General features: G+C 35.0%; 5 protein-coding genes and 1 long non-coding RNA gene across 8 annotated transcripts; 3 read left to right on the top strand and 3 right to left on the bottom strand.

The window, feature by feature from the left end:
* Positions 1-10948: 10948 nt before the first annotated feature.
* On the bottom strand, positions 10949-19668 carry LOC121409207. 2 transcript variants are annotated; one of them, XR_005969134.1, is made up of 4 exons: positions 18875-19668; positions 17178-17529; positions 14039-14217; positions 10949-12130 (listed from the first exon to the last, which is right to left on the bottom strand). It is a non-coding gene; the product is annotated as an uncharacterized LOC121409207 (long non-coding RNA). The 2 variants fall into 2 exon arrangements; XR_005969133.1 differs by lacking the exon at positions 18875-19668 and having other exon boundaries at positions 17178-17751.
* Positions 19669-37474: 17806 nt separating this feature from the next.
* LOC121409205 (zinc finger protein 678-like) lies at positions 37475-49226 on the top strand. The gene is made up of 2 exons (XM_041601060.1): positions 37475-37537; positions 44219-49226. The coding sequence occupies exon 2, from the start codon at positions 44233-44235 to the stop codon at positions 46486-46488; it is 2256 nt and encodes a 751-aa protein (XP_041456994.1). The 5' UTR covers positions 37475-37537; positions 44219-44232; the 3' UTR covers positions 46489-49226.
* Positions 49227-55597: 6371 nt separating this feature from the next.
* Positions 55598-65900, top strand: LOC121409204. Of its 2 annotated transcripts, none has more exons than XM_041601058.1 (7): positions 55598-55705; positions 56383-56520; positions 58995-59145; positions 59714-59801; positions 61471-61794; positions 62202-62411; positions 62717-65900. In XM_041601058.1, exons 2-7 carry the CDS (start codon positions 56477-56479, stop codon positions 62824-62826), a joined length of 927 nt encoding a protein of 308 aa, XP_041456992.1. In that variant the 5' UTR covers positions 55598-55705; positions 56383-56476; the 3' UTR covers positions 62827-65900. The 2 variants fall into 2 exon arrangements, with proteins under 2 accessions (XP_041456992.1, XP_041456993.1); XM_041601059.1 differs by having other exon boundaries at positions 55605-55705; positions 56438-56520.
* Positions 65901-66956: 1056 nt separating this feature from the next.
* On the bottom strand, positions 66957-81508 carry LOC121409203 (vacuolar protein sorting-associated protein 29). Its single transcript, XM_041601057.1, has 4 exons — positions 81429-81508; positions 71956-72147; positions 70795-71030; positions 66957-69642 (listed from the first exon to the last, which is right to left on the bottom strand). The coding sequence occupies exons 1-4, from the start codon at positions 81429-81431 to the stop codon at positions 69525-69527; spliced, it is 549 nt and encodes a 182-aa protein (XP_041456991.1). The 5' UTR covers positions 81432-81508; the 3' UTR covers positions 66957-69524.
* LOC121409202 (cell cycle checkpoint control protein RAD9B-like) lies at positions 81481-95752 on the top strand. Its single transcript, XM_041601056.1, has 13 exons — positions 81481-81685; positions 85121-85191; positions 86491-86643; positions 86946-87060; positions 87173-87272; positions 87659-87765; positions 89071-89177; positions 89920-89984; positions 91327-91503; positions 92000-92083; positions 92877-92965; positions 93655-94043; positions 94732-95752. Exons 1-13 carry the CDS (start codon positions 81481-81483, stop codon positions 94864-94866), a joined length of 1797 nt encoding a protein of 598 aa, XP_041456990.1. The 3' UTR covers positions 94867-95752.
* A 7310-nt stretch (positions 95753-103062) lies between these two features.
* LOC121409201 (protein phosphatase PTC7 homolog) lies at positions 103063-139265 on the bottom strand. Its single transcript, XM_041601055.1, has 6 exons — positions 138830-139265; positions 133825-134004; positions 128385-128580; positions 127792-127915; positions 107559-107688; positions 103063-106216 (listed from the first exon to the last, which is right to left on the bottom strand). The coding sequence occupies exons 1-6, from the start codon at positions 139068-139070 to the stop codon at positions 106149-106151; spliced, it is 939 nt and encodes a 312-aa protein (XP_041456989.1). The 5' UTR covers positions 139071-139265; the 3' UTR covers positions 103063-106148.
* Positions 139266-144179: the final 4914 nt, after the last annotated feature.

Raw genomic sequence — 144179 nt, 5'->3', positions numbered from 1 at the left:
AAGCAAAGTGAGACTATAGGCGCCGCTTTTCCGACGGCGGCGGCGGCGTCAACATCAAATCTTAACCTGAGGTTAAGTTTTTGAAATGACGTCATAACTTAGAAAGTATATGGACCTAGTTAATAAAACTTGGCCATAAGCTTAATCAAGTATTACTGAACATCCTATTAGAGTTTCATGTCACATGACCAAGGTCAAAGGTCATTTAGGGTCAATGAACTTAGACCATGTTGGAGGATTCAACATCGAAATCTTAACCTGAGGTTAAGTTTTTGAAATGTCATCATAACTTAGAAAATATATGGACTTAGTTCATGAAACTTGGACATAAGGTTAATCAAGTATCACTGAACATCCTGCCTGAGTTTCACGTCACATGACCAAGGTCAAAGGTCATTTAGGGTCAATGAACTTTGGCCGAATTGGGGATATCTGTTGAATTCCCATCATAACTTTGAAAGTTTATGGATCTGATTCATGAAACTTAGACATAATAGTAATCAAGCATCACTGAAAATTTTGTGCAAGTTTCAGGTCTCATGATTAAGGTCAAAGGTCATTTAGGGTCAATGAACTTTGGCCGAATCGGGGGGGTATCTGTTGAATTACCATCATAACTTTGAAAGTTTATTGGTCTAGTTCGTTAAACTTGGACATTAGAGTAATCAAGTATCACTGAACATCCTGTGCGCGTTTCAGGTCACATGACCGAGGTCAAAGGTCAATGAACTTTGGCCGAATTGGGTGTATCTGTTGAATTACCATCATAACTTTGAAAGTTTATGGATCTGATTCATGAAACTTGTTCATAAGAGTAATCAAGTATCACTGAACATCCTGTTTGAGTTTCAGGTCACATGATCAAGGTCAAAGGTCATTTAGGGTCAATGAACTTTGGCCGAATCGGGGTATCTGTTGAATTACCATCATAACTTTGAAAGTTTATTGGTCTAGTTCGTTAAACTTGGACATTAGAGTAATCAAGTATCACTGAACATCCTGTGCGCGTTTCAGGTCACATGACCAAGGTCAAAGGTCAATGAACTTTGGCCGAATTGGGTGTATCTGTTGAATAACCATCATATCTCTGTAAGTTTATTGGTCTAGTTCATAAAAAGTGGACATAAGAGTAACCATGTATCACTGAACATCTTGTGCAAGTTAGAGTAGTATTCAAAGTCAGCACTGCTGCTATATTGAACTGCGTGATGCAGGTGAGACGGCCAGAGGCATTCCACTTGTTATGCTAATTTATGCTAAATTTATGCATATTTTTAAAAATTCACATAAAATGCTTCTTTATTTGTTGACTGATTCTGAATTTTTTGCTTCCATCTGGTAGAGCTTCATGAGGTTTACCAATCTACACAGAATTTCGAAATTTTGACCAGAACAATTTTTATGCTAATTTATTCGAAATTAGTTTATTCATATTTTAAAAATTTCACATAAAATTCTTTTTTCTTCTTTAATTGTTGACCGATTTTTACTTTTTTTCTTCCATCTTGTAGAACTTTATGAGGTTCACCAAACTTCTACACAGATTTTTGAAATTTTCAGTAGAAAATTACTTATGCTAATTTATGCAAAATTTATTCAGAAATCACAGAAAATGCCTCTTCTTCTTTATTTGTTGACAGATTTTGATATTTTTTCTTCCATCCGGTAGAACTTCATGAGGCCCACCAAACTACTACACAGAATTTTGAAAATTTTCAGTAGAAAATTATTTATGCTAATTTATGCGAAATGTATTCATAAATCACAGAAAATTCCTCTTTTTTTCTTCCATCTGGTAGAGCTGCATGAGGTTCACCAAACATGTACACAAAATTTTGAAATTTTTTGGGGAAAATTATTTAGTCTAATTTATAGCTCGAGGTGGTGATACAAAATTTAAATTTTGAAACTCATTGAATCTGCTATTTATTCATATATTTTCAAAACTAACAAAAATTGCTTACTTATTTCTTGATTGATTTTGGTTATTTTTGTTCCATCTGAGAGCTTCACCAAGGTTCTACACAGAGTTAAGAAACTTTGACTAGATAATACTTAATTTATATGAAATTTGTTCATAGATCAGAAATGTTTCTATGTCATTTCTTCATTAATTTCAATTCTATATCCTCAATTTATGTCACCAATATAATTCACTACAGTGTCAACTGGGCTGAAATTAAAATTGTGTGAGATTGTGTTGCGAGATGCCGGATGAGCTCCACATCATTGATGTGCTCGTTGAAATTTCATAACTTAAAATGTATATGGACTTTTTCCCTGAAACTTGGACATTGAAATAATCGTGTATCACTCATCATTTTGCTTGATTTTCAGGCCACATGAAAAAGGTCAGTTACAGTCAATGAACTTTGACCATTTTTGTGGTATCAACATTGAAATCTTAACCCTAAAATGGCAGGGGGGATTGAATCAACCCTCCCTCAACATTTTCTACGATCTTTACGTTGCGCGAAATTTTTTGACCGTGCCATTCACAGAGATTATACTTTTTAAGTCTTTTAAGTCTATTTTTTAAGACCAAATTTACGACACCCGGGTATGTGGTTCCGAAATTACGCAACATTTTGTAAGTGCATGTCAGACCAAAATTGTTCCAAAACATGATTTTGTGTACTAAGTCAATGCAAATTAAGTTTTCTCATCTTCATAAAGATATGATTATTTTTACTTTAAACAGCTGAAATCAATTGATTTTAGCATAATTATGCTTCAAATGCTTATGCAATAAATCTGGTGAAAAAAAAAAGGTTGAAAAACAAAGCAATTCATAAACCAATAAAATACATAAGAAATTGATTTCCAAAACAAAGTTTGTTTGTCTCACCTGCATAGCAGAGTGAGACTATAGGCGCCGCTTTTCCGACGGCGGCGGCGTCAACATCAAATCTTAACCTGAGGTTAAGTTTTTGAAATGACATCATAACTTAGAAAGTATATGGACCTAGTTCATGAAACTTGGACATAAGGTTAATCAATTATCACTGAACATCCTGCGTGAGTTTTATGTCACATGACCAAGGTCAAAGGTCATTTAGGGTCAATGAACTTTGGCCGAATTGGGGGTATCTGTTGAATGCCCATCATAACTTTGAAAGTTTATGGATCTGATTCATGAAACATGGACATAATAGTAATCAAGCATAACTGGACATTTTGTGCAAGTTTCAGGTCTCATGATTAAGGTCAAAGGTCATTTAGGGTCAATGAACTTTGGCCAAATTGGGGATATCTGTTGAATTACCATCATAACTTTGAAAGTTTATTGGTCTAGTTCTTTAAGCTTGGACATTAGAGTAATCAAGTATCACTGAACTTCCTGTGCGTATTTCAGGTCACATGACCAAGGTCAAAGATCAATGAACTTTGGCCGAATCGGGTGTATCTGTTGAATTACCATCATAACTTTGAAAGTTTATGGATCTGATTCATGAATCTTGGACATAAGAGTAATCAAGTATCATTGAACATCTTGTGCGAGTTTCAAGTCACATGATCAAGGTCAAAGGTCATGTAAGGTCAATTAACTTTGGCCATGTTGGTTTTTTTTTTGTTGAATAACCATATCTCTGTAAGTTTATTGGTCTAGTTCATAAAAAGTGGACATAAGAGTAACCATGTATCACTGAACATCTTGTGCGAGTTAGAGTAGTATTCAAAGTCAGCACTGCTGCTATATTGAACCGCGTGATGCAGGTGAGACGGCCAGAGGCATTCCACTTGTTAACCATATAAACAGCTATGAATTTTTTGTTATTCCAAAAAATTTTCCAATATATTTTTTTTTATGATAAAGACAAATCTAATGCTATATCAGCTGCACATAGGTGCACTTTACAGGGTTTTTTTTTACTTTTGTAAAAATATCAGACATATTCAATCACTGTATTCTGCCTTTTGTGATGATTTTTTTTTGCATCTTTGAATGTGTAAAGATATTAAATTTATTTTTTAATCAAGTCATATTTTCAGATATTCGGCATTGTTATGCTGAACAATATGTTTACAAGATATATTCACAATTAAAATATTATATTTCGAACAGCATTTCTGTCCAAGTCCCAATTACCAAACTGGAAACTGAATATATAGATATCAAATTTATTTTTTAATCAAATCATATTTCCAGATATTCAGCATCGTTATGTTGATTAATATGTCTACAAGATATATTTACAATTAGAATATTATATTTCAAACAGCATTGCTGTCTCAGTCCCATAACAAACTGATCTGTCAACATAAAGACTTAGTTTATAACCATATAAACAGCTATGAATTTTATTGAATTTTATGTTATTCAAAATTAATATTTTTTCCAAAATATCTTGTATTTTGATAAAGACAAATATAACGCTATATCAGCTGCACATAGGTGCACTTTACAGGGTTTTTTTTACTTTTGTAAAAAAGATCAGATGTATTCAATCTCTGTTTTCTGCCTTTTGTGATGAAATTTTTTGCATCTTTGTCTGAATATGTAAAGATATTAAATTTATTTTTTAATCAAGTCATATTTTCAGATATTCGGCATTGTTATGCTGAACAATATGTTTACAAGATATATTCACAATTAAAATATTATATTTCGAACAGCATTTCTGTCCCAGTCCCAATTACCAAACTGGAAACTGATGTATATGATATTATAAACATTGAACATAAAAGTGGGAAATACAAATTATAACACACAAAAAAGTATATATATCAATGATAATTAATTAAAAAAAAACCTGATTATACTCATTTGAACTTTATTGAGAAGTTGGGTTGTATATCTCTTTTAAAAACACTTGGAAAAGAATATTGCATCCATTGGAAAATGTTATTATCTATCATTGTGTACTATTTGCACACATATTTCATATGCTCTATATCCATCAAGCATACATCCACTGTGGTTTCATTGTTTGCCCATTTCATCCAGTTGTGTGGAGAGGATGAAAACAGATGAAGCCACTGCGAAATTTTGCTTTTCCACTATATCCGTTGTGAAATGTTTTGCGTCCATCAGTCAGTGGAACTGGCCTGTGGTTGATTTTTTTTAATGAATAAATGCACTTAATTACCTCTACCTGCTTTTGAATAATTTTAACATTCATTTTTTTATTATTTCATAAATTTTACTATTTTAACTGTTTTTTAATTATCACTTATTATTTTAGCTGATTTTAGTAATTCTATTTCCTTTTTATTGTAAAGTCAGGTAATAAATTTTGCCTTGCCTGGACATAGAGCAAGACTGCAAGACATTGAAATCATATCCAAGGTTAAGTTTGTGAAATATCATCATGATTATATGCCTATTTCATAAAACTTAACATAAGGTAATTAAATCAGTGTGCATGATTTTCAGGTCACATGGCCAAGGTCAATGAACTTTGACCATGTTGTGGTTGATGATATCAAAAGTATATATATATAAAGTATATTATGGACCTAGTTCATGGAACTTGGAAATAAGGATTAACATCCTGCCTTGGTTCGGGTCACATGACCAAGGTCAAATGTTATTTAGGGTCAATGAACTTAGACTATGTTGGGGGAATCAACATCAAACGCTTAACCTCAGGTTAAGTTTTTGAAATGTTATTATTACTTTGAAGTGTATTGAGCTAGTTCATGAAGCTTGGACAAAAAGTATTTATCTTTGGAATGTTTTTTGCATATTGGTATCCAGTAGTAACCCCTATCCCTAAAATCTCTTTGAAGGAATTGGTAATTATTCATTCAGTCAGATAACAACCAATTAAATTGGTTTTTGAGGGTTGCTTACTAAAACAACACAAAATCTGCCTTATATGTATGTTCACTCTCAATGCCTGGAATTGTAATCTGGGCCAAAAAAAATGTCAAATTACATGTTTTCTTTTTTACGCGCATTCGTTCTTCCATTAATTTTTCCTTGTAAACGTGATAAACTTCAGCTTAACCTAGGCTCATATAATTTTGTATGTATGATACTAGCATAGATCCCAGGAAGTCTAATGATTTTGAGGTCAAAAGTTCAAAGGTCACGGTGATATATTTTCATCGTATCCTTCTGAAGTCCTTGTAAACGTGATTACTTCAGATGAACTTAACCTAGGCTCATAAAGTTGGTGTGTATGATACTTGCATGGATCCCAGGAAGCCTATTTATTTTGAGGTCAAAGGTCGAAGGCCAAGGTCACAGTGACATATTTTCATTTTGCCCTTCTGCAGTCATTGTACCTAGGCTAATATAATTTGGTGTGTATGATACTAGCATGGATCCCAGGAAGCCTTTTTATTTTGAGGTCAAAAGGTCGAAGGCCAAGGTCACAGTGACATATTTTCATCTTACCCTTCTGCAGTCATTGTACCTTGGCTCATATAATTTGTGTGTATGATATTAGCATGGATCCCAGGAAGCCTGTACAAAAATTTAAACTAGTTCTATATGAGACAATGTCATTCATTACCAGAATGGCAGAAGGGAACAATTAACAACCAAAAGGCAACAATTCAACAAAATCATTGATAAAGTAATGGGTAGAAAAAAATAACCCTTTTTTTTATTACTTAGCTGCTTTTAGCTCTTCTTTTTAATCACTTGTTATTTGTTTTATCTATGGGATACCCAATTCACCTTTTATCTCTTTTAAATACTTTTAAAGATTTTATTCCATCACTCCTTTTTTTTAATTACATAAGAAATGAAAAAAATCATGAAAAAATCAAATAACAAACATATAAATGAAAATAAAGATATAATTTGAAATAGACAATAATGACATGTGTTTTGATTAGTTAGTGATTTCATATGAGGTAATGCAACATGGAAATAACAATAATGACGATTGAATTTTGAATATAGTAAAAGTATTGAAATGAGTAATTTAAAATGGACAATTTCCATTCTGTGAAATGGTTGACAAGCATGGGCAGAGAGGAAAGACAGTAATTTAAGCAATTTTCAGAATATTTTTTTACTAGAAAATAATTTCCTTCCCCCAAAGACCCTAATTAATTATTGGGAAAAATACCAAACCAGTAAAAATTATGACTATATTATGTTATTTAAACTCTGCCTGGCAATTAAATGAGGTTCAGCGTTGTCAGGTGAGAAATATCACCTAAAGGCATAGGCCTATACAGTGTAAATGTCACCAAGCTGAACTCCAGAAATCTAATATTTTATTATGAAATACGTTTATACAATATTTATTTCTGCAGTTTTGACCACAAGGAAGCATCTATATTGAATCCCAATAGGTTGCAGAAATGACATGCAATTCCTATTTTTTTTCTTCATATAGTGAGAGTGAAGAATGGCTCAGAATTCTTATAAAATACAGCATTTTTCTCGTTTGATCATTCTGTTTTTATTCAAATCAACTTGAGTTGGGTGGAATTGCTCTTTAAAATGTTTTTTTTCCTTATCCAGAGTCTTTTTATCCAAAAATTTAAATGGCAAAACAAAGAGCACATGTTATTAATCTTGAAAAATGCAAATGTGAAAACAAAAGTCATCTTTAGTTAAAAGAGTTTGTCACATATAACAAAATCCTCAATCTTGAAATAAAATATACAAATAAAAAAAAGAACACCTCAAAATTCTTGTTTTTCACCAAATAACTTCAACTTTGAAAACATAACGAAAATTGAAGAACAGTCGCACAAAATAGAGCTTTGTCACCAATACTTTTTAAAAAATTATCCTATCTGTAAAAATATAGTTCAAGACATTTTTTCTCATCGATTAAATGCTTCAATTTTTTATTACAGCACCATGCATGACCCCCCACTACAAAGAGAAAAGTTTGCTTTGTTACAAAAATTGTCTTTTAAGTTTATTGACTCTTTGAACCCACAAGCTAGAATACCTGCATCAAGTCATTTTTCTCGAAAAGCAAGGCTTATAAATGTCAAATGACCTTTTAATTTTTTTGAGATAATCATTCAATAACGTCAGTTTATAATTTGTTGATGAATTACTTTCATTTGTAAGGTTTTAGCACAAACAACGGCCGAAATATACGTGGAGGCTTGTGCAATAATACATGGCAAGTCGTTTATAGACTATACTGTCTTTTATATAAGAAAGTTCCCCATATTGGAATAAATGAAAAAAATAAACTAAAAAAAGAGCAGCACAAAATTTTGGTTTATCACCAAAAGGTTTTTTTTCATAAATAAGCTTATTTGTAAATCATAAAATTTCAAGACATTCTTTTTTCAAAGATAAAAAGCTTCAAGTTTTGATAAAGCACAATGTTTCAAAACCACAAATGAAAAAAAGACACTCTAGCTTGCTTTGTTACAAAAATTGTCTTTTTTTAGAACTAAAGCTATCCAAAAACATAATTATAGTTCGGGACATTAGAAGCCTTAAGATTTCTAAAACATTATGTTAGAAGTTTGAAAATATAAATGATAACTCCACAAAATTTATATTCGCCACTGAAATATTTTTTTATAACTGAAGTTATCTGAAAATCATAATTTCAAATAAAGACATTCAAAATTAGCTTAAAAAATAAGGGGCAGTATTCTGAGTTAATTTTATCTGTAAAATATTTAATTTTCTCTCTCAAAATGAAATTGGTATTCTGAGATGACATTTTATCTCTCAGATGAAATTAAAAATTTTATCTTGATCTTGCGTATCTGTGATGATACGCAACAGAGCAGAGGCTAGGTAGACATACCCATCGTGTATCTGGACATTGCAATGCGGATGATGTGCTTTCACCCAAGTTGCTTTGAAGAAAAAATAAACTTAAAAGAGGGTAGGGGCCATTTTATCTCCGCGACGTTGATTTCGTCAATATTTCTAGGTGAACTATCTGGGCTCTGTCTTACAAAAAGCTACGATTGAATTGAATCTTAACTCGATGGAAATCTATCAGTGTCATAATTTTTTCTACCCAAAATTTGCATAATGTCTTTTGTATTACAAAGGAGAACACACCAAATTGTCAAGAAATTTGGAATTTATGGATATACATTTATATCTAGAAATTTTTTTGAACAAACAACAGTTAATATTTTGACGTTACTGGCTGTCCAAAGTTGCGATTGATCGTATCAATCACAACTCTTTGTAAGACGGGGCCCAGAAGTATTAACACCTTGAACCGAAAGCCGAAATAACAGCATCAAGTCATGTTATTTGAAAAGCAAAGGTTTTATATGTCACGTGACCTTTTAAACATGAACTCATCTTGGAGATATTCATCCGGTATCGTTAGTTTATAATTCAATGATAAATGACTTTCATTTGTAAGGTTTTTAGCATAAAAGATGGACAAAATATATGTTGAGGCTTGTGCAATAACACACAAATTGATGAATTTTATTTCTGTCAAAGCAGTGATTTTAAAGCTTGTTAACTTGGCCAGGTGGGGTACTAGCAGATGGTGCCACTGGCATGGCTTGGGCTTAAATCATGAGAATCGCTTTTTCAAATGTCATGTATTTATTAAATTTGCTGATTAACTGGATATCTGCAAATAATTATGGGTCACGGCCGTCTCAAATAATTCATTGTTCAAAGGGTTAAGGCTGTCAAAAAGATAATTTCAGTTCAGGGCATTAAAAAATAACTTCATAGATTAAGTGCTTCCATTTAAAAAAAAAGTTTGAAAACATTAATAAAACTAAAAAAAAAATCCACAAGATATTGCTTTGTCACTATTTTTGTTTTCATAACTGAAGCTATCTTAAATCATAATAATTACATTACAGGACATTCAAAAATTAGATTTTTTGATCAGGTTCTTCCAGTTTTCTTAAAAACTCAATGTTTGAAAACATGAACAAAAATGAAGAACAATCTCACAAACTTAAGCTTTGTCGCCAAAATGTTTTTTTCTTGTTAAATGAGCCTATTTGTAAATTATAATTTTCGTTCAGGACATTTAATTCTTTTTTCATCTAGATTAGATACCTCAAGTCTTGTTAAAACGCAAAGTTTGAAAACAACAATTTTTTTTACGAACCTGCTTAGTCACCAAAATGGTATTTTTAGAACTCTGGCTATAGAGCAAATGTATGAATTATAACAAGGCTAGAGAAATTATTCTTTGCAGATAATGATACTAGCTACTATTCCTGCTCGTATAATATTGGGTGTTTAATAGATGCCTGATGAAGTGTAGCAGTAATGCACAAAAGTCATGATCACCATACCCTTGTGGACCACCCATTGATAGACAAACACGAATAGTAGCATGTAAAATAATTATAGTTCAACACGTTAAAAAGTTAGCATCATAGAGTAAAAAATTCAAGTTTTATATTAAAAAGCATAATGTTTAAAAATGTAACTATTAAAAAATAAAAACAATACAACAAAATTTTTCATGCCCCTGCAGATGAAGTCGCAGGGGCCATTTATTAACTTCATAGATTAAAGCTTCATATTTAATAAAGCACAATTTTTTTGAAACACAACCAAATGTACAAACCCACTTTCACAAACTTAAGCTTTGTCATCAGGTCCCCATCTTACAAAGAGTTAATTGATCTGATCATTCGTAGCTATGGATGGCCAGCAATGTCAACATCTGTTATGCATGATTGTTCAAAATATTTTCTAGCTATGATGTATATTCGTGCATTCATTGTTTTCTTTAGAATTCTTAGCACTTTTCTTTGCAGACAAAGGACATTGATTATGACACTGATGGACTTCCATAGAGTTATAATTGTTCGGATCAATTGTAACCATTTGTAAAATGGGGCCCAAAATGGTCTTATTTATTTTGCTTTGTCACTAGTGTCTTTCAGAACTAAGGCTATCCAAACATCATAATAATAAATCATGACTTTCAAAAATTAACTTCATAGATTTTGTTTCATAAAGAAGAAAAAATGTTTGAAAACAAAACCAATTTTTTTTGTCACAAAAATGGTCTTTTTCATTAATGGCCATTTTGGTGACAAACCAATCTGACAACTATAGTTCAGGACATTCATTTTTTTTCATCGATTAAATGATTCATGTTTGAAAAAGTATCTAAATACAAAAAAAACCATTAGATTTTGCTGTCATCAGAATGATTTTATATTTGCAAGACATATTTTCCGCATGTGACAGAAAGTATGTTGCCATGCTCAAAATATATTGTTAAAATTAGGTAAAAATCTCAGTTTTTAACCAATACTGATAAAATTAACATGCCCACTGGTCTTTATGTAAAGATGTGCAAGACTTCTTTGTGTGTGTTGGATAATGTATTGCAATGGTAACAGCATATAGAGAGAAAAATTAAGGAAAAATCTTGTAGTTTAAACAACTTTATTAGTTTTTGAATAATTTCTAATGAAATTTGGCTTACTCATTTGTTGTGAGCTAAAGACGTGCAGTACACATTTTTGCATTTGTCCAAAGAAAAAAAAAATTGTTTCACCATATATGGTAACCACATATTGTCCAAAACCGGGAAACCTTATTTAGGATCCCTTTTGTATTTTTTTTGCTAGTGCACATGAAAGTTGCCATATACGTTCATCTTGGGGTAGACTTGCAAAATTGATTTTCTAAACATGTGGGAAACCATAGTAATGGCATTGGGTGTTGATCACTTTCAGTTATACTTCTATTTTATAACTAAATCTAGCCAAAAATCATAATTCTAATTCAGGACATTAAAAACAAATTTCATAGATTGAAAATGCTTAAAGATCTATTTAAGCAATTTTGAAACATAATTTTAGAATGGAAAACAACCACTTAAATATTGCTTTGTCACCCAAATGGTCTTTTTCTTCACTGAAGCTATCCGTAAATTGATCTTTCAATCTAAAAGGGGTGTGCATCCCCACCCCCATATGAATCCACCAGTGTAAGATCATGTTTGTCCCGATTACCTTGACTTTGCCCCCCCCCCCCCCCCGGAACAAAAATCCTTCGGTTCTGTTGACTTAGACCTCTGGTCCATATTCATTTTACATATCACCCTCATGCCCCTATGGGTTACCAGGCTTAATATTTTTCTCTTTTCTTCTACTCCATCAGGGCAATCTCTGGCATTTCATGTGAAGATGATGCAGAAGGTATTCTGTTTTTGAGGTCATCAATTACTCTCCTGGACCCTGCTTGTCACCTAGACTGTGAGGACCCAGGCATCAGGTTTCGACACTGGATGGATGAGAAGCAAATTTCATTGGATTAGGGTGGTAAGAAAGTCATGTTTAAAAGCATTTGCCATTTATTTTTTGTGGGATTTTTAGGGTTGGCCAAAAAATGTAGAATACACCTTTTTTATGTCATGACTTCTGTAACATGGCAATATTTGGCAAGGCTGTACTTCAAAAAAGTTATCCAAATGGTATTCTACATACTTAGAGTAGGTTATTGGGGCTGTGTGGACTTCAGGGCTTACCGTGAGTATGCACTTCTTTTTACAAATTTTTTTCAAAGCTTGCTTTAGGATTCTTAAATAAATTGCATGTTTGACAAAATTATTGAAATGTGCAGGGATCATACGATTATTCTACACACCTTCATGGTCGGGATAGTTTATGTCGTTATGATTTATGTAGTTATGATTTATGAGGAAGTTGGTGAATAACCAAGTTTTGGGATGTTCTTTGTAGGAATGGACTATATACAGAGGTGTATATGACTTATCATTTTGATTAGTGGTCTGCATTTAAATTACTTTAGTACCTGCTAGGTTAGGTTCTTAACTTACACGCCTTTCTGAAGAATGAACACAATCTTTAAGGCGTCACTTGCACCCTATCAGTTATCTTCCCGTCAGAAGAATGAGACACCATTTATTCCTTTCCATTCTCCATCCACCATCAGATACAGAAAGGCAGCCAGGTTTTCTTTTGAATTGGTTGTAATGTAATTCTGTTTTGATATTTAATGGTTTTGTCGTTAACCCTTTCCTTCTGAGGCTTTATAGTATTTAGGTTTAGGTTCCTTATTTTGCCCATTCTATTGTTCAGAGAAACTTTTAACCCTATCTAGGCTGGGGGGGGGCGTCGGAGGCTTCCCTCAATGAATCGCGTGATATTTTTGCCACGTGAAATTTTTTTGACTGCGCCGCTCGCTGACTTTTTACTTTCAGGTCTTGCGCAACTTTTGAGTGTTCCGAAATTATGCAACATTATGTAAGTGCATGTCAGACCAAAAGTTGCTCAAAAACATGGGTTTGTGTACAAAGTCAATGCAAATTGTGTTTTCAACCAAAATTCATAAATGTATGATTATTTTTATTTTGGCTTGTCGAAATGTATTTATTTTATGCTTTTTATTATCTCAGAAGAGTCCCCAACAAATTTCATTGAAAAAACAATGAAAAACAAAAGGTAAAAACCAAAGAAATACATAAGAAATTGCAAAAAACAATATAATACATAAGAAAGTGATTTGATATCGCAATTTTTTTCATGTACACTTGTTATGAACACCACAAAAAGTTTCTATACCAAAAATTAGTACATTTGGAGCTTTATTTAGGGAGTAAGAGGAAAATATGATTTTGCATACTAATTATGCATAAATTAGTATAATCACTTAATAGCGATTTGCATAAAATAAATTACTATACGATTTGTAGATTATGTCCCAGGCAACATGCGTGCCAATTTTTGGCGCGATCACGCAGTCGACGGCCGAGATCTCAAGCCCATATGAACTCCCAAAATACCCCGGCCTAGATAGGGTTAAGCCATTATTTCCTTTACTTTATCTGGTATGTTTTTAGACCTCCTTGATGCCGGGTTTTGGCATTGGCTTTGTTTCTATCTTCTTGATGCTATTGCCTTTTATTTTGTCTTATTTTATTAATTAGGCTTCAGCTTCTTTCATCTAAATTGTTTAGTTTGCATTTTTGCATATTATTTGCCCTTGACCTCTTGCATATTAATGAATTAGTTTGTATGTTCTGCATGATTAACAAAAAGAACTGACATACTTGTTGAACATTTTTCAATTCATTCTGAAGGAAAATTTGTATGTAAATTGATTTGCATAGTATTCTAATTTGCATATATCTTTTGATTATGAGGCATTTTTTGTCAGTTGTCCACTTACCATTGTGTCTGAATAAGGAGTGGAACTGTGGAAGAGCAGCATTGGTCCCTATCAGAGAAAATCGCATCCGGCTTTGAGTGTGAGAGCTCCAGCTCCAGCTCGACCAGCCAATTTCGATTGCTGGGATATGACCCAGGCAGATTCTGCCTTGGCCCTGGTTGTTCCAAGCTGGCTATGCCCTGGAGGAGAGGAATTTCAAGCCGAGAGAAGTCAATTTCTGCCGATTATTGCCAAAGTTAGTTTGAAGGAGTATATAGCAATTGCCACTAGTGTTTGATCAGGCGGTAGGTTTGGTGGTTGGTCTATTTCAAATCTTGCAGATCAAAAACTCCCTCAGGTTTTAAACAATGCCCAGGAAATTTGACCCAAACAATGGTCATTAGGTAATTAGACACATTTTTGGAATAAAGGTATGTCAAAAATTGTTTTGCATGGTAACATATTATGGCTAAAGGAATTACCATAGTTTAATTAGGTATGAATATTGGGGATCATGAAATGTGGCACACATTTTTTTGCATGTGTTGGAGATTGTGTTGCTGTGGTAAATGGTTATATCATAGCAAAAAAAGTGAAAATATTTCAGTGTGAAAAACTTCAATTTTTCACCAATAATAATAATAATGAAAAAATAGGTATATTTACTCAGGGTAGCCACTTCAGTTTCAAATACTGTTCTACCAGCGGGCCCTGCTATTATAACCCTGGCTTTAGCTGGGCTGCCTTGGCGCTCAAGCATTCAAGGAATCTCTTCCTACCGGGTACCCATTCACCTCACCTGGGTTGAGTGCAGCAATGTGGATGAGTTTCTTGCTGAAGGAAATTACGCCATGGCTGGGATTCGAACCCACGACCCTCTGTTTCAAAGTCAGAAGACCAATCCACTGGGCCACAATGCTCCAGTACTTCCGGTATTTGGCAAAAAGTTTGGCCTTGTGGTAAAGATGGTCAAGATTTTGTTTCTGCAGATGTTAGAAATTGTGAGAACTGAAATGAAAGAGGACAAGGCATCCTTCTCCCTATATATAGGTGAGCAACTTTTTTTCACTGGTGAATAAAAAGATGAGTGAGCTCTTGAGTTCTCAAACTTGTTTATTACATTATGGGTCAATTCATGTGTGTCCGGATCCTGGTGTCTTAAAAGCCCTACTTTGACCCCATGCCACAGCTAAGCAAAATCCTTTAAGGTCATGAGTCCATCGCTCCTGAACTGCTGTTTGTTTTGGTCACATCTCCTTCTCTTGTAGGCCTTGTCTGCTATCCTGGTACCATCTGAGTTGTGTAGACCCTTAGCATGCCTTTCCAAATCTGGCCTCCCTCAGATTTCCTGCCATGAAGGAGACAGGTGCCTTGAGCCCTCTGCCACACTGTAAAGATGAGGGGCAGCTAGATGGTCCATCTGATGACAATCTCAGATGTCATTGCTGGTAGACCTTCCCCTCATTGATGAAGAGGATAATTCAATAATTAGTTAGGAACCAAAAATGATTTTCCAATAGCCACTTGCATACTGGAACTGGGTGGTCCCTGTACATTACCTTTGTGAATCATAGAACTTAAAAGTCAATGGTCTAAATTGAGCATTCCATTTCCAAGGCAGTGGTTTTTACTCACCCCCTCCCCCTTCCCCCTCCCCACAACGATACACAACAGTATCTTTGGGCATGACTATTTTTCCACTGGGAAGACATAGACTTATTTTCATCCGTTTGGACAAGGTTAGATTTAGGAAGGAGAGCTCTTCTGTGGGCAAGGTTTACCCTGCAGATGAATTCCTGAGCTGTGTGTACATGTATATTGGAGCCTGGCACCACCACTCTCCTTATGCGTTTTGACTAGGTTCGATGATTCTTAGGCATTCTTAGTTTTTGAGTGAAGCCTTTCTCTCCCAAACTGACCCACTCTGGCTACCTCTTCTTACTACCCAGCTCAGACCACTATTACATCGAAGAAATGTGGCTTATTTCTCCTCACAGAGCGACCCCCCCCCCTCCCGGTTGGGCAGTGTCTAGTCAATACGATAAGATTACTGGATGCAAGTAAACAAATTGGCTCTTTGCAGCTATGGCTCTAAGAATATCCAGACAACTGACTTCAACAAGTTAGCTTGAGCTGCTACGTACAAGAACTAGGACAGAATGCCCATACCTAGCCTTTGTCTCTGTAATTTCTGCCCCGTTTGAGACAGGCAGTTTATGACTGGGTGTAATTTATCTAGTTGAAGCACATGTAATTGTAATAGAAAGAGGGAGAGAATGTTTCCTTGTCTTAAGCTATCACAAATACAACTCTATTATCTGAAATTTGTCTCAGTTTATAGCATTGTTTTGCCCATTATTCTTTCTCATGTACTGATCATTATTGGCTGTTAACTGGCCGTGACCCTACTACTCTTATCACAATTTTCTGGTCAGGTTTCTCTCATCTTGCAAATGCTCAATTCTATTTCATTTGAACCCTGCTCTATTCTTACCCACTCTCTCGCTGGCCCTGCCTTCTCGGTCACACCCTTGCTTGAAGGCAGTGGTCATGCCTAGTTAGACATGTTTCTCGTCACTAGGGTACGGGGACAGTCTGCCCCCCCCCCTGACTAGTCACAACCTATGCAAAGGACGTAGCCCTGCCCCCCCCCCTCCCCCCCCCTCCCCCGACGAGCTTGAAAACCTTTTTTGGCCCCCCCCCACTGGTCCTACTCCCACTCTAGGTGAATGAGGAATGATTTCTCTCTCTCTCTATATATATAATGGTTTTTAGCCCCCCCCCAGAAAAAAAATAATAGCTGGATTTATGGAGCTTTTGTTCCTGAGGAGCGCTTGCTATATTATTCCAGCATTAGCTCGATCTGCCATCACTGGCTCTCAGTGCATGCATTCCCCTCTCCTGGGTCAAATGCAGTAAATTGTGGGCAAATTTCATGCTGAAGGAAAACACACCTTGACTAGGATGATTAAAAATCCACAACGCTCTGTTTGATAGGAAAGAGTCAGAACCACTAGACCATGATGCGCCCACAGAATGTGAGGATGAAGGACACTCATCTTGTTTTTTAGGCTTCTTGCCTTTCCTAAGTGGTCAATTTTTGCAATTTTGGTGTCTTTTCTGTAGCTTGATAGTGATAGTAAAGGACAAAGTGTCTTACCACCTGTAATAGTTCCCCTTAGTTACTGACATCAGTGGTTTCTAGCCCCATCTCTTCCATGGCGTGACACCACTCGGTCTCAACTTGGTATCTTGGGGGTATTTCATTAAAGATGTCAGCACTGACTAAATTGTCAGTGCTGGGAACTCATCTAGGGCATCTCCCTTGTTGAATTTCTTGGACGCTATGTCACTTCCTCCTTGTAGTTTACTAGAGGAATATGCTTCTGCTCAATGCAGATTGCCTTTTATGCCTTTGAGTCAGTAGTCTCTGCCGCCAGTTTTTATAAGCTCCTTCCTTTTGAGGACAGGCCGGAAAATGAATTCTGGTACTCCATGCTGGTCTGGCATATCTAAATATTGATAAAAGTAAAAAAAAAATTATTTACATGATAATTGGATATATCTACCAGTGCCCTTCCCCGTCTTCTCTCTTTGTGTAGCAATATGTCCTAGATTTCCGATGGTACATGTAGCTATGTGTCTCACACTGGTGGGAAAGTAACTGATGAGGGCATGTTTGATGCACAAACATTTGCATACATAGTTTAGTTAAGTTTGGAAAGTATGCAATTAACAGACCTGTAAAAACATCTGAAGGGAAAACTGTTAATTTTTGGGAAAAAAAATCCTAAAATCATGGCAAAATAACCGTTATAGGTAATAAATGGCATCACAATTTTTTTGTTTCATTGGCAGTCCCTTTACAAGAGTATAATCACTTAAAGTTAACATGCAAATACTTGTCTACCATTTAACAAAGTTCAGTTGACTACCATACCTCTTCTTGGAGCTCAACTGCTTCTAGAAAGTCAAAGAATTTAATTTTAAGATGTTAGTTCAATCGGTCAGGCTCCAAACTACATAACAAATGTAATCAAACCTAAATCCACATAGAATTCAAAGCCTGCGGAATTCCAGATGTTGTTCCACATCTCCATTTCACCAAAAAAATATGCAAGGACAATGCATATCTATCTTGAGAAGTACTCTACATGAAAAGGATGGGGAACATCTATCTGGAGATGAACTCTATATGCAAGGACAATTCATATTTATCCACAGATGAAATATATGTGCAGGGACATTATCTATCTTAAGAATTTGATTTGAAAGGAGGGGGGGGGGAATATCTTGAATTGAACTCCATGTGCGATAACCATGGAAACAGAAATTGAGATTTCATACCTAAAATCGGGACACTCATGTTTTGTAAATCAGGAATAGTATGTGTGATTAGGTATCTTTCTACATTAACCAGTGTATAGAAAAGCAATTAAAACTGATGTTAGCCGACATTAGATGATGATTTGTGTGCATTTTTAAAATAATAACTCATTTTGAGTGAGATGTGTTGATTCACGATGGTCATTAGTATGATCTTATAATGTAGAGGAAATAGCAAACATGTTTAATGTAGAGGTTAATCATTTTGGGAAGGATTGGAGACGTTGAGTATAGGGCAAGGAATTAGAGATAATGTAGTAGTTGGGAGACTTTGTTTAGAGGTTGACTGAGGGTAGAATGGCATGGGAAGAGGGATGAAGTTTGTGAAGGAGGAGCAGAGTGGAAGTGGGTAAGTATACTTTGTAGATTTTTATTTTTTTTCTGCCTTTTTTTAGTGTAGGGATTGATTTTACGGTACTGAAATTAGGGCCAAAAGGGGGCAAATGCGTTTTCACATGACTATTTTACTACCTTGGTTCATTGAAGTTTGCGTCATCCATCCAGTGTCTAACCTTTTGTTTGGGTCTTATCAGTTCTAGGCCATAAGCAAGATACAGGAGAGCATTTGTTGGTTTCAAATGCAGACGGCCTTCTGTGTCATTGGATCATGGATTGTCAGCGACTGTCCTTATGGAGTAGAAGTACAGGAGGAGGATATGGTTCCAGTAACCTGAAAGGTGTGTGTGAGGGTGAGAGCCCCAGCAAAAATTGCATGATCTCATCACAACTTGATTTTGGGAGAAATACCAAAGTATGAACAGGCTAATCTTCCTCACCAAGGATTTTTGAGGAAGATTTGATAGAAGATATTTAAGGGAGAATCCAACCTAAATAAAATCTTGTTTTTAGAGGAAAAAAGAAAAATCAGAAAATTTGATAGCTGAAAGTTTGAACAGTTTCAGATAAATCAGAGGGAAGTTATGAATTTTTAAAAGTTGTAAATATTGGTAACCACTATACTTTTGGAGACTTCAAATTGGCCGCATATGTGATGACATAGTGATGCAAGGCAAAGACTACTCTTCCATGTACTCCAATACATAAAATGGCTCAAATTTTATTTTTTCAAAACTTTTATTTCAAACTATTTCTTTTTTCTTATTACCCCAGGTGAATGGTTACTTGAGAGAAAACCACAAATCCCTGATAATTAAGTACTGGCCTATGGGAAAGTTGTCCCCTTGTAAAAATTTACTTACCAAGTTGCCAATTTGAAAAAATAAAGGAATATTCGTTTGATATTGACAAAATTATACTTAAAATTTAAAAGGAAACAATTTAAAGGTTAGTTTGAGGGAAGCTTTGAGTGATTCGAGTAACGGGCATCCCTCGATTCTATGGGAAGGTCATTCCAAAGCCCTTTATGTATTCTTCCACAATCAGGTTGTTATGAGATCATGTAATGTTGGCTGGGGAAGTGTAAATGGTGAATGGGTAATGTCAGAGGAACTGATTTGAGAAGGAGGGGATGGGGGGGGGGGGGTGGTATCAAGAAGGATGTTACCCATAGTGGGGAATTATTTTGTTTCAAATTTTTCTTCAAATTTATCAAATTCATGTTCTTATTACAAGTCTTTATACTATGGAGATGAAACAAAATTTTAAAGGGGTATACAGGAATCAGGGGATAGGTTGGTTGACCCTTTACAAATATTACTGAATAGCTCCCTCATCTTTTAACCAATTCTCACAAAATTTAGCACACACATTGATCTTTAGAAAAAGATGAGAATTACACATTTCCTGCCTGTGTTGCCTTGGCAATATGATAACAGCAAAAATTAGATAAAAACCTGAGAATTTGATAACTTCCTCAGTCTTCAACCTGTAGTTAATTTCGCAATAATGCTGCCACACAAAGTTTTGTACTGCCCTGCTCAACAGGGTTTTACTTTCAAGTCTTGTGCATCTTTTGAGACCTTTTTTTTTAGAAAATCGAACACACATCTACAAATTCTTATAAATGCATTTCAACTCTAAAATTATGAAAAAACAATTGTTTTTCAACCAAAAATTATAAGTGTATGATTATTTATATGTTTGATTGTTTAAATGAGATTATTTTGTGCTGCCAAGGGTCACTGAAAAAGTTGATTGTAGAACAAAGATTTTTAATAAGAAACAAACAAATACATGCAAAATTCAGCAAGCAATAAAATGCATAGGAAGTTGATACTCTTGGCATTTTATTTTCAGATATTTGTTCGAAATGGCAAAAAAATCAACAATGATCTGCAGCATATATTAGTGATTTTAATGTGAGTTAAAGTTGAAATTGGCATATTACTGCAATGAATTGTACAAAACTTGCATATCACACTACTTTTTTCAGTTTATAACCTATTTTCATTAAATTAACACACTCATTGTTCTTAATGTGCAAGACACAGTTTTTTGTATGTGTCAGAAATTGTATTTCTTTGTTAGCAGATTATTATGACACTATACTAATGAAAACACATTGACGATTGAAGTACTCCCTCAGTTTGTGACAACTGCTCATGAAATTTGGCCAAATTATTAGTCTTTGGGACATGCAAGATTGATTTCTCAATTATGTCGGAAAGTTCATTGCCATAGTAATGACATGGGGTAGCAGGTGGTAATCACCTATAGGAATATTTTTATATTGGTTGAATTAGTTCAAGGTTTAACATAACAGATACATGATTTATATTGAAAATATCACAATACTGAAATAGGAATGCCCATGAAAACGGAGATGCCTTATGTCCATTGAATCCTTACCAAAGTCACTGGTGACAAAGTACACTTATGAAATTAAAGAAGACAGTTAACAGGAGTGTCATCAAATTGACCATCTTCTGCAATTTTGTGTGTGAGTTTTTACCAAATTTGGGGTACCAAATGTACTTAACATTTTTGTTAGTGCATGTTTGACCCCAAATGGCTCAAAAGTGATTTCTTGTACAAAGTCAAAGCAAATTGTGTTATGTGAGATTATTCTTTCTTTTGCCGGTTGATTCATTTTATTCTATTAATGTTTGAAAACTGATCCCTGTCAAAGCTCAATGAAAAAAATACAAAAGTTCTACAAAACAAAGAAATACATAAAAATTTGACTATATTTTGGCAATATTTTTGGAGATATATAATTTAACACAAAAGAAATAAATATGGTTTAACTTGAAAGAACAAAAGTACAGTTTAACTATTAAAAAAGGATTTCAACATTTAAGAAAAAAAAGTACAATTTAGCTTTTAAAAAAATCCACATTGACAAAAACAAAGATATAATTAAAAAAAAATATATAATTAAACACAATAGAAAAATACAATTTAACAACATAAAAGAAAAAGTACAATTAAAAAAAGAAACATTTAGCCTTAAAGAGAAAAAAATCATATTTAAAGTAAAATATAACTTAAATGAAAAGAAAGGAGATACAATACTTCAATAATTAGATATATCTAATTAAAAAAAATACAATTCAACAAAAATTTGATATGTCTACTTTGAAAACAAAACAATTAAAAAACAAGCAAGTTAACATGAAAGAAAGAGTACAATTTATAGAAAAAAACTAAAAACATTTATCCTAAAAGAAAAAAAAATAAAATTTAAGGTAAAACGGAAAAAAAAATCTGAAAAAGAAGAACGATTCTTCAATAATTAGATATATCTTCTCACCCCCCAAAATTTTTTTTAAAAATATCAGCAAAAGAAAAAAAATCCAGCATAAAAGAAAAAGTACCATTTATTAAAAAATACTTAATTTATCAAAAAAATGCTTAACCTTAAAGAAAAAGTAAATTTTAATATACAAAGAAAAAATAACACAGAGAAAGAAAAAGTACAATTAAAAATAACACTTAAAAGAAAAGAAGTACAGTACTTCATCAATTATATATTTCTATTTACAAAGAAAGTACAATTCAACAAAAATTTGATATATCTAATTTTTAAAAAATAAGGAAAAAAAAACAATTTAACATAAAAAGAAAAATTGCAATTTATCAAAGAAAATATTTAACCTTGATGAAAAAAATATTAAGATTTAAAAAATAACACTTAAATGAAAAGAAAAGAAGTACATACTTCAATAATTAAATATATCTAATGAGAGAAAGGACAAGTACAATTAAAAAAAAGTATCCTTTATCCAGTACTTCATTAATTAGATATATCTAGTTTGAAAAAAATTGAAAAAAAAACATTAAAAAGTACAATTTATAAAAGAAAAAATTTAACCTGTAAGAAAAAAAATAAATTTAAGATAAAAGATAACACTTATAAGAAAGAAGTACATTACTTTGATAATTAGATGTATCTGTTTTTTTTATGCTTGTTCATCATTGAGTAAGCTGATTGCATAAACCGAAAATTAATTCTCAGTGCCCACGTATGTCCATTGACGACCATGTGTCCCTTGCCATAGTAATATTACTCTCAATTCATTGGAGCGTGGTTAATTGGGCGTGTTTGTGATTATCAGTACACTCCCAGCACTTGCGTTTGAATATTGCTTTTTTGTTTTATATTTTGCCCTTTCTACTTTCTACCTTTCTACTTTTTCATTATTTAGGTGTTAGGTACCCACGGACCCACTCTTCCTTGCTGTGACACTAGGTATCTTCATGTGTCTGTCAAGTGCCTTGTGCTATTATGAGCGAGATCTCGCGACTCGCATAGAGTTGCTTCAAACAAAACCTGGCCCTCCCCCCCCCCCTCACCTGGTGCTCCCGAACCAGCCATCACCAGCCTACTGCCCCCCCCCCACTTCTTTGTAGGCTTGGCTTGAAGGGAACCCCTCTACCCAGTGCGGCGGAGGCTATGTTAATCTGGGCCTGCCAGTGTTTGATAGTTTGTTTTCCGCAGGGCTTCCTTGCTCCTTTGGACCTAGTTAAAATCTAGGGGGATAAGGAATCTTTGCCAGGGCCTTGGTGATTTTCATTGGCCTTGTCCCGGCTGGTAAGAGAGCTCCTTCATTAGTAGTCCATCCTCATCTGATATGGCCAGGATTTCGTCGACCATGTCCTGGAAAGTCGGGAGCTTTTCCTGTACCCAGTGTGATGGAGGCTAGCTTTGTTAGAGCTGGGTTTTTTCTCTCCATCTCTAGTCTGGCTGGGCCTGCTAAATTTTGTTTTCCGCAGGGCTCCCTTCCTCCTTTTGACTTTGGTTAAAAATCTAGGAGGATAAGGCATGGACCCTTTGCCAGAGCCCTGGTGATTTTCATCGGCCCTGTCCTGGCTGGTCAGAGAGCTCCTTCATTAGTAGTCCATCCTCATCTGATGAGGCCAGGATTTCGTCGACCATGTCCTGGAAAGTCTGGAGCTTTTCCTGTACCCAGTGTGATGGAGGCTAGCTCTGTTAGAGTTGGGTTTTTTTTTCTCTCCATCTCTAGTCTGGCTGGGCCTGCTAATTTTTGTTTTCCGCAGGGCTCCCTTCCTCCTTTTGACCTTGGTTAAAAATCTAGGAGGATAAGGCATGGACCCTTTGCCAGAGCCCTGGTGATTTTCATCGGCCCTGTCCTGGCTGGTTAGAGAGCTCCTTCATTAGTAGTCCATCCTCCACTGAGGAGGCCGGGATGATGTTGCCCAAGTCCTGGCTGGGAGCTTTTCCCATTGGTTTGGCATACCTACCTTGCTTGTGTTGTTAGCTTTTTCAGAATATTACTATGGCATAGGACGCATGAACGACAGTGGGCCCATGTGGTCGCTGTGCTCAAATAATTTGTGTAAAAGCATTCTTTCAGCTTAGTTCATGAATGAACTATCATAATGGGTAGATACATTGAATTATCTCATAAATAATAAATTCAGGTAACATTTTTCTGACTCTTCAGTTATCCTATGTAATGTTATCAAAAAGAGATCCTCTTAATAAAATTCACGTAAAGGTAAAGTCGACCCAAACTTAAGTTGATTTGAATAAGTTTTGAATAGGATTACAAAACTAAGATGTACAAATATGGACAAACATAATATGTCATGTTGGGGGATCAACATCAAAATCTTAACCTAACCTCAAGTTTTTGAGCTGTCATCATAACTTAGAGAAAGTATATGGAGCTAGTTCACAAAACTTGGACAAAATAGTAATCGAGTATCACTGAATATTCCATGCAAGTGTCAGATCACATAAAATAAAGTTGTATTTTTCTGACTCTTTAGTTATCCTATATAGTATAATATAGTGACGCTCTACAATTCACTTAAAGGTAAAGTCTATCCAAACAAAAGTTCATTTGAATAAACGGATTGAATAAAAAGAGAAATAAGGTGAATATATAGGATTACAAAAATAAGATATACAAAATATGGACAAAAAAAATATGGCATGTTGGGGGAGTCAACATTAAAGTCGTAACCTCAGCTCAAGTTTTTGAAATGTCATTACAACTTTGAAAGTATATGGAGGAAGTCCATAAAACTTGGACACAAGAGTAATCAAGCATCACTGATCATTTGATGCAAGTTTCAGGTCACATAAAATCAGGTTATATATTTTCAGACTCTTTAGTTATCCTATATAGTATAAAAATGAGACGGTCTTCATACAATTCATGTAAAGGTAAAGTCGACCCAAACTAATTAAGTTGATTTGAATAATTGGATTGAATGAAAACATAAGTAAGGTAATTATATAAGATTACAAAAACAAGATAGAAAATATCATGTCATGTTGGGGGAATCAACATCAAAATCTTAACCTAAAGTTAAGTTTTTGAAATGTCTTCATAACTGAGAAAGTACACAGAGCTAGTTCACAAAACTTGGACAAAATAGTAATCAAGTATCATTGAATGTTCCATGCAAGTTTCAGGTCACATAAAATCAAGTTGTATTTTTCTGACTCTTTAGTTATCCTATATAATATGATATAGAGATGCTCACTCTACAATTCATTTAAAGGCAAAGTCTACCCAAACAAAAGTTGATTTGAATAAATGGATTGAACAAAAATAAGGTGAATGTATAGGATTACAAAAATAAGATATACAATACAAAATATGGACAAACAAAATATGGCATGTTGGGGGAGTCAACATTAAAGTCGTAACCTCAGCTCAAGTTTTTGAAATGTCATTACAACTTTGAAAGTATTTGGAAGAAGTCCATAAAACTTGGACATAAGAGTAATCAAGCATCACTGATCATTCGATGCAAGTTTCAAGTCACATAAAATCAGGTTATATTTTCTGACTCCTAAGTTATCATGTATAATATAAAAAATCGATGCTCTTTATACAATTCACCTAAAGGTAAAGTCTACCCTAACAAAAGTTGACTTGAATAATTGGATTAAATGAAAAAAAAATAAGATAAATATGTAGGATTACTAAAGTAAGATGTACAAATAACAAACAAAATATGTCAGGGGGGGGGGATCAACATTGAAATCTTAACCTAAGTTCAAGTTTTCTAAATGTCATCATAACTTAAAAAGTATTTTACTTTTGCCTATTTGGGGGTTATTGTTGAATTGCCATCTTAACTTTGAATGTTTATGGATAAAATTGATGAAATGTGGACATAGGGGTAATCAGATATCATTGGATCAAATTCCAAAAACTGGGACATAAGAGTAATCAAGTATCACCGAACATTCCATGCAAGTATCACATCACATGACTAAGGTCAAAGGTCATTTAAAGTCAATAAACTTTGGTCTATTGAGAGGTAATTGTTGAATTGCCATCTTAACTTTGAAAGTTATTAATGGATAAAGTTAATGAAATGTGGACATAGGGGTAATCAAATATCATTGGATCAAGTTCCTAAAACTTGGACATAAGAGTAATCAAGTATCACCGAACATTCCATGCAAGTGTCACATCACATGACCAAGGTCAAAGGTCATTTAAAGTCAATAAAGTTTGGTCTATTGAGAGGTAATTGTAGAATCGCCATCTTAACTTTGAAAGTTTATGGATAAAGTTAATGAAATGTGGACATAGGGGTATTCAAATATCATTGCTTGTCTTGGACAAGACTTGGGTCACTCGATCAAGGTCAAATGTCATTTAGGGTTAATGAATATCATACGAATGGTGTTTTTGTGAATAATTATTTTATAGTCGTTTTCAAAGGCACTACTGCTATATTGCATTGCGTAATGCAGGCGAGACCATCAGAGAAGATCCACTTATTAATGTTTTATATAATTTTTAATGTCTTTTATCCTTTTTTATTTTCATATATTTTTTAAAAATTTTACCTATTTTTATTTTCTTAGGTTCACTTCACTTTTTTATCATATTCATGTTCTGAAAAAAAAAAACGGTTCTACCACGGAAATATTTAGGAAAACCGGGGGGGGGGGCACTTCCATTGACAAGTGGACACACATGCGTGACCAAAGGTTTTCGGAAAGCACCCTAAACATGTAGTGTTGGGGCAAACAGATATTTTAGTCTTATTCTGCTCTCACAAATTGGACTATAGACTAAACGCATAGTTTTTCAAGTGAAAATTATACCCTCTTTTCATTATTGTAGTGTTTTTGACACCCTTATTACATAACCTTCGTGTATTGTTTGCTCTTTTTACATGTTTTTGGTCAAGCATTGTATTCCACTCTTCAATGGAAGTCCCCCCCCGGGATTTAGGCAATGTACAGCCGGGGGGGGGGGGGGCACTCAACCAAAAAGTAGTAGGTATGTGGAACAGGTCGCCTGCGGGTGAGTGCGTGTGCATCCCTATGAAACGTGCATGCAGCTAGCTCGGTGGCACGGGCGCCGGGAGCACTACCGCAGAGGTCGGATGTTGCTCTGCGGCCGTTTTTTCACCAAAATTGCGGCTCATTGTAGCAGATCAATACGGCCGGAACGGCGTACCGGAATATATGCAAAGAAAATGCTATGCTTTGGAGCGGCTTTCTTTGTTCTTTCCTCAATAAGACAAAAATGCTATGCCTTGGAACGGAAATTTTGAGTGTAAAAATTGGGGTCCCCTCCGCGGCACATACCCACTATGCATTATATACTGAGTTGCCCCCCCCCCCCCCCCCGTGTACAGCTAAGCTAAAAATGCTAAGGTTTGAGTTTTTGAATATTGACTCTAACACCATTACCACCCCAGGGTGCAGAGCAGGCATTTTGTGAGACATAATGGCAGAGTTTGTATATAAACCAAAATCTCAAAAGCAACCCTCATATATAATTCTGACTGACCATTCCTAATCGAGATGAGGTAATGCACAGTGTCATTTGGATCACACAGTGATCAGACAGAGTACATAGTAATCCTTGATCATAAAGGATTTAAAATCTGGGCTTGATGGTTATCTGTGAATCCATCATTGATGTTAAAAGCCCTTTCATATGATGGATATAATGAATGTTTAGTTCATCACTCACATAATGGAAATGTTCATACATTTAGGCTTATTTCGGTAGCCTACAATCTTGTCAACAATATGCAATTGTTATTATGCATAAGATAAGATAATATGTTATGAAGAGTGACGTCTCCATGGTTATACCCAGAGTCCATATGGAGTAATGTCTTTTGACATGATGGATATAATGTATATTTAGTCCATCCCTCACACAATGTAGACCTTGATATTTCTAGGCTTATAATGCTGAATAGCCTACAAGTTTGTCAACAATATGCAATTATGCATATTTAAGATAAGATAAGCATTTATATAAGGGTTATGCCCCAAATCCATATAGTGTCATTTTTTTTAAAAGATGGATATTATCCATCTCAGACAGCATACACCTGATACGTGTATTTTCCTGCTAAAATTTATGTTAGCCTGCAATCATGTCAACATGCACTATTATGCTATGAGAATTATACCAAAAATCCATTTGTAATAGTCTTTTTCCCCCAAGACAGTATGGCGTGTTTAGTCCATCTTTCACACAGTGGATATGTTAATATTTGCAGGCTTATTATGTTATCGTAATACAGCAAATAGCAAATATTGAGAAATGTGATATTAGCACATTATATATACATGTAAAGTGCATGCATGTGTTTTTTAATGCTTTTGTTAAAGCAGTTTCTGGTGATCATATATCACTGTATCAGGTCTCTATGTATTACCAAACAGGTAAATTCTTAAATTATTTTTCCCACCAAAGTGGTGGAGATCGACACTGTGCATTACCTTTAACCTAGTTGGATGAAACTTTTATCATTTGGGTTTTCCTTTTATTGTTCTTATTGCTGTTATTATTATTATATTGTTGCTGTCATTTTTTGACATTATTATGTGACTTATTATTAGTCACATATGTTATTTGTTTGAATTGTTATTTCCAATATGTTATTATTATTGAATCTATTATAATTATTGTCTCTTATTTATTTATTGTGTGTATGTTGTCCATCAAAATTTATTTTCAATTTTTTGTGGCTTAAATTTTGCTGAACGTTGCTATTATTACATTATTATTGAGAATGGAGGACAATTTTGTTATTCCAGATATTGTTTATTGTGGCATTATTTTGTTATAGTGGCATTGTTATTTTCACTTTTTATATGTGAAATTATTACTCAGATATTATTTACATTATTTTTGCAATAGTGGCATTTTTTTGTTATAGTGGCATTGTTATTTTCACATTTTATATTTTGCATTATTACTCTGACTGATATTATTTGCATTATATTTGCAATAGTGGCATTATTATTTTTTTATAGTGGCATTGTTATTTTTACATTTATTTGTGGCATTATTACTCAGATATTATTAGCGTTATTTTTGCAAAAAGTGGATTATTTTTTGGAGGGTATTGTTGGCATGTCAGATTGCCTGATGTAGTGGTTATTACTTTATTACTTTATTATGGTTTCTTATTATTGTTGGGAATTTTATTTTCATGGTACTATTATTATCAATATTTTCAAATTTCCCTTGATGGGTGCGTTGTGGTGTAAGGTTTCGGACTCTCATCTTTCAACCAGAGGGTCGTGGGTTAGAATCCTATCCAAGGAATGTTTCCTTTTAGCAAGCACACTGTGCTGCACTTCACCCAGGTTAGGTGAATGAGTATCTGAAAAGGAGGATTTTTTATTTTCCCATGATGGGTGCGCTGTGGTGTGGTGTTTCTGACTCTCGTCTTTCAACCAGAGGGTCGTGGGTTAGAATCCTAGCCATGGCATGTTTTCTTTTAGCAAGCACACTGTGCTGCACTTCACCCAGGTTAGGTGAATGAGTATCTGCATAGCAGGATTATTTCCTTCCTTACACTGCAGCGCTGCAGCTATTTGGTATTATTGGTTTCATTATTGTTTATCTACTGTTATTACTTTATCGAGTTTTATTATTATTGTTGGGGTTTTTATTTGGTTTTATTATTATTGTTTGGGTTTTTGTTTGGTTTTATTATTATTGTTTGGGTTTTTATTTGGTTTTATTATTATTGTTTGGGTTTTTATTTGCTATTATTATTATTGTTGGGTTTTTTATTTGGTTTTATTATTATTGTTTGGGTTTTTATTTGGTTTTATTATTATTTGGGTTTTTATTTGGTATTATTATTTTTTCACTATTGTAACTATTTCCATTATTATTAATATTGCCACTGTTATTACATTTTTTTTCTGATGAGTAAAAGATGATCTTGTTACATTGTTACCACTCCTGTCTGATTGCCTGTGTGTAGAGCAGTCATGGTGCGATTTATCCCTAAGCAATCGATGACGCAGGGTACATGGGAGGCGCCCGGTTTGGGAAACTTTTCAGCCCCTGTCATTTGTCAGTTTACTGGCAAGTGACAGGGGCTGATTGCAACTCAGACCGGGCGTTCTTGCGTCATCGTTTGCTTGGAGATATAATCACGCCATGACTTGTCTATACACAAGCAATCAGGTAGGAGTGGTAATTATGTGATGAATTAATCTTTTATCTCTAATGTATTTTTACTCCAGAAACAGTTGCTCACATGGGTATTATATTATTGTATTGTTTATTATTATTTATTTATATTTCATTGTAGTTTAAGTCTTAATTTGTTAGTAAGTCTGGGTATGTAGGTAGGTCTCTGTAATTAAGTCTAGGTATGTAAGTAGGTCTCTGTATGTAAGTCTGGGTATGTAGGTATAAGTCTGGGTATGTACGTAAGTCTGTAAGTCAGTTTTGTTACTGATATGATATATATTTTGTACACTGTATCAGTGCTTTGTTTCATTATGACTATTTATTGATATTATTTTTATATTATGATCTTTATTACTGTTTATTAATTTTGTTGCAATATTATTTTGGTTTAGTATTGGCATTTTTTGTGGCATTGTCACCACTCCTATCTGATTACCTGTGTGTAGAGCAGTCATAGTGCGATTTATCCCTAAGCAATCGATGACGCAGGGTACATGGGAGGCGCCTGGTTTGGGAAACTTTCAGCCCCTGTCATTGGTCAGTTTACTGACAAGTGACAGGGGTTGATTGCAACTCAGACCGGGCGTTCTTGCGTCATCTTTTGCTTGGGATATAATCACTCCATGACTTGTCTATACACAAGCAGTCAGGTAGGAGTGGTAACAATAAAACAATTAATTCCTTATTATTACTTTGTTATTGTTATTTCAATTATTTTCATGTTATGGCCTTATCATTTTTTGCAATGTTATTCAGATATTATTTGTATTATTTTTGCAATAAGAGGATGATTTTGTGATATTGTTGCCACTCCTGTCTGATTGCCTGTGTGTAGAGCAGTCATGGTGTGATTTATCCCTAAGCAATCGATGATGCAGGGAACGTGGGAGGCGCCCGGTTTGGGAAACTTTTCAGCCCCTGTCATTTTTCAGTTTACTGGCGAGTGACAGGGGCTCATTGCGACTCAGACCGGGCGTTCTTGCGTCATCTTTTGCTTGGGGATATAATCACCCAATGACTTGTCTATACACAAGCAATCAGGTAGGAGTGGTAACAATAAAACAATTAAATCCTTTTAGTTTTATTACTGTTATTTCAATTATTTTTATATTATGGCCTTATCATTTATTGCAATGTTATTGAGATATTATTTTCATTATTTCTGCATAAATTGGATGATTTTGTGGCATTTTTACCACTTAGTCCGAGTATAATAGTAAGTCTGGGTATGTAAGTAAGTCTGGGTATGTAGGTTTAAGTCTGGGTATGTAGGTTTAAGTCTGTAAGTAACTTTTGTTACTGACCATGATATATATTTTATACACTGTATCAGTGCTTTGTTACGTTATGGAGGCATTTATTTATATTATTTTTATATTATGATTTTATTACTGTTTATTACTTTTGTTGCAATATTATTATGGTTTATTATTGGCATTTTTTGTGGCATTGTCACCACTCCTATCTGATTGCCTGTGTGTAGAGCAGTCATGGTGCGATTTATCCCTAAGCAATCGATGACGCAGGGTACATGGGAGGCGCCTGGTTTTGGAAACTTTCAGCCCCTGTCATTTGTCAGTTTACTGGCAAGTGACAGGGGTTGATCGCAACTCAGACTGGGCGTTCTTGCGTCATCTTTTGCTTGGGGATATAATCACCCAATGACTTGTCTATACACAAGCAATCAGGTAGGAGTGGTAACAATAAAACAATTAATTCCTCATTATTACTTTATTACTATTAAAAGCCCCTGTCATTTTGTGGTATTGTTACCACTCCTGTCTGATTGCCTGTGTGTAGAGCAGTCATGGTGTGATTTATCCCTAAGCAATCGATGACGCAGGGTACATGGGAGGCGCCTGGTTTTGGAAACTTTCAGCCCCTGTCATTTGTCAGTTTACTGGCAAGTGACAGGGGTTGATCGCAACTCAGACTGGGCGTTCTTGCGTCATCTTTTGCTTGGGGATATAATCACCCAATGACTTGTCTATACACAAGCAATCAGGTAGGAGTGGTAACAATAAAACAATTAATTCCTCATTATTACTTTATTACTATTAAAAGCCCCTGTCATTTTGTGGTATTGTTACCACTCCTGTCTGATTGCCTGTGTGTAGAGCAGTCATGGTGTGATTTATCCCTAAGCAATCGATGACGCAGGGTACATGGGAGGCGCCTGGTTTGGGAAACTTTCAGCCCCTGTCATTGGTCAGTTTACTGGCAAGTGACAGGGGTTGATCGCAACTCAGACTGGGCGTTCCTGCGTCATCTTTTGCTTGGAGATATAATCACACCATGACTTGTCTATACACAAGCAATCAGGTAGGAATGGTAACAATAAAATGAATTGACTCTTTATTACACATTATTGTTGTTATTATGAACGTTTTTTTACATTACCATGATTATTGTTTATCCACTATTATTACTTTGTTTTCTTATTGTTGTTATTGCTATTATTTCAATATTGTTAATATTATTGTATTATTTGTTATTTATTATTTGACATTACTTTATTATTCATTCTTATTATATTATGTTATTTTTTGTTTATTTCTTATATAGGGGCAATGAAAAGATTATTGACATATATAAAAAAAATTTATTATGCCTCTCAAAAACTTTGTCTCGTGTCTTTATTTTCAAAAGATGTATAATGAAGCAGATAAAAATAAAAAAAGAGACTTGGGAGATGAAAGTGACAAACTTGTGAAAGACATCTGAACAAAAAATGGTAAGTGAGAATTAAGTTTGCGTGAGGAGTTTGGAAGTTTGGTCATTGGGGTTTAATTTTATTAGCAAGATGTGATATGAGTTGAGAGATGCTTGAATCCTACATACATGACAATATTTTACATTGATGGTATATACAAGCACATTTATTTATGATAATGGGCTTTGCATCATGGAATAGAAAAAAGGATTTTCAAATCACAAGAGGATCGTGAAAGATCATGAGTTTTTAGAATTATATCTGCATGGGCGAAAGGGAAATCAACCAGTTCAAAAATCAATTTTGAAATATCTCTTTTTGCTGCATTTGTGTGAATTGATATGGACTGAAGTAAAACTTCATATTAAATAATTGAGGTCAGTAGGCATGCTTAAAACAATAAAAGTGGAATTTTACATATTACTCATTTTTATCAGATATGGCACTACTGGCATTACCTAGCACATACCTCGCCCTTTGCACAGCTGCCAGTAAACTTCTATTGTAGTTCAAGGAAAAAAATGGGTATTTTACATAATTATGGTATTGATGCATAAAATAATTTCACAAAATTAGAAATCCTTAAAAAAGAGTTCAGTTTTTACTAGTTCATGAATGAATTGTAATTGAAATCCTTAAAAATTGTATGATTTATCTTTCCAGGCTTTAGGAACTGACTACATGTGCCATAAGATGAGTGGTGCAATTAGCCTAATTTTTTAAGGCGGCTCAATATGGCATATCACGTAAAATTTATATTGAAAAAATTGCAAGAAGCGATCGAAGCAAGCAAGGATAAAAAATGGACTTTTTTATGACCAAAAAAAATCAAATTTTATGATAGATTTGACATAAGTTATTCAGAAAATTGTACCCGTCTGTATTTCCTTTTCTTTTTCTCCTGATCATGAAATTTTTTTGGGGGAAAGAGGCCCCCCACCCCCATTTGTAAGCCAATGAACAAGATGGTTATAGTTTTTAGGCTTATGAAGAAAAATTACCCAAAGTTGTCAAGTTAGCCAATCTATACCTTTTGAGAAAAAGGGAAGTTTTTGCAACCGCTACACAGATGCTTTCAGGAACATTAAGACTGGATTGTCAGAAGTCCTAATGACAAAGCAGCCTTTGTAAAAAAAAATCCAGTGAATCAAAACAGCATTGTGGTCTTAGACTCTTGACAAAAGACATAATTTTGTTGTCAACTCTAAATCAGAGGAAGATTTGCTGTCCCCGTTCACCCATTTTCAACACGCATACATTGGTAATTCCGAAGCTTCGTTATTCTGAAGGTTCAGATATTCCGAAGGTTCGTATTTCCAAAGGTTCGTAATTCCGAAGGTTCGTTAGTCCGAAAATGAAATGAGGTTCGTTAATTCCGAAGGTTCGTTAATCCGAAAACGAAATGAGGGTCGTAATTCCGAAAGTTCGTTAATCCAAAAACGAAATGAAGTTCGTAATTCCGAAGGTTCGTTAGTCCGAAAACTAAATAATCAACATGCCTTATTTCGTTTTCGGACTAACGAACCTTCGGAACAACAAACCTTATTTCGTTATCGGAATAACGAACCTTCGGAACAACGAACCTTATATCGTTTTCGGATTAACGAACCTTCGGAACATTGAACCTTATTTCGTTTTCAGATTATCGAACCTTCGGAAAAACGAACCTTCAGAATAACGCCACAAATGTTCGGATTAATGAACCCTTTTACGTTTTCGGATTAACGAACATCGAAGTATAGGCAATTTATGTCTTTCGGAATTACGAACCTTTGGAATAAAGAACGTTCCGAATTACGAAGTGTAACCTTTTCAACAATGGCCTCTAGGCTCAATAAATTCTCAACGTTAATGAGAGCGTTTGCGTAGTGATGGTGGTAACTTACAAATACAGAGAAAGAATGGCAGGAACATTTGTTCTTGGAAATTGTTTGTCAGGATTGTAGCCTGGATGAAAACAATGTAATACTTTACAATTTGCAGTGGGAGGGCTCACAAGGCAGAGTGTTACTAATGTTTGCCTACATCAAAAGATTTTCCACTCAATATAAACTGAAATATATTACTATAGAAAATATCACTTTACAGTACAATCTCGGTATGTTTTGTGAATGAATTAAAGCAAGGTTTTAAGATAAGGCTGTAGGAAATGATTTTGATGTAGAGCCTTGTGGAAAGTCTCCACCCTGCAGAGTCGAGTATAGTTGCATTGTCTTCTTAATTTTTTAATTAAAAATGGAATTAAGAGAGAGAGTGTGCATGAAAGGTAGAGTAAAATGTACAAGAATTAAATATTCTATTTCAAAAACAAATGGCAATATCAGTAACATATTTAAGGAGGATGGTTATGGGTCAATTGTTAAGGCCCCTAGAAAAGAGGGACGGGGTACATCATCGATGGGCCAAAGAGTACCAGATGCTGGGAGAATGGGTGCGCCCCAAATACAATGAGGGGGGTGCCTCTTGTTCCCTCAGAGATTTAGATGGAGATGCTATGGACAGTGAGGTAGAGGAGTAGGATGATGTAGCAGATAAGCTGTATTCCTGGATGCAGAATCTGTCACCAACCCCAGGATCAATTGGCAAGCTTTATTTTAAGTGGACATGATAAAGTTAAAGGCTGGTCCCAATAACAGGTTGGTTTGAATGGAGAGAGAAAACAAGCCTGAAAAATTCATCAAAATTTCACTGAACTTGAAATAGATATCTGATTTGAAGTAATGATTTGACGTAGAATTTGGCCTATTTTCACAAATAGCAGTTATATGTGTAAGTTATATGGAAATGCAAGGACTGATATATTTTTGCAGTATAAATGGATAGCATACTTTCAGTTTTGTAAATTGGACAGTAAGGTAGGTCTTTATTATTAAATCACAATTAGTTGTTTCAAAAGAATTTTACATATACTACATATTCCCAGAAGAAATGTATATTTAAAGGACAAGTCCAACCCCCACCCAACAAAAAGTTGATTTGAATAAAAAGAGAAAAATCCAACAAGCATAACACTGAAAATTTCATCAAAATTGAATGTGAATTAAGAAAGTTATGACATTTTTCAGTTTCACTTAGTTATATAGGCACATTCTGGTTGGTATGCAAATGTCACTATTTCTTTTGTATTTTATTTATATGAGAATATGAAATATTCCAATTTTCTCATTGTCCTGTGAAACAAATTTTCATTCCTCATTAAACATATGGCTTTACCACTGTTATAACATTTTATGGTTCAGTTAAGTTGGTCCTTAATGTCAAATTGACAAAAATGAAATATTGTGATATAAAAAAACAAAGGAAATAGTGGTCCGGTGGACATTAACTCTCATTTGTGCATATAACTGTTTTGTGAAATATAAGAACTTTACAACGTCATAACTTTCTTATTTTACATCCAATTTTGAACAAATTTTCAGCATTATGCTTGTTTGGTTTTTCTTTATTTTTTCAAACATTTTTGGGGGATGAACTTGACCTTTAAAGAAAATAGACTTCAAAGAAAAAGTAAGTCGGCATTGATGGATGTTGATCAGTTCTTTCATGTGCATACCGTACCCTTGTGCATATAACTGTAAAATGACATTGCTTTTCATTTTACACCCAAATGAAATTTTCAGCATTATGCTCATTCAAGTTTTCTCTTTTTATTCATATCCACTCGGTGCCAGGGTAATGGACTTTATCAATATAAGAATGAGAGAGACAGGGGTAGAGAGATAAAGAGATGATAGGAAATTATATAACGCCATCTGTCTAGAAATATTCTATTGAGGCGCGTTGTTACTACCATTACCACCTCAGCTTTAGCTCGAGCTGCCTTTTAGCGCTCAGTGCATTCAAGGAATTAATCCTGCCGGGTACCCATTCACATCACCTGGGTTGAGTGCAGCACAATGTGGATAAATTTCTTGCTAGATAGGAATGATTACACCATGGCTGGGATTAATATAGAAAGAAAGAATTAAAAAGATAGAGAGGGGGGTCAAAGAAGCTAGGTATCGAGGGGGGGGGGAATCGAGACATTTTGACCATGGACCCAAACATTAGGTCCATGGCTTGACAGACAAAAACTATTCATATATAGGCCTACTTACTTTGGCAATGATCTGTTGTATTTCGACAACATATATATATGTCATCGAAATACAACAGATCATATGCTTTTCCTATATCTTCAATATTCTACAGGAAATAATTCCTTCCAATAAGTCCCCCCCCAAAAAAAAAAAAGTCATCCCATTTTGACGAGAAATTGGAGTTTCTGATTATCAGTTCTTTCGATCTTCAAAACCAATGCCCCCTACCCCCCCCCCAAAAAAAAAAAGGACAAGAGAAGTGAATTCCATGAACACTGGATAATCTAGACAACTTTTTGGCAGACCCTGGAAAGAATTCGCTGATCCATGTTTACAAAGTTGATGCGATGCATACCGTACGTAATTATAGTCTTCGATTTTTCCACAAGTACAAGTGCTTGCAAATTAACATGTTAGTGCATAGCGAGCGCGCGAGGCGTTAGGACGGCGCGCGGCCGGTGTCAGATGTGCCACACAGTAGCTACAGCGACAGGTACGATCCTTCCAAGTTCAAGGCAGTCTTACTTTTTGAAGAAAGGTAGGCTCCAGATTTTTCGATTACTTAAGATTTACGTTTTAAATTGTCATTTGAAATTTAATCTTTATGTTATCTCATGTTCGTCCTCAATTTTCTCGGTTATATTTCGTCATGCGGCATGCTGCACAGCACTGATTTGTGCTCGCTCATCGGATCTCAACTCCAAAACAATTTCATCTCTGTCATCCTATCACCGGCGCATGCAATTCTCATTCACACATATTTAATGGGCCTGCCACAAATCTGTGATCTAGTCATTCCAAATGCACAGGATCTAAATCCCGGGATCGGGCAGAGCATGGCAGTGTGTAGTATAGACCAAAAGCTTCAGTCTCTGTTAAACTTTTAGTTGTTCAGCTGAACTGCGTTGGCTCCACTCACCAATACATGGTAAAATATCAGAGATTGTTACATAAATCCCCAGAAATGAAGGTTATTCCTGAATCCTATCTACTGTAAACGCTGTTATTTTCGTGGGATTAATTTTTCGCACTTGTTTTGGCTTCAAAAGTTATTCGCTGGTTCGCGCTGCACACTCCATAATCACAAAGTCACCTCCTTACCCATCTGTGAATGGTTATAATCACTTTTTTTTCTTTCTCTTTCCTTTTTTCATTTTTTAAAATATTTTCTTTAATTCTTGAGTCCATCCATCTTATAATATTCTTTTCCTTTCTTTCCTTCTTTTTAGGCCTACCCTTTTCTTTCCTTCATTCTTTGTTACTTTCTTTGTTTCTTTCTTCCATCCATCCATTTATTTACCCTTTGTTTTTTGTTCCTTCTTTCGGCCCTCTTTCGTACATTCATTCCTTCTATCTTGTTCTTTCCTTTTCCCTTTCTGTATGCTTTTACCTTTCCTTTTTTTTGACTGCTTGCTTCCTGTCTCTCCTTTATTCAGGGGTGTGAGAGTTCAGCTATTTAGCTGATTTCAGCTATATTTGTTCTTAATTGTCAGCTTATTTCAGCATTCTTTGTTTTTTGTCTGTACAAAAGTATAGGAGCTTTTGCAATTTCAGCTATTTTAATTTGTTGTTGCTCACACCCCTGTTTATTCTTTCATTCCTTCCTTTTTGTGTCTCAGTCTTTCTTTTTTTCTTTTATCTATTCTTTTAGTTTTACCTTTTTTTATATTGGGTCAATTCCAGCTTAACGGACATGACGTTCAGACAAATTTTTGTAATTCAAATGTTTATACAGTAGAATTAGCAGTCTTTTGATAATTGTTACTAAGCTTATCAGACACATGTAAGTATCAGTTACATACACATAAAATTTCAAATCGTTTCATTGAACAGTTGCGGAGAAATTGCACTCTTTGTGAGCGTAACGGACATGACACGAAATGGACGAAGCATTTTTACCTCCTATTGCTTATCAAAATTCCTGTGAATTCTTAGATTGCATGCACCTGACATTGGTGTTAATTTAACCTTAAGACCATGCTCTATCCATAAAATGGTGTTTAACAACAGTTTTGCAGTGCATTCTGTATTCCTAGCTCAAAATGTAGCGTAACGGACATGACACACGAAGCGTAACGGACATGACAGTTTTGTCCACTTTTTGTAAGCGAATATAATTATTTTATTACAAGATATGGTACAAGTCTAATTGTTTACATGTTAAGGCTAGAGGTTAGAGACACATATCATAACTGGTAATCTGTAATATCTCCTATTATTTTGCAATTTGAGAGGGGGTCTTTTTGTACAATATTCATAAAACAAAAAAATATTTAGAAAAATTTATTTTACACCGGTTAACAACAGTTAATGAGTATTTTCCAGTTACTACCATCCGCCACACCTAATTAAAGGAAAAAAAGTTGATAGAAAAGATTATTTTTTATTCATGCCCTAATATTTGATAATATACTAGCGTAACGGACATGACACCCTTACGAAGTGTACTTCATCAGCACTTCTTAGTTTGAAAATGGAAGAAATATCAATAATATATGTAATTATGTAACAGCAAAGTACCTTTACTGACACTCTAATGAAAAATATGTAGATATTATTAGCAGGTATCATTAAATTAATAGCTATAGCCTAAGTGATAATTTTATATTGAATACAACGTTTATCGTACCACTACGACACACTGAGAAGACCAAATCTCATTTTTTGTGAGAAGAAAACAAAATTTACCAGACCTGTATAAATCCAAGAAGAACAAATTATGGAATGTATTGTATGATAAAGAACATGTACTAGTATTAATGTCAGTTTTAAGATTACAAAAAATGGTATTAAAATTTAATAGCAGTACCTGGAAAGCGGTCTATCATTATCGATTATGTATGAGTTGAAAGGTAATCGGAATGCTTGTAAATAGCTTCTGAGATTTTTTTTTCATTCAAAATAACTATCATCCTGAGTATAATCATCCTTTCAACAAATCTTGGATGTTCTAAATCTTATAATCTTGCTTGCTGACAAACGTGGCTGTATCTACATGTAATTTTGTTGTATTGTCCGTGCTGCTTGTGTACAATTGAAGATACATCATTCAAATCGTTATTATGGCTGACCAAAATACTATGACATAATTTATTGATCGCGCCACATTCTTTCCACGGCCCCTTTGCTTTGTGATTCTGCAAAGAAGTGCCACTGTAGATTCATGGATTCATAGAGCTACATCATGTATCACAGATATACGAATACAAACTTGCTTTTAAATGTGATCCCATGCCATCACTGAAGAAGTACATGTAGAGGTTGGTGTAAGTCAGATACTTTGAAGTATTCAGTGATCATTAATTCACAAGTTGGAGTTTTATCATGCTCCAAACTGTCAGTGCAAGAACCTAAGATAATCAAATGTTTGTTCAAACACGAATGATGCAGATTGTGATCTGAGTATGTTGCCAGATCTAGCTGTGCTTATCCTAACATTATGTAACATACCGTTAATTCTCAGAAAAATCTACCAGAACAAGAGCTGAACTTTCATCATTCACCAACTTCTAAAAATAGCTTGAATGACATGCAGATTCTAGGAAATATTACATTCAGCTATCCTCAAACAATTGAGACTAACCTCAGCCTGTGACACTGAGCCTAATATTTTGTTTTTGTAAATGCTGCCATTTGCCATATATAAGGCGTCATGTCCGTTACGCGAATTGTCATGTCCGTTACGCCATTTTTATGAAAATGAGAAATGGTAAGGGAAAATGATTGCTACACATGGTAGGGGGTTTAATTCTAACATAGAATCTGAATCTGCAGTACCTTTAGACAAATTTCCTGTAAGCTGTGAAAACTTTAAGTGAAAAACGTAACGGACATGACACTGATAATGGTAAAGAAATCACACAAATCTGAAGACAAATTTCTGTAAAATTGATGAATGGCATAAAATTTAACAATTATTTTCTGTTGATTTAAACATTAATCAACTATTCAAAAGTTAAAAGAGACATCTGGGACCTTGTTTGCTTTTAGTAGAGACAGAAAAGATGAATTGTTCAAAAACAGCCACATTTTTTACATTTTGCAATATACTATTCTATTTTTTTGATGATGGAAAAAACTACAAAATTTTATCAATATTGTGATTTTTCTATTGGAAATTGAGACTTTATAGATTACTTTTTAAGAAAATTTGACTGCTTGAGTGAAATCTGAAACTTCATTTTTTCTCTAAAGTGAACATTTTCCATGGAATTGCCCATTGCTTCTTTCCTTCCCTTCATTCCTTTATTTATTTCCTTCTATCTATCATTTTACCTTTCCTATATTTCTTAATTCCTTTCTTTCAATCATTCCTTCCCCTCTTTCTTTCTTTTGTCCTTTCCATCTCTCCTTTTACCCTTTTTTTGCTTCTTTTTTCCTTTACTACTTTCTGGATTTGCTCTTTCTGTATTGCTTGCTTCATTTCTTTCTTATTTTTGTTCCTTCATTCCTTCCTTTCCTTTAGTTCTTTCTTTTTTCCTTCACATCTATCCTTTCTTTACCTTTTCCTTTTTTTTCTTTTTTCCTTTCTTTTATTCTTTCTTTTCATTTCTTTCTTTCCTTCTTTCTTTCTTCGTTTCTTTCTTTCTTTTCCTTTCTTTCTTTCCTTCTTTCTTTCTTCGTTTCTGTCTTGCTTTCTCTTTGTCCTTCATTTTAATGGGGGGGGGGGGATAATGATAAGAAAAGAATAAATAAAGATGTATATCAGTATATCAGAGGATCTAGATCTGGTACAGTTACATAAACTGAACTTTGTGAAATCTTGAAGTCTACGCTGAAAAATATTCCCACTGAAAATCACCAACACAGATAAGCGCACGTGGGACAGTGTATTTTTATTGCTTTGAATGTTGGCCCGATGCTTGACCCCAATCCTGTGCTAATTTGCTAATTTCTCAGCAATTACACAATATCTTCCAGAATCCTTTGGCACAATTTTTTTGATTTATACAAACAGACACTTTCGTGGTCATTTCATTGGATTCTGTACGAACTCATTTTGATATCGTTATCACAAATAGCATTTACCTATAAGAGCCAAGTTACATTATGATTTTAGCTGTAATGGAATCTGACAGTGTCAAACAATCAAGCATTTTTCCCAAAGAAAGAGAGAAAATAAACCAAACATTGCCAACCTTCTTATTTTGCCACACATGGAGTACAAATTAGAGAACAAGGTTAAATCATAACCTTGTTATTTGAAAGAGTGACCCCAGCAGGATTGGGAAAATTGTGGTTTTAAGTTCATTGTTGGTGATTTGAAGCCCACGAACAGGTGGGGAACATGATGAAACATCCCAGTAAAATTACATTTTTACAGATAAGATGAGTGCAAATCTTTAACTTGGAACTTGGATAGTTACAGCCTTAAAGGACAAGTCCACCCCAACAAAAACTTAATATGAATAAAAAGAGAAAAATTCAACAAGCATAACACTGAAAATTTCATCAAAATCGGATGTAAAATAAGAAAGTTATGACATTTTAAAGTTTCGCTACATTTCACAAAACAGAACTTTATATGCACATCTCGGTCGGTATGCAAATGAGGGAACTGATGACATCACTCGCTCACTATTTCTTTTGTATTTTATTTTATTATATGAAATATTTGTATTTTCTCGTCATTGCCATCATGCCATGTGAAATGAAGTTTCATTCCTTCTTGAACACGTGGAATTCCATTATTTTAACATTTTGTACTTCAGGCAAGGAGGTCCTAATCATCAAATTCGTAAAAATTGAAATATTGTATAATTGAAACAATAAAAAACAAAAGAAATAGTGAGTGACATCATCGACTCTACCATTTGGATGTAGCTGGCTCGTTCATATAACTATTTTTGTTAAAAATAAGCGAAATTTTGAAATGCCATAACTTTCTTATTTTACATCTGATTTTGATGAAATTTTCAGCATTGTGCTTGTCTGATTTTTCTCTATTGATTCAAATCAACATTTTTCTGAGGTGGACTTGACCTTTAAAAACATTTTAATGGTCAATAAATACATTTTAATGGTCAATGATAATACATTTTAATGGTCAATAATACTTTCAGGTTCTCAAAGTAATTGTATCCTTTGTATTCTGTACGATGAGATTTTACAGTAATTTTCCCCCAATTTCACTTTTGTTGTCGAGACGTTCTTGTGTAAAGATGAGATGATCAGCTAGTGCAGCGCAAACGGATTTAGCCAGAAGGGTGTCTGGGCATCTTTTGGATGCCCATTTCCTCTGGAAGACGCCCTGAAAATTTTGTAAGATGCTCTGATCTAAATAACTTGATGGACACCCTTTAAATACAACCAAAAGTCTCAGTGAAAAAAATTACCATATACAAGGTTTTCCAGATTTCACAAGCAAAACTACAGAAAACAGAATCATGTTAACAATTTTCCGCGATTTAAATGCCAGTTTGTTTGTGCTATTTTCTTTGATCTACACACATTAAGTCAGCATACATCTGGCGATTAGGCCTGCCCTGCCTTCGTGGTAGGCACAAGCTGATAATGTAGTTTTCAATTCCTGCTGCTCCAGCTCCCCGATCAATCTCCGAATCAGAGTGAACAATCTTGCATGAAGAATATTTTTTCCACCAAAATAATGCAAAATCCTGAAATTGTTCATTTATTTGAATTCTTAAATTCTTGTTTTGGTGAAGTGATCAGAAGAGCAAGTTAGTGAGCTTTCGTGAGTACATGTAGTTTTTGTGTTGTAAAATTTGTGGACTTGTAGTGAAAAGAAATGTGAGTGTGTGTACAAGTGGCTTGTGTGCTGTCGCAGGTGATAATTTTTAAGTTTGATAATGTCTTACCTTGAAATTGTAGTTATTTCTAAAACATTTTAGATTTCTAACCATTTTGAAAATATATTTTCAGAATATTTCATGGAAAATAAATATCAGTAGTTTTAGATGATTGACATTTTTTGTCCCAGTTTTTGTTCTTCATCCCTTTTTCTTTCCTTCCTTCATGCCTTTTTTGTCCATCTTTCTTTCTTTTCAATGTTTCCCAACTTTTTTTCCATTTATTTTCTTTATTCTTTATTTCTGTATGTCCTTTTTTCATTTGGTTTCATTGCATTCCTTCCCCTTTTCTTTTTTCTTTCCTTCCATCTTTCTTTTTCATTACTTTCATCCTTTCCTTCCATCTTTTTTTCCAACTTTTTGAGTTAACTTGATAAGTCATAATGTTATTTCCTTTTATTTCATTTCAGATTAGTCATTAGTGATGGAAGCTGAAGCTCAAGTGGTTGACCCTCCTTTTCATCAGGGCGGTCTCTCAGAGGCATCCTCTGAGATCCAAACTGTACCCAGAACTGCAGCTGTAGTGATCGAAGAAAATGAGAGTGCAGTAAACGATGCCAGTCAAAAGGCTGTAGGAGAAATGGATGAGAAACATAATTTGGTAATTGCTCAAAGTTGTGATGCAGAATTTCCGCAAGCCTCAAAAGATCAAGTTGAGTCAAGGAATGATAAACAAAATGAAGGAACTGTTTCCTTGGAACAGAGTGGTAGTGAAATGACTGATGGAACTGGTGCTATTGGTCAAAACTCTTCAGTCATATCAGAGACATTAATTGATGCAGCGTTGACATCAGAGCGATTACCCAGCCAACCAGAGCAAAATTTACAAAAAGATAAAAATACTACTGTGAAATGTGCAGGGTGTGGAAAGGTCTTTGGTCAACCTTGTGCACTTCCAATGAGAGCTAACAGAGTGATGCTCTCTCTGTGTGATGACTGTGAGAACATAACTTCAGCTATGTTCATTTGCATCAGCTGTGGGCAAGAATGTAGCAGTCTTGCTGCCCTTCGAGCACACAAACAAACACATGTAGTTCCTGAGCAGCGCATCTTTGTTTGTGAAATGTGTGGTGTGGGTTTCCAGAGGCAGAATACTCTAGAAGAACACAAATGTGCAGTTCTTGCAAGCCAGCCAGGTAACAAGTCTGATGAAAAAGCTACCAGTTTGCAGGAGCTTCAGGTATCCCTAAGCAAAGGTCGATCAAGAAAACCCAGGGTAACAAAGAAAGTAAGGGTGGAAGCCATTGTTAGTACATTGTCCAAAATGAGTCAGCAGACTGAAAAGAAAGTCCCTGTAGTATCACATGACATATCTCAGAAGAAAACACAACCTGTAAAGCAAGTTCAGTCGAAAAGGAAACAACAGGCCCGGGGTAGGAAGAAAACGATAAGAAAGACTCCTTTGCCAGTACCTCCAACTAAAGCAACACCAACTCTGAAGAAAAAATTATTAGTTGACTTTCAACCTCCCTCAACAAGGAGGCCGAGAACTGAAAGGAAAGTTTTAACGATACCAAAAGTGTTTGAATGTGAGCAATGCTCCGAATTCTTTACAGAAAGGAAAGAGCTAAAAAAACACAAGGCCATGCATAAAAAAGAAACATTTCAATGTGAGACATGCAAAAAAGAATTTAAGTCAAAACCTAGTCTTAAACGTCATGAGCTTACACATTCTGACAGACCTACAACTGTATGTGATATTTGTGATAAGACATTTCAATCAATTCATACTTTGTTAACTCACAAGAAAACAGTTCATGTTGATGAGAAGCCTTATGTGTGTGACATCTGCCATAAAGATTTTAAGCAGTTGGGTAACATGAAGACGCATCGACGCACACATACTGGGGAAAAGCCATTTGTGTGTACTGAATGTGGTCGACCCTTTGCACAGATGGGTAATCTCCAGGCTCATATGGTCATCCATGCTGCATCTAAACCTCATGTTTGTGAGATATGTGGCAAGTCTTTTTCATATATCCGCAGTCTACAGAACCATATGCGAGGCACTCACACAGGGGAGCGTCCCTTTGCATGTGAAATTTGTGAAAAAACTTTCTCCAACCAAAGCGTGCTTCGGGATCACAGACGAACTCATTCAGACAAAAGGGGCTACCTGTGTGACAAGTGTGGCAAAGGTTTCAAGAGTTATAAGAATCTGAAGCAGCATGAGAAATTCCACTTGGATGTGCGTCCCTACAGCTGCCAGGTGTGTGGGAAGGGGTTTGTTTGGTTCAAAAGCTTTCAGCTCCACAAAAGAACACACACGGGTGAAAAGCCATATTCCTGTGATCAATGTGATAAGGTTTTCTCCAACATTGGATCTCTTAAGTGCCATAAACGGAAGCATATATATGATGGTTCAGCTCCACCTCGTAAGGGTCGCCCCACTTCTAAAACCCATCCTTCTAATATCAAAGGATCCCCTCCTCCATCTCCCCCCTCTGCCCCAAGCCAAATGATGGTCATCCCACACCCTAGTCTTCACCCAATCCCTACTAATACTAGAGATCATATGATTAGCTCTATCCAACATCATGGAGATGGATCCTCTACTCCTACCACTACTCCAATTCATCATGCCCTACCAACTCATTCTCAAGCATACAATCACGCTGTGTATCCTCAAGCTCTTTGCTCTTTTGTCACAAATTCTACTGGAGATTTTACCATTCTTTGATATTTCACTCAATGCATATAACCATACACATCACAAACATTGTACATTGTAATGCTCTACGGCAGGGTATGTTGACTTTGGTCATGAAATGAGTTAAAGATTCTTTCAGCAACTTCTTCAGATTCTTAGAATTTTGCTCAATCCCTCTAAACTTGCCATTTCAGTTCAAACATCTTCATGGTATGAATGTGTATGACAAGAATGATGTGATACATGTATTTTTCAGTTTCCTTTTAACATTTATATTTACACAATTTCAACTCAAATGAGGTTACTGCACACCTTTTTCTACTTTGTATAAAGCCATTTCAAACGATAATTCATAAGCTATTTAATCTCAGTGTTGTCTGCAATTAGATTATAAAAACAACATAATGATTCCATGACATGTGCATGTATCACTACACTTTTGTTAGAATGGAATGTTAGGTGATACTGATACTCCAATATAGTTGAAGTAATTTACCTTTATCAAAGCTTTAGACTGGCTTTAATTGCACCAAATGGGATTTTTTTTATGCCATTAATTAAAAAAACTATAGATGCATGTAATTGATTGACCTTTAAAGGGCATATCAGGTGTGAGTAAATGACTTTATATTTCTACATACAAAGTACTACAGGATGAGACTTGTTAGCTCTGTACATACGATAGAAGTAGAATAGGCAAAGTGTACATAGAACACCTACATGTATTCCTTTTTAGGTACATTTTGATTACAGTTAACTCGGTCAAATTGTTTGGGAGCACAGAAATCTGTTAAACTTTTGGAGGAAATGGCTTTGAAGAGGTGTATATGGAAGAATATTTGACACTTAAAAATGCAATGCAATGAGATGTAAATTATCTTGAAGGTCAAGTCCACCATAGATTTTCAAAAAATCATTCAATAGAGAAAAATCAAAGAATCATGCTGAAAATTTTATCAAAATTGGATTGAAAGTGAGAAAGTTATGACATTTTAAAGTTTCTCTTATTTGTCACGAAAAGTTATACATGTATGCACAACTAAGTGATATGCATATAGAGAGTTGATGATGTCCTTCATTATTTCTTTTGATTTTCATTGTTCGACTTGTACAATATTTCAGTTTTTATAGATTTGGCAATAAGGACCATCTTGTTTGAACCATAGAATGTTGAAAGAATTGTAATTTCACTTGGTCAGGGAGGGAAAATCATAAAACTTTATTTCACATGTCAATGATGAGTAAATTAGAATATTTCATTTTACATGTAATGAAATGCAAAAGAGAATAGTGATTGGATTATGTCATTGGTCTCATTTGCATATGGACCAGGATGTTCTGTGATATTCTGTGAAAATTAAAAATGTCATGACTTTCTTATTTTACATTAGACTTTTTTTTAGAAATTTTCAGTGTCATGCTTGTTTGATTTTTCTCTTTTCATTGAAACCAACTGTTTGTTTGGAGGACTTGCCCTTTAAGGATACAGTGGTCACATTTTGAGAGAAAGTTAGTCTCGCAAGAAATGATATTTTATAGAAAGGAGGATTTCAATGGATCCGTCCCATTTGCTCATTATTTATTTGTTTGTTATTGACCTGCCACACATGCTGAGGGGGTCAATTTACAAATTTGAAATTGATTTGCAACATTTCAAAGCAAATGATCAAAGACGTAATTACAGTATGTACAGAAGCTGTAATGGATGAATTGTATCAAAACATAAATATCTACTTACATGGTAATATTTCTTGAAAAGACGGAGAAAGGAATAATGGAGAGAGGATGGTGGAATATGGAATAAGAAAATTAAAAGAATAAAAATTAATAAAGCAAAGTTGGTATTGGGTTAAAAATGGTTGGAAGTACTGATTATATGTCATGAAATGATGTTTTATTTTGTTTCATTGCATATCTGTTGGTTTATTTTCTGTTCTAAACATAAAATACATGTACAGTATTAGAGGGGTTTTTGTTGGTCAGAACTGCTGTTCGACCTATTGTGTTTATGTTCATGACTGATAGTAGGCCTATACTTTTGAAATAATATTCACATGTTTCTTTGTACAAAACTTAGTGAGACGAAGGTGTGCAACTAGTCAAAGGGCAATTCAGCCTTAGAAATAATATGATTTTTTAAGCAAAGTTATACAAAAAAAGTAAATGTTGAAAGTTTAATCTAAGATATCAAAGTGTTGGCTATTTAACAAAGAAAAGATACAATATTGGGATTATGTATTATGAAATTATTATTTCATTTTATATAGTATATTGTGTTAAGTGGTCATGGAACACTATTTTTTGTGAGTATATGAACTGTACTTGTAAGTTACCTTTTAGGCCTACACTTCTGTATTATGTCTCATATTGTTGAATGACTTCTCAGGAGGCTAATATTGAAGTGATCATTAGTACTAGTAGTGTTTAATTATATTAACACTATTCTTAAAATATTTTGGATACATTTTATTCTGCTTGAATACACATAAATAACTGTCAATGTCCAACAATTATATCTTATTGTGATGTTTCCTTTACAGTGATTTCACATAATGTTAATATGTATTTGTGTATATTTGTACTTTCTTATGTATATTAGAGCTTGTATATTTTTCATTTCAGCATTTTAGTTTGTATGATCTTGCCATGTTACATTGGCTGTACACCTGAAATCATGAGATCTTTTTTTAAAGAATCATTGATGGAACTGTCGTATTCCAAAAGGAAAAAAGAAAGAAATTGAAATAAAGCAAGTGATTAGCAACTCAATCCATTTGTGAATGTGTCAGTGTTGTGCATATCATGTCATGTAGGCCTTCTTCCTATGAAAAGTCAGCATCATGAAGGTCAAGTGAAATATGTGGTTATATACAGCAAGAAAAGAAAAGTTACACATTGAGGGATGAAAATGAAAAACAATTTTTTAAAAGACAAATGGCGTTTTATATACTTCTACCAAGTAAATCTGTTAGCTTACATTATTTCGTAATGAGTAATGAACAGATTTGCTTGGTTGTAATTTTTAAACACCACTCCTTTCCCCATCCTTGGAAATTTCTGGATATATTTTTTCCTTTTTAGCTTGCTGACATACAGTCACTATATAAGGTAACCGTAACTCTGCCCAAGTCAACCTTCCATTTTAAGTCAAATAATCGCCTAAGTTGAAGCACTGTTTAGTCTAGATTATTCAGAACATTATCGTCTTTTATGTGTCAAAGTTGCTTACTTGTAAAGTCAAAGAGATTTGACTTTTATAAGGCAGAGTTACCTGTATTTATAAGATGTCTTCAAATTACATAGCGGGTACTAGTCATCAAATCTAAAATGATCATGGTGTGGAGAATCAAAGGATAAAAAAGAAAATTCAGTGAATGCTGATGATACTCCAGTATAGTTCACCTAGAACTTTGGCCAAAGCTTTAGACAGGTTTTAATCCCTCAATATGTGGGGGAAAACACTTAGAAGTATTCTGTTATATATATGTACTTATTTATTATGTTATTTTTTTATCATTTTGTATTTTTATGTATATTTATTTGTCTTATTTTTTTTTTTTGGGGGGGGGGGGTTAACGTAATATCTTCATAATAAGCTGTATTAAATCATAATGAAATGCACCATGTTAACATCTATGGGTATTAACAAAGTTAAGATTTCCTACAATGAAAGGACAAGCCGACCCCAACACAAAGTAGGATGAATAAAAATATAAAAATCCAACAAGCTTAATACTGAAATATGAAAATCAGATGTACAATGAAGAAAGTTATGGCAATTTTTTTTCACCTGATTTTTAAAAAATATGAACATCCTATCCTGCAAATGAAGGACTGATGACGTCACCCACTCACTATTTCTTGTGCATTTCATACATGAAATATTCAAAGTTTTTCCTTGTCTTGTGAAACCAACTCCCTGAACATGTGGTTGTTTTAACACTTTATAGTTCAGTCTAATTGGTCCTTAATGTCAAATCTGTAAAATATGAAATATTTCATAATTCAAACATAAAAAAGGAAATAGTGAGTGAGGGACGTCATCGACCTCTCTCATTTGCATGTCACCCAGTAGCATATTGTGTGCATACATTTCTGCCTGCCCGATCCCCCCGGCCCCGCCGCCGCCTCCAGTGTGGCCTTGTAAGCAGATCAATGATTGGCAATCAATTAGACACAACGTTTGTAGTTTGCAATGAAAGTTCAAAATATCTGGGGTTTTTTAAATACCAAAATATTTTTTTCATCGCTCAATGTATACCAGACGCGTATCCCGGATTTTGCTAATTTTGGCGCCCCAGTGAACTTTTCGTAATAATTGTGCCCCCCCCCCCTTATTGCCAGGCAATCATAGGTGCCTTAAGCATGTTGAATAATTATCTTATTTCATAATTAAGTGAAAAAAGGCAATGGAAGGCCACTTTTTTAATGTGTTTTTTACCCATGAATATGTTGTGATACCACTTTTGGAAAAGAATATTTATGCGACCAACATAGAATTTTAAGAACTTTCGGGTTTCAATTAAGTTAAACTTCTCATCAGAGTGGTCGACCCTATTAAAATTTTGTGTGCAGGAGCTGTAATTTCTTTGCCATGGGCGTTTTCAGCTTTCGCCAAAAGGGGGGGGGGGTATTTTTATTTATATGTTTCCTGGTCGGACATTCACTTTTGCAATCAAGAATAGGATGGGCATATCAGTCTCAACATTTTATGCAAGCGCGAAGCGCGAGCTGACAATATTTTGCTTTCCGACACAAAACTGGATATTCCAAGCACATTTCTGTAACCTTGAACAGGATAGGTTTTTGAGTGCGAAGCGCGAGTTGAAATTTTTCGATATTCTGACCTGAAATGTTGACATACTATTGGTAATCATGAACAGGATGGATATCTAAAAAATCATTTAAAATTTTTGATATTCCGACCCAAAGTTGGACATCCTAAGCACTTTATCTAATCATGAACAGGATCGTCACCACTAGCGTACCTAAGGGGGGGGGCAGGGGATAGACTGCCCCCCCCCCTGACGAGTCACAACCCATACAAGGGACGTATACCTGCCCCCCCCCCCCGCCGAGTAACAACTGATCCCTGACGAGCCACAAGTGACCCCCTCCTTTGAACTTGAAGACCTTTTTTTTTTGCTTGTCAGTTTTGTTTGGCTGACGAATTCCCCCCCCCCCCTTTGGAAAATCCTAGGTACGCCACCGATCGTCACCTTAACTATCACCTTAACTAGCACGGAGTTATAAGCTGACATTTTTTTTAATTTACAGCCTCAAACTGGAGATTCCAGCATATTTTGTAACCTAAACTGGATGGGTAGACCCTATCTATTTAAACAATTATGCGAGCGCAAAGCGTGAGCTGGAGAAAAATCGATATTCTGACCTAAAATTTTGACAATCTGAGCACTTTTGGTAATCATGAACAGGATGGTCATCTAACTTAGCAGTTGATGCGAGCACGAAAAGCGAGCTTAAAAAGCAAAATATAGGCCAAAAATATATAAGAATGCAAAGTGACACTTGAAATAATCGTTTGCACGCTAAAAAAGGTTCAATTTTACATCCTTCCTCGCAATCTGGAAGCCCTTTTGGGACGCGACTATTCGCTTTCAAATGCTACATTTGACGGGTACAAATAACTAGGCCTACATTTTACATCACACCGGTGTCCCGTGTATACAATAATTGCATCCTATTGAATGTAAATTTCTGGACCCCTAGCTTTCAACTATTCAAATTTGCCCCATCTAGAGTGCAAGTATTACAAAAGGCGGGTGCACTTTCTCACCTTGTTTATGCGGAGTGCACGGAAAAAATTATATTAAGACATTTTAAGTTGTATGATTTTCTAACGTGTGTATACCCATATAGTCAGGGTGGTATATTAGTTTCTCACTCGTTCGTGAAGTATGCATAATTTATCACAACTTGCAACAAATATAAAGGACTAGTTGAACCTGTAACAAATTAATGAGGTATCCGTCAGTCAGTTATAGTTGTGATCGATGATTAATCAAGGATAATTCTCGGTTTCGTTTGTTCTTTTCTTGGACCTACTGTAGTAGTCTTTACCATGCTCTCGATCGTTATCATCCAGGAAATCATTGACACATAGCATAGGTCCATGATATACACTTCTTAGATAATGATAATAAAAAACATACTTGAAATGATGGCAGTAATTATTAGATTTGCTGTATCGTCATGACTGGCGTGAATCCGTCCGAGCATTGGGGGATGAAATTAATATATTGACCTGAAAATAAAAAATTGGGGGACACCCCCACACCTATAAGGTTATATATATATATACGGGGATGTACCGTGCACATAATCCTTTTATCTTTCAATAAAGGCCTCTAAGGATTTTTTTCAATGGCTATAAAAATAAATTTGTTGTGTTATAAACTACTGAACTACAGTTAATAATGACGCGAGCGAGCAAATTTTCAGCAGTTGGAAGCTAGACATGATGACCAAAATCGCCTTCATGAGAAACGTGTGATTATTGAATATTGTGGCGAATGAGCATAGCGAGCAAGTTAATTTTTAGTAAGTCGAAGAAATGTTGCCCCAAAACCTCTTTCAAGTGGTGTGTAATTATCACATCACGGGCTATATTATGTTTTACAGCTATAAGGTGTGAGCATAATTCTACCATATGCATCTATCAAAACGATGGTTATATTGTAATGGATTTGTTGTGACGCAAACTAATGGACTAAATGCGAGCGAGCAAATTTTCCATAGTTCGTAAAACAGAAACAGAATGATCATCAAATCGTCTGAGGGAGTGTAATTATGTGAGAGATTGCGGCGGTGAGCGTATATAGCGAGCCTTAAAAAAGTTGCTTCAGTCGTTTAAAAATACAGAGGATGATAAGGGTATCATTAACGTAAATTTTAGAAGGATATGAACAAGAAATATATAAAAAGAGCAAATAGGGATTTTAAAAGTAGAGTTTTGTTCATTGAAACCTCATTTGTTCATGCAAAATTAGGACAAATTAAGCACTCTGACTGTATTTAAAGATGAATCCAGACATTATAACAGAAGTTAACCATTTGATTATTTTTTTTCTATCTTGAAAAGTGTGTGGGGAAGATTGTACATGCCATCCCCCTCTACGAAAAGAGCCGGGGTATTTATCCCCACCCCCTCCGTGATTTATCTGTCTTTGTGAAAAGTCAAGTGCAAACTATACAATAAAGGTTTGTACCCGCCCCTATGATTGCGCTATAATGGGTGATTTTCAAGTACAGAAATCTGGTCTGACAACATCCTGAAATCTATGGGGTCAGTATGCTATATAGTTTCTGAAATATTGTTCTGGTCTTCCCGCAGAAATAAGTTTTTTTCGGAGGGTGTGTCATAATTATGCTTCCCTTCCATGCCTTAATTAATTGACAGCTGATTTGAATGTTTCGTTTTATGTTCAAAATGATTCTTTCAAACCTATAACAACTAGATTGCCCGCTCGAATACAGGTAATTGATTTTGTGCCGGGATGATGGACCCACTGACGCCCTATCCATGATGTGATCTGTGCAATGAAATTGCCACCCCTGTACCACTTTCTTCCCAAAGCAGAATATCTTGCGTGTGAGCATGGGGGGGGGGCTGATAGAGTCATAACATATATCTTTTTAAAAATTCAACTGTAAGGGTGTTGCATATACACCTAGTTATACACCTGTCTGCTTGTACAACATAAATTACATCTCATATTTAAAATACTTTTTTTTAGTTTTAAATCTTTCTTACCCTTTTCTCTCCCGTGTCCCCCCCCCCCGCCCCGATTTCCGCTCTTCAGTCTTGATTTTTAGTATTTCACTTAAATAGTGACCGTGTCGATCATAGCTTGCTCCAATAGCACTGACGCATTCCTAGAATGCCCGAATCAATTAAAATTTTCTGAATAGTTTTGTTTAAAATTTTGTAAGACAATGCATGTTCAGAATCTGTAAAAAAATTGATTTTTGTATAATTCAAATAGTAAAAAAAAAAGAAAGCTCGAATAACGAGCAAAATGTGCATATCGACTTGAAACGGTATTCAGCCCATTTTCCTCAGCTCAGATTATTTTCACGAAAGCATATCGAGATCGAGGCACGATTCGATGCGCGACCAAAATGATGTAATTATAAGGTAGGGTATGTATTTTCTATTTTCCAATCCTCTCTGCTTTAGTTCATTGAATCTTCTTCCTCTTTTCTGCTTAATTATTTTTTCTCCTCTGGCTCTTCCCCGGTGGGGTCACTCAATATGACTTGGGGACCGCATGACCGTTACCAAAATCGCGGGAAAAGGGGTCAATTTCACGGAACGTCCGCGGACAGAACACTCCTCGAAGTAGTGAAAATAGGGGTGCTCACCGTCCTCGATCTGATGGAAATAGGGGTCAGGAAAAAGGGGAGAACAATCCGTCGCCGAGTCACCAGCCGCAGAGGGCACGTGCATCATGCTCTGTATCTTTATATGGACAACTATACCTTTACAAAGAATTCTATTTTTCTTATTTTTCAAAGTTCTTTTGGATTATTGTATCAGTATGACTTGGCTCTTGGTCATCTTTAAGGACTGAGCACTCTGACGTCTGTGTTGCAATTTCCTCTAATGAGGAAAGGGTGTTAAATGCCCTGTCCTTGAAATACGGTAAATAGGGGTAAATTTGCGAAATGGGCAAAAGTGTCCTTACAATCTTATAATTAGGGGTGTTTCAAGGTACCATTTTACCGCAATTTTGTCCTTGTTTTGCGTGAAAATAGGGGGTAAATTTCACAAAATGTCCTTGAAATTGACTGCAATAGGGGGTCACTTGCATTTGTGGTAACGGTCATACGTGTCCCCCTCTGCGGCTGAGTGACCCCACCGGGGGCTCTTCATTTTCCTTTTTTTTCTTCAGTGCCGCTTACGGGTGTGTGTGTGTGGGGGGGGGGTAGGGCCCGTGCTCTGTGAGGATTGGCTGCGTCGCCCCCACCCACCATACGTCGCCTAGTGACGTTACAACAATCGATCGGGGCGCGACGACGTGCACCGGCCTCGGCTCGAGCGTCGCGCGCGCGATCTGCGATGCGATATATATATGTGTGTGTGTTATGCGTGCGTAACGTAAGTGCCGTGCAGGTTATGCATATGTTGAGGATCTAGGAATATACCTCAATCATTAATCGGAGAGTTTATTTACGTCTATGGAAGTCTTGCTACGATAGAAGGGACTGGTTAAGAATAGTAAAGGTAGGAATTGTGTTTTTCAAATTTCCATACCGGTAACAAATCAGAACCTTTATCGTTTTAAAGAAGTTGATAAATCCGAATTATTAGAGCGCGATTCGCTCAGCGTAATTTAGCCAGCCACTGAGCCAGAGTCCTGGCGCCGACCCGTCGTGTTTTCCGATGCCTGGCCTGGTGTCTGGTGATGTGGCGGAATTCAGAAAGAAAACAAAACTTTGGCCTGAGCTGGCTGAACGAAAGGCTGAAAGAAAGTAACCAGCTAGAAATCAAGATGAAGGTCCAAGTGTCAGGAAACATGTGGGAAACCAAGATGAAAATTTCATGATGTTAGCTCTGCTCCGGTGATCATGGTAGGACACTGATCAGGAAAATGAACAATGATGTATTCCATCTGGACCAGAGGGATGGGTAATAATGGAAATTTTGAGCTACATGTAAAGGGCCTATTGTGATACACAAATGCAGGCTCTTTACCCAACAATAATTTGACTTCTTTCACCGTTACTTCATTATAATTATTTGCTGGATATCTTGTTTTTGAGTGACTCAGAAATGTTGAAAATACATGTATCTATCATTCATTCTATGGCTATTCCTTGGATGGAAATCATCTAGGGCTAGGCCCATCTTTTTTTTTACTAAATTAATAATTTTTCAATTTTTTTTCAAAAACATTTCAGATGATCGTCATGGAGGAATAATTCATTTTCTCTTACTGATCTTTGCTACCAGCAGTTTGTGGTTCACAGTAAGACCGAGAAGCAGTAACTCAGTATGCCAGATGAAGAGAGTGAACAATCTGGACCAGAGAGGGAAAGGTATGAAAGCATATTATTCAAACCATTTTTTCCCATAAATTCATTATATTCTGATGAAAGAAAAAACAACAACTGAATATTCATTTGATATCAAGGTCCAACATTGAGTAAGTGTAAACTTTAAATCATACATAGTTATTAGTGCTAGTTGATCTGATTTGATTAGGAAAGTAATCTTTGTGTACATGTACCGGTATGTGTTAACATTTTTGCATTTTTGTGATGTTATTAGAGGGGAATTGACCAATAGAACAGGTCTATTTTATGTAGGACCTATCATGTATTTACATGTATCAGACCTATGTTTATTTAGGAATGGTTTTGTCAACATGCATGCACTGTTTGTTTTATTTCCGTCATAAAATACATAACAAATATATATACATGTAAAGAGATACATATATACATACATAATGAAATAAATTCTAAACATTGATTACAGAGATGCCAAGTTCAAAGACCAGCTATGCGTGAGATTTTCTGTGAATCTGAGTGAGATCACTGACATTGTGCACAATGTCTATGGGGATAGGCTGTGATAGTTGCGTGAGACAGAGATTTTAGGGGATGAACAAGAGTCCAAAATGCTTGAGTCTCACGCATAATGCGTGAGACTTGGTAGCTCTGTGATTAAAGAAAAATTGATGATTGAAACATGTTTAAAAAGTTAAAAAATCAAACTTCAGACAAAAGACGGTTGGATAACCCATATTCAGCTGCACCAATTACATATGTGCGACTGGTCTTCCATGGGGACCAAGTAAAAGAGAGAGAGAGAGAGTCATAGGGGGAAAAAATCCCCATCAGTTTGCTTACTCCCACCCAACTACCCCCTCCCCCAGAAAAAAAATCAAAGTCTCAAATATATGTGACAACAACGATCTGAAAGAATTTAGCGTCATACAATTATTATCTGGGATACATGTATTGTTTAACACTTCGTCCGCCTATAGAAAAATGTGTGTTTGCAATAATGAGTTCTGGGTTTGGGGAGGTACAAATTATTTTTCCGAAAATGGTAAGGTCTTGAGGTGTGAAATATGCATTTTGTTAGATATTTGGAAGCCAAATCATGAAGGATCTTAAACATTATTTGAATGTGAAAGTGTTGCCTAGACTTTAGGGTTTACCATTCCATTATTTTATGAATTGAGTCAGTAGAATCATGTGACCGATTATTAATATTAAGGATAATTCTACCAGCTCTATTTTGCAACTTTTGTAGTTGATCTGTATATATGTCATAGGAAGATTGCCATATTACATCAGCATAATCCAAGTTGGGCAGTATAACACCCTGATAGATAATTTTCAAATTATGATGGATTTACTTAATCTACGGAGGAACGAAATCATACGACCCACCTTTTCACTGAAGTGGTTAACATGAACATCCCATTTCAGTTTTGAATCAATATACACTCCCAAGTATTTCAGCGAAGATACTTGTTTGATGGTATGACCATCAATTCTTAAATCTAGTCCATTGTGTTTTTTGTCATATGTCTATTTCCAAAAAGTATGCACATTGTTTTGTCATAATTGATTTTAAGTCTAATCTTGTCCATCCATCTATCAAGATTGGTGTTGACTATATTGTGCAGCTAATATTGCTTTTTAATAAAGCTGTATGTAGAGAAAGAAAGTAATTGTTAGAGGCCACACATTACATGACTAAATTCAGATGAAATTACAATTATTTTAAGATAGGAAGGTTCAAGATCCAAATGGCCTTAATAAGCAGCAGTTGATTTTAATTCTGCTGTGACATCACTGTAATTCAGATTAAAAAAAAAGTTTTGCAAAGGTACATTTTAATTTAAGCATCATCTATCATATGGTTTGCTATGTTTAAATGGATTCTTTTTGCATTTTTAAACAAGGTTATTTTCACCTTGTTATGAGTACCATACATACATGTAGGAAGGGGTTAATATCTGTTTACTGCTGTGACAAGTAGGCCTACAGCTGACTGTAAACAGGTCACCCATTTCCTAGCACCAACATTAGAAGCCAGTATAAATACAACCTTTTGTGCTTTATGTAAACATTATACTCAGAATGGATGGCACAAGAGGAATCCATATAATGTGTATATTGTCTCCAACCAGCCAATGTACAAATACCCAATGTTTACCAATGAAAAGACAAAATCCATATGTCTATAGCAATAGTATAAACTTTAAAAGTGCCCCCAAATTGATCAGATTCTTTAATGTGTTTATACCAGTCCAATTTGGAAGATAAGTCAACCTGATATTCAATGTCAAGAAAGATATTTTTGACAATCATTAGATATAAAATGTACTTGTGTACATTTTATTACTTTAAAATCAAGAAAGAGTCACAAATTGAGAGTAGTGTGTTCCATGACTTGCAAGGCACCTTCCACATTCTATAAAATGCATGATAGATAAGTGCTGATTTAAAAAAAAGTACAAAGTAACTATCTGTACCGGATCTTTCTATTGTAGCCCAGCACCACCCCAAGCTGTCACCCATCAGAGTACCAGTAGTCAATGTGACCTTCAGATAATGAGTGATACAGACACCAGTAATGCTTCTGTCACAGCAGAGTCTGTATCATCTACTGACTACAAGCTAAGGAATAGGCCCAAATCAACAGTAAGTCCATACTATATGAAAAAATTCTATTTAAACAATTGTTAAACAGGGATACAAGGGATTGCAATTGTATTCAAGTTTGTTGGAATCGACTGGCATTATGCATTCGCTTCATTACCTCCCAAAATGCAATGACATGGAAAACCATACATTTATGGTAGTCTCAAATTAACAGGATTTACATGTACTAGTTTGAAAAAAAAAAGATAATCATCATTGGGTATTTGTGGAACTATAATAATATTAGTCACTCCAATATTTCATGAATATCACTCAGACATATGAAAAAAAATCTGAAATCTTGACATGAATATCGATTCCATTTTTTAGGGGGGGGGTAAAACATGAACACTGAATTCTTCACACTCCTTTGTATAAATGTATGAGGAAACAAGTTTCAATCTATACATTGTATTTATATTTCCAATAAGATTTTGTTTCAAAGTATAGTGTGTAACTTAAACATGATTGTTGATTCACAGTTAAAGTGATCACTAAAATATAGTGTTTTGAAATAAAAAAATAAATGTTTCATCTACTTTTGTCTTTTTTCTCTTGTAATTTTCAGCCGAATCACTTCCGAACTCAGACGGCGCCACCACGTCTTCAAAGACAGAGGAAACCTTCCAAACCTTCTAAACCAAGACATCAACAAGGTAGATGATCTGTTTGTCTATATGTCTGTGTCTTTCTCTCTTTACCCTTATCTCTCTCTTAAGGCCATGTCATATCTTTCAGTGACTTGCGGGGAACAAAGTTTCCTACCTGCAGGTCCCTGCGGATTACCCTTACTTTACACTTCCCAGAATAATTTACCCGCAGCCAAACTTGTTATGGTTGAGTTGTGTGCGTGCTTGTCTGCAGAGGTCTATGCAGAACACTAGTAGAAGTTCCTTAGCATCTGCAAGTCGCAGGTAATTAACTTGCTTGAGATACACAGATTGTCCATGGATCTCTGGCTATGTCCTGGAAATGTGCATTATCTGCAGGCATTCTGTATGTATATTACAGGTGAACAACTTGCAAGGAATGGTGTTGATACTGCCAACATTTATTTAGCTGGCCAGTTTTGTAGGTACAGAGTGAGCTAATTGCATGCATGTTTAGGGTTAGCTTCTTTCTGCTGGTTACTTGAGGGTTGGCTGCAGCAAAAAAAATTGACATCTTAGGACCTCTGCCTTATCACCTAGTTTTTCACCTTACTGGCAACTTGCATGGAGGTACATGCAGTTGAGAGGCAGGTGCCTTGCTTTGCAGCACCTGTATGTAGCCAGTTACTATATGGTTCAGTAGCTCCCAACAATTTTGCCTGACATGCAGCTTGGAATACATGCAAGAAGACGATAAGAAGCGCGCTTCTAGCAGATAAGACGTATGCAAAACTATGTATTTTTTTTGTACCTTGTCTGCATAAAGAAAAAAAGCTGTAAAGATATTCTTGTGAAAGGAGATGGTTAATCACCTTATTCACCATTCATGGACAGGCTATCATACAACTCTATTAAAGACCATATGCTTGTCTATATTCATGGATATCCAGCTACAAAAGAATGAAAGAAAGAAAGCTGGTACTTTAGCAGCATGAATAGCAATGACTAACACTGTATTAGGAATTTTGAAGGAGAACAATAGTAGGGTGTTGGCCAGTTGTGCTATTGTATCATAAGAGGATGAGACTTTCCTTTGTTCACTTGCATTTTATTAGACTATAAAAAGCCTTTAATGAAAGGATTAGCACATTATATCCCCACTGTTATCTTGCTTAACCCATCTGACTAAAGATACAGTTGGATTTATTGTCATGAATTAGGTCATATGTAGTTGAAAGAATCTTAACTGATCAAAACACAAGAGTACCAGAGCTTTGATAGCCTGCCTCTAAGTAGTTCATTAGGATGCAACATCCTATTGTGAGGTAGGCTATTGAAGTTTGTGCAATAATTGTAAATGCTTAATTTTCATTTTTCCTTCTTACACGTGAGTCTGGAATCCTGCCTTGTAGTGTATGTATTTCAACATTCTGCATCATGTATCGGGGCTTTAATAAAGTTCATTGCATACATGCTCTACTAATAAACATATCCACCACTATTACTACTACTACTATGCCTACTCCTAATACTTCTCCCCCTCCTCCTAAGACCTCCTCCTCCTACCCCTACCCCTTAGGGGTTTACATGTAGGTGTAGGGTTTATTACAAAAAAAAGGAAAAGGGTGTATGATACGAACAGGTGTATACAAGAAAGAACTAATGAATGAGGTACCATCATTAAATGAAATTATTAATATGATGATTTCGATGTTTTCTCTTTCTATTCATACAGGAAATTCAGGAGATGACATATCAGAAGTCTCATCTGAATCATCTTTAGATCAAGCCTACTCTTACCGCATCACCAGCCAAATCTCCAAGGATGCTCCAGGCTTCTACGAATACCACCGGCCTTACTCAGTCTATCGGAAACCTCTGCGGCGCCCTCTCAGTCTTCCCTCAGCGTTTGATGACAGTGAGAAACTTCACCACCCTGGCCTTGATCCCGGACAGAGAGAGTATCTTTGGCACACTGCGAGTGTATACAGTGTAGGCAATCTCAAACAGCTTCAACAGAGGAGATATAAGCAGTCTCTAGATCACCAGGTAGAGATAGGTAAGCTGAGAGCATTATTGAGAGCCTTATTTCAGATGATATTCATTCACTTAATAAAGTTCGTAGAATACTAATTCTTGGTGTAAATATTCTTTGCAGCATTCCTTACAATTTATCTTGCAAAAAATGCTGGTAATGAATACATTATTTTTCAATTTCTTATGTATTTTTATGTTTCTTTGTTGTTTTTTTTTACACATTTTATCAGCAACATTACTTTAGTAATATATAGCATCAGATTAAATAATTGTTGTCAATAAAAGAATGTTTCTGATTGCATACCTGTGCACCATTATAATGGGATGACCGAGAGTGCATGTATGACATACTAATGTATTAAAGTGTTCTGAAATGTGCAGGTACTTTTATGAAGATACCTATCTGATGTTCTTTGTTACTTTTTGTAGGTTTTCATAGTAGGGAAGAGTGCGATCGATACTATAGATACTTGATGAGGTCCAGAAAGAGACAGTATGAAACTGATACCAGTGTTTGGCGATCCCCACCAAAGTTACCTGTCAGGCCCAAGTATTTTCAGAGGAGACCTCGTGCCCAGGAAGAGGTTGAGGAGGCAAGGAAGGTCAACACAGGTTACTACAGAGGTCAAAGTTCAAAAGGTAAGAGGTCATTCTTCTAAAATTTTTGTACTTATTTTACTTATTTTTTTTTTTTTTAGATACAAGCACCATTGTATACTCAACAATAAAGTAAGTTCCTCCCCCCTCAAGCACTTTATACACTGCAAAAATTAGACATGTGACTAAAGAAAAATATTCTACTGACCTCTTTTTATTATTCAGTTTTTATTTCATGGTGTTAATAGTTTTTGTTTATATAGAGTATGCATATAAACATGAATGCTTACTTAACTTCAATTAAACTTACACTGATCAAACATATCTGATTTTTTTTATTTTTTCAGAGAAAGGCTCTAAGGAAAACTTGAGTGATTCAATGGAGAAGCTAAGTTTGTTCTACAGCACGGACCTTAAGAGAACTCTCCCAAGAAAACGCAAGGACAGTGTGGAATAGACTTGTAATAGTACTTAATCAGGACTAAGTCCGACTTATAGAAGAACCAAGTCTGTTTCACAGTACCAACCATATGAGAACTCTCCCACAAAATGCAAGGACAGTGTAAAGATGTGTAAAGGAACTAAATCAGGCCAAAGACAACAGGGCCCTGGGAATTAATTTTTGCAGGGGTGCAGAAGTTAAAAAAAAAAGGGTTTTCACTTCATAATAAATATCAGTTTTTAGAAGTCACCCCCCACCCCCTCGAAACACAAAATGTTGGTCATTTTCCTTTACATTTCTCTATTTGCCACACCTATCAGAATTCTAGGGAGTGTTGCCTTTGGATAATAATATACGCAGCACACCCTGGGAAAATCCACTTCCCAAGACCATTTAAGACACACTCACAGAAGAACCTAGTCTGTTCTACAGTTTCAATCATGATCACTGGAATAAATTGAACCAAGTCTGTTCTACAGTTTCAATCATGAACATTGGCATAAATTCAAGTGATGAACCTATTGTTCAGGGGAGGGGGATGAACTTTTATTTCATCTCCCCCACACTTGAATATTATGACATCATGGATTTACTCCCATGACTGTCAGAGGTCATCTGGGGTCAAAAGGTCAAATATTATGAGGTTGTGTCCATCCTTCCTTGAATGTTTGGTTTAGCTTGCACTCATTTCGGGATTTCTTCATCAATTTTGATCACACTTGGTACATATGATCCTTGGGTAATACCACATGTGTGTTTTTGAGGATAAGGCCAAAGGTCTGCTTGGTCTCAAAAGATCATATTGCATATTTTCTTGATCGCAATATCGGGCAAGACTCGTAGTTCATGAACCCCCTATTTTGGGGGGTGGGGGGTCGCGCTCTTTAGGACTTTCAGTCTTTCCAGCCTCCAAAATACCCTAGGAGTCTTTTGCAAAGAATAGTTTTATTTTGTTTTTTAGTTGCATGCAGTGCATAACGCAACTAAGGACCTTTTTTTTTTCAGTTTTCATCGTGAACAGACTAACGCCCTCGCATGGTATATGGCCAACCACCAGGCACAGGTATTTTTGCGAATCGACCCTGAAAATCACAAGGATTCCATGGAATACTGCCAGAATTTCTCTTTGTTTTGAAAATACAAAAATTTACCGAAACTAAAATGGCAGGTTACGCTCTGAGATTAAACTGCTTCATAGGTTACCACTTTGCAAAATTGAAATGAATACAGTAGAGTTCATTTAAAGGGCGATACTTTCAGACTTGCATGTTTTGTTTCACACATACATTGTGATATTTGAACAGGTGCATATTGGTGTGTGACGTCATGATTAGTCTTACTAAAGAAGCCCTTATAATTTTAAAAATTTTGAAAAAACTGGTAAAGTGGGTAAAGGCTCATGTCATGTATGTGCAAAACTGACTTTTGTGTGATTTACCAGCATGCAAAATAACAAAGTGTAGACCCTACTCTTCATAGTTCAGAGGTTGTGTTTTTACTAAAGTACTTAGACCTTGATAGAGCGCTGTGATGTGATTACATGAGTAAACGTTGCAGGCGGGTCAGCCCTATTCAGGTCAACTCTTAATTTTATAAACCACCCTAGAACTGATTGAAGTGTCTATGTCTCTAAGATGAATCCATCCTTAGAAAAATTCCTATATTTATGAACCATGTTAGAAATCAATTGTAAAATATATTCTGATTTTTCCATATTATATTGCCGTGAATTTTATGCCCCTTGGATTTTTTGATTATGCCATACTCAGAAAAATTCAAATTTTTTAAAACCATGTCAGAAATCGAATGTAAAATATATTCATATTTTTCTATTTTGTGTTGCTGTGAAATATAGAATAATTATGTGCCTTGGACATTTTGAAATAGATTAAAGTGCCTACAGTATAAATGTAGTTCTGTGTAAAATGCATGTTTGATTTTTTTTATATAGAAGGTGAACATGTACTGTATGTTCATAGACATTTTTTCATGTCCTTATTCTGTTCTTAATTTAATGCTAATTTGCTATCCTATTTGAGTGTCCATACATGTAGGATTTCTTTCTTTTTTTTTCAATTATTGAGTCCATGCAGACATTTTAAAATGCAATTCTATAAGGTATTTTTTGTTTGTTATTGTTTGTATTCATCCAAACAGTTATTCTGATGGCCCTCTCACATACATATATTGATATCAAAATGATAATGGTATTGATAGATATTAATTAGTGAAAGTTGGTTCATGTATAGTGTTTGATTGCCTAGAACTGTCAAATATGATACCTCCACTGCATTATCCCAGTCTGTACAAGATTTGTACTGTTAACCAGAAAAACCCCTGTCCTTTGTCTTTTCTTTCTCTGCCATATAAAGGAAACTTGGCAAGGTCCTCCCAACCCTCAAAATTACCTTACTGTAGCATATCATTTGAGCAGGACTTGAAACAAATCAAATACAAAGTTTCGGTATCATCAACATAAAATGTTTACCAGGAACGTTGATATAACCTTTAATAATAATAATATTTATAGGGCGCTTTATACTGGTTGTTTCAAAGCGCACAGGTTGGCAGATTATAATAATATAGTCAATCCATTAAAAAAGAAAACAAGTTATGAGAAAATGTGAGTTTTAAGGGACGATTTGAAAATATCCACGGAGGGAGCATTTTGGATATGTGTTGGGAGTTTATTCCAGAGGGTGGGAGCAATTACAGAAAATGCACGATCACCATATCGGGTCTTAGTGCGAGGGCCATGAATTAATACCTGCAATGATTTACATATTTAGATACAAATATTAAAGGGTAAACTCATTCAATTGTAATTTTTGTTTCATGATTTGCTGTTATAGGCATAATTATTGAAACAATGATACATGCATATTTTAATTTAGGGCAAAGATCTATAATCTGCACTCAGAACCAGTGTATTTTCCCTTGTTGTAAATATTGATGCAGACGTTCAAAACAGTATTCATCTTTTTTTTTTCAATTTTCCAAAGAATAATTGTATAGAGAGAATCTATTTTGAATAGAGGTTGTATATGATACACCACATTTTGTTCCAGGAAAATTAAAAACAGATTAGATATTTTCTGAAGTGACTTTGTTCAGCATATTCAGTGCTTGTAGTTATTTGAAAGTGTATCTTTGAAGGTTAACATTCAAGAGGAAATATGACTGGGGCAAGTGTTTTTGTGTGTGTGTGTGTGTGAGAGAGAGAGAGGGGACAACCCATTAATAATTCACAAGTATTGCTATTTTACAGATGCAATCATTTTACTGGCATATCTGAACTGACAGGTCAGTGAATTTACTTTTATTTTGTGTCCTTTTAGAATTACATGTAAGGTAGGGCCTTGCACAAAACATTGCAAATTTACTGTAGTACCACATTAAGCAAATTCATGAACTGCATCCATAAAACAGTTGCAATATATTTTAGTAGAAATCAACATTAGGCCAATTTAAGCACTTTCCTTCATTTGAAGATGAATCCATGCATTGATGGTAGTATTAATATTTGATAATACAAGAAAATTCTTGTTTCTGTCTTGAAAAGTGAGGGGAGGGGATGATTGTACCTCTCCGGGGGGCCGTTTCATAAAGCTGTTTGTAAGTTAAGAGCGACTTTAAGAACGACTGGTGATCTTTTCTTACGCTGTAAACCATCGCCAATCTATCATTTACCACAAGACAGGATCACCAGTCATTCGTAAAGTCGCTCTTAACTTACGAATAGATTTATGAAACAACCATCGGATAAGTGGGGATTATTTCTCCCATCCCATAAGATATCAGCCAGGGCATAAGTAATATAGAGAAAGATGGGGTGGGAAGCAAGAAAGAGATGTTTTACAAAAGATCAACAAGGATGGATAATAATGGAGATTATAGGGATTGACAAACAGGTAGATGGAGAGAAAGAAGAGGTGACAAGATGAGATACAGTCAATGCAATTAGAGGAAAGGGAACTCGATACAGAATCTCTCAGACTCTGGATTTGAAATATTGACCAAAATGAATAGGACATTGAGGAGAGATTCTAACATGAACAAAAATAAACCATGAAAATAAAAATAAAATTGCCCATGACAAATTCATGTAAGATGTTCGCCACAAAATACAACAAACACTTGACATGTAATATATGTACACTTTATTACTTCTAATTATGAACAAATTTTCATAACTTTCATTAAAATGATTACTATTTGCCCAATTCCTCTCCCTGTAAAGTGGTAAAATACTGGTTTGCACCCCCAAAACAGGTTGCATGTATCAACTTGTAAATAAGATGTGGATTGTACTATCTGAACATCTTCAGCTCTGGGAGTGTATGAATTAAAAAATATTCTGAGTAAATATCACTGGTCAATATGTGCCTAGTATAACATTGGCAACAACACTCTTTCTACATGAAACAATAAATATTGCGAGTAAACTTAATTTCTATGCACATAATGCATGGGATAAAAAGTCAGAGAAAATTCTTCGCATCAAACGGCTTAAACGGGCGGATGCATCATCCTATGACATCTGCTGCAGAGTGGGGTCTTCTACTTGACCCCACTGGTGCTAGGGACTAGTACCATATCATAAAACAATATTGAGAAGTTTAGTATTATGATCATAGCTATTTGACTTTCATAGAAAAACTAATGAGAATAATTTGAAGGAAATATCTTTGTTCCTCAGCAATATTTTTGTAGTATGAATGTCATAATGAGTCAAGTTGCCAAATTCTACTGGGTAAATAAGACTACATGATCAAAATTAAGTATTCTTGGTAAGGGTCCAGGTACTGTTTGAGAAGTTCAGAACTCAGCTATTCAATGGATGTTACATATTGCGAATAGAAGCACTGGTTCATGAACAATAACAATTTATTTCAAATAATCTACAATGATCAAATCTCTACTAATCCATAGTTCTATTATTTATTATCTCTATACATTTACAACATCATTGGAAAGCAACACTGCTTCAGACACCTTGGTATCAATTGACAAATACTACCATTAGATGAGTTTTTACCAATAAAAATATAGAAGTTCTGTACCCTTCATTTTGCCAGGGCAGTAAACAGACGAGTCTCACTAAAAGTCATACTCAAGCGACAATGCATAATCTCAAACAATCGGCAGAGTGTGCCCCATAATGGTGATCTGGGGCCTGTTTCATAAAAAACTTGTTAGAATGACATATATGCAATGACAGTTGAAAGCTACTGAGATCATCCAATGTGATTGGCCGATAGTAAACTAGAAATTGTACATATTATTTCAACCATTCTTTGATAAAGAAGACCTTGTTCAATGTAGGGATATACCTCATGCAAGTAGGCATCAAAATGCAATTCATAGTCAGATTCAAATTTTTGTGAAACACCCCTAGAGCTCTATAGTACTCTATAGTATTCTATAATAACACTTCCAAAGAAGACAAGTACATTGTTCTTTTTTTGTTTTGGATTTCACATGCTAGCATCAAACCTTCATTGTACAATATGTGAATCAATCAATACTGTTTTTTCCCCTCTGTCACATATTTTGAGCTGTGTTTCAAAATTGACAATAATGAAGTCGGCAATGAATCTCTTCTCTATTTCAAAAGAGACACATTAACATTAGCTACAGTCTTGATATATATATATACAATACGTAGAAATATATAATTCTTAAATCTTTCAAAGCTTTCGCAGCTGATGAGTAATATAAAATCATTAATCTTTACCTAAAACATATATAAATAATGTTCAAACTGAAATTCTCATTCCATGATATGCAGTAACATTAGGCTTTATTCTGAATTCTCTACAACTGAGCCTTACTGGTTGAGAATCTATATCTACTTGAAAACCAACACAAATACGATGCATATTATATGTAATGGAAAAATATGGGGTTGGTTGTGATTGAAATATTTCATATTTTTGGCCCGGTGCCATAAAGGTAAGTTCAAGAACAGAAGGTTTAAACCTCTAAGAGTGTACCAACTTTAACATAAAATCAAGTCAATGTGACATGCTCTTGCCATCTGATAACAAACAAAATACCATCTCAAGATAAACATAAAATAAACCTGACTTTCCTCTATTTGAGGCAACTAGTATAATTAACAATTGCTGACGGTTTCAATCACGTCATGATCTATGCACGTTGCACCAGCTGGTCTTATCCATAAAATCAATTAAACTGTAAAATCTGTTTGTCATTTGACAAAATGTACAATGATAATGAAGCAGATCTTGGCCCTACGTTGGTGAACAGAAGTGCTAACTTAATATCACCTATATTATGCAAATAGTTTGCTTCTGACAAAAGTTAGAGTGAATGAATGAAATGATGGTTGGACAACTTCTTTGGTCAATTAGAAGACCCGATGTATCCAACCAAGGTTAATTTCTGTGGTGTATTCTAAAATCTGCTAATAAAGTTGCAGTAACTGAACAGATGTCGGCAAGAATGAAATACCTTTAAAAGGGATCATCAAAAGTATATAAGGAAAAGTTTATATTCATTTAATTCATAATTGTGGAGTGAAAATTGTTATTCTTGTTTGATCCAGTCACATATAACTCTGATGATTTATCTGGAATATGACATCTATCTGAAACTGGGAATTGCTTGCTTTTCATCCCAGATCGTAAGGGGTAACAAGGAACATCGCTATATCTTTGGAATGCATCTTTCACTTTTAGCAAGATATTTCAGTTCTTTTTATACTCTATCCTCTCCACTTTGACATCATCCCCTACTAGCTGGTAGACGTATGTGACAACTGTTGATGATTGGATGTCCATCAGCACAAATGAAGGGACAGTGTTCCTGAAAGAAAATGAGGAAAGGTTGAAGGACTCAATCTGGTATACACATGAAATTTACCAATACAAATGGGAAGAATAAAAGGGCCAAGTAAATCACACCTCTATCTCCCCTTCCTAACACATCTCCATTCAAATTAACCTACTTGTAACTGATCGATTCATAGTATTGAGGCTGCAATTTTAAGAGATTTTAACAAAAGATAGATAAGCATCCCTGCCTACATTCCTTGTTTGTAAACTTCCAACCCCCATCTTTTTTCTTTTCTCTTGTTTTATTATTTATTATTTTATCTTTTGTATTTATGAAATCATTATTATCATTATTATTATTATTATTATCATTATTATTATTATTATTATCATTATTATTATTATCATTATTATTATTATTATTATTATTATTATTATCAGGGGGGGGGGGGGCTGTAATAAGCAAAAATGTACTCCTTCAAAACATTCCAAGAGAAACATCACTTTGGCTGCTATTTTTTATACCCAACCAGTGCTAACCATTGTAATGTCAGATTTTCACTGAGGGCCATTTAGAAAAAATAAGTCTGCTGCTTGTTTTGAATTAAAAAAAAAAGAGAAAAGAAGCATATTCTGACTTCAATACAGTTTAGAAGCTAAACAGATTTTCATAATGGCCTAAAATTAAAATAGGAATGAAAAAAGATAAATAAATACAATAAAATTAAAAACAATTAAGTCTGCACAATTGATTCCAAAAGCTAAAATATTTGCCTAAAATTGTCACTCTTCAGACCAGAATATCTAAAACATTTGTTTTTAGGGGTGTGAGTGGTCACAAATAAAAAGATCTGAAAAAAAGCTGAAGAGTGTTGAAAAATTCTGAAATAGAGAGAGCTCCCATACTTTTTGTACAGAGGAAAGCCAAAATAAGCTGAAATTAAGCTGAAAATCAAAACAAAAAAAATCTGAAATCAGATAAAATCTGAACTCTCACACCCCTGTGTTTGGTTTTGTTTTTTTGCTTCATCGACATATCTCGCCCAATATGAATTGGGCAAGATGGTACAATAAACTACAATCTGAGTGGTCAAAAGAAATTTGATTTAGGCAGCTATAACTGTAGATAAATGAACACCTGGGGTTTGATTACTGATGAAATATTTTAAATTTATATACTTACGAGTCTAAAGCACTGTAGGCCCCTGTAGCCGAGCCGGGATTGATGTAGAATTTCCCTTCATGCTCATACGCCTCAAATTTATGTGTGTGCCCTGAAATGAGGATGTCTACATCAAGTTGACGCTGTAGCATTGAGAGGCTCTCCACATCACCCCATGGTACAACTTGATGACCATGACTGATACCAACTCGGAATTGACCAACAGTTACCACCTTCTGCTCAGGGTATGATACCGTCTGAAAATTAAAACATTCACATAATTATTTGAATAATTGAATAATTTTTCAATGCTCTCTATCTATTCTTTATTATATCATCTATGATCTATAGACAATCCTGATACCCACAAGAGGAACAAATGGGAAAACAGAGGCAATATGTCAGTACACACTGATTTTTTACAGAAATAAGCTCAGTCTCTTCCATACCAAATTGGGACTGGCACTATGAAACTTTGACAGGTATGTGTATTGACAAATCATTTACTGAGTTTCTTTTGTACCTAAGTACAAGGCTTAAAAAATTGTTAATTCATCGTAACGGATGGGGAATAATAGGGCTGATCGATCGTTTCTTTATTAGGTACATGTATGATATCAAAGAGCTAGTATATGGAGATTTAGGATTGGTCAGGTACAAGGGCCTTCTGCTTGAAAATGTTCTACCACATGAATCATAAATTGGTAGAAAGCCATGAATAGACATGCTTCTCACTGTTGGCACTGAAGAAGAGTGTGACTCATATTTTTTAGAGTTATGTTCTGTTTTCTATTTTTCATTGATTTTAATTTGTTGATGGCATTCTAATATTACCAATCATAATTCTTGTCTTGTAGTGTTGACTCTGGGACAGAGAAAAGTAAAGTAAACTTTTTCACTTTATCACAGTTTTGAATTAATGAGTCCACTTTGCAAAGCAGTGGACTCATGAATAAAATAGCGTACTTAACCATGGCAACGAGCCTCAATTTAGCACACAATGTGAAAAAAGCATGCATCAATATTGGACACATTTTAGTATAATATGCAGTAAATTAGGCATAATTTATACATGAAATCTGCATAAACCATGGGTTAACCGATGGTTTTTAAAACCCCCTTTATGAATTTGAGCCTATATGTCCTGCTTCTCCTTTTACATGATAAAACAAAATCCTATACCTCATCAAAGTCTCCTTTGACAATATGGACATCACTGGCCAAGGTTTTGAGGTAATCATAAGATTCCTTGGTACAAAGGTTTCCTGTACATAGGATGTGCTGGATCTTCCCTGGGACAAGAAGCTTCTTAAACTTGGCTGGTAGGCCACTCTGACGATGAGGAACATGGAGATCTCCTAGAACTAGCACCAACTGAAAATGGAATCAAATTACTAAACATCTTGAAAACAAAAGAAACTAGATGGATTCTCAATTGCACAGTATAAAAAAAAAATTATGCCTCTGTCATTTCCAGATGTGAATGATATTGTATAATTGCTGATATTCAGAAAACCATCAAATTAAGCTAATTGCATTGTTAATCTCTTATTCATTAACGTTAAAAAGGTAAGTCTTTGTATTTATATTGAAAAATATAATCCAACTTTTAATCATTTGAATATAAAAAAGCAAAGTGGAAACTAGCACTTAGAATAACATTGGAGACAAATTACATTGGACACAATGTGTACAAGGGCTTGCTGATGTTCCATTATGAGATTTTGTGTAGCACATGTTCATCATCTTTATGCCTGGCACACACTACGTGATTCTTTGCAATCCGAATTTCAAAGAAAATTGTAGCAACATTTGATATAATAGTAATAATAATAGCTAGATTTATAAAGCACTTTTTGCCAGAGGATACAAAGCGCTGCTATTATTACCCCGGCTTTAGCTCGAGCTACCATCACTGGCGCTCAGTGCATGCAAGGAATTACTCCTACCGGGTACCCATTCACCTCACCTGGGTTGAGTGCAGCACAGTGTGGATAAATTTCTTGCTGAACAAAAATACGCCATGGTTACGATTCGAACACACGACCCTCTGTTTCAAGGGCGAGAGTCAGAACCACTAGACCATGACACACCCACACATTCTTACCAATAAAATATTAGCGCTTAGAATTCAGTATAGTTGTAGGACTACTGAAATCGCAATTTAGTCTAGTTCTAGCCTCCCTGTAGGGATAAAAACAAATTAAATTCCAAATCATACTGATGTCATCATCGACTGCGACTTGAAGTCGATTTTGACTTTACTCCGACCACACAGCTTGCCGCAAAGCAAAATTATGATTTCATTACTCCTAACATTACGCTGAACTTCAAAAGAAATAGATCTACTTCTTGGAACTTTCATATTTAATGCAAACTACGGTTTATTAAAAAATTGTGTCGCATCAGATGGCTTTAGCCATACATTGTATGCGTTCATGTTACAGCTTCACTGATAACAACCCACCCCATATCATCCATTTCATCTCTCTAGCTGTCTCACTTCACAATGTTTCTGAGTTTACTCTTTTTATACACCCCCTCTCTCTCCATCTCTCTTACTCACTCTCTCCTCCTCATCCATCTCCCTCCACCTTATTTGATCTCTTTCACCTAGGAAGGCAAACACAGTACAGCCCAAAACAAGGTAAAAACAAGAGAACTAGGTCAGAATTATTAAAGGTAATGGGGGAAAAGCCAACAAGAAAATGAAATTTTCAAAGTGATGATTCCATTTGAAGTTGGCGAGGATAATGTCAAATCCATTGCTTCTTATCTTCTTTGATGAGGAAATATACACACTCCGACTCTCGCAATAACTGAATGGGATTGAAACTAGGCATGACTGGCATACTGAGTATTAGCACTCTTCCAAAGTACAAGGATAAGATACAAGCTTGTTCTCTGTTCGGAATCCCCTGTGTGGTGAAATAAGGTTAGCAATATTTAGCTATTTTCTCTTGTTCTTGGGGGAAAATTCTTTTTTTTTTACACTGTCAGTTTCCATTACAGCTATTCATCACATACAAGTAACTTGGCTTTAAAGTAAAATGAATTAATTTATGTTTTTCTATAATAAGAGACATTGTTTGGTCCAAAATCAAATTCAGACCAAACTTACACTAAGAGAGGACCCACACAAAAATATGCTCCAAAGTTTTTGAGTGGTCTGCTGAATAAAAAAGATGATCCCCAAGTTAATAACAAAAAAAAGGTCACGACTGTAAGTATGATAATGGAACTAAGTATGTTTTGGGAGTTACAAAAAATGATATTTTAAAGAACTGTTTTAATGTGTGTTGTGATTGTTGTATGATGCATGCCATAGATCTACAATACATCATCATGTAGATCTAGATTCACCACAGACAGGCTGGTTGCACCGTGCAAGTGAATATGATTGTTCTTACAAAGTTACATTTCATCCTATAATTAGAATAATAGCATCACACGAACTCAGGTCCATGACTGTCAAATTCAGTACAATAGCTTATAAAATGGAGTTCAGTTCTGGATCTAGATGGTTTGATGTACAAACACCTGGTGTGGCTATCCCAAACATTTTTGGCAGCAATGCATGAAGTCGGATGTGTACATGTACTTAATTCATTTGGATTCTTTCAAGGAGTTCTTTGTTCTATTAATCGCGGCATCTCAAATTTACAAGCTATTGCAATCATATTTTCAGACGTGATAGAGTACAGCTTCAGAATGATACAAATTTCATGACAACATCTCTCCGTTCAACCGAGATATGGAATGCTGAACTGAAGATAAATTGATAAATGCAGTTCAAGACACATGGCCGCCTTGTTGTTGGCTTTACTCTGAGCTGTGTTGATTTTCAAGAGATGTTTAATGTTAGTGTTACCATACTGGGAATTATTTAACCCTAGAGTCCTTGTGACTTACTTTGTAGATGATCAGTAGTCAGGCTTTTGATTTTGTCATGTTGTTTGTTGATCATCTCAGCCATCTGAGCATTTTAAACGTTGTGGTAAAAAAATCCATACAATATACTGAGGAGATCAAATTTTAATTTGGGTGTGGAAATGACCCACAATAAATTTAATAGGAAAAAAAATGCCGCTAGCAGCTGTCAATTAAAGGACAAGTCCGCCACAACAAAAAAGTTGGTTTGAATAAAAAGAGAAAATCTAACAAGCATAACACTGAAAATTTCATCAAAATTGATGGTAAAGTACTAGTTAAGAAAGTTATGACATCTTAAAGTTTTGCTTAATTTCACAAAACAGTTATACATGTATACACACCCTGGTCGGTTTGCAAATGAGGAGACTGATGATGTCATCCACTCAGTATTTTCTATTTCTTTTGTATTTCATTACATGAAATATTTTAATTTTCTCTTCATTGTAAAGGGAAACTACGATTAATTCCTCCCTGAACATGAGGAATTTAGCAATGTTTAATACTACCGGTATATGTTTCAGTCAAGATGGTCCTTATTATTCACTGTCAAAAAAAATTTATACGTAAAAAATGAAATATTGTATAATTCAAACAATAAAAACAAAAGAAATAGTGAGTGAGGGACATCATAGACTTACTCATTTGCATGTCACTGAGTTGTGCATAAAAAATAAGCAAAACTTCAAAATGCCATAACTTTTTTATTTTACTTCCAATTTTGATGAAATTTTCAGCATTAGATTTAGACCACTCACACGTATTGCGATGTTACTGTAACCTTGCACCATGAACCGCGTTTGGCAGTGGATTTCTAACTAGTGGGTCGTGTGGGCTGGGATCCCACTTCTCTGGTTTTCACAGCACACGACTTCTACGGCTTGATTTTTCTGTGCGCGGCGGCATGTAATGAACACTTGGGTTTAGACTAGATCTATCATCTACATGCCCGTACGATATGTTTGTTTGATATTTGTCTATTTATTCAAATCAACATTTTCTGGGGGTGGACTTCACCTTTAGCCAGATTGATATCATTCTTTGGAAAGACTTCCATATGTCCCCTCCACAAATCTTAAAATATATTTCTCCAAAACCCCCTTCATTTGATCTTTTTTCTTTTTTTTCTTTCTTCCGGTGGGTACTTGTATTCGAACCTCTCGCTGGAAAACGAAGTATCTCCAGTCTATCACTTTACTCACTGAGCTAGCAGGAATTGTTGAAAGCCATGGGTTTCATAACGGTTATATCAAACGATATTACGACTAGTCTACTCTCCAAGAGTATTGGGTATTTATTTTTCTGACTAAATAAATCGATGCCATTGGGAATTGCACACACTCAAAATTTTGACGGAATAAATCCAACTTTTCCTTCTTAAATCTCGGAAAGAGTCACATATACACCCCCCACCAAAAATAACAACAGATCGTCGGACTCCCGGTTCGTTCACCTCAGATCATTTTTTTTACTGTTGCTTAACTTAATTGGGATTCAAACTCACCTTGTCTTATCAGTTATCTGCAGCCAAGCTCAGACCTTTCCCGCTATGCTAGCGAGAAGCGCCTATACCGGAATGGATATTTTAACGATTATCAGCCAATAGTTCGACTAGTCGTGACTCACAGACACTTGGCTTTACTGATTAAATAAACCGATGTCTACATGTATAATTACACGCACTAGTAACTAGATCCTGCTCGAAATTTGACGGACATGACGGAATAAAGCCATATTTTGGTATTTCTACTCCCCCATCATATATTAGGGCTAGATATATTATTCTGAACCTTATCAATGTTTTTATTTTCAGTTTAAGTGGGGGTGCATATGGAACTCTTACCTAAAGGCTAAATCTCTTAGTCTAATAATTCTTGATAAACCTCCATAATTTTTTTTTTCAATTTTAGTGGAGGCGGAGGGGACATATGATTAAATGAAGTCTTGCTAGGCAGGACAACAAGAATTTCAAAATGTGTTTGTTGTCCCCAAGAATGATATCAAAAAATTTCTTAATATCTAATTTGTCATGTGAAACCACTTAAAACTTACGTAAAATTCATTTAAACTGCAAAAAAGAGCAATTTCATAGCACCAACATGGATCGAAAAAGTCATAGACATCGCGGGTCCCTGTTTATGCACTGTCTTTACTATCGATAGTTTAAACGATCACGATGTGCTCGCTAAATGCGCGCGCCCGTCGGCGTCTGCTAGCCGTCCTCTGCTGTGACTCTCAAATAGCCCCGCATGTGCGATTTTTAGTCAGATCGTCCCATATGCTGTTTTTCATGTTAGTACATAGATGCGTGCGCGTTTTTTGCGGACGCAGATCATGTACCCATCTCCGTCGTCTGCTACGGCTCTCTATATCAGTCCCAACTTGTGAAATGTGTTTTCTGGTGTATTTTCATTTGGTCTACATGCAGTTTGCCCACTTGTCATTTGGTCTAATGCCAAATGGGCTAAACCCATTTGGTCAACTAAATTGCCATTTGGTCTACACTTGGTCTAATTCTCATTTAGTGAAATGTCCAGTTGGTCTAATTTCAGCATATTACCTACATAATTATATATTTTTTTACTTTGTCAAATACTGGTACATAAAATTGGCTTTATATCATGCAGTTCCACATTGTAAATATGTATATTCATTTGGTTCACATGCAATTTGCCCACTTCTCATTTAGTCTAATGCCGAATGGGCTAAACCCATTTGGTCTACACTTGGTCTAATTCTCATTTTGTGAAATGTCCAGTTGGTCTAATTTCAGCACAACCTAGGCTACTTAATTATATTTTTTAACTTATATACATATATTTTAGTCTTTATACATATACCAAATGGGCTTGACCCATTTGGTTTAAAAAAAATTATAATTGCCATTTGGTCTACACTTTGTCTCATTTACATTTGGTCTACACTACACTTGATCTAATTTTGAGTCCAGTCCAGGGTCTAATTTCAACATGACCTACATCATTATGATTTTATACTTTGTGAAATATATATTTTTTTCTTTATATAATTTCATTTCACCTTATAGTTTTAGCATTGGTTTCCAAATAAATAATACTTGAACAGTGGCATAATCATGATAATGGAGCCAAAAGTTTTGAAAGGTGTATCGGGTAAATTTATAAAGTTGCAAGCAGAAGCAAACAACAAAAAAATGTTGAAGCGGGGGGGGGGGGGGGGGGGGTGGGGGGGGGGGGGGGGGGGCGGTGTTAATTAATTTCCTTTTATTTTCCAATGCCAGATCAATCTTTGTTTTTGCTTGCTAAATTTTTTAAAAATTATATGTTCTGTTCTATCTACAATTTTTACTAATAATCCTTTTTTTACTTATTTTTTTCAGACACATTCGCACCCGAACCGACTCTACAAGGGAAGAGAAGGAATTATTGAACCCCTTGAGAATATACAGGTCAAGGGCTGTAATAGTATACAGGGGCACTTCCTGGGAGTTTAATTTCATTTTAATTATGTGTTTTCAGGATTTTTTTTAGGATATCTAACATTGCAGTGAAAATTATTGCCCCTGCTGATAGTTTTTCAGCTGTGCATGCCCCTCCTTAATTTCAGTGAATAAGGTGTGGCACTGCCCTCTATGATTCATTTTGAATTTTGAATGGGCTCCAAAATGCAGTAATTTATAAATGATAGCATAATCTTATTTTGATAAAGCATTTTACTTAACGGGGGGGGGGGGGGTGAATTTGACTACTAAACCAGCCCCCCCCCCCCCATGTCAAGGATTAAATTTTTGGGAAAAAAAGCATATATAAAATAGATATAGTTATTGCATATCAGAATATTATTTTTTCTTCATGTTTTCTCAATAACTCTAAGCTGTTATTGATGAATTCTTTCTTGAAACAAAAATAAGCAATTTATCCAAACATGTCAGTTTCATTTTGTAGACATATGCATTGAATTTACCAATTCAGAATATAAGGTATGCAATCTTTCATAAATGTTGATTTTTATCACTGGTGGATCTGGGGGAGGGCACATCTAGCTCAACCCCCCCCCCCCCCCCTTTGAGAGCTACAGTCAAGATGTAATGAAAATACGCAATTTTCATCAAAGAATGCCCCCCCCCCAGGATAAATCCTGGATCCACCACCCCTGGTTTTGATTAAGTTTACATGTATTTTCATTTTGAAAAAAAAAAATTCCTAGAGATTTATAAACAGCATGATTTACACTGAGCATTTCATACACTTTGTGCAGAAGAAATATTATCTTGGAGATTCCACTTCAGCAACTCTCAGTTGAACATCAACATTCCTGGCATTGGTGGGTGAAGCCAAAAATTTTAGGGGGGAACCGCCAAAATCTTTTGACCCCCCCCCCCCCGAAAAAAAAAAGATAGTGACCAAATAATATCTTGGGGACACAGGAAACAAAATTGAAAATTGACAAGCCAAAAAAAATTAAAAAATAAGGTTATCAACAAAAAATTGAGGGGGATGGAATCGTCCCCTCCCCACCTCAAATTTAGGGGGATACTCCCCCCCACTTCCGCCGCCTATGATTCCTGGTGCTTGGAGATCTGCGAAAGGCATGCTATAACATCCACTTAAGTTCCATTTCCTTTCATGTTTTTTCCTCTTCTTAGTGAGCATCTCCAAGTGTTCATATTTTATCAGTGTCCTTTTTTAGATTTATCAAACTCAGTTTCATTACCTGCTAAAATTCTATCCCAAGAATTGAACACTTTGATCAAATTTGGAAGTTCAACTTAATGTAACTGACAATATATAACTGAAAATAGAAAATAAAAGGCAAAAATAATAATTATGAGAAAAATAATAAAGAAAAACAGTTACTCAAATCAAATTCACTCAAAACCATACATATGTACTCTCCTCAAAAATCAGTTCTCACTTTTAGGTATTGATCATTCATTCAGTCAATAAAATAATAAAAACAGAGACAGGAGGTCCTCAAAATAAACACAAACACAGAGTCTCACATACACACTACAAGACTACTACACATGAAGAGTAAAATCAGTTTGTATCTTTCGTGGGATTTGTTTTTATGTAAATCTGGATTCTTCTTGTTAGTAGGGCCTTAGGTCACTCTGACTTGAACTTAAAACTTCCAATCTCAAGAAGGCAAGATATCTCAGTAGATAGTCATTGTCAAGATGTTTAGGAGTTCAATCTGGAGGTGAGGTTATTCATGATGGCATCTGATATTCTGGCAGAAAGAATGAGAAATAAAAAAGTGCATAAATACAATTATTTATTTTTTCAATGCAAATTAAATAAACGAGTCATTCAAGATAGTGTGTATTTTTAGAGGGGGGGGGGTGATGGCATATTTTAGTCCAAATTATTTTTATCTTCATTTTTTTTCCACTTTGTATTACCATTTATTCAAAATTGCAATAAACATATTAATATATAAATGAGTTTTAATCTAGTTGGCAAAAGAAAAACCAGTGGCGGCGGCAGTGCAAAGAAAATGCCAGTAAAAGGCAGTAAAGCACTGTGTCTGAGTGACTGACACCACGGCACTGACAGTGAGGTGAATGTTCATTTTCCAGTGCATGCACATTATTGCCCCATCATATTCACTCGTTTTCAGAAAATATTTAGTTATTCCTCATATGACCATGATTATCTCCTTCATGTCATTACTCTGGTGTTTATTCATGATTTTAAATTCAGGAAATCATTTAGCAAACAAAGAAAACAAAGCATTTCTTGACTGTGATTCCGTGTGATTCAAGTTCTATTTCATTTCTGTGTATCACACGTACGCACGTACGTGACGTAATCTTGATCTCTAATCTGCTAATTGTTATGTTAATTAATCATCCCGTGCGTGCGATTAAAATGGCTCGAAATTCGACCAAATTCAAGGGCAGCTCAGCTTGTAAACCTCACTGAGAAGGGCTTCCACAGCCCTTGCGATTCCCCGCGCTGCAATTTAACTGCAAGACACAGAAAGGAAATCAATTCAAGTTTCACAATCAACGGAAAATCCAGAACACTTCGAGACCCATTTTGCAAGAAATACAACTAAATAAGGTAAGAATTGAGAGCAACTCACGACACTTTTGACTTACCGACACTTTCATGGTTATTTTTGGAAGATTTCATGGAATTTGGGGCACGAAAATGACTTCGGTAGCTCGCGAAAGTCCTATGCATTACGATGACATATTTTTCATCGCACGGGAGGACAATCACAAAGAGAAAATATCATATTCATCCGCACTGACAGGGGCTTAATTTTGACGATATCGCATCGCTATGCGATTTCACTCATTGACAAGCGGACGTAACTTACGTACAAATTTTGAGCACTTCCGCGACAGCGCCATCTAGTGACTACGGCCGTGCCTAGTCTTGCCCATTCGTCTAATGTAACTTAAACCCAGCTCAGAGTTGGAGCTCAGTTTAGCAGTCTCTTCTCAGGCTTTCAGCACCATGCAGCAAGCACCAACATTAACACATGCGAAACAAACTTGAAATGAAGACAGTTGAATGAAATCACACAAATTCCAATGAACATGACAGAAGACAGATGCAGTGGGACTGTATCATCGCCATCGGCATGATCGGATCATTGATAATGGACAAGATTTTGCAATATAAGGAACATATCTCGTTATTTTTCTAGTATGAGTTCACTTTTTTAGAACTGAAATAAATGAGTGATACAAAATATTTCTAACGAGATCTAGAGACAGTATTTATATTTACCATGTTTTCAGCAGGAACGGGAGATCGAGATATGACAGGAAAAAAATGACCGATGTTGACGCCCAGTCTCAGCTCAGCTAGCTGCAAGGTCAGAAGATCAGAAAGGCCTTTCTTGATTGGACAATTACTCTTTAAAGATGAGCTATCGACCAATCAAATGTCTCTTCTTATTATTAACGCGAGACTTATCAAGGCGCTGAATGTGAAAAACAATCCAGACAAAATGAAGTGCATTATCCCAGGAAACAATGTCAAAGGTATTGTGTCGTTTATTACTATATTACTTCTTCATGAGATTTAGATAGATTGACATTGGTGGATCGATTTAGAGTGTTGACTGTGCTGTGGAAAAGATGAGACTGGAGTGAACAAGCGAGTATTTTTTTTTGTGCGGTCCGTGTCGTACAATTTCTTGTCATGTTTTTTTTTTAATCTACAGTGGCGCTATATAAATTGAAATGAAACTATGTCTGATACATAAATGTGCGCATTATTATAATTATATTGGTGCTTACGCTTATTAAGCCTTAAACGAATAACGTTTGATCTAAGCTAACCAGGCCCAGGGTGACCAGATTTTAAAAATTCAGGATAATCAACAAAGCATGATCATGATGCACGAGCAAATTGACCAAGTAGCCTGCAGCCAGGTCTTAGTTACTTTTAGTACAAAAAATCAACAAAAAAGGCTACACAGTGCTAGACAAGACTTGTAAAACAAAATGAACAAAAGAATGAGGGAGAGAAAGAAAATAGATGAATTGAGACGAAAGAATTAAAAAAATTAATTGTGTGTGTGTATTTGAGTTATCAATCTCTCTCTCTCTGTTCTCATCCCTCCGCTTGGTTTGGAGATCGTCGGGTCCAACCCGCATGTGACGTACATGTATCTTGAAGACTGAATGATAGTGACTTATCAGGCCAGGAGAGCACTGGAGCGGCTATTATGTATTTTTGTGATGTATATCAAGGTATCAAATACATTAATCAGATATGATTATTTACGACTGGGACCGATCTTTAGCATCACCATCTGAAAGACGTGACCAGGGCTCGAACCTCTGCATCAATTTTTAACTTCCCCACATAGCTAGAAGCTTGGATTACAGGTGCACGCCACAATGCCCAAAAGGGGAAAACGTAGTAAAGATAATGAAGGAAAAAAAAATAAGACAAAAAAGAAAGTTACAATAAAAGAAGGATGAAAGATAGAATAAAAAAAAGAAAGCCAAGGTTTCCATCATTTGAAATTAACAAAGAGAGAAAGAAATACAAAGGAAGGGAAGATGAATGAATGTGTGAAAGAAAAAATAAAGAATTAAAGAAAGATTAAAGAGACAGAAGAAAGCATGGAGGAGAGAATAAAAAAGGAAATAATGGAAGGAGAAAGAATGAAAAAAAGAGGAAGTGAGAAGGAAGGAAAGAAAATTTTAAGGAAATAAAGAATGAAGAGAATAAACAAAAAGGAAAGTAAGAGAAAGAAGAAAAAAAGATAAATGAACATACAGAGAGAAAAGATCAGGAAAGATTGGAAATAAAGATAAATGGAACAAAAAAAAGGCATGCAGGAAGGATAGAAGGATGAATAAAGAAGGATAAAATTAGAAAAGAAAGAAAAAGAGAGAGTGAGAGATAAAAACCTTTAAAACTTCAAGCAAACAAACAAATCTAATCATCTAACAAAAATCTTATTAATAGTTTGGGTTTTAGATATATTTTTAAATTGTTAAAAAGCAAATGTTTCAGAAATGAATAAAATCTCAAAGTGAAACTTCAAACTCAAAATTAGATGAAACATTGGGGCATCACACACCTAGGCATCTCTCATCCCATTACAAGATCACAACAAGATTCAAAACAAAAGCCGAAACAACTAGAGCTAGTGATGAAAACTCAATAACTTGCTTCTCCAATAACATCACCAAATCAGTAATCTGAGGATCCATAATATAATTATGAAGAATTCCCTCTGATTTTGTGATTATTTTGGTGGCCTACGTGCAGATCGGGCAACCTATAATTTTCTTAGTAGTGCAATTGCAATGTTTCTTCCGATTTTGCATGCATTTATCGACTTTCTACAGTTCAAAGTGCAAGCCAGTTCGCCCTGCGACATTTCCTTTGATCTACACACTAAAATACACACATAAATTTTTCATACCGGTAGTCATGACATTACATACCGCTATAGCATACAGTACATGTAGCTATATCCAGCTGCCTGCCTGGCTGTTGCAGCTATGTGCGCTAAAAACCTATATAGACTAAGAGCTGTGATACAAAGTGTTGTGGCTAAGAAATTTTCCACAGAACTTTGAAAATCTAAGTCAAATTCACAGAGTACTAAAAAAAATGTTGCCATCCCTTCAAGCAATTACTGCAAGCAAACACTTTTCATAAATTCAATCATATCAAACACCATTTTCTTATAATTTATTAAACTTTTACCATTGGTACATATAAAAACTAAAAATGTAAAATTTTTGCCAAGATAAATCATAAAGTCTTTTTGATTTGATTTGATGTTTATTCTTATCATTGTCAACATTACAAACATTTTTTGTTAGTATATTCACAAGGATCATATACATACATGAAAGGACCATCATAAGCCCTAAAGACTTGAGAGCAATGTCCAAAACATATTTATACATAAATTATACAATAGCTAAAAGAATACAATCATTGATGCAAGCATCAAATTAGATTTAAAAATTAAATTTTTAATTAAGTATTTTTTGTTTGTAACGATATATTAAAGCTTCTGATAATACCCATCTTCTCATGTGAAATATTTGGGTCACTTGAAAATGGTATCTTCCCTATCTATGGTTACCTATAGATATTTCTGAATGCAGACTTAAGCCTCTGTATTCAGCTCCAAATTCTTTCTCCTCTTTTTGGTGGATCATATCCTGGTGGGTCAGCGTCAAACTTGAACTTCACTGGTTCACATCTCCAATACTTATCCAGTCCATTCTCGCAGCTGTGGACACTGGGTGCATAAACTAATGAATTAGACTATTCCAAGGTTTCCCCATTCTTATGTAAAAAGATTTCTTATCTAATCACTGAACATGTTTTTTTTCAACTATGGGAAAGTTGGAAAATTTACAAAATCTTTAATCAGCTGTTTTGTAGGCACTCCCACAAAAAAATAAACTGCATTTCTACAAAAAAACCCATAGCTTGAAATATTTTTTGATAAGCATTATTATCATAGACTTTGCTCAAAACTTACCTGGAATGGAAATGTCCTAAAAATAAAAAAAATAAGGCTTAAATACTCCATAAAAGGTGCTTGAAATGCGTGTAAATGCACTGCAGATCATTAATGTGGCTAAAAATAGGCACTGCCAATGGCAAGCCCATGAAAGTTTGTTTATGCTGTCCTAGGACTGTGTTCTAATCCGGATGAGCCATGGAAACATATCACATTGATAGGCAATCAACTTGGCTGCCAGAAAATGTGTAGATGCCAGACGTTTTATCCAATGAGTCTTGTTTCAATTGGAACGTTTTCATGGTAACAGTGCTTGTCAGCCGATCAAAATCACGGAAAGTTGTCAGATCTGACAATTTCAAGACAACTTGTGTTAATAAAATGCTCCCAAGATTTTTTTTAATCGCAAAAGTTTTATACCTCTATGTAGAGTTTCACTAATGACAACTCTATATTTTCCTTTGAACAGTTTTTGGACGAGCCGTTCATTGTCTTTCCAAAGTTGGGGAAGATCTGTATATGGAACCATTGGAGACAGGTGTAAGTATTCACAGCTCAAAATGATTAAACATTTTCCAAATAGCTATACATGCATGTAAGCTGATATTCTTGCTGTGTTATTATTTTTGCTATTTTAGGAGTCCAATATCACTTAACCCTAATACTACGGGGGGGGGGGCATTATGACCCCACCCCCCTGTAAAACTTTTGTTGGTACACCTCAATATTTCAAAGCAAAATTTCATGACTGATCCTTCCCGCACATTTTGATACCAAATTTATGGCGATCGGATCTACCGTGCAGGTGTCAGATTATGTTTACCAAACACATATCACTGAAAATTTGCTATTTCTCCATATTACTGTGTATAAAACCCTATGGACAAAAATCAGGACCTTTTCCATTATGTATATTATTCTAGTAAGTATCATTGTTTCATATAGTGTAAATAATTACCACACACACACTCTCACACACCCCCTCACACACAGTGGCATATGCAGGGGGTGGTTACAGGTGTTCAACCCCCCTCTTAAATTGTTTTGATACCCAAAACCTCCCCCCTAAAACATTGTTGAAGACGTTTTTTTTTGGTCAAATTTTTTTGAGGTACGAAACAACCTAAAATTTGTAATGAAGACCTTTATTTCTATTTTGGGAGGTTGTCAACACTTTTTTCAGCTTGAAATCCCCCTCTTTCAAAAGACCTGCATATGCCACAGTTTACACACAAACAACATCTGAAAAAAAGCGTGATGGAAAACAAAGAAATAATAAGAAAATTGAAAAACAATGAAATACATAAGAAATAACTACCACAACCTATCTTTTTCTTTCAGGAATTAATGAGGGAGTTATGAAAGACATTTGTACCAAACATTGCTATCCCTTAGGCTTCATTTAGTGAGAAAAAACAAAATCTATGATTTATCGCAAAAAATAATTAATAAAAAATAAATAAAAGGACTTCCATAAATTTAGCTATGTAACTTTGCAGATTACATAATTCTTGACCAATGAGCAAAATTTCGAGGCAATCGGGCAACCCAAGGCTGAGATCTTGGGGAGGGGGACCATAATGGGCCCTTCCTGGTAATAACAAGCTTTGAAATACCCCGGGAGTATTAGGGTTAAAAACTTTCTGCAAGAAACCATTGCTGCGGGTGAAAACAAACTAGATTAGAAAAATGTTCAAAAGTCATAAAACTTTATTCTACATGCTATACTAAAGAACAACTGATAAATTTGTCATATTTCTCATGAGAGCTGACACAGCCTTTACCTCAAGTACAATCTATGATATGAAATATGTTTTCTTTAAATCTCTCTTGTTTCAGTTGGCATTACGAGCAGTTAACTCTTCTCGGTCAGCTTATTCCTGCTTCTTGTTCAGTCCAAGTTTCTTTCTTCGCTATGATGATAGGATAGATACCCCATCTCAAGCCTCTCAGGATGCTGAAGAGACTACCAGATGGAGAGTCACAATGAAGGTGACTATAGTTTTTTTAAAATGGGAAGTAAGAATTTATAAATGCTTTCCCTTCAACACTCTTGAGAGTTAACACATGCGTTATGAACGTTATGAATTTTTCTATTGTTATTATTATGCTACCTTTAATATTGTTTCATTTACTATCCCATTATTGATGAAATTACCTCTATTTGGGGGGGATTTGAATATAAAAGGTAATCACCTAATTTCCAGGGAATTTCTTTTCATTGAAACTTCTTTTCAGTCTGTTGAAGGAATGTACATATCTGCATCTAACTTCAAAAATTTCTTCTTTGTCAGTCCTGTTTAGCAGTCTTCAAATCATTGTCGAATCTGGAGAAGAATGTAGACAGATGTAACATTAATCTTGATGCTGAGGATTGCCGGCTTGTCTTTCAGCTTCACTGCAGACATGGTAAGAACAATCTCTCATATCTATCAAAGATGATTTCATAGACCCTGTAAGCTATTCTCAGCTTATTAGTAGATCGAACTTACCAAGTTGCTGTAAAAATTGTTCTTGACAGGTATTGTGAAGACCTACAACTTAGTCTACCAAGAAACAGAGACCCTTCAAGCAGTCTTCTCTAAAGACCTCTGTCCAAACAGGATTACTGCTCCAGCAAAGTGAGTATTTTACAAATAGGAATTTTGATCTGTCAAACACTTATGAGGGTCTAAATCGGTGTTATAGGGCTATTACTCTACCATTTTCTTCATCATCATCAGCAGCGTCATCATCATCAACCTCCTTTTCATTATCATCACCCTCCACCTCCATCTCCTCCTCCTCCCCCTTTCCTCTCCTCTCCCTCTTCCCCTCCTCTTTAAATTATTATGACTTAAAAATGTGGTATATCAGAATGTATTGTCGTGGTGTGATTACTGTTTATGTAAGCTCTATTAAATGCAAGGATTTTGGTATTTAGGATCATCGAAGTGATTGCTGTGGCTGTATTGAAATGAGGTGATTGCCTTCCTCATTTACAACATGTTTAATGTATTATCTTTAGATTACTAGCAGAGGCAGTAGGAAGCTTCCAGTCATCTCAAGAAGAAGTCACTATGTTTGTCACCCCTACACAGCTTGGTTACAAGAACTATGTTGATGATGAACCAGGTAAATATATTTCAGCTAATATTGAGTAGTTGCAGAGAATCAAGATTGTTACCATGTTGTTATAGATCTACATTAAAAGGGTACTCCAGGGTGATTTGAACCGATAAATAAATTCACACAGACAATTCCATGAAAATTTCAGAAAAAATCAGACATGTAATAACAAAGTCATTGCGTACTAGCTTTGTATTATTTATTTTGGTAAAAAAGTTTTATGAATGCCCTTGTGAATTTCCAATGGGCACGCTGATGATGTATTTTATCATAGGAAATTACATTTATTCAATTTTTGTCCACTAAGAATGAAAAAAAAATTGGATTGGCAACTGATTTAATGCATAAGATATTCATTGCTGCAACTTATTTAGTTACAAGAGAGATGTATCATACGTACCTGTACAGTGTCCTATCTAGACCCATTTTGATGGTCGCTATTTCACAGCATTACAAAGTATTTTCAGGCTGAGTCAGTGGTCTTATAGCCAAGAGTGAAGGAACATTAATGTAATAGCAATCTGACATTAGCAAATCTTTGAAAATAAATTAATATTTATCAAATATATGAATGTGTAATGTAAATAAAACAAGATTGAGGATGGAAATGGACACAAGGGCAATTCCTCTTTGCAAGTAGTTAGTTTTAGAACACTTCATTTGAAATTAGTGGTGGATAGAAGCAATGCTTTTCATGATAAGTGGTGGTCAGAAATCTTCTGTGCTGGTTGGGCGTGACCAGCACCTGTATAATATCAAATAATTATGATTTCATATGATAACATAGAAAAAAGGGAAAGTGAGGACCTTTCATCATCAGCCATATAATGAACATTCATGTAGGATTGCATATAGCCGTTTCCACAAATTTAATAAATTTGTAATTTTTCACATTTTAATGAATATTCAGCATTTTGTTTTGTCAATTTTACTGTTTAAGTTACATGTAGTTTTTTTCAGCCTGGAGTACCCCTCTAAGTAAGTTTACCTAAAGCTATGTAAATTCATTAAATCTACTTCGATAAATGAAATATGAGCACTTTAAATATTGCCATCACAGATAAACACATGGAGCAAGATGTATTATCGATTTAGACCTGTCACCTGGCAAATTTGATATTTATTTTCTTTTATGCAGAAATAGGAATTTGAGATAGATTGCAATTTTGCAACTCTTCTTCATAAAACCTTGCCCAGGTGTTAATCATTGCATAAAAGTCACCACTGCTAATTCCCTGTATTAGCACAAATAAGCTTCTTGCTGGACAATTAAGTGCAGTATTTTCTCCTGTTTTTTCTGTATCTTCACAGATCCAACCAAAGTGGTACATTCTGAATTGCGTCTTGTACCTGAGGAGTTTACAGAGTATCTCATTGGAGTAGATACAGAAGTCACATTCTCTCTCAAAGACCTCAGGGTGAGTGAATAACCTCCTTGAATCTGCACTCATTTGATATCATCATACCTTCACTTCAGCTCACCTGTTGGAAGTACACATCTTCATTATCTTTCAGAGGACTACTTTATTTCAGTAAAATCCTTAATTTTGAAGCACTTGTCTCTGACTGTTACTTTGTCTTTACTATCACTCACAACTGCCTGAGATTAATAACTTGTTAGTACTGAAAGCTTCTGAAAACTATTTTCAGGTCTTGTAGTCCTGTTCCTGACTAGTCATAATGCATGTTAGCATGTTGTGTATCCAGGGCCAAATAATGAAAAATATAAAAGCAGAGCCAATAATCACACCAAATGCGGGTACCCAGAGACTGAACCAAGCAGAAGGTTCATTATTTTGGCCCTTAGAAGCACAAGCCTAGATACATAGTTTGTTTTCTACTACAACAGATGGATATTTCCCCATACACTTACATGTACTAATGAGCTGCTCTAAAATCTGAGTACATGTTGAATTGTTTTCCGAACCAAACCAATCAGATCACATACCATTCTTAGAAGCTGTACAATATTGTGTTGCCATGAATGTTTAGCTTTTTTCCAGATATGTCCTACCTCCTTTGATGTTATATTTTGATGTCATAGCCTATTTCGTTATTATCAGTGAGGTAATAACCTGTTTTGTAGCCTAGGTACAGATTCTATGATATTTTGTTTTAATTATGATATATTTAATAAATTATTTTTTCTCATACCTTCAGGCAATCCTGTCTTTCTCTGATGCTGCTGGCCTTCCACTGTCTATTCACTTTGAAACACCAGGAAAGTAAGTTAAATCATTTTCTTTTCTGGAAAATGCTCTTCCTGGTTAAGTTTGGGTCTACTTTGCCTATTTATCAATAAATCATTGGGTTTCACTAACTTGAGATAGCCTTTATCTCCAAACATTTTGTGTAATGTGATATAGGCTTGAGTTTCTCTTCAGCTTTTGAAATTTTTAATGTCACCATTAGATGAAACAAGCCCAGCCTGGTTAGGGTTAAGAACTAAGTTTAAAGAAAAATGTATATGATCAAGTAGGACCATGGAAGTAAGATTTCTAAAGTTTTAAATTTATTGGCTTGTAAAGTTACAATCCCATTGCATGGGTGTGCTATTTTGTTGGTCTATTTGCGACTCGTACCATGTTATCATTTACTTCCTTAAACAAGTTTTATTAGTGGAAATAAGTTTAATGTGTAGTGAGAAAGCTTGAAGCAGTCTTGGAAGTGATTTCAACCAGATTGGAAATCCACCTTGCGATGCAGTATTCAAGACCGCTTTGCCTCGTTAAACTGGTTAAAGCGAAGGAAAGTACACACGGGGCCCCGTCTTACAAAGAGTTACGATTGATCCGATCAATCGTAATTCTATGGAAATCCATCAGTGTCATATTTTTTTTCTACAAGAAATTTGCACAATGTCTTTTGTATGCACAGAGAAGTGCAGTGAATTTTCAAAAAAACAATGAATGCATGAACATACATCACAGCTTGAAAATATTTTGAACAAACATGCATAATAGATGTTGAGGTTGCTGGCCGTCCATAGTTGCGATTGATCGGATCAATTTTAACTCTTTGTAAGACGGGGTCCTCGAGAGATAATGATGAAAATGCTAACCAAGCAATCTTTTAAACTGGTTTCCTAAATTGGTTTAAGAGAAACCAGATCAAGACAGTAGATGAGAATGGGTTCTTCATTACCCAGTTTTAGTTCTAAGACAGAGTAACTGATGAGAGTCGCAAACAGACTGAACAAAATTGTTGCCCCCCCCCATACAACAGGATTATAAAGTTACAAGCCAGAGCTATGGTCTGTTAAATTTAAAGAAGAAAATTGAGAAATCCTCTTTATTTCCATAATTCTACTCCATTGAGTAAAAGTTTGAAATATGTGAATGTATCATGTAAAAATAATGACATATTGACCTGGATAAGAAAATAAGTCCTGAATTGGTTGGTATATGTATATATACACAGTCTTACACTTAATTTGTTATGCATTTTTTCTTATTTCACCCGTCAGTGGTCTAAAAAAATGTGCGACAACTTGGCCCTATGAACTAGCAAACATCCAGTTGTAAGAGTTCTTTTCTACTTTTCTCTCTCTATACTTGTCATGACCAGACCCATTGTATTCAGTGTAGAGTCTGAGCAGACATTAGAGGCTACATTTGTTCTGGCTACCTTGACTGAAGTGTCCAGTAGTCAAGTGACCGGTGCCTCCCAGCAGGCCAGAGCGAGTCAAGCTGCTCCGGTCAATCCTCAGCAGAGACACAAAAACAAAAATAATCCTAGGAAAAGGTTTGTTATGTTTTGAATCATACTTGCATTTAATGAGTATTGATCATGTAACTATCTGGTTGGAATGTATTACAAATTTTAGTTTTACTGGATGGTATAATAAACTGAGCAATGGTAGACTTTATGAAATTATTGCAAAATGAATATACTTGATACATGTACGTGGTAGAAGTCATTGGAATTGAATACACAGAGGTGCTGAGTGATTAGTTTTCAAAGGGAGGGATGGGATTCAATAAAAAAAAATAACTTCAATTCAATTAATTTGTCATATGTCAATTTGCATGGACATGCAGAGGAAAAACAGCCATTTTGGATTTAAAGGATGTAGCTTGCATATACAAATGTTGTCTGGAATTTCACCTTTTGATTGAAAGGTCTTCTGCATTTTTTTAAATGTATGTTTGAGTCTTGCAAATGACCATTATAGATTACATGTCTGTCAGATACTGTCATTCTAGGCACGTTTTTTTATGGTGTCTGTATTTTATTTTAGTTCTACTGCTGGCCCAGTTTCTAGAAAGAATCAATCAAGCAATAATGGAGATGGTAGGAGAATGCCTAATGGACACACAACAAGGTGAGATAAGTGCATCAGCATCTTCTTGTATGATATGGTGGAAGATTTTTAAGATTTATATCCTATTGCTGTAACTTTCAGGCATCAATTTAAAGTTCAATCTGTTTTCTACAGTTTGAAATAAATCCCAAATATGATTAAAAGTGGTATAAACAAGCAACAACCAACAGGAATACAACATACACATCATAGTTGTGGGAAAGTGCCAATAGAATAATGGAACAGGAAAAATTGGTTTTAACTTTTAAATGATGATAATGGATGACAGTGATGATGATTGCCATGATGATGATGATGATGATGGTGGTGGTGATGATGATGATGATGATGATGATGGTGGTGGTGGTGGTTGTGATGATGATAAATGATGATGATGATGGTGGTGATGGTGGTGGTTGTGATGATGATAAATGATGATGATGATGATGATGATGATGGTGGTGATTATGATGATGATGATGATGATGATGATGGTGGTGGTGGTGGTGGTGGTGGTGGTTGTGATGATGATAAATGATGATGATGATGATGGTGATGATGGTGATGATGATGATGATGATGATGATGGTGATGGTGGTGGTGGTGGTGGTGGTCATGATGATAAATGATGATGAAGATGAAGATGATGGTGATGATGATGGTGGTGGTCATGATGATGATGGTGGTGATGATGATGATGTAAAAAGTGGAGTTAGTGATTACTAACAGTAGCCAATCTTAAAATTCTGTTATAGGAAGTTAAAAACCTAGTTCACTGATCACTGTCTTTTTTCTTTCTTTTTTTTTGTAAAAGAGATGAATATGAAGATGACTTTCCTGATGATCTAATGGCTGACTTATTAAATAGGAATGAAAGGACAGTCAACCAAGCAAATGAAAATGGTTGGTATATATATTTTCCTCTTTCATACAAATGTTCCATGTTAAAGGCTGTGTGTCATTTGTGAAATTTGTAAACATGGCTACGTGTTAATGGTTTTGTATGAGCTGCTACGGAAATCCCCCCATCAGTATAGCATAGCCCCCAAAATCCAGCCCAATTAGGGTTAGAAATTAATTTTTCATATTTCGTACATATACATCTGTATAATGAAATAAATTCTAAATGTTTGACATCAGTGGCTCTCTCATTTTCATAAGTTCTATGATGTGCATAAAATGTTCAAGAAAAACCTTTAAAATGCACATCCAATTTTTAAATTAAAGTGTTGGCGTTATTCTTGATTCATTTTCTCTTTTTATTTGAATCAACTGGTCGCTTGCATGGACTTGGCCAGTATATATTTATTTTACAGGTCCTTAATGTGGCAATAAATAATTATTTCATTTTCATTATATGAAGTTGATTTCATCAACATGGGTGAGAGTGCTCTCAAAACCATAACAAACACCATGAATTCAACCGATATGAAGATTTAAATAGTCATATTTTAAGATTATTAATCTACATACTGTATGATGATATTTGTTTGTTAATCTGCCTGCAATATTTGGCAAAAAGTGGAGGAATTCAAGCATGAATTTAATTGAAACGCATATGCTTATTTTAAACCATCCATTTGTTTATACAGTTGCTACAGGGCCTCCTGTTTCATCCAGGCTAGACCCCACACCATCCACTTCCAAGGACAATGACGACACAGCTTTCACATCCAGCCCTGTCATCCCCTTTGACTCCGCCCTTAGTCACAGGTTTCAGAAGACGGTCAACGATCAGAGTCACCATGATGACCGTCTCCATCCACCAGAGTCAGCGGAGAAGGAGGGGCATAAAAGTCCTAACAGGACTCTACTGGCTAACTTCATGGATGATGACAGCAGGGATAGTTTAGGTGATGGTGGTGGGCCTTCTCTCATCAGAGATGAGGGAGGAGGAGGGGATAGAAATAGTGATGCGGACCTTGATGATGACGACGATGATGAATTCAACTTCATCCCAGCCACTCCTCCAAGCAAAAAAGTGAGTTTGTACATTATTATGCTCTCTGATTTGATACTTTATGAGAAAATCTCTAGCAGCAGTTTAAACAAATCTATACTGGATCTATAGAGCAGTGCAGCCCAGCTCTTGGATTGTAATGCTCATATGCAATTTGGGATCAAATAGAAGTTTGGATTAGTCTCTATAAAATGTAGTTATAAGAAGGCTACAAAACGGGTTATTACCTCACTGATAATAACGAAATAGTTTTCATGATTTATGGTAAAGTTCATTTTCAGTGTATTCCTAGCTAAGTTTCCTCTATTACCTCTTCCTACAGCATCCGTACTGTATATTGCTACCCAATCTATAAAATCCATTACTTTTAGAATTAACTCTTTGAAATGTTGGTATGTGAGTTGATGCTCTTATGTAAAACAAAATTATCTATGCAAGAATGATGAATTCTTCTAATCCAAACTTTGCATACCGGTATATTATAAACCATCAAACGAAGCCTTGTATTTACATACAATTTTTTTTCTTATGAAAACTCATGGGTGAGAAGAAATATTTTTGCAGAAAATATATTTCTTCTCACCCATGAGTTTTCATAAGAAGAAGAAATATTTTTGCAGAAAAGAACTTAAGTTTGATTATTCTGTTCACATGATGTGGAAACAGACTGTTCAACGTGGTTTGCTTTATTCTTTGTTTTGCTTTACAGTTTAAATCTATGTTCTTTGGTGCGTCACAGTCCCAACAATCACAGAGCAGTACCCAGAGGAGTAGACCCCCTCCGTCTCAGCCCCATCGGGGAGGGGCTGTAACAGTACTGGCAGAGGATAGTGATGAAGACTGATATGAGCTATGTATTATACTGCATCCTAGAGAAGTGCCAGGCTTGTTGTGCCTACAGTGGGCTGTGACAGTGATTCAGATTCCTTAGTCTGCCCATCCTTGAGAGACATTGAGGGTAGTTATTGAGTGCCTGTAACAGTCATCAAAATGAGATATGATATTCATCTTCAAAATTCAAATCTTATGGGGCAGTGGATAATGATAAAGTCTACTATAGGTTTTTATATTTCACCCCAGCCTAGATGAGAGATGTTCCATTCTTCTCACCCTATAGGAAATGGCTAGTGGAAGGTGATACAGTTTTTATTTTGTCTTCATTTTGCCTTCATCTCAAAGGGCAGTTTATTCCCATCCGAGAGAATGGTCTTGCATTACAGGCTAGGTAACAAGCCTGTAATGTCATCACCATCACTTAGCCATGGAGGCATGCTATAGACGCTAGCAAAGGATAGGGATATTGGATGATAATTCAAGCTTTGCTGTAAATCCTTGTTCCATGGGTGTGCTCACATTCATGGGGACATGCATTTCAAGGTATGGAAGAAAAGTGATAATGGCTTTATGAAGTGCTAGGACATATTCTTGAGTGTTAAATCAGATTCTTTATAGTCATTTAAATTGAAACATGATCTTGAATTCTAGTTGCAAACAAGCATTTGAATGTAAAGTTCATTATTTGTTAAAATTTGATTTTGGTTAGAAAAATTCATTCCTACTTTGTAAAATACATCCAGGAAAATTTTGAGGATCTGGTCTAGCCAGTCTAATGTTCTAGACTGATACAAAGTCATGCCTACCTTGTAAACCACTTTATGCTGTAGGATGTAACAATTCTGAAATGTTTAAATTTCTGTGAATAAACAAAATAGTCTTCCATTTTCACATAATATTGGGAAAAAAAATGAGTGTAATGTATTTCAGAAAGCAGAAGTGCCTCATGGTAACAGTGTTGGGGTATAACTTTCAGAGACATACTTAGTATGCCATTCCTGCTCTGAAAATCAAATGAAAACGTGAAATATCATGTACACGTAGCCCTCATTTAATTCACAGTACTAAGATAATGTCCATGTAGCCATGAACTTTAATGAGGTCAGATAATAATGTAGCAGCCTTGAATGTTCTACAAAAAGTTTAGTAAAGTTTAGACCAACAGATTCTATCATTTTATTACGGTGATATGCATTTAAAGGGTCAAAACCACTGAAAAATGACCAATTCAACATTCAAAATTTTGAACAAATGAAGTTTTTTCAAAATGATTGTGACCCTAAAAGAATGAATTTCCACTCTTAGGACTGAGTCAAAACGTTTAGATGTTGTTCAAAAGATCTTTAAAGCATAAACGTTTCTAATTTTGACAACTGTTTGACTATGTTACATCCATGAAATTGCTATCTGTTTTGTTTATTTTCTTGGAATTGTCTTGCTTAGTTGGAAAATATCAAGAACATGAATAATGTTCACTTCTTTCTTGGTTCTGAAAGATCTAACCTATAAGGATTTGATTATGAATTGAGATTCTAGTCGATATCGAAAGCAATATTATTTTGTGAAAGATATGAGACTAAGGGGGCTTTGTGTCCGATTTTGGGCCAGCTATGTGTATAAGCCAAAGTGATGACATTGAGGGACATGTGTGAATCACGGAATGCTGATAATCTATGTATGTTTCATATATGTGAAATAATATATTGCTAATAAAGTTTCAAACATATACCGGTATGGCAAGGATAACATGGTAAACACATTACACATGTATACAGTTCAGAGTTATGATAAACTTAATAAACACATAGGCTGCATGGCTCATTATGATAAATATCAAGTTTAAAACATATAGCAGGGATAAATAAGGTAACCACATCATAAATGGCTGGAAGTTATGCTAAACATGAGAATGAATTAAAGTCAAAGTACCTGATAACTGGTATGTGAAAGATCTAAGTAGGGGAAGGCGGGGTAAGTTGAGCCACCAGTCCCAGGCCAATAATGAATGAGTCAGACATTGTGGTGGTGTCATGTATTGATGACCCATAGCATAACCCCACCACATTGTTTTCAACTTTGAAACAAAAAGCAGTTTTTTAGAGGGAAAAATATGAATTTCAGCCAAAAAAGTAAAAAAGAGTGTGAAATAGATAAGTGCTTTATAAACATACATGTCTTTAAATATAATAAAGACATGATAACAACATTATTAGTCCAGGATTGGATCTTCATTCTTGTCATAGTCTTTTATATGATGGATGCATAATAAATGTGTGGATACAAAATTATCGCACTAAGTTCGGACTGGGGTAAGTTGAGCCAAACAGCATGGGGCAAGTTGAGCCATGGTAATTCCTATGGTAATGTATCTTAAAAAACAAACAAACCATAAAAATCGATTGAAATGCTGGCTGAAAGGAGCAAATTTACATGACTGCTCTTTTCCTTTTAAAGGATGTTAGTATTTATAGAGAATTAGCAAGTGAAAAGACTTTAAACAAAAAATTGACATGCTGGTTCTCCCTTCATACATTTTGTACATAGTTTTTGTGGCTCAACTTACCCCAGAAGGTGGCTCAAACTTACCCCATATATGGGGCAAGTTGAGCCATCTGACATCGTTTTTTTCAAAGGTCACGATGACTTTCAGTGTGGGGATAGAAAGTTATATATAGGTGGAAAATATTTCAGAAGAATTAAATTTCAAGGCAAGGTACTTATTTCGACAAGATTATTAATCATATCAATTCTAACATGCAAAAAGCAAAAACTGTCACAACTTACCCCGCCTTCCCCTACTCATGTTACAGCCGTGCATTCAGCTTGCTAAAGCATTTAACTTTGAATGCAATGGGTTTTTGTCAGACAAAAGGCCTGCTTTAAAGATTCTTGTTGAGAGATGTGGCAAAGTACTTGATCATGGTCAACCCATGTTTTATCAGGTGTGGTCGACGACATGTTTTTTTTTTTACCTAACCACTTACTGCATTCATGACATTTATGTATATCTCTTTGTCATCTGTTTCGATAACTTGATTGACACACCAGTCATCATACACTGGCAACCCATTCCTCCGGATGATACTCGGGTTGACCCTTCGGAGGTTCGTCAGCGGTAGGATTCTCAGGTGGTTCAATTTGTGTCATCGGCCTCTCTGACATTAGATGAGCTATCTTTTGTGGATTGTCAGAGGTTCTGTGACGTTCATCCATATCACACATCGATACTGCTGTGTTGGGATCACAGAGTTTGGAGTGTACCCAACAATCTTCACTATAGCAAGAGAGCTCACGAGAATTTCTGGTCACTTACCCCTACAACTGCATGCAGTTTTAATGTGACTACAGTTGACTTCACTGAAGACCATTTCTCTTGGATTTCTTAATTGGCCAATGCAAATTAAGCACTGCTAACAGAGCTGTATGGGATCTTACTCTCTTCCTGCTCCTGCGAAGTCAGCCTTGTTGTATGACCACCGACTCTCTTTTGACAGCTTCATCTGCTTTTATTGTTCCTCCTCTGGGCAGATGTCTTAGTAGATGCTTCGTATTCAATGCCTTCAATTCATCAATGCTGGTCAAGATTATGTTTACAACTGATCAAACTTAAATTTTTTGGGGAAAATATTTGAATTCATTTGAATAAATCGTATGATTTCATCATATGACCTCTACTTATTCAGTCAAATCTGCTTTGTTGATTTCACAGTTGGAGACAAATGAGATAAAGAGATAAATGTACAATTCTATTGATTTTGACCTGCATGAAATGAAAGTCAAATGTTGTCTGGTTCATGGTTAGTTTTGAACTGCTGAAGAAACAAAGGATCATATTTAGATCATATCCAAGGGACCTACTACCTATTTGTTGAATTGATTTTAAGGGTCTAATAAAGAATTAAGTCTTGATATTTTCTTTGAATTCTTCTTTCTTTAATACACCTTTGTACTGATAAGTTATTCTTGGTTAATCAAGCACTATAGCCATCTGTTAGCTTTTCTTGTACAAAAGTAAAAGATATCAAAACTTTTAAAGATTTTATTGTACCGGTTTGCAAATATTCAGCATTCACTTGCTTCTAAGACCTTTGTCCTCATAACTAGGCCACTTGGTGGTGATGCCACATCTCTGCTGAGTTATTGTGCCTCTATATAATTCAAAGTTTTTTTTTTATAATAGATTCCACTGTTACATGTCTATATTTCATGAATCTTCTTTTAATCTATTAGAAAGATTATATTTTTCACTTTACTGTTATCAAGTGTTTGATATTTTAATGATGAAATGTGTGACATTGTGGTGATTATTAAATCTCTTCTTTAAACCTTTGATGAAATATTACTGATGGACTCTTTATTTGATTTGGATATCACAGAGTTTTTCTCACCACAATGCAAACCTTCAAACATCACCTGTCTTAGATTTGTGAGGAAACTCAAAAGTATAATCCATTTACAAAAAAAATATATATATTCAAATTCTCGATTGTGTGTGATCTTTTAAAAGTCTCACAATTTTCCCATTTTTTTCAGAGATGAAGCTTGTTTGGAGTAATTCTACAATTGATAAAATAATCAGTTCTATTTTGTTTCCAGAACTTCTAAAAGATATAAATGCATGAGAAGTCACATGTAAAAAAAAGATGACATAAAAGGATGATTATTACCTTGTATAATGTCCCTGACCCTTAACACAGGGGCGTTTGATGGGGCCTGAATATATCTAGTCTTTGAGGAAGAGGAAGTCCAGCTTGAAAACAACTTCATTTTAAAGAAAAAAGAAACCATCAAAATAAAAGACATTTCATTGAAGGTTTGATGACAATTCATCAAAGAATTATAATAAAATTCATGAATTCAAAAAGTTTTTGTTACATATATGTGAAAAGCTGTACCATACACATAGGTTATTTATTTTCCTTATCTCATTTTCAATAGTTTGTGATGATGAAAATATGTCTCACTGAATCATGTAAGATATGTTTCTGAGGATATAGTGAATGCACACACGGGTATGAAAATATATTTAATGTAAATGTCATGTAACATATACCATAATACATGGGGATCTGCTAGCATCATATAAAAGTGAAAAATATAAACAATTTTATTATTTAACCAAGAACGTCATCAATATGTTTCCCCCAGTTTGTATTCTTTTATAAATCAGTATCAGGGTAAACTTCCACTCAGTGAGATTTCATATGTCCCAGTTCAAATCATTGAAAATATTTTTTTTCTTTTTAAAACAGATCTGCCACCACCCTTAACCCCTCCTATGTCTTATAAAGGAGTGTAATTGATCCAATAAGTCCAAACTATGAAAAGTCAACATCGTCATCTAGAAAGCATCCATCCATCTAGAAAGCATCCATACCCTCATAAACAATTATAAATAAATATAATATAATAAATATAATATAAGATGTGACTGGTTTGCAATAATGGGTACATGAATTATATCAAAGATGGCATATTTATTTGACATCCCAAAGCAACCATTACGAATTATATCATAAAATATTCATTAGTAAATTCATTTTTTAAATCATAGATTCATTGATTATAGATCAGAGTTTAATTATGTATGTCTTATTTCATTATCTTATATTTTTATCAACTATTGTTTGTGTTTTGTATCTTTGTAAATTGTACACAATTCAGCCGTAAGGCTGCTGTGTGCAATGTTTTTTTATACCGAAATAAATAAATAAAAAAACCTATCAATCACATCCCTGTGTAGTTAAATAAGGAATATGCATCATTAAAAAGGGAAACACTCTTCAATCTGTGATATTCAACAGCTGATCCTGACCCTAGTCAAAGCAATTTAGACGTGTAATACATACATTATTAATACCACATAGAAGTTCAATTTCTTCTAAATCAAAAAGATTTTTAGAGTGTGCTTTCAAGTACGATGTTGAAATCTGGTATTGGTGTTGTGACAACACCAGCCACAACACTGTACTTGCAATCAGGCTGGTGTTGAATATTGTCTGCTGAACCCAGAATTGAGGCTGGTGTTGATGATCTACATGTAATTTTCCCATTCACCTCACCAACCCCCAGGGATTAGGAAAATTGTTATTTCAAGTTCGGTGTTGGTAATCTCAAGCTCCCTTACAAGATGAAACATCCCTGTAAATTAGCATTTGAGCTTTATATATTTTGAAGAACAATAATATTTACTCTGTCAAATTTTTGAGTTGATTAAAGCATTGGCATTCTGTATGATGAGAATTTAATGCAATTTCTCCCCAATTTTACTTTCATTGTCAAGAAGTTCTCGCGCAAAGTTTAGATGATCGAATACCTTACTTGAAATCACCCATTGTCTCCACAATATTCTGCTCATGCAAAGTTACTTTTATATTTACTTTCAACCTGATGGAACCTAGTTTATACTATTTTCTATTTACCATAGCTTAAAGGGGAAGTTCACCCTGAAAAAGTTTGTTGTAAAAATAGCGACAAATAAAACAAGAAATACTGGTGAAGGTTTGATGAAAATCCATAAAAGATTTAGAAATTTTTTAGAACTTTTAAGTTTTGGGATTTGTGACGTCATAAACGAGCAGCTGCCTAATACATGACATGTATGTTATATATAATATTTTTAGGAACGGGTGTGAAATGATTTATCTATTGATATACTGAAAGTATAGTACAGACAATTTTCAATTTTCTGAGAAAGTGACAATTCATTGATAATATACCATAATGATATGTAGGAAAGCTGCTCGCATATGACATCATAAATCAAATAATTAAAATTCTAATAACTATTTTATTCTTTGATGGATTTTTCTCAAACCTTCATCAATATTTTTTTCATTATTTTTTCAGCTATTTTTACAACAAACATTTTGTCAGGGTGAACTTCCCCTCTAAACAATACATGTACAATCGATGAAGACCATTATAAATCAAATATAATGTGAAAAATCTCTTTTATTTTATTGGCAAATAAAACAATATACATTCTATCATAAATCTGTCAATATAATATACACTGACAAGATTTCATTCTTTATTAAAACATGTATTTATGAGAGGTCTCCTTCCTTGCCCACTTTCAAAGTAAAAACACACAAAAACTGATCAATCTCTCCATATAATGAACATGTACGTGTCAGGATACTATACAGCACAGAATTAAATTAAAGTGCAGAGAGATAGTTTTTCTGTCCAACCAATCACAAACAAGCTTCCAGCTGTGTCCTGATGAAAGATCATTTCTGATTGGATGGCTAAAAATTTCATTACAGTGAATTATCTTTATAGCTTTACATACTATATGTAACATTTTAAAAATGGAAAATTCATTAATTTGAGGATGTTTTAATTCTAGCAGTACTAGTTATTGAATATCACTTTAAAGCAAGAAATATGTTCCAATAATAGGGTATTATAAAGTCAGTCTTGCTAACATGAATAAATTAGCAAAAATTGCATACATCAAAGGTAATGTGTGGTCTACTGTTACTGTAAACATGAATTAAATGCATCCTTGTGAAACCTGCGGATGGGAGTAAATTGAAAGTGTGCTGGTTCTAAGGACATGAATCTTGTGCACCAGCCACTAAACAAGTCTTGTCTGAATGTTTCACAATTATAAAGTACATGTATCTCTTACCAAGAGAAAGATTCGCTTTGAATACAATTCTTTCCAGCTAAATGAGGCCCGTAACATAAAGACTTGTATATCATTGATTTCATAATAAATAAACACCCTCTGATACAAAATGTTACCAATGACTGGTTACAAGCTAGTGATAAAAGCTACTGAAATTACTTGTCACATGTTTGGATAAAATGAGTTTCTCATAGAATTCTAGCTCCTGCTACCAACATATTTTCAAAGAATTTTTTAAAAGACTAACTTTAACATAAAATACATTATATGTAGTTATAAGATAAAACTGAGGATATTTCTGCGACAATTTCTGACTGGATTATAATAGTTCACATCATATTCACCCAGCACCAAATAAATATTGCAATACATAATATTAAATATATCAAACAATGACCCATTCCTGACTTTATACAAATAGCAGACAGCATAAAAGGACTGAAAATAAAAAATTGAAAAAAATATAATCAAATGAAATCATTGATAAGTTGACAATGCAAAGCCTAGGGTTTCTTTCTTTACACTGGTATTATATCAATTTTGATATGTTCTTGATTAAACACAAAAAAATCCAATTCAAATGTTTAATAAAGTCTGATTAAAAAATACAGAGAAAACCACACTTTGAAGTGTTTTACTGATTTTCATAAATTATGCAGACTCCTCCATATGTACATGTACAATGTATGATAAACCAACATAGTTTTTTATCCAAAGAATCTCTTGCAGAATTAGGTAGATTTCATTCTAATTCATAATCATACATCAAACAGACAGCAAAAGAAACCACTAAGTGTAGTATGTATCATGAAGCTGGCCAAGCAAATGAATGATACATCATAAAAACACATTTTTTTATAACAAAAAAAAAGAAAATCAACCAGTTCAAAAGCACTATGTTTTACAGTCAATCTTGTATAACAAAAAAATTGCTGGATGTCACATGATCCTTATTGTCTTGTCATAGTCAGATATATTTTTTAATATCCTTAGCAATGGTTTCATGCGATAATGACTGCTCTATTATCTAGAAAGTACTGTCATTTTCCTTTTCCATTTTAAAGCAATTTGGCCTTGATGCTAAGACAACTTCACCGAGTGGAATATATAACAACACTGCTCTAATTTTATGCAGGTTGAAAGAAGCTTGTCATGGGTTGAAATAAAAGTATACGGTACATGTATGAATCAATTGAGATTTTTGTTTGTATCGAGATGCCCGCAAGTGACATTTTGTTATGAGATCTGGCATAGAATGTACATGGAGCTTTTGACAAACATTGAAATTCAGGGTCTGTAAAAATAGTAATGTATGAAGAAAGGAATAATTCACAATATTTGGATGGTAAATGGTGCAATTTCAATTAATTTAAATGAAAAATTCCTCCACATACACATCTGTATTATGTCAATTACTTCTGGTGGGTATTTCATATCGCTGCCCATAAGTTACAAATGACTAACAATAAAACTGGCATTCCTTTCTTGTAGTATCATACCAAATGTTCATTGATGTTGATTCAGTGCCTAGAAAGGATAATCATATAGTCACTCGTAACTTAGTTTTACAAGTTGTTTTAATTGATCAAGTTTAACTTCCCTTGCAAAGTTGCTGTTCCATCAGCTACAAGTAGTTGATATCATCCAAACTCCCAACTCAAATCTGAAATCCTATTAACATATGCACAGTATGAAACTCCTTCAGTCAAAACTTAAAGATTATCCAGATTGTCAAACTGAATTCAATAATTTACTTCAATAAGTCTGAAGAGAAAGGCTATCCGACTGTGAAAGAGACCATTATACAATACAAATCACACACAAGATTCAATATATATATATATTGCAATATGGTACACAATATGTTCACTTAAAACCAGCACATCAACTGAAAAAAAAATAATAATTTACAGTGAAAACAAACTAGTGTGTGTTCCTCTTTTTGTGGTTAACAACTGATGCTATAGCTTGTGCAAGAGAACATAACATTTTGCATCATTCACATGAATTAATATTTAATGGAAGAGTGAATAAGAGCATGTTTAAACATACTGTATACATGTAGCAAGCACTGTGTGCTAAAAGGAGAAAGAATAAGGAGACACTCCACTGAATAAATTGTTTGACAGCACTTCTGCTTGGTGAAGTAAACTGATCTTAAAGGGTGTTCATAAAGCTGTTCATAAAGTTTAGCATGACTTTGGATATGAATTGCAATAATGTGAATCCACACTCGTTTCTATTGTTTTCACTAATAAAGACTGTGCTTATGTATTGTGATAGAGAATGAACTTTGAATTGAATTCAACAAAATCATCTCCATCATACTATTGTCCATGAACAATTTATACATTTCAACTATACCTTATTACGTGATAATGATTGATCAAGTATGGTTGTTTGCCATTTTCCATTCCAAAGGCTTAATGACAAGCTTTATAAAGCAGCCTCTGTACATGTGTAAACAGAAAATGATTTGGTTGAATTGATTCACCAGGATTCAGATTACAATTTTCTCAGAACCCAAAATAAATTTTGAACAGAAAAAAAGACGTTCAGATATTGCTGCATCTCTATAATGATGAATATAATAAATACCATAAATTAGCATGTACATGTATCCGTTCAATTAAAAAAAAAACATTCATAAAACAAAATAAAAACATGACTAGCATGCCTTGCAAATTATTGAGAGTTTACGTATAGGATTGACAACATTGTAATAGCATGTTTCACCAATATGACCACATAATCATTTTATGAATAACATTTGGTCTTTACATATAAAAATTTATGATTATTAATGAATTCATTAATGGACACTGCCTACGTGATGATAAAATTGTTTTAACTCTCATTTCACCAGACTGCATACCCCGATGATCCCATCTGTTTTCCACTTTACAAACCCAACCAGGATAAACCTCTTAAAAGGACACAGCTGATCCTGGTTGGGGGTAGAAAGATGTTAGGATCACTGGATTTCTTATATGGGAGAGGATATGGATGTCATGGGCATTGACTGAGAAATGGTTGGGTGAGACAAAGGTTGCCTCATTCCTGACCAGAGACCTCTTCCTCTATGTTGAAGGTAACCTACAACAATGACCACCATGAATTGTTAGTTCTTTCCTCAAAATCTCCTTGCACCATTGATGTTCGACCATCAGTATAGATGAATAGCTAAGCTTTAATATGTAGAAGCAACATGAATATCCATCTCTTTAGCATAGCAGTCGTGAGGAAACTGACCTCTTATTAGTAAGGAGGGGGAGGGCAAACCATTTTTTTGCCAAAGATACAGAACTATTTCCCTCAACATCGCCCGTAAACAAGCTGCACAACGCACAGATTATACACCCATCTCAGACTGTTGAATATTATATATAGACCATGGACTGGAGAGTACATCTGAACTTTTACTTCCAAAGATCACAATAACTTCCTCTCTGTTGCTCCCTCATCCATCCTTTGATCCCAAAACCATATTCCATCCTCTTGTTCCTGGCCTAGCTAACAAGTCTCCATATATATAATCTATTCACAAGATAAACTGTTTCAGGACTGCACTTTGAGGTACCAATGTACCAAACAGTCTGTTATAGAGTCTACAAGGGAAACCGCCTATCTCTCAGGACGGAGGTGAGTGAGTGCTATGTGTCGTCATCGCTGTCATAGCCAACCGTTGACATCAGGACTGTGATATCATCTGGCTTACCACCTGTGAATCAAATAAAGAATGAGCAATAATAGGAATAATCTACAAAGTTTGCACAACATTTCCTAGATAAAGCTCATCTCAATAATAGTTGAATCAAAAGGTGTTTTCTACACATTGTAGAAAACACCTTTTGATTTGACAGGTGGAGAGTTGGGTAAACTAACATTGTGAATGTTTCCGTGCATTGAAAAATTAAGATGAGGATTTTTAAATATGATTGGGAGTGTAAAGATGGAAAAAGTGGGTGTGAGGTAAACTTCAGTTCAGATGATATCTGCATGAGATTAAATATAATAAAGGGAAACAGGTAATATAGGTAATACCCTTACAATGTGAGGTAAGGGTATCGTTGACTTGGTGTGTCTGAAATATAATACTGTAGGAATTGCCGATCGGCCGCGAATTTAACAACACGCGAAAATATTGACACATTTCTTTGTCAGCGCCAATGCCCCCAACAGCAAAGCTTTGCTATAGAAAACATCCTGCATAGTGAAAAAAAGGAGATATGCACCTCTATATGTACAAAAAATAGGCTTAGAAAGTACAGTTAGTGATTCAAAAAAGTTAGCTAGAATTTCGCTTTTTTTAATTTCTCAAACAAAATCAGGGCCTAAACTATTTTCTAACATTATTTTATCAATATTTATACACTCACTGTAATATTTAAATGTATTTTCCATGAAACAATTTGATTTTATTGTCATCTGATTGACTCTATACACACGTATTGGTAGCTATTTGCATACTCATTAATATTCATAAGTCACATGACCAGAATTTTGAAGGTGAACATTCTGTTCACAAAATTCCACAATTTTGCACTTTTTACCAACTTTTTGAAAAATGAATCGAACCAAACACAAATTCCAAAGATTGCTTAACCCTATAGATCCTGTGGCATGATGAATTTTTAGATCTAAAGGTTAAAAAAGTGAAATTTAAGCCACTTTTTCCACAATTTGTAACTGTTTTTACAGGGACATATTTATGTACAAAAGACATATCAGCATGGTGACTTTGAGGAGTGTAGATTTGCACATGAATTGCACTAGTTTTGCTTCTTTGAAATGCTGTGGAAATGTATCGTACATCTTCCGATCGCGAATTTAACAACCCGCGAAAATGTCGGGACCCCCGCGATTCGCGAAAAATTCTGTACGCGAAAATAACAGCTTTTAAAGTATTTCCAATTGATGCAGAGTGCATGTACATAGAAGCACAGGGAGACCAACATCGAGCTTGTCAATGAATATTTGTTTGATTATAAAGTTAACAACTACGCCATTTATACTAAGTTTGAACTTGGGGGTTTGCAGTTTTTATAATTATCTCTTCATACCTGTGAACTCCATTCCATTCTCCCTTGCATGCATAGCAAATGGTGACATGTAGGTTGGGTCATACGCTAAACGTCTTGCTTTAGCTGCAATATCATTGACTGTTTTCTGTACACTAGAAAAAGTGTTGTCCTGTAAAGAGAAATAGAAAGAAATACATAATGAGATGGAAATTATTTTTCTAAAAAAATTACGGTAAGAACATTTCACTTGCATTGATGTTCCTGTCCATTCCATATCATATTCAATGTTTCTGATGTGTGTGTGTGTGGGTATGCGTGTGTAGTATTAGTATAATGACATTCTCTCTCTCATTCATCAGTGTTACAATCAATAGATATTTTTACGGTAAATCTTTGGGGTGTTTCACAAAAATTCAAGTCTGGCTATTACTTAAACTTAAATTCCCACTTTGTTTTGGTATACAATTCATCACTGCATTGGTCAAAACATGCTGATGGGATGTGCAATATTGCCTACAATAATTATCAAGGTGATTACATAAAATAAGTTGGCATTTAAGTATGACTTTTATTCAGAATTAAACCCTTGCAGAACATCCCCTGGTATAATTGTAACCTCTTCTCTTCTTCCCATCAACTTGATTACATGAAATTCTAAATAAAATTCAACAAGGGAAGTGTTACCTCCTCTTTGCTCTCAAACAAGAGTCATTGGAACACTTTTCGGTAACCTCTACCCTGGCAATATTCCAGGAGCAACCACACGTGGGAGGTTTGTCTTAAGTGGTTAAAGTTACATTTCAGCTCTGGCACTCAGATTAAATTAGGCAAGAAACACATGTCTCATATCAAAGTGATATGAATAGGATCTTCCATGTACAGTATGTTTGTTGTAAGATATGGAAATCAAAATTGATTCAGTTTCCACAGGTGCTGCATCTGGGACTTGACACAAATCATCAGTATGACTGTTCAGCTGGGATATTTTTTCCACATTTCAAATTAATTTGAGGATAAGTGAAGGAAAATCCTTTGTAGTGAATCAATTTGTATATTCTTCCTAATAAGGAAAAGAATTTCAATAGCTCAAAATGATTCATTCCTCAACATTCTCACAACACTCCTTTAAAGTATTGATGATTGGCAAACCAATGGCTGCATTAAATGGTGTGAGTAATACAGGTTGCTGGACATACATGTACACGATGTTGTGACTCAAGTTTCTTGGCATAAACCTGTGTCAGGCCTACAGGACATCATATTTTATTCACAAAGTCTGAATGATCAGTGTGATAGACTACACCTGCTCCTTTACATAACTAAATCTATACAGTGCATGTAAATCACACCACTCTAGCCTAGGTTTTTAACCAAGTATGGATTTAGGGCAACAAATAAAAACTAAAAAGAAAACAAAATTTTACAAACACATGTAATGTATGCAATATTTTGTTAAAATTAAAGCACTGAATTACTGAATAATGTGTTTCTTTTCTTTGACATAAAACCATCATACTTAAATTTCCCTAACCCTTCTCTTTCATCTTCCTATACATAAAAGCCAGTTATTTTTATTATTATTACTTATTTGTACTGCGCTTTTCCCATTAGGCCCAAAGCACTTACAATGAATTAATTAAATGTTGGAGACTGTCTAATTATTAGTGGCAGGTCATTCCAGGATTTTGAAGCCGACACCGTCAAAGTTCTGTCACCAGCTAATGTATGAGTTAATGAATATGTGAGGCGAAGGTGATCACTGGCCGACCTAAGAGCTCTAGTTGGTGTATACAGATTCAAGCAGTTACTTAAATACTGTGGAGCCTGTTAATTCAGTGTTTTGTGAGACAATCAAGAGTAATTTGAATGTAATTCTATGTTTAAAAGGAAGCCAGTGAAGAGAATTAAAGAGTGGTTGGAAAGGATGACCTCAGGAAACCTGTAAAATTAATCGTGCTGCCCAATTCTGTAGTCGTTGAATACGAATTAATTGATTAGAGAGAATTGTAGAAAGGAGCCCATTGCAATAATAAATACGAGACAGAACCAATGAACAAACAGCATTGTGACAGGCAGATTTGTCAATGAACCTTCTGATTCTAGAAATGTTCCTTAAATAAAAAGTGACTGTGCTACAGATATGAGAGATATGGTATGACAATGACATGCAGGAATCAAATATGACATAATGACACCAAGGTTTCATATTTTTTCTGATGGTCTTATGAGTGTACCATCAACATCAAGTTGAACATTTGGAAGATTGCGCAAGTTATAAGTAGAGGCCGTGACAAAAAAAAAAACAATTTTTTTTTGTCATTTAGTTTTAGCTTATTCACTATCATCCACTGTCTTTATATCTGATGATATACAATTCTGGAGTTTAACCAGTGCATTATTGAGAGCTCCAGAAGTCTTTGGATCAAAAGAAACATACAATTGTATGTCGTCAGCATAAAAATGATAGTTGATACAGTGATTTCGGATGATATCACCAACTGGAAGAGTATATATTGAATAGCCTATGGGTCAGACTATTGACCCCTGAGGGAGTCCAAATTCTAGAGTTATGGGATTTGACAATGCGCCATCAATATCAACTTGTGAAGTCCATCCAGACAGGTATGATTGGAACCAGGATAAGACTTTGGACCTAATGCCTATTCTATTGAATAACCGGATATGAAAATGTTATGATCTATTGTATCAAACGCGGCAGATATATCTAACAGCACCATAAAACTACATTATTTGAGTCGAGAGAAAACATGATGTCATTTTTCACTTTGTAATCACAACCTTTATTTACTCAAATATAAGCAATGGTACGATAAGAAAAAAGAGTAAAACTTGGGGCAAGGGATATGCTTTTGCCCCTTCCACCATCGGACAATGGGAAAATCACAATTAACACCCTTTCTGACAGATAGCTTCTTTAGTTGCTTGTCATATTACTAATTTCTGAAAGAGTCAATGAGGGCCCTTGCCCTCTCCATCTCTAGCTTCAACTTTATAGATATGCCATTGAATATGATTTACAATTTCATCTTGGGATACAACTATGAAGGAGGACAGACAACTCCCAATGTCAACAATAATCCTAGGTCACAGTTGAGACTTGTATTTATTCTTTATCACATAACCTAGTGAACTCTGCAATTTACCCTACAATCCACAAATTATGGCGCTGTCTGTAAAATTTATTAGATTAATAAAAGGTTTACAGGACATCACAATATAACAAGTGGAATGCCACTGGCCGTCTCACCTGCATCACGCGATTCAACATAGCAGCAGTGCTGACTTTGAAAACTACTATAACTTGCACAAGTTGTTCAGTGATACTTGGTTACTCTTATTTCCACGTTTTATGAACTAGACCAATACAGAGATAGGATGGTAATTCAACAAATACCCCAGGCCCCAATGTGGCCAAAGTTCATTGACCTCACATGACCTTTGACCTTAATCATGTGACCTGAAACTTGCACAGGATATTCAGTGATACTTGATTACTCTTATGTCCAAGTTTCAAAAGTCAGATCAATAAACTTGCAAAGTTATTATGGATATTCAACAGATACCCCATTATGGCCAAAGTTCATTGACCTTTGTCATGTGACCTAAAATGTGCACAGGATGTTCAGTGATACTTGATTACTCTTATGTCCAAGTTTTATGAACTAGACCAACATACTTTCAAAGTTATGATGGTAATTCAACAAATACCCCCAATTCGGCCAAAGTTCATTGACCCTAAATGACCTTGATCATGTGACCTGAAACTTGCACAGGATGTTCAGTGATACTTGATTACTATTATGTCTAAGTTTAATGAACTAGGTCCATATATTTTCTGAGTTATGATGACATTTCAAAAGCTTAACCTCAGGTTAAGATTTTGATGTTGATTCCCCCAACATGGTTTAAGTTCATTGACCCTAAATGATTTTGTCCTTGGTCATGTGACATGAAACTCTAATAGGATGTTCAGTAATACTTGATTAACCTTATGGCCAAGTTTAATGAACTAGGTCCCTATACTTTCTAAGTTATGATGTCATTTCAAAAACTTAACCTTAGGTTAAGATTTGATGTTGACGCCACCATCACCGCCGCATTCGGAAAAGCGGCGCCTATAGTCTCACTCTGCTATGCAGGTGAGACAAAAACACAAGAAGCATACAATTCCTTATCATCCACTTTAATTTCCCCTTGTATCAGAACTACATGTAGGATATCATTTGTTACAAAAAACATGAAACCAATCATAGAAATAAGTCTGCATGCATTCTCACCACCAGGTTCTCATGGTTGAATATAAAACTCAGCCTAATTACAACAATACAAGATCATTTTCACAATTTACAACTACTGTACATATGGTTTGAGAATTAGAGGGTGGGGTGGGGTAACTGGGTTGTATCTATTAAAACAATTCTTCTGTTTCCCATTTTTACACATTTCATGTTTTTACCCCAAAACTGGAGGAATCCTTGAATTCCTTCCCATTCCAATTCAAAATTAGTTTTATGGGACCCCTTTCCATCTGTAAATATCTTGTCTATAAATCTCACTGAAATGACCATTGGAAGTCAGGAATTTACATAATACTTCAATGGTTATTTATGACCCTGTGAAGATCTGTGGTGTTAAGCTGAATAACAAATGAAGAAAGGTCCTTGGACAAACAATGCTTTTTACATAGTATCGTAGGATTCTTTCAAAGTATATCACCTCAATGCAAATGCAATGCTCACTGGTGCAAGGGATGTTAATCTTCAGTAATGGTGCTGATAGATTCTTTTGACCTAGAACTACATAGCTACATGTATGTAAGAGGTTTAATCATTTTATCTTATTATTGATGTCAATAGTTAAATAGTTAAAAACAAGAATTTCCATTGTGTTCCTATTAAAACCAACTTCATTTCAGGGTAAGACTTCCCATTTAATTCCTGGGGTTGTATCAATGTTTCAGACAGCTTTAATACAAGAATTATCACTACAGATGTCAACCTTAATACACATACTTCTACTGCAAATGGGAAAGCTAGAGCAACAAAAACACAGATCAATTAGCTTTACATGTACATTGAATCACCATCTTGGCATATCCTTGTTTATCTCATTAGCAATAGCACCTCGCTCTTTTCTGTCTATTTGTCTCGTCCCACGCAAATTCTCTCTCTTGCCCTCGTCAAAACACATGCTACACCTCAACGCAGGAACAGGGGAAGCTATGGCCTTAACCAATCAAGTAGCTAACATTCTTGGAGGGTCAACAATGTATAAGGAATGGTCTCTTACAGCAGCGACATGTAATTTCAGGGGTTCATTTGCATCCTTTTAGCTCTATTACTTTGGATAAATTACTCTTAAATTTTGAAGTTATATTGAAAGGATGCATGGGTATTTAATGCCATACTTTCAGAGAATGGGTGATGGGGGTGTTAAATAGTAATATTGTTACCTGTAGTTAGGTTTTTTTTTTCATTACATCAGCATAAAAGCTAGTTTGTGCCCTCACCAACATCTGATGCAGGATCCCACATAGCACTTTTTCCAATATAAGACAACACTTAGATCTCCTTTCTCCTCTAAACTTGTAAAACCAATTCTTTATGTTAATAGTAGGACTATACTTTAATACCAGATTACTTATATGGGCTTCAATTTATTTTGATTTCATCCCTTTTTGACTACCCTTTGAAAGCGGGACTTTCCCTTCATTTCCCCTTACACACCACTTGCTATCCCAGCTGAAAATTATAATTTTTTGGGGGGGAATTAGCACAGACAGCTTTCTGACAACACAAGCTGTTATCAAGCCAGCGATCTCTCACCTTTTCATAACATTTAGAAATGTAATATCAGTTATATTAAACCAGCTCCAAGATAAATGTCAGGCAATGAACTGCAGCCATTGTGGGCGTAAACTAGAGCGATGGACTAGTTTTCCATTTCAACTTCAATATTTACTACAGATGAAGGATAGCACTTGATGATGAAGCCTTGTTCAGACATGAGCCAAAGCTCAAAGCATATAGAGCACCATTATGTCGGCCTTTACTTTATGCAACATACAGTGAACTCTTCCAGGTGTTGAAGTTGAACTAGGCATAAAAATGCCGTGAAGGGAGCGCAATATGCAGAACGAAAGGTTCAGGTGAAAGCTGCCCTGCTATATAAACGGAAAAAAGTGACTCCCCAAGAAAACCTATTTTTCAAATTATGATCAGCAGACTAGTCTTGTCTTGCAGTTACGTCTCTGTCTCCTATACCTGACATTAATGAGATCTCTAAAAGTCAATGATTAGCTGAATGAAACAGAAAAATCCAGGCATTCGAAAGCAACACTGGTTAACATTTAAGAAAAACCAATGAAGGCCCAAAGCAAAATGAAGAATCCTCGTAAGGACAATTAAAGTGTTGTGATTGATAGGGCAAATATCAGACAAATTGATGAGGAGTCATCTGAGATATGAGAGGAGAATTTTTGTTCTATACATGCCTACAGCGACAGCATTCGTTCAGGGAGCTAAAGCACTATCTTTCTTTCAGATTCTCTTGATGATAAACCATTATCATTACTAACAAATCACACCAAGGAGATTACATTCCTAAAGGGAAATTAGGAAATAGAATCTTCTGGATTCATTTGACAATCAACCCTTTATAAACCATGGGGTATATCACAAAGACTGAATTCTGATTAAATTTAAATTTCCAAATTAAATTTCTCACTGTGTGTACTGTGTAGTATGAGCTTTCACCACATTGGTCAGATCACATTCATGTGGGTGTTGGCAATTAAGTATGCCTGCAGTATTGTCAGACCTAGCTCTTTGTGAAACATCCCCTCCCATCCCCATCTACATTTAAAATGAAATTCTTAGAAAGGCTGAACAGAAACGCCCACCAGTACTATTAGAGTTTGGACAAATGCTAGTTATTTGTTTTGGTTTGTTGACAACTCAATACGACTACTACAAAGCGTGTGAGTGGTTGCAATTAGAAGAAAGCACATTTTATTCCAAGTATTCAAATTTTGTCCAGCTGACTTTATGTACAGATTGCAGTCAATTCATAATATTAGAGGAAATATACATGTGGTTCAGGTGCCAATGTCCAGGCTTTGCCTTTATGAGTCTAGACAGGATCATTCATACCCCTTTCATAAACCCATCCTCCAATTAGTCGCCTAAGAGTAATGCAGATAATTCAATAAAAATTGTGTTAACAAACTCCAGAAATAATCCGCACTATTTTTTACAAGCGCCCGTCCTGAAAAAGGCGGATGATTGTCATCGCAACGGCGGGCCCGTCCTGAAAAAGGCGGATGATCGTCATCGCAACGGCACACACCCCCTCCGATGCGGTTGCCTTGGAAAAGGGTGACCTTGTGGCCGCACCATGGCAATTATCAAAATCTGGTCCTGATGCTGCTATTATGCGGATAATTGCAGCATCAAAATAATGCGGATAACTCTTGTCCTTCTTCGATTTAAGACCAAATTATGCTGCTATTAGCCGCATAATTGGGTTTATGAAAGGGGTATTAGTTGTACAACACTATGTATGATGATGATAACTTGGAAGTCTTCCAATTGAAAAGATAATTTAATGGGCTGCACAATGTATGCAGGACTATGTAGGATAAAATACCACAAGTATTCATGTATTAAAAAGGCCTGTAGGCAGGCCTATACATTTACATGTACTGTACAATAGCTCGCTGATAAATTGGTAATTTTAAAAGAAGATGAACACAGGACTCAATGAGTTAAAACAATGAGTCATGTGAGTTGCTATGTCAGTGCATAAAACTTCTATTAGCTACTTTGAAAACAATATACATTGTACTATATTATTAAACAGTCATGAACATGATATACATGTACATGTAGACAAATTTTAGTAAATTAACACAGGCGTTGATCATGGAAAGTGATCAATTAGCAGACAGACCTGACTTATTGCTGCAAAGGCAGCACAAATGATTGACTGCATACCACATGCTGCACATATACATTATTAGACCCATCCATGAGTAGAGGGGGACTATCTCATACTATATCAAGCCTTTCTAGAAATCATACATAATTAGCAAATAAATAAATTGAAATTGAAGAAGCAATACAAATCTCTTTAAAAATGCCAATGGATACTTTTGGGTAGCATCAACAACTATTAAAATTCCTATTCATAACAGAGCCAAGATTAATACTGATTGAACAGAAAGTGTACTGCATTTATGAAAGGATTCTCTACGTGTACCTAGAGCAATCAGAGTGAAAGATGTAGCCATTTGAAGTGGTTTGCCATGCATGTAGTCCATTAGTCTGAGCTTGATAGCCATTTCTATTTCTACTGACAATACTAATGGTTAAAACGAGAGCAGCTTCTACTTCCAAAAGGCAGCTTTCACACTAGCGTTTAAACTTCAGTCTTTCATTTGAATTTTTTACACTAAATCAGAAACTAGGGGAGAGATGTCCTTTCCTGGATTGCATTAGACAGACCAAACCAGTATTTTTGAACTGTTATATTTTTATCTCATTTTATTTTGTAATAAACCTCTTTTTGATCAGAATGGGGGGGGGGGGGTTAAGGGGTGTAGGTCCTATAGGGTTAATGGACTGTACATTTGCCCTCCACCTCAATATCCTCTTCACAGACCCTAATCTATGTATGGATCCTACTAGTAGGATCCAGAATCTAAGTGACAGTAATTTTATTATTTACTCATTTGCTTCAGATTGAAGACATTTATGACGTAACTGCAAGCCTGATAGAGACAATTAAACAAAGATTTTGAATCCAAATACATGACAGTTATACTAGCGAACAGCTCCTGATTCACTACATTTTCTGATTTGCTTTCATGTATTAAAGTTAAAAACACTTGTGTGAACAGGCTATTAAATCATCTATCTGAGACACTGGTGAAAGTCACCTGACATTTATGAGCATATGCTTGGCAATTCTAGGATACTTTACAACTCAGTTTACCATGTGGACATATTTTGCATGATGAACTAGAATGTGAGAACAAATACCTCAGCTCAATCAATGTTAAAATCCTTGCTTCATAGTCTGAGCACTATGCTCAATAGAATTACCCTTAACACTAAGTGATGATTATGTAATCAGATTTCTACATGTACATGTACATGTGCTATCATAGAGCAATTCACGGCATATGTGCAGTCTGAGAGGTTTACAGGGCATGCCATGGATAAAGTGAGGACTATTTTCAATATCCTGTACATGCATAGAGCTATATTGCCATATTCTCATTACTGGGCGACCTACATTACACCTACATGTATCTCCTATGGGGTCTTCTAGATCTGTACAATGTTAATTACAGAATATTGCCGAGACTAGTTAGGTCAGACCAATAATGTTGTGTTCTCATCTAAAAAAGGTGCGACAGATTGTGTTGTACAACGGTACCGTACTTACATGTAGCTTGTTGTATACATCATTCTGTACCATCAAAAGTGTACCATTGCATGGCTTTATGAGGTGACGTCACAATACGATTCAATTCATTGCGCTTAGTAAATAAATGAAGGTGCAATTCGCGTATGACCTGCTAGCTAAATGCGAATTGCTGCCCTAGATATCATGCACACTTGCGGGAGATGCTTTTTCGCTTTGAACATTTTTTTCCCTTTTCATAGATTTAACGCAGGGGGGAAAAATTTTGTTCACACTTTCACTAATTTCCAAGGCATTGTACAACACAAATAGCACATATCCTTATTCATGCATTGGTGCGAGATTTCGCATTCGGTGAAAGAACGATGCTCTATTCAACTCAGCCAACACCTCGTTGAATAGAGCACCTTTCTTTCACCTTATGCAAAATCCTGTACCATAACACTCATGCCTATTCGCTATTTGTAATTATACTATAGGGTATGTTGTACTATTTGCATGGTAAATTCTCATGGTAAATGCTCATATGTATGAACATGTTCAAGTGTATCATGCAAATTAGAATCCTGCATTTAAGCAAGGGGTCTTTAAATCTATGATGTGGTGTTATCTGCAGTAGATGGTAACATACTGAGTGATAGGAGTGAGTGGTAACCCAGGCCATCTATAAAGCATAGAGTCTGACAAACAACCTTTCTCTCAAAATATCCCAGTCTATTATATGCACAACTGCACGTATCTAAAAATTAAAAACTAAGATGCTTCATACATGTACCACTCTTGATGTAAAGTGCAAAAGTTAAGAAAGCTTGTAAAAAATACTTTTAATAAAATTCATTTTGAAATGATAAAACATTTTGATTAATCTGCCACTGATTGTAAAGAGATGAAAATAATGCAGCATACAATTTACAATTTCAGTCACGATCGTCGCATGAACCTTTGTCAACAGAATACAATTAGGCACATTTGAAGTTCCCAAGTAGAAATTAGCATACAACGTTCATTGGCAACCTGCATACTGTATTTACCGCTACAACGATAAAGCTATACAGTTTTGCATCCTAACTTCTTATCGCATGATCCAATTGATTATGCGATAGGCAGGGTGATTTCAGCCTTTCAGGTGGCTTCATATGCCATAGTCACTGGCTTTATACATGTGTATAATATGTTGCAGACATTGGCTTAGAAAACAAGTCTGGAAACTCTACCTTCGGAATGGATTGAGACACAGGTTGATAAATAAAGTGGCCCCATGTTCCTCATACTCACTGCCCACTAGCTAAAAACAATCAATATACATGTACATGTACATACACTCACAGCAAACACATCCATTGCTCTAGGCATCTCCCACCAGCTATTCTGCAATTCATGAACATATTTAAAGGGCAAACCAAACTTGAATTGAACTTGTTTTGTCATTAAAGCAACAGATAAGCAAAACAGAGTAGATTATTGTAATATTTTGGTGAAAATCCATTAAGACTAAGAGTTTGTTCTGTTTTTTGTATAGTCATATATATGCGAGCACAACAAGCTTCTTAAGAAATTACAGCTTATTAAGCCATTATGAACCACTTTATGAATTGGAATTCATGGAATCTAAAATAAAATTTACATGGCATGGGGAAGGGGGAAGCTATTTGCATTATGCGAACTCCATCTTATATTAAGATTCTTGCAAAACCTTCAGTAATATGATTTGGTCCTCTCATAGTCTCATTTTCCTTCCACGACGACCAAATTAAATTCAGGGTGCAGATTCTCCTTAAAAGAATCCATGTACAGATTTGTTGTTCTTTGTATCAATGACAAGTTTTATCCTCATTCACCTGCTTCATACAAAATACATAAGTATCATCTTGCCTACAATGAGACAAGGATTGCCCACAAGGGTTTGTATGCATGCTTCTTTGACTAGATTTAAAACTGTTTCCCTTTAATAGTTTATAAACTGGAATAATTTTCAAAATCATAGTAAATCTGAGGTACTGTACTACATATGACAAGCTATCTTTCTGCGAGATTTTTGTTACAGTGTATTAAAGTGGGGTGGGGATCATTTTAATGCACAGAAATAAGGAGACAATCAAATATATCCATAAGATATTAAACATGATTGAATGACGTCACTTTAACTCTAAATAAAAAGCAAAAGGTCAGCTAGGTTCCCTTTATAACAAAAGAAGCACTAAATGTTGAGTTGCAGCTGTAGAATAAATACCAGATTGGCATCTCTTATGAAGGCCTTTATCTACTTTACAATGATTTATTTTTTATAATGCATTTTAAATGAAATACTCTTCATAAAGCAACAATTACAGCTATTTATTCCAATATTCAGAAAACATGACAATTATTATGCCATCAACAACATAATCCCCATATGGCTTGATCTGGATATCCAAAAGCCTACTTCTTATCCATGGTGCACCAGAAATTGACAAAACACATCAGTTGTGGTATCATAATTTGAAAATTACTACAATGACATCAGCTGTTTTCCAATTTCTGTAATAATTCATTCAGAATGACTAAGTGATTTGCGAAATCATAATTCTAGCCAAAAACATGACCTTTTATTTACCTCAAAATTGTGATTTGCAATAATCCACAAACATGTTTCTGTTTTAATTGTATGATCAATACATGTCTTTCCAAATACAAATTTAAAACCTAATCATGGAGCTAAAAACAGAAGTGTGAATATACTCATAAAATATCCCAAACAAGTGGAATGCCTCTGGCCGTCTCACCTGCATCACGCGGTTCAATATAGCAGCAGTGCTGACTTGAATACTACTCTAACTCGCACAAGATGTTCAGTGATACATGGTTACTCTTATGTCCACTTTTTATGAACTAGACCAATAAACTTACAGAGATATGACGGTTATTCAACAAAAAAACCCAACATGGCCAAAGTTCATTGACCTTACATGACCTTTGACCTTGATCATGTGACCTAAAATTGGAACAGGATGTTCAGTGATACTTGATTACTCTTATGTACAAGTTTCATGAATCAGATCCATAAACTTTCAAAGTTATGATGGTAATTCAACAGATACACCCAATTCGGCCAAAGTTCATTGACCTTTGACCTTGGACATGTGACCTGAAACGCGCACAGGATGTTCAGTGATACTTGATTACTCTAATGTCCAAGTTTAATGAACTAGACCAATAAACTTTCAAAGTTATGATGGTAATTCAACAGATACCCCGATTCGGCCAAAGTTCATTGACCCTAAATGACCTTTGACCTTAATCATGAGACCTGAAACTTGCACAAAATGTTCAGTGACGCTTGATTACTATTATGTCCAAGTTTCATGAATCAGATCCATAAACTTTCAAAGTTATGATGGGAATTCAACAGATATCCCCAATTCGGCCAAAGTTCATTGACCCTAAATGACCTTTGACCTTGGTCATGTGACGTGAAACTCATGCAGGATGTTCAGTGATACTTAATTAACCTTATGTCCAAGTTTCATGAACTAGGTCCACATATTTTCTAAGTTATGATGACATTTCAAAAACTTAACCTCAGGTTAAGATTTCGATGTTGATTCCTCCAACATGGTCTAAGTTCATTGACCCTAAATGACCTTTGACCTTGGTCATGTGACATGAAACTCTAATAGGATGTTCAGTAATACTTGATTAACCTTATGGCCAAGTTTTATTAACTAGGTCCATATACTTTATAAGTTATGATGTCATTTCAAAAACTTAACCTCAGGTTAAGATTTGATGTTGACGCCGCCGCCGTCGGAAAAGCGGCGCCTATAGTCTCACTTTGCTTCGCAGGTGAGACAATGACAAAACCATGATGGAGTCAATCTGCATTCTGTACTCAATACAATCTTAATAAATCAAATCTCTTACAATTTGTTAAAAGGTTCCCTGCAACTACATATATGAATAATATGACTTAAAAATCATTATTTAGAACATACATGTGATCATTTATTTTTAAAGCAAAATGCTGTCATTGAAGTCAATCAAGTTTTGGTGAATTTCACCTTCATAGTACAACTATGTCAAAGTTCTATGGACATCAAATCTAATCATCAGTGTAAATAGTGCAGTACACCTTGAACTTACTGGGCAAATATTAAGTGGTAAAATAAACATGCATTGTACATGTACATACATTCAATGGTGCACATTGTAGACTTTTGAAGTCTAAAATAAATCTTCTTGGTCAAATTTAGGAATGGGAATATGGGAAGTGTATTGTGTATATTAAATGAAACATACATCTACAACAAAAAATACGCAGACTTTGCAAATATCTGTTTTGACTTTTGAGACTAATTTCATCAGTGATTTTTTTGAACCGGCTCAAAGTTTACTTTTGGTCAAATTTTCAAAATAATTTTTTTTTTGCTTATTCTGAAAGCCTGTTATTCACTCTATTTAATTACCAAACATCAGATAATAATAATAATAATATAGGGTATTTATATTGCACACATATCCACCTTGTTAGGTGCTCAAGGCGCTCCTATATTACCCGGCTAAGCTAGGCGTTCATAGCGCACACAGCTTTTGAAGGAATTACTTCCTACCGGTACCCATTTACCTCACCTGGGTTCATATTAAATTAAAAATTTAAAAAATTAATTTAAAACTGATATTACTTAAAGAATAAGAGCATATCTAAATTAAACCTCTAATTTGATTTTACAAAGCAGCCCATCTTGTATTGTCTCTGGAATGGTGCACAGAGGTAAAAAAATCCCAACCTAAATGTTGCGCATATGTGGTTTGTGTAATAATAATAATGCACATGATAATGATAATAATAATAATAATGCACATGATACGCATGATTTTACAAATTGACCTTAACCCCGATTTAGGGGTTCGTAAAATCAACGACAATTTTATGCTATCTGATTTAACCTGGAAGTAATTTCCTATCAAAGTCAATGATGAAACATCCTTTTAACTCAAACCATTTGATTTCCAGAAAGAACTTATTTGCAAAGTTGAGCACAATATCATGGGATACACTAGGCATTGGGCAATATTTTACCTTTTTCATCACTAAACGTACAGTAGTCCTCCGTAAATATTTCGCTCATAATGAGATTATACAATGCAAGCTTACTACATGTACATGTTTGTGAGGAGATATAGCGTTTTACAAGCTATAGCTTGGTATGATGCATGTAATTATTATCCCTCTTTAATAGAGCCATTTTGATTTATGAAAAGACTGGGAATCATATCATCACAGACCAGGAAATAGTTTCAACAGGATTGAACAGATAATCTAGAAGACATATCTTTTTAATTTAACTATTGTTACCTGGGACATGTATGCTATTTCATGAAGATTAAATGATTGATCTTATTGCTTACTAGCAGATTCTTCAAATTAGATTTGGCAGTTAACACAAAGTCAGAATTCAACTTGTATCTACTAGCCTTCTCAGTTGTTGTGTGAATCTATGACTACCCTACTTGTTGATTGAATAGGAAATCCATGGGTCAAGAACATAAAACAAGAGTATCATTAGGCATCAAATAAGTAGTGACAGAAATAGGGGAGGGAGACTTTTGAACTTTTAAAACCTAGTCTGGACTATATTGTACATGTATGTGAACCTTGCTTCTGCCTGAACATCTCTTCATTTATGGTTAGAGATCAAGGAAATTGATCAGTTGAAAGAGACATAAAGAATTCATACGAACACAGCTTCTGTTTTATATCTTTATCATGCAGCATACTTTTGTGTTCTACACTAAATTAAAGAAAGTTGAAACAAAAGTGTGTCAGCATCACCTTTAGAGCATTGACAATCTGGGAGATTCCTCAATTTGCAACTTGAACTTTTTAAAAGTCAAACAGGAAAGCTATGGATTCATGTGAATCTAGCTCACATCTTCTGGCTGTTACTAATCATGTTACAGCTATCAATAGGAAATCAACGGGTCAAGAACATCAATGGAACTCAAGTGTATCAAGCATCAAATGAGTCATGACAGATATCTAGGGGTGTACTGTATGAAGCTCATTGTAACCCCCCCCCCCTGCAATCATTACTAGGCTTAATATGCATTTAAAGAATATTACATAAAAATATTGTGTCATATCATAAAGTTAAAACATCCAAGATCAATAGGCCTATCAACAAATGTATTTCCTCATAACTGTACTTTACACCTCTATTAAATTATCATCATCAAATACTATCATTGTCAATGCCATAATCACTATAATTTTCATACATACTACACAGTGTACAAGCAAAAAATATATACATGTACAATTACCATGCATTGTAATACTAATACTAGTTTTAAAAAATCTCACTGGATTGATTTGATTACATTCACTTCCTGATCTCAAGGAGAAATAATGTAGTCACATTTTCGCATCTCATCATATCAATGCCACACTCCAGCTATCACATTACTGTCTCTTAATGCTGAAGCACATCAACTCATCTTCTCCATCCAGCGTTCACCTTCAACCTGTTCACACTAAAAGATAATTTGTATCAGAATAAAAATAACTCCAGAAACATTTAAGGAGGCAGGTAGGCCTATCTGATTTGAAGAGAGCAAAAAGCATCTGGATGTACAGTGTGGGCCTTCAATATTTTCATGATTTATATCCTTTATGAAGGCCTAGTTGGTAAAGACCAAAATTTGAGGTTTTCAAACGATAACTTCTCACTTTTTATTCATGGCTTCTTTGTACAATGTTGGATTATTGCCAATTGTGTTTTTATTTGCACTTAACTATTCTCACAATTAAATTAGAGAAGTATACAGAAAGGAGAAACAACTTAATTGATCGTTGGTTGTCAGCTCCTCGTGTGTCTTGAGAAAGAAAAGGAGGACTAATTTTGCATGATTTACATGTACATGCAGGCCTACTTGTTTAGTGAATTTTTAGTTGTCTGAAAAGGAGAGGAGAAGGTATCACTCATTTGTCTGCCCTTCAAGTGTGATCATAATTTGATTACTGGGCACGGTGGAGATCTATGTCATTGAATTTCATCCAGCCTAGCATACTGAAAACAACACCTTCAGTCTCAAGAAATCTCATCAAGAAACTTAATTAGAAAATACAGGCAATGGCAGTGAGATGGAGAGAGAGATATCATCGCAATGTGAACTGTTTGTTACCTGGGTAATTTGCACCGAGGAAATATTTCTGGAAAATAGGAAATCATTTCTACTGTACATGTATGTAGTGAGTGGTCGCATAAAATTTGATAGCATCGCTCCCCAGTTATAATAGTAATCGGCCTCTATCATTAATTTGTAGGTGTGGATTAGATGCAGGTTGGATGTGGTTTATTTCAAATCATGAAAGATCAAGGATCAGAATGAGCACCAATGTTGGAATGCTACTTTTAGGACTTGATCTTGCACTCCATCTCATTTTTGATTCATGAACAGTATTTTCAAAGAATATCCATCCGAACTATTTGAGAGTGAATTATATAATTAGGGATAAACATCGGATGCCACAGAACCACAAGTCTACCCTAGAAAGGATAAGGGCAAATCTTACTCAAAACATTTTCACAAACTTGTTCTACACATGTTACTCTAAGCATGATCTGAAAGTTGCCTTTTAAACTCCAAAAGACCATGGTAATTTCCTATCATTTATCCATGAAGTAAACCCCTTAGAGAGAAAAGGAAAGAGAAACACTGGCCTGCATAATGTATGTGCTGTAGGTAATACTCATTTCCTCTTTCATAGTTGTTTACTACTTCCATTTCGGAATAAATAATCTAAATTTTGTTTTCATCAATCAGGTACATGTAAGCCATTGATCTTTAAGAAACGATTGATCTTTACGAAAGCCAAGAAAGAGATTCAGTCACAATTTCCATTGTCCCATCTTTCAAATCAAACCAAGGTTTACTTTCATGGACAATATCACTTGAAATTGGACAAGTACCACCATCGCTTGAAATGTGCATTTGTAGTAATTAAACCCGATGGGAATTCTTTCAATGGATACCTTTCATTACCTTTTCCTTCAAAGAAACGTTGCTTATGTGTGGTAGACCTACATGTAGGTACTCATTGAAATTGGTTGAATTTGAAGAGCCAGCCAAAAGACAAGCTTGTGGGTTGATATTAATGGGGGTTGTCTTTCAGAAGTACAGACAAATCAGACGTGAATTGCTCGACTATTTATACAACCCCTCGTTGAGTCTCGCTGTAATTGAACCTCCACATTGATTGCAAATGCATCCACTTGTGGTGTAGATTCTTGATGAGAAATAGTGAGCGTGGGAGAGATCTTGAGAGTAGAGAGAGCTGGAGCAAAGAGAGAGAGAGGGGGGGGGGGGTGTAGACAGTGAAGAAAGAGTGGAGAGGGATAGAGAGAGGGAATGTACACATACAACTGAGTAGGCTAGTGTAATGAAAAAGATATTTCAAAAGAGAAGGGGGAGGCAGAGAGAACCGGATAGGAGCTATGATGTACCAAGGCCCTACAAATTGTACAGGTATGCCCTTGCTATGTTCAATGTCAGTATTTAAATTGTTCCTGGCACTCACTCCACAGTTATCAAAGCTAAATGACAGTAGTTACAGTAAAACACTGATTTCGTGAGAAAGTCTGTTAAAACCAAAGTTAAGTATTACTATATCATCATCGATCTAGATCTGGTACAGTTACATAAACTGAACTTTGTGAAATCATAAAATCTAAGCTGAAAAACAATCACACTGAAGATCGCCAACACAGATAGGCACACGGGGGACTGTATATCATATTGCTGGAATAAAGACTCGACGGAAGTGCCCGAATCTGCACTTATTTTGCTTATTTCTCAGCAATTACACAATTTTTTCCAGAATCCTTCGGCATATATTTCTTATTCATATAAACAGACACTTGGGTGGTCATTATATTGGATTCTGTAAAAAGTCATTTTCAGATCATTACCAAAACTGGCATTTACCTTTTATAAAGAAAAACAAATTCTCTACCATACTTTATTATTAATGTAGACAAAACAGTCAGCAGTATGAGAAATGACAGACATACATATGAAAACTCAACAAGAGAAAAAGGGTCAACAACATGCTATCAAGAGAAAGATTACAGACAAGCACAAATAATTGAATAAGACATTTTTTCACTTGTAGTGAAGTAGTGAAGATTTCAGACTTCAACAACAAAGCATCATAAAAATACTCTATTCCATATTCTATTGCCAAATCCTACAAAATTCATGACTCTGCTAAATCTTTCAAAATGCACAAACAGCATGATGTTCTCTTATTTCAACATCAAAGCACTAATGCTGACAACATTCCTGAGCTTTTAATCTCCAGCGGCGAGACGCGGAATCATTAAGTTCCTCTCTGTATCAGCACAAAGATGGAATAGACGATGAAGAAGTTCACTTGTGAGATAAAAAAAACTCATCATATCTCACTATGAAAATATCAGACTCATGAACCCTGGTCATGTTTGCTTTGAAGTAGAAGAATAAACAAAACTTGATATGATGAAGCAGCTAATAGGGCATGCTACTGGGTTAGTCAAGCACATGGCTGGCAAGTGTTTACATTGATATCAGTCAGATGATGATATGTCCTATCACATGTACATGGATATACAATATGAAACAAGATTGCCATTCAGACATCATCGTGTATTGAGGGCAAAGAGTATTATGGTAGTATTAATTGGTATACTGTACAAGAGATAAATAGCTACAAGTAGTCTGCACAACCAGGAATCAACCTGTGCATAGTACTGATATATAGCTGCAGTAATTCTACAAAAGCTGTTTAACTATATTAAACTTGTCTAATCTACATGTACTTCGCATTTGATGGTTAACAGCAAATTTCATGCAAAGAACAAAGTCCAAAATTCATTCATTCTTTGAGCAAAGCTAAAAGGGAAGGTTGCAAGGATCCTGAATTCATAAATTTGAAAAACAACTTCCTACATGATAGTATTGGAGCGTGAGTAGGTCCATACTTCCATCTGGTAATACTACTAATGCATGTGTACTGTATGCCTATTTTAATGTTGGGCCAGTTTGTATCTATGTACAATTTGCAAATACAGTGAAAATCCCCCATCAATACTGAAGATTTTGATATTATCAATTCTGTTCCTTGTCTAATTCACCAACATTTATACCCAAATACAGTTTACTTTAATTGCCATTTTTGCCAGTTTTCTACCAGCCTAAACTTTACTAAATCTTGATGCACTAGCTTGATGGGCCTTGCTTCAAATTAATCATGTGATTCAAGAAACCCATATATCTACATGTATCACTACACAAGACGAACCTTCTAGCAGTTGAATGTGTTTTGGGGCTACCTAGTATGAATATCATATGCATCTTAGCCTTTTTGAATAAGTTGAAGATTGTGGTAAATAAAGCTTCAATTTCAGTAATTCACCAATAGAAAGCAGGTTCGCCAATGATTCATAATCAACTCAGGTTTTTTTATCTTCAGTTGAGCCTGCTTGCTGCTTTTCCATTTCAAACATTCCAACTTAGATCCATAGTTTAACAGAATATGAGATGAGAAAAAACAAGACTTTGTCTGTAATTGGGTGTCAATTTTGAAGTCTCTAACAAAAGATTGAAGATAGTGGAAATATAAATTCAAAACCCCAAAAGGAGTCTGTTGAATGTAAATATCACAAAGTGTATCAATTTCAAATGAAACACTACAAGGGTATGCTTGAGTTCAATATGTAGTATGATATCTTATATATACATGCCCCCCCCAAAAAAAAAAAGTTATTTATATGCATGTATCATCTCCTGGACAAAAATGACTAACCTTTAGTTTTGAAAGTTCGCCAAGGATCATATGCTCTGACATGTTGTCAAAGAGACCGTCTGTTGCTACTAAGATGATGTCGCCCTCTCTAACAGTAAAGAGTGAACTTGATGCTGAATGTGGACTGTGAAATACAATGTAGAAAAAAGGCCAAAGCAAGATATCATAAACACTGTCTACAATAATTAAGTGGTGGCAAAACTATATGTAACAGGCCAGTGACATCACCATCATCATCATCTCGCTTCTCCCCCCGCCCCAAAAGGAAGTGGGGAAAGCAAATATCAAAGCTGTTCTTTTTTGTCTCTAATTAAACAATCTCCTGTTTATTTGATTATTTCATACATGTATAACTGCAGAATAAGGAGATCAAGGTTTAATAGGGAACAAGTTTGCTTTCTCCTTCCCTGTCAGCATTCTGGACATTCAGTTTGGCATTCTCATCATTCCGGGAATCACTTTTGATTCATATCTAAACTATTATATCTCTCAACATTGCAAATATATGTAATTTTAATCAAATATGAAAAAGTCAAAATAAACACCAATAATCATAATATTAAATGAGTTATAAAAAGCAACATACTTCTTACCTATCACTTAATATTGTTCGTAAGCCAGGGGGTGCTATCGATAGTTGAAATGGCGTGTTGAAATAATGCTGCTGTTCTTCTGACCGATGTACCACCCTACCAGCTCTTATAATTAGAAACCCGGAGTCACCAAGGTTTGCAGAAGCTACCGTCTTGTTGTCACTGTCAAATATGACAATGCAGGCTGTACTACTCCCTGGTTGGTAATTAATACAAAAATATATAAAATCACAGTTAAATCATTAACTTCTACAATAATTAGTGCAGGTGGGACTACAATTTACGTATGAAACATTAAACGACGAAAAATTTAGATATCACAGCCCACAATTACAAACAGATACTGAGACATCCTTTTTTTTAATTTTAATCTGTTTAGGCGAATGCTTTTGAAATAATGGTACATTCTTGTCAACCTGGTGATTTCATGCACTGTTGTATTTCATTTCATCAAATATAACTTTGAATAGCTTATCACAATGTACAAAGGAAAGAAAAACTAAATGCATAAACATATATACAGAAATAGATTAATAGAAAATTAGAAAAACAGGTGATTTAAATGGACCCCTTAGCTGAAGTTTGCTTAATACTGGTTGACATTCATTTCCAATATAAAGTTTGTAAAAAGTAGAGTTCACTTGGACGGACAAGTTAGCTGTGTCGACAAACAAACAAAAATCCAAGATAAAATTTAGAACCTTGCTCATTGCCAATGCTTAAAATAGATCTTTGTTGAATAAAGAGGAAATCAAATTCCAATAAACGACGATCAAATATCAACAAAGAAGCTAAAAAGTTTAATTCATTCAAATTAATAGATCAATGACTAAAATTGCTAAATCATCTCTCATCCCTGAAATATTTGGAACTGTTGCAAAATTATACAGTCAGCCGAGAACTGTGATGTACTAACTCTGAGGTACTATACCACATGAAAATCCACCATTGTGTTGTTGAATTTCATATTTTTTTTAAGGGCTGTACCTTGGTTTAAAAAATAGGATGACATTTTTTTTGCTCTATTAATATTCAAAATGCTATCATTGCAGTCTTGTCACATAGGGCGACTACATACATGTGCTCATGTGGAATATGTACGATTGTTCACATTCATTATTACTAGTAACAGCAGGTACAGTGCAACGTTCATCTACATGTAACCAGTTGTAAATTGACAAAAGTTAAAGATTGTAAAACCTGTTCTATGAAATTCAGGGGCCCAAAACACAAAGCTTAGCCTTAGCAACTATGGTAGAACATCTTTTTTATGATTGATTACATTGATTACAGTGTACAGTTAATCATGAAAATCAAGCATACAATTAATCACTAAAACTTTGCAGTATAGGACCCAGGGCACTGTATTACAATTTTGTAATTGATCTGATCAACCAAAACTATGGAAAGCCAGCAACGACATAGCATGATTTTTAACAAATCTAGATTCTAGTATGTTGTATACTCATCTACATTGTTGTCATGACAATTCAGTGTGCTTCCTTTTTATATACTATTGAGGATTGTGCAAATTAACTGTATCACAATGACAATGATGAATTTCCATATGGTTGTTTGTAGGGATCAATCACAACACACGCATATCCTGGTTGAAAAAACAGACTTTATTTCACGCTTTGTAAAAATAAGACAATTCTCAATTGTACTACATGTAAATGATTGAATCTCATGGAAATGCCGTTGTAGGCACATGACTTCTCTGAACAGATTATAAAACCAATGATGCAAATTCATAAAGGTGGTTTTGTATGTGCTTTGAAAGTTGAAACCATCGTTTGCGCAGATTTCATCATTGATTTCAACATAATGCATAAGAAATCATAAAACAATGAATGCATGCTATTGCAACAGGGCGCAAAAGTGATGCTTGTTTATGATAGCAAATTAATCAACACTAACAGTAGGCTCAGATTATTCAAAACAGTGGGCTCATTAACCTTTTTTTTATTGACAAGCATCCATAATATGCTGTGATAAAAGCATGCATTTATAACTATTGGACCCTTTCTCAACATGCTGAATAAACTGCATTAGCAGTGTACATGTATGTAAACCAAGTTACAAATTATGAGGCCATTGTCACTAGTTCAATGTACTGGAAGAAATTATAGTCATGTTATTGATGACACTCCAGCGCAGGTAAAGGTATTAATTGAAAAAGGAACTGCAAATATCCCCCAGCTAATCCGCTTGTTATTTCCGCACCCTTGTACATGTACACAACCCTCTTTAAAGATTCTGACAAGACTTGTGCAGTGTGCCCCAGTCAACCTCAACTTTCTACCGTTCAGTCATTAAAAAACAAACTTAACACTTAAAGGGATGGTCCGAGCTGAAAGTATTTATAGCTTAATAAATAGGGTATATCACTGAGTAAAATGCTGAAAATTTCATCAAAATCAGAGAACAAATAACAAAGTTATTGAATTTTAAAGTTCAACAATATTTTGTGAAAACATTTGTCATGAATATTCATTAGGTGGTCTGATGATGTCACAACTCCACTTGTTCTTTTGTATTTTATTATATGAAATTAGGTTGGGTTTTTTTCTCCTTCAAGAACTAGAAAAATTGGATTGACAATTGATTTAGTGCATAGATATTTATTGCTGCAACTTATTATATAAGAGAGACATATTATTCACACAAGTATGAAATAATGAAAAAAAATATGATTTTATGTAATAACATTAGAAAACGGAAAGTGGAGATGTGACATCATCAGCCTACCATCACCTAATGAATATTCATGACGACAGTTTTCACAAAATATTGCTAAACTTTAAACTTCAACAACTTTATTATTTGTTATCAGATTTTGATGAAATTTTCGGCATTTTGCTCAGTGAATTCTACTCTAATTTTAAAGATATAAATATTTTCAGCCTGGATATCCCTTTAACTAGCACATCAATGATGAAGAGCTCATCCAGCATCTGCAAACGAACTTTAACAAAATTTTTAGTGAATTATATTGGTGACATGAATTGAGGAAACAGGATTGAAATTGATGAAGAAATGATAAAGAAGCATTTTTTGTAATTTATGAATAATTTTTGTATTTAATAAATTAGCATAAATAATTTTCTAGTCAAAATGTCTAAATTCTATTCTGTGTAGAAGCTTGGTGAACCTCATATAGCTCTCAGATGGAACCAAAACAAATTGAAATCAGTCAACAAATAAATAATCATTTTGGTGAGTTTTGAAAAATATGCATAAATCAGCATATTTAATGAGTTTCAAAATTCAGTGTAGAAATTTTGAATCCCCATCTTTATATAAAGCAAGCAAATTAAAATTGATAGACAAATGAAGGAAAAAAAAACATTTTTTTTAATTTTGCATAAATAAGCATAAACAATTTTCTAGTCAAAATTTCAAAATTCTGTGTGGAAATTTGGTGACCCTCATGTAGCTCTACCGGGGGCCTGTTGCATAAAAAATTTTACCTGAGAAAACTCCGGTAAAAACTGAAAACTAAGGTTAGTCTGATTTCTGCCATTGACTTTAACACAGGGCAAAAACTCTGGTAAAATAACCTGAGTTTTCTCAGGTAAAAAGTTTTATGCAACAGGCCCCAGATGGATAAAAAAAAATCAAAATTGGTCAACAAATACAGAAGAACCATATTTTTGTGATTATGAATAAATTTTGCAAAAATTAGCATAAATAATTTTCTAGTCAAAATTTCAGGTCTCTGTGTACAAGATTGGTGAACCTCATGCAGCTTTACCAGAAGGAAGAACAAGCAACAAAATCAGTCAACAAATAAAGAAGAGGCATTTTCTATGATATATGAATAAATTTTGCATAAATTAGCATAAATACTTTCCAATCAAAATTTCAAAATTCTGTGATCCTCATAAAGTTCTACCAGATGGAAGAAAAAAAAAACCAAATCGGTCTAAAAATAAAGAACATAATACATGTCTGTGAATTCTTAAAAACATGCATTAATTAATTTTGCATAAATTAGCATAATTTTGTCATAAAATTACAAAATTCTGAGTAGAAGTTTGGTGAACCTTCGGGTCAGATGAGCTAAAAAGGCAGACAAGACAAGGAGGCAGAATTACCACAGAAGAAAGTCTCTTAACTGTAGACATGTACATTGTGATGTCAAAATATTTTGTAGATCCGCACGCTCAGCCTTTGAATAGAGTGGAATGTTTTGGTATGGTTCACACTACCAGCAAAACTTTAATGAAGGTTACATGTGATTATAATGAAATGCTAAAAACTACTGATGATAGAGTATCATGAATAAACTAAATGAAAGTTTACCAAGAAACTTCTTTCCTCAGTATCCCTTAACTGTCTGCTTAACTCTCTCTGATACTTAATCAAACCATTGATGGCTCACAAGGGTCAACTACTCTCAATGGAATGTAAACATTATGGAGCTAACTTCTTGTACATGATCATCCACTTGAAAAATGTCTAAAATGGCACACAATACATCATTTCCTGTAGATGGGAGGTCCTCAAGTGCTTTCATTTATCTTTCAGTCTGGGAAAGCTTTCTTGAACATCTTGTATCATACCACTCTTTCAACCAAGAACCATAAATATTCTTTGACATTGAAGAGCATTTCCTCGCTCTTTCAAGTATCATGACTCAGTGACCATGTTTCCCCACAATGCACCTGGGGACATCCCTCTTCCAGCCCCCTCTCCTACCCACCATGATATCATCATGTTGAAGTGTATGCATCTATCAATATCATGCTGAAATGTATCACATGTAGCCACTTCCTGGCTGGCTGAAACATTTTTTGATGTTGCTGAGAAGACACCATCACAGTAGGAGCAAGAAGAAAATTAAAGTGAAATAAACTTGATTCCAAAATGCTATTATTAAAGAGAAAATTCTGAAGATACTATTAAAATTGGTTCAAAGAGCGTTTGAAAAGAATTCTTTTCTTCGCTCGTCACAACCCATCTTCCAATTGACAATGTTTCAAAATGGCAGGATTTATAGGGTGACTCTAGTCTAAGGGTAAGTTGCCAATTTGTCTGCTGCCAACTTGTCCATTGGTCTAGTATCCATTTCATTTTCAATAATTTTGCACAATTTAACACTTAGTCCGATCAGACCAAATGGTAGACTAAATGGCTTTTGCACTAACTGGTTATTAGATGGAATGGCATTACACTAGAAAGTAGACCATGTGGTGAGTGGACAAATTGATTGTAGACTAATGATAGTAGACGAGTTGGCAATTGGACGAATTGGAAATAAACCACTCTAAGCATCCACATGTACAGTACATGTACCGGTAATTCATTATTTGAAACAAAATTGTGGAGTTGTGATCATGATTTTCAAATCCTTTATACAAAGCGATGGGGAGGAGACATCTAATGGATCTACTCTAGATCTACTCCTGGGTGGAGGAAGTAATATAGTACCTACCCATAAGAGGTGCCTTGTGCTCTAAGAGTTCTTGGTAGCTTGTGGCGATGATAGCGACGGGAGCATGAGGATCAAAATGACCCTCCTTGACAATCCGTTTGCACATCTTCATCAGTTGGCAAGGAAACTGAGATGGATCAATTCCATAGTCTCTCCATCCCCCAACACCATCAGCAACACCTTCGCATAGAGAAAATGAACATATAAAGTCACCATTGAGTTCTAAAATCTTTGCTATCAATGAAAATTATTTGAGATCAATTACATGTTCATCTAACTCTGGTACTACTAATAATAATAAAACTACAAATGTATGTGTATATTGTGTACAACATGTTTGCACCAACATCATTTTGACTATTTTAAGGAAAATTTTTCATTGTGAATTCATCATCATGTCAATAACCAAAATAAAATATTTCTGAACTACATGTATTGTGTCATTGATCCCAAGTGACAATCCTCATTCCTTGTCATGGTCTAGTGGTTAAGACTCTGATCTTTCAATCTGAAGGACATAGTTTTATTTGAAGCCATGGCATGTTTCCTTCAGGAAGAAATTTACCCACATTGTGTTGCACTCAACCCAGGTGAGGTATGTAAATGGGTATCAGCAGGAAGCAATTCTTCAAAAAGCTGTGCGCACCGGAATCAGTAGACTAGCTTAACAGAGGTAATATAGGAGCGCCTTGAGCACTACATGTAGTAAGGTGGATATACTATTATTTTATTATCATTATCTCCTCATTCATAAAAAGATTCAACTCCTAATTCACCACCAGTCCTGACCACCATCCTCATCACATTCCTGGTTCAATTTCTTTCAACTTCCATTAGTCTGTTTTTCTATATGTATTTAATACACTTTAACTACACTGGTCACAGCAATTCCTCCTGACACATTTTTACTCACTATGCATTAGTAGTAAGGTCAATTGTGTACCCCCTAGGGGAGAAACATAATACTGAGCACTATGAAAGTCACCTTCAGGTGAATAAAGGCTGCCCTCATGTGGAGGACTTGAGGACAACATAAACAATAAGATGAAATGGGAGATCAGCTGAAACAGCCTTGAGTGTGCAGGGGGATTTATTGATTATTGGTGCTTGTTTGTGAATTACAAATAGACCACGGAAAGTTAGTTATTTCTACATGTACATGTATACATACTTGTAGTACTCGCATTTCTACTGAATTTCAAGTATTGTCATCTACTGTATTATCAAATGGAGGCTTTATGTACTTTATTTGTTCATAGCCATTTACATGTAAACGTGTATTCGTATTCACTGTGTATAATTTATATTCAATGATATTGAAGTTGTGAACAAAATAAGTTTCCAAAATGGATGAATAAAGATAAACTTTGAACTTTGAAAAAAAAAATCAATCATGCAGATACATATTACATTTGCATAGATCTATCAAAAACAAAGAGCAGACCTGCACACATGCAGAGTTCTTATGGGACTTTGAAGAAAAATAATAAAACTAATTAGAGTAGGGTCTGTCGAAACATACATGTAGGGAACTTAATAAAATTCAGTAACAGCAGTGACTCTATTTTTAACATGGATGTATGGCATTGACTTTGGCAACAGATCATTCTAGACTCTATTCAGGGATTGCAAACTACAAGGGGAAGTTCAACCTGATAGTTTGAATACAAAGCAGAAAAAATTGAAAAAAAAACTGTTGGTGAAGGTTTGATGCCATCCATCAAAGAATATTAAAGAGAGTTGTGAATTTACTTTAGGTTTTTAATTTGTGATGTCATGTGTGGGCAGCTCCTACATAAATATAATATGAATTCCATAAATTCTGGGTTTTTAAACCAGAAAATGAAGAACAAAAATATTTTCTAATAGAAGGGTGCATGAAATGATGTGTCTGATAAAGAATCCATCTAATAAATTTGATTTTAATTTTGTGAGAAAATTTAATTCTTGAGAAGTTACACCTATAATGGAGCAGCTGCTCGTCTGTGGCGTCATAAATCAAACTTTTGAAAATTCATAACTCCACAATTCTTTTACGGATTTCATCAAACATTCACCAGAAGATTATTTTGAAAAATAGTTTAATTATTTTTCAGATCACGCAACTGACTCTTTATACCGCTGACTTTTCATTTGAAAAAAATCAGCATTTTCAATATAAATTAGAATAGTGTTTCCTTAAAAGGGATGATCCAGGGTGGAGATATTTTTATCTTAATAAATATAGTAAAATTCTCAGAGCAAAATACAGAAAATCTGATCAAAATCTGATATTAAACAAATAACAAAGTTATTGAATTTTAAAGATTTGCATTATTCCGGTGAGACAGTGCTAGGCATGTCATCATGAATATTTACTAGGTGGGCTGATGATGTCATATCCTAACTTGTTCTTTTGTATCTTATTGTATGAAACTATGAAATTAGGTTCATTCAAAATTGTTCTACCAAGAACTAAAACAATTGGATTGACAAATGATTAGCGCATCAGTTATTTATTGCCGCAGCTTATTTCATCATTACAGAGACACATCATTTACACCTGTATGAAAAAATGTAACATGTATGATTTTATGTAAAAACATAATCATGGAGGTGTGACTTCATCAGCTCACCTAATGACGATGTGTGTGTAAATTGGGGGTGTTTCACATAGATTTAAATATGACTTAAGTTGTACTTAATTGCCAACGTGTATCTGAAATACGAGCGATCTTATTAATACATATATGCAGTAGTGCGCGTCCTCATGACACAATCTGACCAATGTGCTCAAGCCTTTCATACCGTACGCAACTCGGTATTTAAGTGCAAATCTAAGTCATACTTAAATCTTTGTGAAACACCCCCTGTTTTCATAACATATTTGTAATTTTTGATTCAATAACTTTGTTATTTGTTATCCAATTCTGATGAAATTTTCAGAATTTTGCTCTGAGAATTTTACTCTATTAAGATATATTTTCAGCCTGGACCATCCATTTACTATTATGCTTTTGAAACCATAATTGATCGGGGGGATGACAAGTCACTATGTCTACAGTACAAGTACAATGATGACAAGTCCTCAATCAAAGGGATGGTCCAGGCTGGAGATAGTTATATCGCAATATTTATAGAGTAAAATTCACAAAGCAAAATGCTGAAAATTTGATCAAAATTGGATGACAACAAAATCATTTAAAGGGATGCTCCAAGATGAAAATATTCATATCTTAATAAATAGAGTGAAATTCACAGAGCAACATGCAGAAAACTTCATCAAAATTGGATAACAAATAACAAAGTTATTGAATTAAAAAATTTAAGCAATATTTTGTAAAAACAGTTATAATGTACGTCATGAATATTCATTAGGTGGGCTGATGATGTCACATCCCAACTTTCCTTTTTCTTCTGTTATTATATGAAAGCATAATTGTTTCATTATTTCATACATGTGTAAATAATATGTCTCCCTTATAATGAAAAAAGTTGCAGTAATCAATATCTAATGCACTAAATCACTTTTCAATCCAATCTTTTTAGTTCTTGGAGGAATTTTTTTTAATAAACCTAATTTCATATATATTATAATAAAATACAAAAGAACAAGTGGGGATATGACATCATCATCAATTTGCTCATTGAATATTCATGAAGAAATGTCTAGAACTGTGTTTTACCAGAACATGACATGACATCATCAATTTGCTCATTGAATATTCATGAAGACATGCCTAGAACTGTGTTTTACCAGAACATGCAAAACTTTAAAATGTCATAACTTTGTTATTCCTTGCCTGATCTTTATCAAATTTTCAGTGTTTTGTATGTCTGATATTTTTTTATCTGTTTAAATCATATTTACTTCAGCCTGGAGTACCCCTTTAATTTTAAAGATTTACATTAATTAGGGTCTATTCCAGTATTAGAGTTCTAATATTCATTAGGTGGGCTGATGATGTCATACATGTATATCCTCACTTGTTCTCTTGTATTTTTATTGAAATTAGGTTCGGAAGTCTACTCAAAAAATTTCTACCGAGAAGTAAAACGATTGGATTGACAACTGGTTAAAGTGCATGAACATTAAGCTATTTATTGCCATAACTTATTTCATCACAATGGAGACACATCATTTACAGTTATTGTATGAAAAAATGATTAGTTATTTCATGTAATAAGAAAGAAAAAGGAAATGTGACGTCATCAGCCCACCTAATGAATATTAATAACGATGTCAATGTGCATGAAACTGTTTTTGCACAGAATACTGATACACTTAAAATTCATTAACTTCCGTTAGAATACAAGTTATCCGCTTTGATGAAATTTTTACCTTTTTCAATTTGGTCATTTAGATTTTTATCGCGGACCATCCTTTAAAGGGAAATGAAACCTTTGAAACAAGTAGGCTTGTGTCGAAACAAAAAATCAAAGAATAAGAACAAAGAAAGTTTGAGAAAAATCAGACAAACAATGAGAAAGTTATGAGCATTTGAATATTGCAATCACTAATAATGCTCTGGAAATCCTATTGCCATGCGACAAGGATGTGTGATGTCACATGTGAACAAATTTCCCTTGGATAGACTATAACTGTAGGCCTATAGGCTATAGTCTCTTTTTGCTTGGTGATACAAACTCTTTTCTTTATCCATGATGTATTCTTTAAAAATCGGTATTACACATTCCCTCCTAGACCTAGTCCTATACTAGAAATAACACATGATCTACTGATGATGTATAAGAGGCAATTTAAGTGAAAATATATATTGAATGGGGAGAGTTGTTCACAAGTGACATCACACATCTTTGTCACATTGCCAATTTGAGGATCTCCATTGCAGTAGTGACTGCAATATTCAAACGCTCTTCTTAACTTTCTCATTATTTGTCCAATTTCCTCAAACTTTTGTTGATCCCTTTCCTTTTTTCCTGGAATATCCTTATTCCAAATGTTTCATTCTCCTTCAAGCTATTTTTTAAAAACCAAATTTTCATTTTGGCCCACACATCTTACCAAGGACATCGAATCCTTTGTACTTGGCTACGAAACAGGCATCATCTCCAAACATTCCCTGTTTGAAGACACGGCTGTTCGCATCTGCTGCGGCATCATCCTTCGAGAAACCGCATGATGCCGTAACCAGGCGCATTCGTCTCCGATCCCTCCTGTACTCGATGCTCCTACTCGCATCATACGGTACATATCCCATCACAGCACGGGCAATTTGGCGCCCATAAACCAAAACTGACTGCATAATTCCGTAGATCAATATTCACTCCTCGAGAAAACATTCGTAGATTTTAGAAAACTTTGAGAAATAGGAGCTAAATCACACTACAATTCCAAGTGATCATTGTCACACTTCCAGCCACATGCATCGCCATTTTGCCAGACGTCGGCTAGTGTTTATCAATTACGTCATATGCGTAGATGCGAAATTATAAAGGAGCAAAATATATATGCAGGCCCCTGTAGGCCCCATTTGATGGTGTTCAATCATTCAAGAAAATACATTTGTAGGCCTAAATTATAACTGAGATTGGATTATTTGTTTAGATAACCCTACATCTAAGTCGACCTATCCAACACAAGCACCCCCCCCCCCCCGGCCCCTGCTGTCACTCCGCGACTCGCTCGCCAGGGCCAGGGGAACGTGCGAGCTAGAATGTTGCCGCCATCTCGCGGTAAAAACATTAGAACTAATAATGAGCCACGGTGGTGCAAATATAATTTTTAGATAAATCTCCAACGTTTGCAATTAATCGATACTGAGTATTACTATTAGGGAACCATGCCCCCCTCTAAACATAGTTAGAGTAAAAAAATGGAATGAGTGATATGAGTCTCTGCAAACAGTCCTTAAAATGTCCCGTAAAAATTGAAGTCCGAATATAATTTTTTTTAGCTCGCACTTCTCGCTTGCATTAATTAAAATTAGTAAGATATATCATTGTCAGCGATCTCTTGAAGAGCCTTTGAAATGTATTATTATTGCTGAGGTCAGTTTGTAATATGCCCATGGCAGGGGCGGATCCAGCTTCTGCCAATAGGGGGTCCCGATTTTTTTTTCACCCATATTTTCCAGACCGGCCACTCAAAGTTGATTTTCGTGTTTTTTTTCATAAAAGGGATTGTGCTAATGGCGTAATGAGCCAACAATTTTTAGGGAGGTTCGATATGGCGTATCGCGTAAAATTAATAAGAACTTGCGAGCGAGCAAAAATTTTGACATTTTTATTTGAAAAATCCAAGTTCGTGATAGATTTTGACATAATATTTGAAAAATAATATTATAATTCACCCTTATCCATTTCTCTTTTTTTCTTGGTCGTGGATTTTTTTTAGGGGGGGGGGTGGCAAAACGCCCATGTCCTTACAGTCATTTCTTAGCTTCATTCTTATAAACAACATAAATGTACACCAATCTTAACCCTATTTAAATAGTGTGAGCGCGAAGTGCGAGCTAAAAAAACAAATGTTATTTATTTTGTCCCGAAAAATGAACATTCTGGCCAAAAACCTGAAGAAAATGCGTATATGTAGCGTGAGCAGAAATCTTTAGTATGAGTTTTGGCCTTATCGAAAAGGAACCTGTTAAAGACGTTTTACAGTTAGCCATTAAGACGATACATATTTCAACGAATAAATAATGCGAGCGTAAAGCGTGAGCTGAAAATTTTTGACATTCCGACCTAAAAAAAATGACGTTCTATGCACTTTTTGTAATCATGAATGGTATAAGTATATAACCAAACAATTGATGCGAGCGCGAAGCGCGAGAGGGAAAAATAGATTTTTAACCTAAAAACGTCGCACACCGGGCTCTATTCATGTTTTGTAAATCATGTAAAAGGATGGATATAATTTGATATCTTCCTAAATTGATAATGCGAGGGCAAAGCGCGAGTAGATTTTTTTTTATATTTTGATCTAATACTGGATAAGTAAGTTTAGCACATTTTGAATAAAGATCAAGCTGCGTATTTCAATAAGCATTCGTAAGCATGTTTGAATACATTTCATTTTTTTATCATGAAAACCAATAATGCGAGTGCGTAGCGTGGGCTGAAAATATTTGATATTCCGTATGAAAAGGATAAATTTAAGCACTATTCAAAGCACTCTGTAGGGAAATTATGAGGTGGATGTGGATAGCACTTAATAATAATGCGAGCGCGAAGCGCGAGCTGATGTTTTATTATCATTTCGACCTAGGATCGGGACATTCTAGGCTTAAGGACATTTTGACATCATATGAAAATGATAACTATCTTCCTACTCCTTTTCCTATAAGCGTGATATAAAACTTGTCGATATCCCTTTCTGAATCGAGGGACAATAATATTTAGTTATTAGGAATTCCTAAAAAAATATCATGTTTATTGATCTAATAAGCCTATAATGAGTGCATGAAAATTGTTGACACAGAGGCCTAAAAACTGGACATTTTAAGCACCATGTAATCTTGAATATGATTCATGGGTTGATATATTTATAACAAACAATGCGAGCGCCAATTGCGGGCCGATGTTATTTCATAAACTGTCATAAATGCTGGATTTTAATAGTTTGTTAAATGCGAGCGCATGTCGCTAGCTCAGAGGCCTTCATTTTTTTACAATCAGACACTGGAAAAGGGATATTTTAAGAATTTTATGCAAAACACAAAGACAACATTTTACAGAATACTTTTAAAAAATCAATTCGTAAATCAAACAATTTTCAAATAATGAAAGCTCGATGTCCGCTTTGTATATTGACTTCAAAACTTTATATTTTAAGCTACATTATAAGCCTTTGAGAAAGATATGTATCTCATCGAACAGACAATGCGAGCGCGAAAAACATTTCAAAATATAGTCGGACATTAAATATTAAAAAAAAATCTATTGTTTTCCAAGTCTTCTCATGACCTTATCTTATTCACTCGTCTTCCTCCTCTAATTTTTCCTCTTCTTTTTCTTTTCTTTCCCCTTTTTTGCACTTTTATTGCTCCACCACGGGGGGGGGGGAGACAGGCCAGTCCGCCCAGTCGCCCCCCTGGATCCGCCTATGCATGGTATAACGAAAATCTTAGCTTGTGCTTTGCACTCCAACACTGGTCAGAGGGACAATTATCTTTCTCCCTGCATACAGTCCTTGACAGGACATTAAAGGACAAGTCCACCCCAACAAAAACTTGATTTGAATAAAAAGAGAAAAATTCAACAAGCATAACACTGAAATTTCATCAAAATCGGATGTAAAATAAGAAAGTTATGGCATTTCAAAGTTTCGCTTATTTTCAACAAAATAGTTATATGAACGAGCCACTTACATCCAAATGAGAGATTTGATGACATCACTCACCAATGCCACTCACTCACTTTTTCTTTTGTATTTTATTATATGAAATATGAAATATTGTTATTTTCTCGTCATTGTCATGTGAAATGAAGTTTCATTCCTCCCTGAACACGTGGAATTCCATTATTTTAACATTTTGTGCTTCAGGCAAGGAGGTCCTAATCGTCAAATTCGTAAAAATTGAAATATTGTATAATTCAAACAATAAAAAACAAAAGAAATAGTGAGTGAGTGACATCATCGACTCTCTCATTTGGATGTAACTGGCCCATTCATATAACTATTTTGTTGAAAATAAGCGAAACTTTGAAATGTCATAACTTTCTTATTTTACATCCGATTTTAATGAAATTTTCAGCATTGTGCTTGTCTGATTTTTCTCTATTGATTCAAATCAACATTTTTCTGAGGTGGACTTCACCTTTAAATCAAAATTTCAAATGGTGCTTCGCGCTATATAAAGTGAGTTTTCGCTCAGTGACTTACGGGACTTTCAGCGACGCGGGTGTACAGCAAGCTCTCATGATAACCGGACCCTTTAACATTCATTTCTTGATATTAAGAATAAGATTAAAGCTAAACTGTACTCTTAAGGGTGATCCCTAGTCACCCCCATCTTTTGGTTCTCATCAGGGGAAATGTGCATGAAAATATCTTTTACCAGCCCCCCCCCCCCCTCCATATGATATAATAGCTGGATCAACCCCTCATTTAAATAGTATAATTACCATTTGGTCTGATTATCACCTTTTCCAATACTCACTTGAGCTAAGTGCCATTTAGTCTCATGCACAGTTTGTCTGACTTCGTTTACTTATTATTTTGCACTTTTTGAAATTAAAAAGAATATTTCATAATAATAAATGTAAAGACTAAGTAGTGTTTCAGTGGATATTGTACGACTGGGAACTTGACTTTTTGACGAATCGCGGTTAATAGGCCAACTGGCAATAGTTGGCGAACTGTTTTAGACGAATTAGGATTGCTGGGATGAGACTACGGGATTCTCGAGTGTAAATAAAGTGGTGATGATTACCGATTTTCAATTTTTGCAACTGGACAGAAAAAAAACCCCAAAGTAATAAAAGACCAAAGGAACAGAAGTTGGAAAGGGTGGAATTTAAAAGCACTTGTTTTATGCCAAACTGCACATGCTGCCTAAAATTTTGCCTTACCATATTTCCATCTCCTGCCTCCTAACACACCTTAAAAAAAACTCTCAATCTCCACCAGTCCTCTTTGTAAAAACACACACACTAGTCTGCAGGCACAGACACTGATTTATTTTTTTTTTATCAACAAGTGAGTCTCGACACAAAACTGGCAAAAAAAAGAAAACTTGCCTTTTTATGAGAGGGGTATTGTGTACACAAGTCTTTGACTGTGACTTCGGGTTGCATAATTATCCAGACAACTATCTTCGAGTAACTGCAAACTAATCACATACCGTGCATGACATCCGTACACATCAAACAGTTACAAATAAATAAGATGTGGATCGTGATTACATTTTGATAATAAGAAATATGATTTTATTATAATATAATATGATTAAATAAAAATGTGTGGCTAATCTTTCTGCATGAGAATAATTTTCATGAAAGCTCGATAACAGATCTGTAAAACACTTTGCATATAAGAGTTATACGATCAGTGTTCACAACATCAAATCGTAAAGTCATTTCGACAACACACTGAAGAAGAAGAAGAAAAAGAAAAAGAATACGACGACATCCCAGTCCACATGTGAAATATAATTTCTCACACTTAAGTTTCTTAATGAATCTTCAATTTATGTAACTGACACATAACATGTAAACGTAATATTTTTTTACGAGAAATGTCGCTCTTACACAAAATGACAATTTAAAATACAGTCGATTACAAATACACTATACATGTATAGACATCCAGCAAGCTTACAGTATTTCATGAATTTAAAACAGTCATGTTGTTCTTTGGCATTTCCTATAACTCTGCACTAGTAGACAACAACACTTGAAATCTGAACTTAGCT

This window comes from Lytechinus variegatus, chromosome 2 (assembly GCF_018143015.1).
Source record: "Lytechinus variegatus isolate NC3 chromosome 2, Lvar_3.0, whole genome shotgun sequence".
NCBI lineage: Eukaryota > Metazoa > Echinodermata > Echinoidea > Temnopleuroida > Toxopneustidae > Lytechinus > Lytechinus variegatus.
Note: the sequence above shows the minus strand (reverse complement) of the source record. Positions and strands in the feature narration are given on the sequence as shown.

Coding starts and splice junctions, on each gene's coding strand:
- LOC121409205 (XM_041601060.1), top strand. CDS start 44,233: ATGGAAGCTGAAGCTCAAGTGGTTGACCCTCCTTTTCATCAGGGCGGT.
- LOC121409204 (XM_041601058.1), top strand. CDS start 56,477: ATGCCAGATGAAGAGAGTGAACAATCTGGACCAGAGAGGGAAAG. Junction 59,802..61,470: donor TAAACCAAGACATCAACAAG/GTAGATGATCTG, acceptor CTATTCATACAG/GAAATTCAGGAGATGACATA. Junction 61,795..62,201: donor AGATCACCAGGTAGAGATAG/GTAAGCTGAGAG, acceptor TACTTTTTGTAG/GTTTTCATAGTAGGGAAGAG.
- LOC121409203 (XM_041601057.1), bottom strand. Junction 71,031..71,955: donor TCAAAGGAGACTTTGATGAG/GTATAGGATTTT, acceptor TTTAATTTTCAG/ACGGTATCATACCCTGAGCA. Junction 69,643..70,794: donor GCCTACAGTGCTTTAGACTC/GTAAGTATATAA, acceptor ATTTTCTTTCAG/GAACACTGTCCCTTCATTTG.
- LOC121409202 (XM_041601056.1), top strand. CDS start 81,481: ATGTTGACGCCCAGTCTCAGCTCAGCTAGCTGCAAGGTCAGAAGATCA. Junction 89,985..91,326: donor CACTTTGAAACACCAGGAAA/GTAAGTTAAATC, acceptor TGTCATGACCAG/ACCCATTGTATTCAGTGTAG. Junction 91,504..91,999: donor AAAAATAATCCTAGGAAAAG/GTTTGTTATGTT, acceptor ATTTTATTTTAG/TTCTACTGCTGGCCCAGTTT.
- LOC121409201 (XM_041601055.1), bottom strand. CDS start 139,070: ATGCAGTCAGTTTTGGTTTATGGGCGCCAAATTGCCCGTGCTGTGATG. Junction 127,916..128,384: donor CGAACAATATTAAGTGATAG/GTAAGAAGTATG, acceptor TGTATTTCACAG/TCCACATTCAGCATCAAGTT. Junction 107,689..127,791: donor GCGAACTTTCAAAACTAAAG/GTTAGTCATTTT, acceptor TTCTCTTTACAG/GACAACACTTTTTCTAGTGT.